The sequence below is a fragment of the Pseudophryne corroboree genome, chromosome 3 (assembly GCF_028390025.1).
Source record: "Pseudophryne corroboree isolate aPseCor3 chromosome 3, aPseCor3.hap2, whole genome shotgun sequence".
NCBI classification, from domain to species: domain Eukaryota; kingdom Metazoa; phylum Chordata; class Amphibia; order Anura; family Myobatrachidae; genus Pseudophryne; species Pseudophryne corroboree.
The window spans coordinates 737,941,501-738,085,679 of NC_086446.1; the positions used below are offsets into that span (position 1 = coordinate 737,941,501).

At 47.3% G+C, this 144,179-nt stretch overlaps 2 protein-coding genes across 2 annotated transcripts in view; one reads left to right on the forward strand and one right to left on the reverse strand.

The window, feature by feature from the left end:
* The first annotated feature begins 8,964 nt into the window (after positions 1-8,964).
* On the forward strand, positions 8,965-81,978 carry MMP21 (matrix metallopeptidase 21). Its single transcript, XM_063963308.1, has 7 exons — positions 8,965-9,420; positions 42,125-42,752; positions 52,164-52,303; positions 55,261-55,402; positions 72,533-72,790; positions 78,934-79,106; positions 80,694-81,978. The coding sequence occupies exons 1-7, from the start codon at positions 8,965-8,967 to the stop codon at positions 80,991-80,993; spliced, it is 2,097 nt and encodes a 698-aa protein (XP_063819378.1). The 3' UTR covers positions 80,994-81,978.
* Positions 81,979-113,648: 31,670 nt separating this feature from the next.
* The window catches only part of EDRF1 (erythroid differentiation regulatory factor 1), a 266,931-nt gene continuing 236,400 nt past the window's right edge, over positions 113,649-144,179 (reverse strand). Inside the window, exons 23-24 of the mRNA XM_063962243.1 lie at positions 137,379-137,527; positions 113,649-121,209 (exon numbers count right to left, since the gene is read on the reverse strand). Of these exons, the coding sequence (XP_063818313.1) occupies positions 121,038-121,209; positions 137,379-137,527 (321 nt within the window). The 3' untranslated portion in view covers positions 113,649-121,037. The remainder of the gene's footprint in view (positions 121,210-137,378; positions 137,528-144,179) is intronic.

Here is a 144,179-nt window from a genome sequence, read left to right on the forward strand (position 1 = left end):
CTAAGTGGGGCGGATGGGATACCATTGATAAGGACGGTGGCAGTGGGGGTGGAGTATAATGCTAGGATGCTTGTGAGAAAGCCGCCAGATAGGCCATAGGCCTCTAGGGCGGGTCTCAAGAAATCCCAGGAGATTCGGTCGAATGCTTTTTCGGCGTCTAAGGAGAGTATGATAGTGGGGGCTCTCCTGGAATTCGAGATATGTATGAGGTCAATAGCACGCCTGGTGTTATCCCTTGCCTGGCGGCCCGGGATAAATCCTACTTGATCGTAGTGAACTAGGGAAGGGAGGTATGGGTTAAGACGGGTGGCCAGGATCTTGGCAAAAATTTTAAGGTCTAGGTTCAGGAGGGATATGGGGCGGTAGCTGGCGCAGTTAAGGGGATCTTTGCCTTCTTTGGGAATCACCACGATTCTGGCCTCTAGCATCTCAGGGGGAAAGAGGTCGCCCTGGACAACCCCATTAAAGAGAGAGTGCAGGTGTGGGGAGAGAAGGGCAGAGAATTTTTTGTAGTATAGAGCCGTAAACCCGTCCGGGCCCGGGGATTTGCCAGTTTTTTGCATGAGGATAGTCTGGGCGATCTCCTCCACCGTGATCTCCCTGTTGAGGGAGTCCAATGCGTCCTGGGGTAGTCTGGGTAGTTTGGAAGCGGAGAGAAAGTGGGATATGAGGTCAGCGTGGGGTTGGGAGGGTGCACCCGGTGGGGGGGGCGGGAGGTTGTATAAATCAGTATAGTAGGATTGAAAAGCGGCTCTAATGGCTATGGGGTCTTGAACAAGTTGGTTGAGAGAGTTCCTGATAGTGACAATGTTGGTTGTGGCTCTCGTAGAGCGGAGTCGTGCCGCCAGAATCTTGTCCGCCTTGTCGCCCTTCTCATAAAAGGTCTGGCGAAGCCACTTAAGGCGCTTGGCCACCCGTGTAGTGAGAAGGAGATCAAGTTCCGCCTTAATGGTGCGAAGTTCGGACAAGACCGTCGGGTCGGAGGACGCCTTGTGTAGGGTCTCGAGTGCGTGGAGTTTAATGGAGAGTCTATTGTATTGGGAGAGGGTTTGCTTTTTGGCTTTTGAGGCAAGGCTAATGAGGTGCCCCCGAAGGACAGCCTTGTGTGCCAGCCAGAGGGTGGACCTAGAGGTGTCGGGATGGTCATTTAAGGCGAAGTAATCAGAGATCATGTTTTGGAGGTGAGAGTTTATCTCAGGGTTGTGTAGGAGGGAATCGTTGAGACGCCATGTCATAGAGCGAGGACGAGAAACCAAGCCTGTCAGGTCGCAGGATATGGGGGCGTGGTCGGACCAAATTAGTGGGTGAATATGGGCATCCCGGAGATTCAAGGCCAGATCATGGCTGAGCAGGATCATATCAATTCGGGAGTAGGAGTTATGTGGGGCGGAGTAGAAGGTGTAATCGCGGGCAGAGGGATCTTTTATCCTCCAAGAGTCATAGAGGAGTTGAGAGCGCATGAGACGGAGGAGGGATCTAGAGCGGAGGGAGTCCGACGGGGACGGGGCAGCGGAGGCGGTAGAACGATCTAGCTGTGGGTTGAGGACGGAGTTAAAGTCCCCTGCAAGTATGAGGTCGCCCCGTCGGACTCGCGTGAGGAGAGTATCCAGCCTTGTGAAGAATCGTTCCTGTCGTTGGTTGGGGGCGTAGACGTTGACCAGGGTGCATAATTTATTATTAAGTTTCCCCACCAGGACAAGGAATCGACCGTCTTTGTCGGTATGGGAGTCTAGGAGTTCAAAGGTGAGGTGACGGGCAAATAGGATCGCTACTCCACGTTTTTTGGCTGAGTGATCACAGGCGTGAAAGGAGACAGGGAATGGTTTGCAATGGAGGGTAGGATGGGAGTCGTGTAGAAAGTGAGTTTCCTGTAGGAAGATCAGGTCGCCTCTGTGGTGTTTAAGGGAGGCAAACAATTTACCTCTCTTTTGAGGGCTATTCAGACCCTTCACATTATGAGAAAGTACCCGGAGACCCATGGGAAAACAACAGCGAAGTAGGCAGATTAAAAAGAGCGGAAATGTTTAGAGATGTAGGAAGGGGAGGGGGAGATAGATTGGAGGTATATGAGGTGGGAAAGAGTGTGGTCCACGGAGGGAGGGGGGGGAGAGGAGACCGGAAGGGGTGGGAAGGTAGTTGGTCATCTGGCATTGGGGGCCAGGACCGGTAGAGCTGACAATGGGAGGGAGTACTAGGCGTCGGGTGAGCACCTAGGTCAGCGGTAGGGCGCGTGGCCCTGTGGGGGCGCGGCATGGGGCCCAGTTCGTGGATCACGAGCCGCTCGGGAAATAATCGTAGGCAAGCCTCCCCCGGGGGGAGCCTGAGGGAGAAAGCTAGAGAGAGGACAGGAAGAGAAGACAGCTGGAGCGCCAGCCCCAAGGGGCTAAGAAGAGGAGAGGGGGGGGGGGGGGGAGGATGGAAGGACTTAACTCAGAGGATAGGATGGAATCACTTCAGGACAGAGACATTTGTAATTTTAGGCAGTTAGGCCTTAAGATTCGCAACATTGAAACGTTTCAACAGGGGGCAACAATAAAGCATTTGTAAAACAACAACTGAGGAAACAAGAGATCCGGTACGGAGAACCTGAAATAACGTAACAATTCTATTGGGAGAGTGCGACCAGGGGTGGTCGCCCCATTTTTGTGTGAAAAGCGGTTGTGTAGAGGGATGAAAGTTCTCAGGTAACTGGAGGTGGAGCTTGGGAGGTCGCGGAAGATGGGACCGTGATCCATTCTGAGCGAGGAGATTGGGGTGTGTCCCGTTGTGACCGTGGCGGGAAGCGCGGCGGGTGAGCATCTTGGTCAGGGGTGGAGATGCCCAGCCTGGAGAGGAGTATTTGGGCCTCTGATTGATCTTTGGCTGTGAGAAGTTTCCCTTGGTGCCATACGAGGATCCGGAAAGGGAAACCCCACTGGTACTTCACGTTGTGGTGGGAGAGTAGGGAGGTAATGGGTTTAAAGTCCCTACGTTTAGCTAGAGTGAGCGGGGATAAGTCCTGAAAAATTTGAAGCGGGGTGTTTTGGAAAGTCACAGATCCTAATCGTCGGGCCTCCCTCATGACGGCTTCCTTTGCCGTGAAGTAATGTAGTCGGAGGATGACATCTCTGGGCTGGGAGGGGTCCTGGGAGCGGGGCCGCAGGGCCCTGTGGGCCCGGTCCAGGAGGAGATGTTCCTCAGGGGTGTCAGGTGATAGGTGTGCAAAGAGGCGTTTGAGGTAGAGCTCAAGGTGAGTAGGCTCGACCTCCTCGGGGATACCCCGGATCCGCAAATTATTTCTCCTTGCTCTGTTGTCTTGATCTTCATGCTCCTCCTTAAGGTGGGCGACATCTTGGCGGATTTGGTGAAGATCGGTTTCAACCGTTTGCTGGAACGTTACCACCTCCTCGACCCTTCTTTCGAGTTGGTCAGTTCTGGAGCCGATGTCAGCGATGTCTGATTTGAGGGAGTGTAGAGCTTGGACTGAGGATTTGATATCCCGCATCTCCCTAAGGAGGGAGAGGAAGTCTCTGTGGGTAAGGGGCGTAAGATCGTCTTCCTCGGCTTCCGATTCGGAAGGGGCCTGGGAGGGCCCGGGAGTATCAGACTTGTTCATGGCCGGGGTGTTTTTTTTGGTTAGGAATGGTGTAAGATCGGACCCCTGGGATTTTTTATTACCTCTGGTCATCGTGGGAGTAGGGAGGGGGGGATAGACAGCAGGGGAGATGCTGGGGGCGGCGCTCCAGCGGTGAGACTCAGGACCGGGGAAGGCAGGCCGAGAGCATTACGGGTGCATTATATTGTAGTTATCCGTGTCCGGACCATGGGGGTGACCCGTGGAGGGCCCGGAGGGCAGATATCCGGGGTTGAGAGGGGGACTCACGTAGGGTCTCCACCGACCAGGAATCGCGGAGGCGCGCTCCGGGCACGGACCAGCCAGTGACCGGGTCAGCACCACTCAGCGGGGAGGGAGGTCTGCAGCCAGTAGCGGAAGGGGAGTCCACCGGCCAGATCCGGAATAAGCTGTGATGAGCCCCAATGCAGAGGTAGGCCGGGCCTTTTGCAGGGCCGGAGGCCAGCAGCACGTCTGACCCCTATGGGGATGGTAGCTGAGAGGGGACGGAGGGTAGCTGCAGTGCTTCTCTGGAGAGTCCCCAGCAACCAGCAATGGCAGAGCTAGCTTGGGGGTGGTATGTTGTGTGGAGAGCAGAAGGGAAGGGCCTTTCCGATGCCTGTGGGGGATCCCAACGTGGGTAGGTCGGGTCTGAGGCTCGCGGGCGGGCCGGCGTCAAACTTGAGGCCCCGGCTCCGGCTCACAGAGTAGGCCGCAGCTCGCCGCAGCACCAGGGATCGGGTCGCAGGGCAAGGGGCGCAGGGGGAGTTATACTCTCGACTTACCCCGTCGCCCGACCTCGATCCCGGCTCCCTCCGGCCAGCGGGTCCGCAGTCCGAGCTCCGGGCGCCTCCGCCGGAGCTAGCGCCGTCTTCTGTGCAGGGACGCAGGAGGCCTCAGCTGGTCAGATCGCCCTCCGGATCCACTTCAGGGTTGATGGAGGGCACGGGGGAGAAGGGAGAGGCGACGAGCTTCTGCGAGACGTCCGTCCCGGCTCGTCGATCCGGCCCAGCTCCAAACTCGAGCCCCAGGCTTTAGGCCGGGGGGAAGGCCGCAATCCGCAGGAGTGCTTAAAAGCACTCCCCGACTCCGCGGGTCCCCCACAGCAGGTGCAGGTGGGTACAGAGGGTCCCTGTGAGGGAGCTGGGGCAGTCTGGCGGTGGTCGGTAGAGGATGGGGATCAATATGAGGGTCGGGAAAGCAGGAGCTGTGGAATTCACATCCACTCTCCAGGACATCCAGGCCACGCCCCCCAGAGATTTTTTTTACATTTTTTTATGGCTGGCAGTCAGACACCGGGGTCCCGGTTAGTGGGTCCCCGGTGTAAATTTGTCGGCATTAGGGCGTAGGTCACGGGCCGTGGCTGCGGTGCCCACTGGACCCCGTAACTGGCATTGTTAAGGACCTCTGTTAATACAGAGGTCCTCTGCACACAAAATAAGGGCTGTTTAAGGCAAAAATAGGCTAAAAAGCCACCATGCCAGTACAAATAATAGTGCAGGGACTGCGCGCCATTAAGAGGATGGGGCTTCCCGGAGAGCCGGACCAGGCAGAAAACTGCGCCATTTTTCACCCAGGACTGCTGCTGAACACTGCACAGAGGCTGCTTCTTATGCTATCCACTAGAACCACCAACAGTACGCTGTCTAGTGCAGTTTACTGTACTTTGCAAACATTACATATATATAACCCAGCGGAGTGCGCTCTAGCTGAGGTAGTGTGCTGGTCCCATTCTCTCCCTGTGTCTCCCCATTCCTGGGTCCGGCTCACTGCTGCATAGGGGTGATATATAGCTGTAAGGCTTTAATACATATGTAGATATATAGATATATATATATATATATATATATACATATATATCTGGTCGTTTCATATATATATTTGTGGGTGGTGACACAGCAACATGATTGACAGCAAGCCATTGTGTATTTCATGTAACATGCCTTTCACACCAGCCTCACAAGGTTCCCTGCGGTGTACCCAGTGCTCAATACCCTCTCAGGGTGGCAGTGGAGGGCCCGAGTGGGTGGAGAGTTTTAAATCAATGTTCTAAATATAAATGCTGAATTAGCCACTGCTAGGCAGGAACGGCAAGCCTTAAGACAGTCCAAAGACACGGGTATGTTTGCTGTAAAATCTGACCTCAGACAGGCCCCCCAGCCTCCTCTGAAAGTTGCGCTAAAGCACACTCAGGTATTGCAGTCGGATTCTGAGACGGAGTCTCAAGATGTAGAAGAGGGAGAGGTAGAGGTGGAGGAGGAAAGTTCCTTAACCCTAGGGGTAAAAGGCCCTTATTTATGCTATCAGAGAAGTGCTTCATATGCCTGATAAGGAAGCAGATCTGGGGGAGGAATTGCATTTCAATGTTAAGCCAAAATCCTCTGCCACATTCCCAGTGTCAAAAGAATTAAACACCCTAGCTAAGGAAGCATGGGTAAACCCTGACAAAAAAAATTGTTATCCCTAAGAGGGTGCTAAACTCCTTTCCTTTTCCTGCAGAGGATAGGAAAGTGTGAGAGAATCCACCTATGGTGGATACTTCGGTATCAAGACTATCCTGCAAATTGGTGCTTCCCGTACCATGGGCTATTTCACTGAAAGAACCAACTGACCGCAAAATTGAGACTACTCTCAAATCACTTTACAAGGCAGCAGATGTAACCCAACGTCCTACCGTGGTCTGTGGGTGGATTGCTAGAGCCATAGTAAAATGGTCTGATACTATCATTACAGGTTTTGATACGCTGCCTCAAGATGAGACCATCATGCTAATGCATCATATCCAGGATGCTGCAAATTTTATGTGTGAAGCGGTTAATGAGTTAAGCATCATTCACGGCAGTACTACGGCTATGGCGGTCTCTGCTCGCAGAGTCTTGTGGTTACGACAATGGTCAGCAGATGCGGATTCCAAAAAGGGAGTTAAAAATCTCCCATTCACAGGTGAGGCCTTGTTCGGGGAGGAACTGAACAAGTGGATATCCCAAGCAATGGCAGATAAGTCCACATATCTGCCGTCTGCGGTGCCCCCTGCCAGGCATCCCTATCAGGGACCTGCGCTGCATTCCTTTCATGTGGCCAGATTTAGAGGCAGAGCCAGAGGTGCCCCCAATGCATCTCAGGGTAAGTCCCGCAGACCAGCGAACACTGGAAGTACGACCCAGACTTCAGGTTCTGCTTCCGCGAAGCCCACCGCATGACGGTAGGCTCCAGCAGAGGGGCAAATTCCAGGTGGGAGCTCGATTGTTGAATTTCTCTCACATGTGGGGGGAGTCCTGCAGGGATACTTGGATGAGGGATCTCATTTCACAGGGTTATCGCCTGGAATTTCAAGAGGTACCACCTCACAGATTCTTCAGGTCAGGCTTACCAGTTTCACTTGTAGCAAGAGTTACATTGCAAGAGGCCATACAAAAATTTCTTTCAACAGAAGTCATTGTTCCAGGCCCCCCTCAGCTACAAGCAAGAGGTTTCTACTCAAGTCTTTTCATGGTTCCCAATCCAGACAGATCGGTACGTTCGATATTAAACCTCAATAATTTGAACTCTTATTTGTGGGTATTCAAATTCAAGATGGAATCACTAAAGGCAGTAATATCCTGCCTGGTAGAGGGGTAATTTCTGGTCTCCCTGAATAACAAGGATGCGTATCTGAATATACCAATATGGCCTCCTCATAAAGCGTTCCTACGCTTTGCTGTACTGGACCAACACTACCAGTTTCAGACTCTACCCTTTGGTCTGTCAATGGCGCCAAGGGTATTCACAGCAGTCATGGCAGAAATTATGTTTCAATTACGCATGAAGGGAGTCAACATAGTCCCATATCTTGACGATCTCCTAATAAAGGCGATGTCCAGGGAGCAGTTCTTACACAGCATCGATTTGACGACTCAGCTGCTAACGGATCACGGGTGGATCCTGAATTTACAGAAATACCATATTGGAGAGGTGAACAATTTGACTCACCAGGATAAAGAGATTCATAATAGACATATTTTCGCCCATTGAGCTAATGAGCCATAACTCATATCTTTATGTGAATTTAGATATATTGTCGTTCTCCACCCATTTTTAAAGTGATTACAATAAAAGTTATATTTTAAAAGATATACTGTTTTGTATGAATCAACCAAGTGTGCCCCAGAATAGACATACAGGGGTAAATTTACTAAAGTGGGAGATTTTTAGAACTGGTGATGTTGCCCATAGCAACCAATCAGATTATATCTATTATCTGCTAGAAGCAGCTAGATAAAAGGTAAGTAGAATCTGATTGGTTGCCATGGGCAACATCACCAGTTCTAAAAATCTCCCACCTTAGTAAATTTACCCCACAGTCTTTCTCTTCTGGTTTTTGTGTCTATACAAAAATCAGCTCTTTTTTTCAGGTAGTTTATTTAACTATTTTCTGGGAGCACCACCAACCTAGTCCTAGCCAAGATATTTGTTGATAATTATAGCCTTATGTTGGTTTTCTTATACATTCTATATACAGATTGATCTAGATTGATATTGATCCTGTTCAGACTTATCAAAACCCCCTCTGTTTACAGAAATCCCACCTGGAGCCGTCACAGAGGATCCAGTTTCTAGGTATGATCCTGGATACGATACTACAGAAGGTGTTCCTTCCATTGGACAAGGCCTTGACCATTCAGGTCATGGTCAGCTCGGTGCTGAGACCACGAAAAGTGTTGATTCATCTCTGCATTCGTTTGCTGGGCAAGATGGTGGCCTCATACGAGGCGATACAATACGGCAGGTCTCATGCTCGTCCGTTCCAATTGGATCTGTTGGACAAGTGGTCAGGGTCTCACCTATCCATGCACCGGTGTATAACACTATCTCCGAGAGCAAGGATTGCCTTGTTATGGTGGCTGCAGATTCCACATCTGGTGGAAGGTCAGAGTTTCAATGTCCAGCCTTGGACTTTACTAACAACGGATGCCAGCCTCCAGGGTTGGGGCGCGGTGACCCAGGGGGTCCAGTTCCAGGGGAAGTGGTCAAGCCAGGAAGCAAAATTTCCAATCAACATTCTGGAACTCAGAGCGATTTACAATGTGCTTCTTTAAGCCTTCCCTCTTCTGCAGAATCAGGCCATCCAAGTACAGTCGGACAACGCCACGGCGGTGGCTTACATAAACCAACAAGGAGAAACAAGAATCAGGGCTGCGATGCGAGAGTTATAAAAGATACTCCTTTGGGTGGAGTCAAACGCAAGAGCGATAACGGACATATTCATCCCAGGAGTGGACAATTGGGAAGCGGACTTCCTCAGCAGGCACGACCTCCATCCAGGGGAATGGGGCCTTCACCCCTAGGTGTTTCAACAGTTGATTCACAGGTGGGGTTGTACACAGATAGACCTGATGGCGTCCCGTCTCAACAAGAAACTCAGTCGTTACTGCTCCAAAACAAGAGATCCGCAGGCGACGGTGGTGGACGCTCTGACTGCTCCGTGGTCTTGCCAGTACGTGTATCTGTTTCCTCCAATCCCTCTCATCCCAAGAGTACTAAAAAGGCTAAAAAAGGAAAGAATTCAGGTGATACTGATCGCCCCAAGATTGAGCTCGAAGAGCCTGGTATGTGGATCTCATGGCATTGTCTCTGAAGGATCCATGGCCGCTACCGTTGATCAAGGATTTTCTTCAACAAGGACCGTTCATCTATCCAGACTTACAGCGGCTACGTTTGACAGCTTGGAAGTTGAGAGGGAGATTTTGAAGAGAAAGGGTCTCCATCCCACGGTGGTGTCCACCAGGGCCGGTTCAAGGGCGCAGAGCGCCCCGGGCAGGAAAGGGGCGTGGCCTAATACAGGGGGCGTGGTGAGTCATGCCCCCTGTACATTGAAAGCGCTGCTTGAATGCTGAGCGGTGCGCGATGACGTCATCGCGCACCGCACAGCAAAAGGTCCTCTCCACGAAGAGAAACTAGACGCTATGCGTCTAGTTCCCTTCGTGGAGAGGACCTTTGCTGTGCGGTGCGCGATGACGTCATCGCGCACCGCTCAGCAGTTACTCTCCACGAAGGGAAACTAGACGCATAGCGTCTAGTTCCCTTCACAGGAGGCGCCGAGGACGGGGACGGCAGCGGGCAGCAGAGGCGGACGGGGGACACAGCGGGCAGCAGTGGCGGATCTTGCCATGGTGCGGCGCCCTCCGGATGGCGCCAGCGCCCTCCGGAAGGCGGCGCCCCGGGCAAAAGTCCTGCTTGCCCGTGGCAAGAACCGCCACTGGTGTCCACCATGATGCAGGGTCGTAAGGGGGTCACGTCTAAACTAGAGATGAGCGGGTTCGGTTTCTCTGAATCCGAACCCGCACGAACTTCATGTTTTTTTCACGGGTCCGAGCAGACTCGGATCCTCCCGCCTTGCTCGGTTAACCCGAGCGCGCCCGAACGTCATCATGACGCTGTCGGATTCTCGCGAGACTCGGATTCTATATAAGGAGCCGCGCGTCGCCGCCATTTTCACACGTGCATTGAGATTGATAGGGAGAGGACGTGGCTGGCGTCCTCTCCATTTAGATTAGGGTTGAGAGAGAGAGAGAGAGATATTGACCTGAGGCTGTGATACTGTAGAAGAGAGTGCAGAGTTTAGTGACTGACGACCACAGTGACCACCAGACAGTGCAGTTGTTTGTTTTATTTAATATATCCGTTCTCTGCCTGAAAAAAACGATACACACAGTGACTCAGTCACATACCATATCTGTGTGCACTGCTCAGCCCAGTGTGCTGCATCAATGTATATATATATCTGACTGTGCTCAGCTCACACAGCTTATAATTGTGGGGGAGACTGGGGAGCACTGCAGTGCCAGTTATAGGTTATAGCAGGAGCCAGGAGTACATAATATTATATTAAAATTAAACAGTGCACACTTTTGCTGCAGGAGTGCCACTGCCAGTGTGACTAGTGACCAGTGACCTGACCACCAGTATATATAATATTAGTAGTATACTATCTCTTTATCAACCAGTCTATATTAGCAGCAGACACAGTACAGTGCGGTAGTTCACGGCTGTGGCTACCTCTGTGTCGGCACTCGGCAGCCCGTCCATAATTGTATATACCACCTAACCGTGGTTTTTTTTTCTTTCTTTATAGTCATACTAGTTACGAGTATACTATCTCTTTATCAACCAGTCTATATTAGCAGCAGACACAGTACAGTGCGGTAGTTCACGGCTGTGGCTACCTCTGTGTCGGCACTCGGCAGCCCGTCCATAATTGTATATATCACCTAACCGTGGTTTTTTTTTCTTTCTTTATACATACATACTAGTTACGAGTATACTATCTCTTTATCAACCAGTCTATATATTAGCAGCAGACACAGTACAGTGCGGTAGTTCACGGCTGTGGCTACCTCTGTGTCGGCACTCGGCAGCCCGTCCATAATTGTATATACCACCTAACCGTGGTTTTTTTTTCTTTCTTTATACATACATACTAGTTACGAGTATACTATCTCTTTATCAACCAGTCTATATATTAGCAGCAGACACAGTACAGTGCGGTAGTTCACGGCTGTGGCTACCTCTGTGTCGGCACTCGGCAGCCCGTCCATAATTGTATATACCACCTAACCGTGGGTTTTTTTTCTTTCTTTATACATACATACTAGTTACGAGTATACTATCTCTTTATCAACCAGTCTATATATTAGCAGCAGACACAGTACAGTGCGGTAGTTCACGGCTGTGGCTACCTCTGTGTCGGCACTCGGCAGCCCGTCCATAATTGTATATACCACCTAACCGTGGTTTTTTTTTCTTTCTTTATACATACATACTAGTTACGAGTATACTATCTCTTTATCAACCAGTCTATATTAGCAGCAGACACAGTACAGTGCGGTAGTTCACGGCTGTGGCTACCTCTGTGTCGGCACTCGGCAGCCCGTCCATAATTGTATATACCACCTAACCGTGGTTTTTTTTTCTTTCTTTATACATACATACTAGTTACGAGTATACTATCTCTTTATCAACCAGTCTATATTAGCAGCAGACACAGTACAGTGCGGTAGTTCACGGCTGTGGCTACCTCTGTGTCGGCACTCGGCAGCCCGTCCATAATTGTATATACCACCTAACCGTGGTTTTTTTTTCTTTCTTTATACATACATACTAGTTACGAGTATACTATCTCTTTATCAACCAGTCTATATTAGCAGCAGACACAGTACAGTGCGGTAGTTCACGGCTGTGGCTACCTCTGTGTCGGCACTCGGCAGCCCGTCCATAATTGTATATACCACCTAACCGTGGTTTTTTTTTCTTTCTTTATACATACATACTAGTTACGAGTATACTATCTCTTTATCAACCAGTCTATATTAGCAGCAGACACAGTACAGTGCGGTAGTTCACGGCTGTGGCTACCTCTGTGTCGGCACTCGGCAGCCCGTCCATAATTGTATATACCACCTAACCGTGGTTTTTTTTTCTTTCTTTATACATACATACTAGTTACGAGTATACTATCTCTTTATCAACCAGTCTATATATTAGCAGCAGACACAGTACAGTGCGGTAGTTCACGGCTGTGGCTACCTCTGTGTCGGCACTCGGCAGCCCGTCCATAATTGTATATACCACCTAACCGTGGTTTTTTTTTCTTTCTTTATACATACATACTAGTTACGAGTATACTATCTCTTTATCAACCAGTCTATATATTAGCAGCAGACACAGTACAGTGCGGTAGTTCACGGCTGTGGCTACCTCTGTGTCGGCACTCGGCAGCCCGTCCATAATTGTATATACCACCTAACCGTGGTTTTTTTTTCTTTCTTTATACATACATACTAGTTACGAGTATACTATCTCTTTATCAACCAGTCTATATTAGCAGCAGACACAGTACAGTGCGGTAGTTCACGGCTGTGGCTACCTCTGTGTCGGCACTCGGCAGCCCGTCCATAATTGTATATACCACCTAACCGTGTTTTTTTTTTCTTTCTTTATACATACATACTAGTTACGAGTATACTATCTCTTTATCAACCAGTCTATATATTAGCAGCAGACACAGTACAGTGCGGTAGTTCACGGCTGTGGCTACCTCTGTGTCGGCACTCGGCAGCCCGTCCATAATTGTATACTAGTATCCAATCCATCCATCTCCATTGTTTACCTGAGGTGCCTTTTAGTTGTGCCTATTAAAATATGGAGAACAAAAATGTTGAGGTTCCAAAATTAGGGAAAGATCAAGATCCACTTCCACCTCGTGCTGAAGCTGCTGCCACTAGTCATGGCCGAGACGATGAAATGCCAGCAACGTCGTCTGCCAAGGCCGATGCCCAATGTCATAGTACAGAGCATGTCAAATCCAAAACACCAAATATCAGTAAAAAAAGGACTCCAAAACCTAAAATAAAATTGTCGGAGGAGAAGCGTAAACTTGCCAATATGCCATTTACCACACGGAGTGGCAAGGAACGGCTGAGGCCCTGGCCTATGTTCATGGCTAGTGGTTCAGCTTCACATGAGGATGGAAGCACTCAGCCTCTCGCTAGAAAAATGAAAAGACTAAAGCTGGCAAAAGCAGTAGCACCGCAAAGAACTGTGCGTTCTTCGAAATCCCAAATCCACAAGGAGAGTCCGACTCCAATTGTGTCGGTTGCGATGCCTGACCTTCCCAACACTGGACGTGAAGAGCATGCGCCTTCCACCATTTGCACGCCCCCTGCAAGTGATGGAAGGAGCACCCGCAGTCCAGTTCCTGATAGTCAGATTGAAGATGTCAGTGTTGAAGTACACCAGGATGAGGAGGATATGGGTGTTGCTGGCGCTGGGGAGGAAATTGACCAGGAGGATTCTGATGGTGAGGTGGTTTGTTTAAGTCAGGCACCCGGGGAGACACCTGTTGTCCGTGGTAGGAATATGGCCGTTGACATGCCTGGTGAAAATACCAAAAAAATCAGCTCTTCGGTGTGGAAGTATTTCACCAGAAATGCGGACAACAGGTGTCAAGCCGTGTGTTCCCTTTGTCAAGCTGTAATAAGTAGGGGTAAGGACGTTAACCACCTCGGAACATCCTCCCTTATACGTCACCTGCAGCGCATTCATAATAAGTCAGTGACAAGTTCAAAAACTTGGGCCGACAGCGGAAGCAGTCCACTGACCAGTAAATCCCTTCCTCTTGTAACCAAGCTCACGCAAACCACCCCACCAACTCCCTCAGTGTCAATTTCCTCCTTCCCCAGGAATGCCAATAGTCCTGCAGGCCATGTCACTGGCAATTCTGATGAGTCCTCTCCTGCCTGGGATTCCTCCGATGCATCCTTGCGTGTAACGCCTACTGCTGCTGGCGCTGCTGTTGTTGCTGCTGGGAGTCGATGGTCATCCCAGAGGGGAAGTCGTAAGACCACTTTTACTACTTCCACCAAGCAATTGACTGTCCAACAGTCCTTTGCGAGGAAGATGAAATATCACAGCAGTCATCCTACTGCAAAGCGGATAACTGAGTGTCACGATCCGGGTATCTGGACGCCATTTCTTACCTATCAGATGCCTCCTGGGGCTGGCTCGGCGCTCCAGGACCGGATCCCATCTGTCGTCCTGATGTGCACATTCCCGCATCCTCGCCTGTCTCTCTGGACGCAGTCACAGTAACGCCTTATACATCTGGCATGGCGTCTCCCGCGGCCTCCGCCGCCGTCCCTGAGCTTCTGCATTCAGAGTGGCGATTACGTCAGCCGCGGCCTCCGCTGTGTCCGCGTGGTCGGATGCGCATCTGTCAGCCTGGCGTCTCCTGTCTCCGGTGGCCGGCGCCGCCATTACTGTTTTCCAGACCACATGGATTACAATCCAAACTTCCCTCCAAGTGTCTGCATGGGCGCAGCCATCTTGGATTCTGTCAGCTGATCATTCCTACCAATCCGTTGTCAGTATTATTAATTTGCATAATTGCCTAGCCAATGCCTTCCTTGCTGCAGGTATAAATAGGTTGTGCCTGAGCAAGGAAGGCGTCAGTGCTTTGGTTGTCAAACCTAGTTCCAGTTTGTCTCTCTTCTGTGAATGTCTTCCAGGTTCCAGCTCCTGTCTCCAGACTTCTGCTATAGAGACCCGCACCAGCATTCCATCTGCGGTGTAGCCTGACTCTCCGATCCATTCTGGACTCACCTGTTTCCAGCTACAACATCACCTGCTTCCAGCTCAGCTTCCAGCAGTGTACAGCTTCTCTTAAAGGGCCGGTGTCCTTTCTGCAGTTTACCACTCTCCACCGGTATTATTATTTCTCCGCTCTCAAATTCTACATTTCATCTATATTGCATCGCTCTTAAGCTTTATTTATTATTTAACTGGTTCCAGCCAGTATCCACTCCGTGCCAACACCTGTCTGGTTCTAACCAGTACCCACAGCAGCATTTTATCTACAGCAGTCCAGCTTTCCCTGGAACACCAGCTGGTACGACCCTGGGCTTTCCTCATTGCTACAGTTGAGCCTGGTAAGGACTTTCCAACTTGCAGATAATAAGAACTGTCTCATACCACCAGAGCTCTGTGGCCCCTGCCACCCTGTAGTACCCAGGAACTGTATTATTATTTCTCTGCTGATTTTTATGTTTCTTTTACTGCTACTGTGATGCATGGAGTTTGTCATAAATAAATATCATTGACTTTTACTCAAGTTGTCGTGGTCACGCCTTCGGGCGGTTTCTCTTCATGTTACTTACATGTCCAGGGGTCTGATACAACCTCCCAGGTTCCGGTACACCTCAGCCCCTACAACTGAGGCTGCCTTCCGTCAGCTCAGGCCCTCAGTTGTGACAGTAAGCACTGACCTAATGAATCCAGCCGGAGACCAGGATCAAGCGGCCAGGCCGATGCAAGAACTGGCAGCCCGACTTGAACATCAGGAGGCTGCACAGGGCCACATCATCCGCTGTCTCCAGGATCTCTCTACTCGGCTGGATGGGATTCAGACAACTCTCCGTGGATCAGGCGCATCTGGGGCGTCAACCACAGTGACTCCAACTATAACCCCACCCACCTTACCCGTTTCTACTCCACGTCTTCATCTTCCAACGCCAGCAAAATTTGACGGATCTCCAAGATTCTGCAGGGGATTTCTCAACCAGTGTGAGATTCAGTTTGAGCTACAACCTGGCAATTTTCCCAGTGACCGTACAAAAATTGCCTACATCATCTCTCTTCTCAGTGGCTCAGCCCTTGACTGGGCATCACCGTTATGGGAGAGGTCCGACACCCTGCTATCTTCTTACACTGCATTCGTGTCAACATTCAGGCGCATCTTCGACGAGCCAGGCCGGGTAACTTCAGCTTCGTCTGAGATTCTCCGTTTACGCCAGGGATCACGTACTGTAGGACAATATCTTATACAGTTCCAGATCCTGGCATCTGAACTGGCATGGAACGACGAGGCCCTGTATGCTGCATTCTGGCATGGTTTATCCGAGCGTATTAAAGATGAGTTAGCTACCAGAGACTTACCCTCCAAGTTAGATGAGCTAATCTCACTTTGTACGAAAGTTGACTTACGTTTCAGAGAGAAAGCAACTGAGCGTGGAAGATCATCTGCTCCAAAATCTTCTGCTCCTCCTCCTCACCAACTGTCACCAACTAAAGATGAACCCATGCAAATTGGCCGTTCCCGTTTAACTCCTGCTGAGCGCCGAAGACGTCTCTCTGAGTCTCTCTGTCTGTATTGTGCAGCTCCGTCTCACACTATTAATGCCTGTCCCAAACGTCCGGGAAACTCCAAATCCTAGCTCGCCAAGGAGAGGGCCGGCTAGGAGTAATGATCTCCTCTCCATCTCCTCAAGATTGTAATCTCCCAGTCTCGCTTCAAGTTGCTCAACGTTATCAGAACGTCATTGCCCTCCTGGATTCCGGAGCAGCTGGGAACTTTATTACCGAAGCCTATGTTAAACGGTGGTCCCTACCCACCGAGAGACTTCCTTCCTCCTTTTCCTTAACTGCCGTGGATGGCAGTAAAATTTTTGATACAGTTATTGCTCTAAGGACTCTACCAGTTCGTCTGAGAGTGGGAGTTCTTCATTCCGAACTTATTTCACTTTTAGTGATTCCAAGAGCCACACATCCTGTGGTCCTGGGCCTTCCATGGCTCCGTCTTCACAATCCTACAATTGATTGGACGACTACGCAAATCCTGGCATGGGGTCCCTCCTGTGCTGAGACATGTTTGTTTAAAGTGTTGCCTGTCTGTTCTTCCTCCCCCAGGTCGTCTGATGTTCCACCTCCTCCATATCAAGATTTCACGGATGTGTTCAGTAAAGCTTCTGCTGATATCCTTCCTCCTCATAGAGAATGGGACTGCCCGATTGATCTCGTTCCAGGGAAGGTTCCACCTCGAGGCCGAACTTATCCGTTGTCTCTGCCTGAGACGCATTCTATGGAGGAATACATTAAACAGAACCTAGCAAAGGGGTTCATTCGACCTTCTTCTTCTCCAGCCGGCGCAGGCTTCTTCTTTGTAAAAAAGAAAGATGGTGGTCTGCGGCCGTGCATCGACTACAGAGGTTTGAACGACATTACCATCAAGAACCGCTATCCTTTACCCCTGATTACTGAGCTCTTTGACAGAGTTAGCGGAGCTACCATCTTTACAAAGCTGGACTTGAGAGGTGCATACAATCTCATCCGGATCCGTGAGGGTGACGAGTGGAAGACCGCATTTAACACCAGTGACGGACATTATGAGTACCTCGTCATGCCCTTCGGATTGAGCAATGCTCCAGCTGTCTTCCAGCATTTCGTCAATGAGATTTTCAGAGACATTCTATACCGTCATGTCGTGGTCTATCTAGATGATATCCTCATTTTTGCCAACAATTTAGAGGAACATCGTTTTTGGGTAAAGGAGGTTCTGTCCCGTCTCCGTGTCAATCATCTCTACTGCAAATTAGAGAAATGCGTCTTTGAAGTCAAGTCCATTCCGTTTCTAGGGTACATTGTGTCCGGTTCCGGACTAGAGATGGATCCTGAGAAACTACAAGCAATCCAGAATTGGCCGGTACCCTTAACCCTCAAAGGGGTCCAGAGGTTCTTAGGGTTCGCCAATTATTACCGAAAGTTTATACGAGACTTTTCCACCATTGTGGCGCCTATTACTGCTTTCACCAAGAAGGGTGCTAACCCGTCCAAGTGATCTGAAGAAGCCATGCAAGCTTTTCATCTTTTGAAACAGAGGTTCATCTCTGCGCCTGTCCTGAAACAGCCTGACATCGACTCTCCTTTCATCTTAGAGGTGGATGCCTCCTCCGTTGGAGTAGGAGCGGTGTTATCCCAGAGGGCTAAAGATGGCCATTTACATCCTTGCAGTTTCTTCTCCCGGAAGTTCTCCCCAGCGGAGCGCAACTATGCCATTGGCGACCAGGAGTTGCTAGCCATCAAGCTCGCTCTAGAGGAGTGGAGATATCTGTTGGAGGGAGCTTCCCATTCAATTACTATACTTACAGACCACAAGAACCTTCTATATCTAAAAGGCGCACAATGTCTCAACCCTCGTCAGGCCAGATGGGCACTTTTCTTTTCCAGATTCGACTTTAAACTCCAGTTCTGTCCGGGCTCTCAGAATCGCAAGGCCGATGCCCTTTCCCGCTCATGGGAGCAAGAAAATGAGTCAGAGTCTTCAGACAAGCATCCTATTATAAATCCGTTGGCATTCTCCACGGTAGGGATGGACTCTACGCCCCCATCAGGGAAAAGTTTTGTGAAGCCGACACTAAGGAAGAAGCTCATGCATTGGGCCCATGCTTCCCGCTTTGCCGGACATACAGGTATCCAAAAAACCCTGGAGTTTATCTCTAGGTCCTATTGGTGGCCAACTCTGAAAAAGGACGTTTTGGAGTTTATTGCATCTTGCCCAAAGTGTGCCCAACATAAAGTATCCCGCCAGTCGCCTGCGGGGCAACTGGTTCCACTATCTGTTCCCCGTCGACCATGGACCCATTTGTCGATGGATTTTATTACAGATTTGCCCATGTGCAACAAGTTCAATACCATCTGGGTGGTAGTTGACCGGTTCACCAAGATGGCACACTTCATTCCTCTCACCGGTCTTCCGTCAGCTTCCAAGTTAGCTCAAGTATTTATACAAGAGATCTTCCGACTCCACGGTCTTCCAGAAGAAATTATCTCAGATCGAGGAGTTCAATTCACAGCCAAATTCTGGCGAAGTTTATGTCAAGTCCTCCAAGTCAAGCTAAAGTTTTCCACGGCTTACCATCCTCAGACCAATGGTCAAACTGAGAGGGTGAATCAGGACTTGGAGTCCTTCCTCCGCATCTATGTGTCCTCCTCTCAAGATGACTGGGTTCAATTACTTCCCTGGGCCGAGTTCTGTCATAACAACCAGTATCATTCTTCATCTTCTTCAACACCATTCTTCACCAACTTTGGATTCCACCCTAAAGTCCCTGAGTTCCAACCGCTTCCAGCAACTTCTGTTCCCGCAGTGGATATCACCTTGCATCAGTTTGCCAATATCTGGAAGAGCGTACGATCAGCTCTGCTCAAGGCATCGTTCAGGTACAAGAAGTTTGCGGATAAGAAGCGTCGAGCAGTTCCTGCTCTCAAGGTGGGTGATCGGGTATGGTTATCCACGAAGAATTTGAGGTTGAGAGTTCCCAGTATGAAGTTTGCACCTCGCTTCATCGGTCCTTTTAAAATTGATCAAGTCATCAATCCTGTTGCTTACAGACTCCAGTTACCTCCTTTCTTAAAAATACCCAGGACATTCCATGTTTCCCTGTTGAAACCGCTAATCTTGAATCGGTTTCATTCCTCACTTCCTCCAACTCCGAAAGTCCAAACTCAACGAGGCGTTGAGTATGAAGTGGCCAAGATCCTGGACTCACGTCACCGTTACGGTCAACTTCAGTATCTTATTGACTGGAAGGGTTATGGCCCTGAGGAACGTTCATGGACCAATGCTTCTGATGTCCATGCTCCAGCCTTGGTCCGGAGATTCCATTCCAAGTTTCCTCAAAAGCCAAAGAAGTGTCCTGGGGCCACTCCTAAAGGGGGGGGTGCTGTCACGATCCGGGTATCTGGACGCCATTTCTTACCTATCAGATGCCTCCTGGGGCTGGCTCGGCGCTCCAGGACCGGATCCCATCTGTCGTCCTGATGTGCACATTCCCGCATCCTCGCCTGTCTCTCTGGACGCAGTCACAGTAACGCCTTATACATCTGGCATGGCGTCTCCCGCGGCCTCCGCCGCCGTCCCTGAGCTTCTGCATTCAGAGTGGCGATTACGTCAGCCGCGGCCTCCGCTGTGTCCGCGTGGTCGGATGTGCATCTGTCAGCCTGGCGTCTCCTGTCTCCGGTGGCTGGCGCCGCCATTACTGTTTTCCAGACCACATGGATTACAATCCAAACTTCCCTCCAAGTGTCTGCATGGGCGCAGCCATCTTGGATTCTGTCAGCTGATCATTCCTACCAATCCGTTGTCAGTATTATTAATTTGCATAATTGCCTAGCCAATGCCTTCCTTGCTGCAGGTATAAATAGGTTGTGCCTGAGCAAGGAAGGCGTCAGTGCTTTGGTTGTCAAACCTAGTTCCAGTTTGTCTCTCTTCTGTGAATGTCTTCCAGGTTCCAGCTCCTGTCTCCAGACTTCTGCTATAGAGACCCGCACCAGCATTCCATCTGCGGTGTAGCCTGACTCTCCGATCCATTCTGGACTCACCTGTTTCCAGCTACAACATCACCTGCTTCCAGCTCAGCTTCCAGCAGTGTACAGCTTCTCTTAAAGGGCCGGTGTCCTTTCTGCAGTTTACCACTCTCCACCGGTATTATTATTTCTCCGCTCTCAAATTCTACATTTCATCTATATTGCATCGCTCTTAAGCTTTATTTATTATTTAACTGGTTCCAGCCAGTATCCACTCCGTGCCAACACCTGTCTGGTTCTAACCAGTACCCACAGCAGCATTTTATCTACAGCAGTCCAGCTTTCCCTGGAACACCAGCTGGTACGACCCTGGGCTTTCCTCATTGCTACAGTTGAGCCTGGTAAGGACTTTCCAACTTGCAGATAATAAGAACTGTCTCATACCACCAGAGCTCTGTGGCCCCTGCCACCCTGTAGTACCCAGGAACTGTATTATTATTTCTCTGCTGATTTTTAGGTTTCTTTTACTGCTACTGTGATGCATGGAGTTTGTCATAAATAAATATCATTGACTTTTACTCAAGTTGTCGTGGTCACGCCTTCGGGCGGTTTCTCTTCATGTTACTTACATGTCCAGGGGTCTGATACAACCTCCCAGGTTCCGGTACACCTCAGCCCCTACAACTGAGGCTGCCTTCCGTCAGCTCAGGCCCTCAGTTGTGACACTGAGGCCTTGACATCCTGGGTGGTGAGAAACGTGGTTCCGGTATCCATCATTACTGCAGAGCCAACTAGAGACTTGTTGGAGGTACTGTGTCCCCGGTACCAAATACCATCTAGGTTCCATTTCTCTAGGCAGGCGATACCGAAAATGTACACAGACCTCAGAAAAAGAGTCACCAGTGTCCTAAAAAATGCAGCTGTACCCAATGTCCACTTAACCACGGACATGTGGACAAGTGGAGCAGGGCAGGGTCAGGACTATATGACTGTGACAGCCCACTGGGTAGATGTATGGACTCCCGCCGCAAGAACAGCAGCGGCGGCACCAGTAGCAGCATCTCGCAAACGCCAACTCTTTCCTAGGCAGGCTACGCTTTGTAACACCGGTTTCCAGAATACGCACACAGCTGAAAACCTCTTACGGCAACTGAGGAAGATCATCGCGGAATGGCTTACCCCAATTGGACTCTCCTGTGGATTTGTGGCATCGGACAACGCCAGCAATATTGTGTGTGCATTAAATATGGGCCAATTCCAGCACGTCCCATGTTTTGCACATACCTTGAATTTGGTGGTGCAGAATTTTTTAAAAAACGACAGGGGCGTGCAAGAGATGCTGTCGGTGGCCAGAAGAATTGCGGGACACTTTCGGCGTACAGGCACCACGTACAGAAAACTGGAGCACCACCAAAAACTACTGAACCTGCCCTGCCATCATCTGAAGCAAGAAGTGGTAACGAGGTGGAATTCAACCCTGTATATGCTTCAGAGGTTGGAGGAGCAGCAAAAGGCCATTCAAGCCTATACAATTGAGCACGATATAGGAGGTGGGATGCACCTGTCTCAAGCGCAGTGGAGAATGATTTCAACGTTGTGCAAGGTTCTGATGCCCTTTGAACTTGCCACACGTGAAGTCAGTTCAGACACTGCCAGCCTGAGTCAGGTCATTCCCCTCATCAGGCTTTTGCAGAAGAAGCTGGAGACATTGAAGGAGGAGCTAACACGGAGCGATTCCGCTAGGCATGTGGGACTTGTGGATGGAGCCCTTAATTCGCTTAGCAAGGATTCACGGGTGGTCAATCTGTTGAAATCAGAGCACTACATTTTGGCCACCGTGCTCGATCCTAGATTTAAAGCCTACCTTGGATCTCTCTTTCCGGCAGACACAAGTCTGCTGGGGTTCAAACACCTGCTGGTGAGTAAATTGTCAAGTCAAGCGGAACGCGACCTGTCAACAACATCTCCTCCTTCACATTCTCCCGCAACTGGGGGTGCGAGGAAAAGGCTCAGAATTCCGAGCCCACCCGCTGGCGGTGATGCAGGGCAGTCTGGAGCGACTGCTGATGCTGACATCTGGTCCGGACTGAAGGACCTGACAACGATTACGGACATGTCGTCTACTGTCACTGCATATGATTCTCTCCCCATTGAAAGAATGGTGGAGGATTATATGAGTGACCGCATCCAAGTAGGCACGTCACACAGTCCGTACTTATACTGGCAGGAAAAAGAGGCAATTTGGAGGCCCTTGCACAAACTGGCTTTATTCTACCTAAGTTGCCCTCCCACAAGTGTGTACTCCGAAAGAGTGTTTAGTGCCGCCGCTCACCTTGTCAGCAATCGGCGTACGAGGTTACATCCAGAAAATGTGGAGAAGATGATGTTCATTAAAATGAATTATAATCAATTCCTCCGTGGAGACATTGACCAGCAGCAATTGCCTCCACAAAGTACACAGGGAGCTGAGATGGTGGATTCCAGTGGGGACGAATTGATAATCTGTGAGGAGGGGGATGTACACGGTGATATATCGGAGGATGATGATGAGGTGGACATCTTGCCTCTGTAGAGCCAGTTTGTGCAAGGAGAGATTAATTGCTTCTTTTTTGGTGGGGGTCCAAACCAACCCGTCATATCAGTCACAGTCGTGTGGCAGACCCTGTCACTGAAATGATGGGTTGGTTAAAGTGTGCATGTCCTGTTTATACAACATAAGGGTGGGTGGGAGGGCCCAAGGACAATTCCATCTTGCACCTCTTTTTTCTTTTCTTTTTCTTTGCGTCATGTGCTGTTTGGGGAGGGTTTTTTGGAAGGGACATCCTGCGTGACACTGCAGTGCCACTCCTAGATGGGCCCGGTGTTTGTGTCGGCCACTAGGGTCGCTTATCTTACTCACACAGCTACCTCATTGCGCCTCTTTTTTTATTTGCGTCATGTGCTGTTTGGGGAGGGTTTTTTGGAAGGGACATCCTGCGTGACACTGCAGTGACACTCCTAGATGGGCCCGGTGTTTGTGTCGGCCACTAGGGTCGCTTATCTTACTCACACAGCTACCTCATTGCGCCTCTTTTTTTCTTTGCGTCATGTGCTGTTTGGGGAGGGTTTTTTGGAAGGGACATCCTGCGTGACACTGCAGTGCCACTCCTAGATGGGCCCGGTGTTTGTGTCGGCCACTAGGGTCGCTAATCTTACTCACACAGCTACCTCATTGCGCCTCTTTTTTTCTTTGCGTCATGTGCTGTTTGGGGAGGGTTTTTTGGAAGGGCCATCCTGCGTGACACTGCAGTGCCACTCCTAGATGGGCCCGGTGTTTGTGTCGGCCACTAGGGTCGCTTATCTTACTCACACAGCGACCTCGGTGCAAATTTTAGGACTAAAAATAATATTGTGAGGTGTGAGGTATTCAGAATAGACTGAAAATGAGTGGAAATTATGGTTTTTGAGGTTAATAACACTGTGGGATCAAAATGACCGCCAAATTCTATGATTTAAGCTGTTTTTTAGGTTTTTTGGAAAAAAACACCCGAATCCAAAACACACCCGAATCCGACAAAAAAAATTCGGTGAGGTTTTGCCAAAACGCGGTCGAAACCAAAACACGGCCGCGGAACCGAACCCAAAACCAAAACACAAAACCCGAAAAATTTCCGGCGCTCATCTCTAGTCTAAACATTACCACCGTATCTGGAAGAAATATGTCTCGTGGTCTGAGGGAAAAAGTTGCCCTCCTGTTGAGTTCAGACTTAGCTGGTTTCTACTTTTCCTGCAAGCAGGAGTGGATTTTGGCCTATGTTTGGGCTCTATCAAGGTTCAGATTTCGTCTCTCTCCATTTTCTTCCAGAAACAATTGGCATTGTTGCCGGAGGTGCAGACGTTTTTTAAAGGAGTTCTTCACATACAGCCACCTTTTGTTCCTCCCACAGCTCCGTGGGATCTCAATGTGGTTTTGGCTTTTCTTCAGTCGGACTGGTTTGAGCCTTTGAATATGGTGGACTTGAAATATCTGACATGGAAGACTGTCATGTTGCTAGCATTAGCTTCCGCCAGATGTGTTTCAGAATTGGGGGCCTTATACTATAAGAGCGCGTATCTCATTTTTCATGAGGATAGGGCCGAGCTTAGAACTCGGCCGTAGTTTTTACCAAAGGTGGTGTCGGCTTTCCATGTAAATCAACCTATTGTGGTTACAGTTTTGTCCGACCTTTCAGTTGACCCACGGTCCTTGGACGTGGTGAGGGCATTGAGAATTTATGTTAACAGGACTGCTTGTCAGTGGCGGATCCAGGGGGGGGGGGCACTCGGGCCCGTGCCCCCTCTGTTGTTTGTGGCCTCCGTCCCTCCGTCCATCCCCCGTCCCTCCGTCGTCGTCCCCCCGGCGCCGCACAGGGAGATGACGGGCGCCCGCTGAGATTGTGTTACCAGCGGGCGCCCGTCTCCCTGCACAGCGGCAGCCGGAGGCCGGAGCTCAGTACTGAGCTCCGGCTTCCGGCGCTGTCACTGTGCGGCGTGCGCTATGGGAGAGACGTCAGTCATGACGTCTCTCTCATAGTGCTGAGGAGAGGACGCCAAGAGAGGAGGAGGACTGCAGAGATCTGGAAGCGGGAACGGGGCTTGGTAAGTATATTGTGTTTTGTCTTCCTCAGTGCAGCGGGGGCATCTACTGGGGGCAAACTATGGGGGGGGACATTACTACTGGGGGCATCAACAAGGGACATTACTACTGGGGCACTATTACTGGGGGAGCATCTACTGGGGGCATTACTACTGGGGGCATCAACAAGGGACATTACTACTGAGTGGGGGGGGGCATTACTACTGGGGGCATTATTACTGGGGGAGCATCTACTGGGGGCATTACTACTGGGGGGCATCAACAAGGGGCATTACTACTGGGGGCATCAACAAGGCACATTACTACTGCGTGGGGGGGCATTACTACTGGGGGCATTATTACTGGGGGAGCATCTACTGGGGCATTACTACTGGGGGGTCATCTATTGGGGGCAACCTCCTAGGGGGCATTACTACTGGGGGCAAACTACTGGAGGACATTATTACTGGGGCAAACTACTAGGGGACATTATTACTGGGGGGCATCTACTGGGGGACATTATTACTGGGGGCCAACTACAAAGGGGCTAACTACTGGGGGCATACTACAGGAGGGCATTACTACTGGCGGCGTAACTACAGGGGCATTACTACTTGGGGGCCAAACTACTGGGGTCATAATTACAGGGGCCAAACTACTGGGGGATAACTACAGGGGCCAAACTACTGGGGGGAGTACTACTGGGGGCTAAACTACAAGGGGGGCATAACTACAGGGGCTAAACTACAATGGGGCTAACTACAGGGGGGCATTACTACTGGTGGCTAAACTACAAGCAGGCAAACTACTGGGGGCATTACCACTGGGAGGCTAAACTAAAGGGGGGGGGGTAAACTACTGGGGTCATAACTGCAGGGGCATTACCACTGGGGGCATAGCTACTAGGGCGCCAAATGACTGGGGGCATTACTACAGGCAACATTGCTACTGGGGGCAATACGGGCATTGCATAAGGGGCACCACTACTATGGGGTCTATATAAGGGGCACTACCAGTACAGTGGACATTGTATAATGAGCGCTACAACTGTGGGCATTGTATAAGAAGTGCCACCTCACATGCACCGAAGCTGCACGCAAATGTACTTGCCCCTTCCATGGTGCCCCCCCTATCATTTTCTTCTGGATCCGCCCCTGCTGCTTGTCATAGGAAATCTGACTCGCTGTTTGATCTGTATGATGCGACCAAAATTGGTCGGCCTGCTTCTAAGCAGTCCATTGCTCGTTCGCTAAGGTTGACCATCCAGCAAGCTTACACTTCGGCTGCACTGCTGCTGCCGACTTCTATTCAGGCCCACTCCACAAGGTCGGTGGGCTCTACCTGGGAGGCTGCTCGGGTGTCTCGGCCTTACAGTTGTGCCGAGCGGCTACTTGGTCTGGTTTGAACACATATGTAAAATTTGATCAGTTCAATACCTTGGCCAGGGATGACCTAAAGTTTGGCCAGGCGGTTTTGCAGGGGTCTCAGCACTCTCCCACCCATTCTGGGAGCTTTGGGACTTCCCCACAGTACTAAGTACCTTCCCCAGAATCCACTAGGAGGTTAGAGAAAATAGGATTTTAATTACCACCGGTATATCCTTTTCTCGTAGTCCATAGTGGATACTGGGCGCGCGGATCAGTGCTTCGTTCCTGCCTACTGTTATCAGTAATTTGGTTGAGACCGCAATGAGTCCCTGTTTAGAGTTTGGTTAGCGTTGCTATCCTAATTATGTAATATCATTGATTTCCTTGTTGTGGTTAGCTATGCTGTTATGCATATTGTTACTATTATTATTATAATGTTGTTGTGTGTTGGTGCGTTACCACACCTATGATTAATATATCCTTCCCTTGAAGTATATCCGTCTTCTAGGGCACAGTTTTAGTAGACTGGGTCTGGGGAGGGGCACAGTGGGAGGAGCCAGCACACACTAAAGATCTCTCAAAGTGCCCGTGGCTCCTGCGGACCGCTCTATACCCCATAGTACTAAGTACCTTCCCCAGTATCCACATCAGACTATGAGAAATGGAATTACCGGTAGGCATCAAATTCCTATTTTCTGTCCATTGATGGAACTGTCAGTTGTCTGAACCAGGAAAAAAAATGTCAGTTAAGTGGTTAATAAAATATATATATATATGACCTAATAGTTAGCAGTAACTCCAGCTAGAAGCTGCAATTTTTCACCTTGATAAAAACATTTTGTGACTCAGGATGGGTACGAATTTAAAGTTGGGATACTGTAGATAGAATGGAAATAACAGCAGGCATATTACAGAGATTTCTTTTTTTATAGTTTAGCATATAAATGAGCGTTGTACCCCTTTCAATATAATGACTGTAAAAAAGAGGCAGTGATTTTTGTTTTTCTTATGTAGACAGATAACTTTAACCCTGAATTACCAATGTTATTTTGTGGAACACGACCAATATTTCTGTGCAAGAGCGATTCTGCGCTCTGGTTGCAGGGCATGACCCCTTGTGTCTTTCACTTCTGTTTTTATGCAACTTGCTCCGGTCCTGAACTTTGAGCCATCAAACTTATATTATCTTTGACAGTTGAGATAATGCACAGTCGATAGTAATACAGTATGGGTCGTAAGTGAATATATATTTTGGTGCCCCTCAATGGAATATATAGGGGCATGGTTTCATGGGGAAGGGGCGTGGTCATATTATAGTACCAATGCACATTATACCGCACAGTAGTGTCTGTCAGTCACATTACACAGCACAATTCAGCCCCTTATACATGTTACGCTACAGTAAAGCCCCTTATACACATTATTCCATGGTAGAGCCTTTATACACGTTACACCACAGTAGAGCTCTTTTTACACATAGTGCCATGGTAGAGTCCCTTATACACATTACATGTTACCCACCCCTAGAACCACCAGTGACTGGAATACAACAAGAATGCTTAACAGCTGGTTAATACATATTATTCAGACAGGGCTCTAGATAAACTAGACTAATTTATAAATAGCATATAGTAACTACAGTATTCACAATAACACTGACACACATACTGGGTGCACCATGATAGAGGAAGGGGTTGAGCAGCAGTGAGAGGCACATTTGTACGTGCCGAATGCGCTCGCTTCCAGAAAGGGGGCATGGCCTCACAGGATGTGTGTGGGCCACAAATATAACTTGTTAAAATTTTAATGGAAAGAGGAAGAATTAAATTTTTATTAGCAGTGTCTCTGGCACACAATTTTCACATTAGGCAGTGGATCATCGGGAGAGAGAGAGAGGATGACAAGCAGGGAGTGATGGAGAAGCAGTGGGTGACAGGGAGAGGGTAATAGGGAAAGGGTGACAGGGAGAAGTGGGTAATAAAGATAGGTAACGGAGAGGCAAAGGGTGATGGAGAATGGGTGAAAGGGAGAGGGTGACGGTGAGAGGGTGACAGAGAGAGGCAGTGGGTGATGGGGAGAGGGAATCTGAGGTCTCTGTACAAGGGGGATAAATTGGGTTGAAAGGGCTCACTGGGACATGAAGGGAAAGTATTAATGGAGGAGACAGGCAGAAAATAACAAAGGGTTTTTAACATGAGAGGAGAGAGATAGAAGGAGGGAGAGAGGGAAGAGAGAAAGGGAGAGAGGGAAGAGAGAAAGGGAAAGAAAGTGGAGAAGAAGGGAGGGAAGAAGAGAGGGGAGAGGGACAGAAAGGGGAGAGAGAGAGAGAAAAGCGGGGGGGGGGGGGGGGGGGAGAAAAGAGGCGTTGCATTGAAGTTTCAGATCAATAGAATACATGAATAATAATAATAATGATGATGACACCAGGGAACACATGACATAATGGTGTGACATCCTAGTAAGGTAACATAACAGTAATTCAGTGTACTGTGCTTACCCAGAGTCCCCGCTGCAACTGCTGCTGCAATCCACAGCTCCACTGGGACCAGACAATCCAACACCACAGTGTATTGGCCAGTCAAGGAGGATCCAGCTCCCTTGCCCTGCTGTCTGGCTGCTAGTCTGCTCTCACTCTCCCCTACACTACCAGCCCCAGCAGCCGGAAGCAAATTCCAGCTCACAGCTCTCTGAGTCACCATCCGCCGCCAGTCTACCCTGCTGCTACTCGTCTCAACGTCTCCCTTGACCCTTCCCTTGCTTCCTTTCACTCACGTGACACATCACGGCCGTCCACGTCCCCTGTGGTTCCGGTATGAATGGTCGACCATGTTATGGTCGACAGTCATTAGGTCGACCACTGTTGGTCGACATTGACATCGACATGGACACATGGTCAACACATGAAAATGGTTGACACGTGGAAGGTCGACACATGAAAAGGTAGACATGAGTTTTTCTTTACTTTTTTTGGTGTTGTTTTCTGCGTGAAGTGACGGGGAACCCCAATTAGTGCACCGCATTCACTCGCGGGCAAGGCGCCTCGCTGCGCTCGGCACAGATTACCGTTCCCAATCGTAGTCCACGTGGATCGTAAAGTATGGAAAAGTTCCCCAAAAGAGAAAAAAAATAGAAAAAAATCATGTCAACCTTTTCATGTGTCGACCTTTCACAGGTGTCGACCATGTGTCCATGTCGACCATGTAAATGTCGACCAATAGTGGTCGACCTAATGACTGTCGACCATAACATGGTCGACCATCCAAACGGATACCGTCCCCTATGTGCGTGCTGCACGTACCGCCGCCCCCCCCCCCCCCAGCAGTCCCACTGGTTTGTGGGCTGGAGGAGGCGGAGTCCCCTTATTTCGTGAGAATCCCGGAATACGGGAGAGAGGAAAAGCCTCCTGGAGGGTTGCCACCAAATCCTGGAGAATCCAGGAAATCCAGGGGAGGTGGCAACCCTACCCATAGTGTCTAAGGCAGTGGGATCCTTGCAGTGTTGCTCTGGTTGAAGAAATTTCCTATATTCAGAATTCATGTCACAAGGTGTGCTGCAGAGTGCTACAGATTCAATGGTGGAAGTGACAAACCTTCTAAAAAGGGTAATCAGAGGTGTTCTCATAACAACCAATCAGATTGATGCTATCATGTATCTAGTACATTCTGTAAACTGATTGCCAACATCTGATTGGTTACTATGAGAAATAGCTCTACACTCTCTCTCGCTATTTACTAAATGCAAACCATTTAAATTGAATTTCATTTTGGTCTGTTTGGCAGAACGAATGACTTTGTATTAAATATAAATATATGACTGAGGGGAAGAATGCGGAACCATTACACACACATGCTGTCAGTGGGAACATTTACAGAGCACCATGCAGAGAGTCCCTCAGAAACCAGCTCCTGTAAAACCAAGAAGATAAATAATTCTCCAAAGAACACAAGTTGCCACCAAACTGAGACCCATGTATGTTTGTACTAAGACGACACATTCCGGGCACACTTTGAGGGCTGTTGAGCAAACAGCAGTGATGCAGCCTTTCTGTTGGGTGTGAAAAACACAACACATTAGTGAGCAGTCAGCAATCTATAAGAGGAACCGGGTGGGGATGGAGCAGAACCATCCACACTTCCAGGCAGCCAGACATCTATGACACAGACATGCAGGCTGACACTCTCCTGGCTTTATGCTGCCATTGCCTGGTGCTGTACAAGGTATGCCTCTCTGAGAGACTTTTCCACCGCCGGGATCACTCCGATTTCCAGCCGTCTAATCTCCAGCAGGCCGAGCTGGTCACAGACTTCCTCTCAGCACAGGTGAGTGGCGCCGGTGCAACATATGCAACTCAGGAATTAATGGGGGTAATTCCAAGTTGATCGCAGCAGGAATTTTGTTAGCAGTTGGGCAAAACCATGTGCAGTGCAGGGGAGGCAGATATAACATGTGCAGAGAGAGTTAGATTTGGGTGGGGTGAGTTCAATCTGCAATCTAATTTGCAGTGTAAAAATTTAGCAGCCAGTATTTACCCTGCACATAAACAAAATAACCCACCAAATCTAACTCTCTCTGCACATGTTATACCTGCCCCCCCTGCACTGCACATGGGGGGTAATTCCAAGTTGATCGCAGCAGGAATTTTTTTTAGCAGTTGGGCAAAACCATGGAGGTCATTCCGAGTTGTTCGCTCGGTAAAAATCTTCGCATCGCAGCGATTTTCCGCTTAATGCGCATGCGCAATGTCCGCACTGCGACTGCGCCAAGTAAATTTGCTATGCAGTTAGGAATTTTACTCACGGCTTTTTCATCGTTCTGGCGATCGTAATGTGATTGACAGGAAATGGGTGTTACTGGGCGGAAACAGGCCGTTTTATGGGCGTGTGGGAAAAAACGCTACCGTTTCCGGAAAAAACGCAGCAGTGGCCGGAGAAACGGAGGAGTGTCTGGGCGAACGCTGGGTGTGTTTGTGACGTCAAACCAGGAACGACAAGCACTGAAATGATCGCAGATGCCGAGTAAGGTTGAAGTTACTCAGAAACTGCTACGAGGTGTGTGGTCGCAATTTTGAGAATCTTTCGTTCGCAATTTTAAGAAGCTAAGATTCACTCCCAGTAGGCGGCGGCTTAGCATGAGCAAATCTGCTAAAATCCGCTTGCGAGCGAACAACTCGAAATGACCTCCCATGTGCACTGCAGGGGGGGGCAGATATAACATTTGCAGAGAGAGTTAGATTTGGGTGGGTTATTTTGTTTCTGTGCAGGGTAAATACTGGCTGCTTTATTTTTACACTGCAATTTAGATTGCAGATTGAACTCACCACACCCAAATCTAAAGGGCCCTACACACATGCCGATATCACTGCACGATATGAACGATCTCGTTCATTAATGAACGAGATAACGTTCATATCGTGCAGTGTGGAGGCACCAACGATGAACGATGCGCGGCCCCGCGCTCGTTCATCGCTGGGGCCATGTCGGCTGTGCATGCAGGCCAATATTTGCCTGCAAGTCTACGGAGCCGGGTGACGGGGGGGAGTGAAGAAACTTCACTCCCCCCGTCACTGCCCCCCCGCCGCCGGGTCGCCCGTATCGGCGGTCGGGCAGCTCGGCGGCACATCGCCGAATGTGTAGGGCGAATAACTCTCTCTGCAAATGTTATATCTGCACCCCCGGCAGTGCACATGGTTTTGCCCAACTACGAAAAAATTTCCTGCTGCAATCAACTTGGAATTACCCCCAATGTTCTGTCAATTCCGTGACCTTATACCATGGACCTGTCACCTATGCACAATGGAGGCCAAAACCAAAAAAAAAGTACTCATATTCTTTTTAATGCACACTGGAGGAAGCCATTTTGTCAACTGAACCAATATTCCATTCCCTAGTAAACAGTGACTCGTGCCTCAGTTCACAGTGAATTGGTGAACTACATTCTTCTGAGTTACTGTATCTCACGTACAGTCGCCTCTCCACCTCTCCAGTCTTTACTCTGCTTGATACATTTCCCCCTAATTCTTAACTTGATTTACAGTGACAATGGGGGTCATTCCAAGTTGATCGTAGCTGTGCTAAATTTAGCACAGCTACGATCATTCACAGCTACGCCGCCGTTCAGCCCCCTCCCTCCCAGCGACCGCCTCTGCCTCAGAGGCGATCGCTAGGCAACAACGGCTGCCATGCTCCGGCGCACTGCGGCACCGGCGCATGCGCAGTTCCGACCCGATCGCTGCGCTGCGACAAACTGGAATGACCCCCAATGACATGTTCTGTTATAGCTGTGCGGTGGCAGCTTTGACTACACTGCAGGGAAATAAGAGTGTTACCAACGTCTTCATTTAAACCTTATTTCTTTTTTTGTATGTTTATTATAGCTGTATACATGCATTAGCTGGGAATACCCAGTGCTAGCATGGTGTTATTATTACCTTAATATCCCTTTAGTATCTACATGCTCTCTGTATTTTCTGAAAAAGCTTTTGTGCACGGTATGGATCAGCAAATCTACATGGAAAATTCTACATTCATGAGGTTGACCACTAATTGTCGACATGCATTAGGTCGACCCATGAAAAGGTCGACCTGACAAAAGGTTGACAGTGGGAAAGGTCAACCGGGTCAAAAGATCGACACCTGCATAGGTCGACATGATAAAAGCTCGACAGAAAAAAGGTCTACACAACATTTTTACATTTTGTTGGTGTCATTTTTGCCATCCAGGGACAGGAAGCCCAATTAGTGCATCGCATCCCCTTGCTTCGGGAGGGTTACTATTCCCAGTCCTAGTACACGTAGATGGTAAAGTATGAAAAAGTTGATTAAAATGCTAAACCCCCCCTAAAAAGATGTGTTGACCATATGTGTGTCGACCATTTGAACCTGTCGACCATAAGCACGGTTGATCCTTGAAATGTCAAACTATCAACCATGTAGACCTTTTTGTCTATGTCGACCATTAATGGTCAACCTAATGACTGTCAACCTTTCCATGGTCGACCTAGAGTCCGGATACCTTGGAGTACTTCATTGCTTTTTTACTGTATTATGGTGGTCATTCCGAGTTGTTCGCTCGCTCGCAGTTTTTAGCAGCCGTGCACACGCTATGCCGCCGCCCTCTGGGAGTGTATTTTAGCTTAGTAGAATAGTGAACTAAAGGATCACAGAACGGCGGCAAAGTTTTTTTGTGCAGTTTTAGAGTAGCTCAATACCTACTCAGCGCTTGCGATCACTTCAGACTATTCAGTTCCTGATTTGATGTCACAAACACGCCCTGCATTTGCCCAGCCACGCCTGCATTTTTCCTGGCACCCCTGCGTTTTTCCGAACACTCCCTGAAAACGGTCAGTTGACACCCAGAAACGCCCACTTCATGTCAATCACTCTGCGGCCAACAGTGCGACTGAAAAGCTTCGCTAGAGCCTGTGTGATACTACATCGTTCGTTGTAATAGTATGTCGCGCGTGCGCATTGCGCCGCATACACATGCGCAGAACTGCCGTTTTTTTGCCTCATCGCTGCACAGCGAACGAATGCAGCTAGCGATCAACTCGGAATGACCACCTATGTTAATTCTATCTGTTAAGCACCTTGAGTCCTAATAGAGAAAGAGCACTTAATAAAGAAAATTATTATTATTATTATTATTATTATTATTATTATTATTACCACCGGTATGGGTTAGACTTTTGCTAAAAATTCAGAGGTATTTTGGAACATCCAAGGAACGCATAACTTTACTATGTGGTAGGGACTAATCACGTGGAAATAAAAGTTGCTTTTTTCAGTGGCTCCTCTTACTTCAATCTATATCTCACAGTGGACGGGATGTACTATGTGACATCGCCACCCATCGTCATAGCTAAGCGCATATGTACTTACATGTGCGATTAGCATTGCGCAGGACGTCTCTTCCGATAAGAGCTGTCCTTCGCGATCCCCGTGGCTCTCTCACTTCCGGGTTTGGGCCTCCTGCGTCATTCTGCACATGTGCAGAGTGACGGGGGCGGACGCAGGGCATGCTGGGAGGGATCCGATCGGATCCCTCACACAACGCTGCTGAAAGAAGCCCATAGGCTTCTATGGGGTATCGCCAGCAAAATCTGCCGATCCCCTCCACGGCGCTGACCTGGTGTCCGGGGCTTTGTACATTTGGAAAATGCGGTAAACGGGGGTTTACCAAATTTCCATTTAGCACATCCCGCCTTATACATGGTGTCCTATGGGCTGATTGTATCAACAAGTTTTATTATTCACAACAATGCACAAACAAAATACACAATCAGCTGTAAAAAAATATATATGAAAAATGACCATTGGGAGCTAATTGTCTGGAGCACCATTTATCATACGCAACGAGTTTTACAACTTGTTATGTATGATAAAACTTGTTGATAAATCAGCCCCCTAGTCTATAGGAACCAGCCCCTGAAATCCCACCAGATATTTTCATTTCATTTTTGGAGTTTTAATTTTGCATAAAAAGTGCTACAATGCCTGAATTTCCAAATGCTAAATGCCCAATAAACGGATAACTTTCCCAGATAATAAGTAAAAGGATTGCAAGCAGAACTAGAGCTGCTGAAATAATAAGATTTTACTTACCGATAAATCTATTTCTCATAGTCCGTAGTGGATGCTGGGGACTCCGTCAGGACCATGGGGAATAGCGGCTCCGCAGGAGACAGGGCACAAAAGCAAGCTTTTAGGATCACATGGTGTGTACTGGCTCCTCCCCCTATGACCCTCCTCCAAGCCTCAGTTAGGTACTGTGCCCGGACGAGCGTACACAATAAGGAAGGATCTTGAATCCCGGGTAAGACTCATACCAGCCACACCAATCACACCGTACAACTTGTGATTTGAACCCAGTTAACAGTATGATAACAATGAAGTAGCCTCTAAAAAAGATGGCTCACAACAATAATAACCCGATTTTTTGTAACAATAACTATGTACAAGTAATGCAGACAATCCGCACTTGGGATGGGCGCCCAGCATCCACTACGGACTATGAGAAATAGATTTATCGGTAAGTAAAATCTTATTTTCTCTAACGTCCTAGTGGATGCTGGGGACTCCGTCAGGACCATGGGGATTATACCAAAGCTCCCAAACGGGCGGGAGAGTGCGGATGACTCTGCAGCACCGAATGAGAGAACTCCAGGTCCTCCTCAGCCAGGGTATCAAATTTGTAGAATTTTGCAAACGTGTTTTGCCCCTGACCAAGTAGCTGCTCGGCAAAGTTGTAAAGCCGAGACCCCTCGGGCAGCCGCCCAAGATGAGCCCACCTTCCTTGTGGAATGGGCATTTACAGATTTTGGCTTTTGCAGGCCTGCCACAGAATGTGCAAGCTGAATTGTACTACAAATCCAACGAGCAATAGTCTGCTTAGAAGCAGGAGCACCCAGCTTTTTGGGTGCCTACAATATAAACAGCAAGTCAGACTTTCTGACTCCAGCCGTCCTGGAATTATATATATATATATATATATATATATATATTTTCAGGGCCCTGACAACGTCTAGCAACTTGGAGTCCTCCAAGTCCCTAGTAGCCGCAGGCACCACAATAGGTTGTTTCAGGTGAAACGCTGACACCACCTTAGGAAGAAACTGGGGACGAGTCCGCAGTTCTGCCCTGTCCGAATGGAAAATCAAATATGGGCTTTTGTAAGACAAAGCCGCCAATTTTGACAATCGCCTGGCCGAGGCCAGGGCCAACAGCATGGTCACTTTCCATGTGAGATATTTCAAATCCACAGATTTGAGTGGTTCAAACCAATATGATTTGAGGAATCCCAACACTACGTTGAGATCCCACGGTGCCACTGGAGGCACACAAGGGCTGTATATGCAATACTCCCTTGACAAACGTCTGGACTTCAGGAACTGAAGCCAATTCTTTCTGGAAGAAAATCTATAGGGCCGAAACTTGAACCTTAATGGACCCCAATTTGAGGCTCATAGACACTCCTGTTTGCAGGAAGTGCAGAAATCGACCTAGTTGAAATTTTTTTCGTGGGGCCTTCCTGGCCTCACCCACGCAACATATTTTTACCACATGTGGTGATAACGTTGTGCGGTCACCTCCTTCCTGGCTTTGACCAGGGTAGGTATGACCTCTTCCGGAATGCCTTTTCCCTTAGGATCCGGCGTTCAAACCGCCATGCCGTCAAACGCAGTCGCGGTAAGTCTTGGAACAGACAAGGTCCCTGCTGGAGCAGGTCCTTTCTTAAAGGCCGATGCCACGGTTCCTCTTGGAACAGACATGGTACTTGCTGAAAGCAAATCCCTTCTTAGCTCCCGAGGCCATTAGTCCTCTGTGAGCATCTCTTGAAGTTCCGGTTACCAAGTCCCTCTTGGCCAATCCGGAGCCACGAGTATAGTTCTTACTCCTCTATGTCTTATAATTCTCAATACCTTGGTTATGAGAAGCAGAGGAGGGAACACATACACCGACTGTTACACCCACGGTGTTACCAGGACGTCCACAGCTATCGCCTGAAGGTCTCGTGACCTGGCGCAATACCTGTCCCATTTTTTGTTCGGGCGGGACGCCATCATGTCCACCTTTGGTCTTTCCCAACGGTTCACAATCATGCGGAAAACTTCCCGATGAAGTTCCCACTCTCCCGGGTGGAGGTCGTGCCTGCTGAGGAAGTCTGCTTCCCAGTCGTCCACTCCCGGAATGAACACTGCTGACAGTGCTATCACATGATTTTCCGCCTAGCGAAAAATCCTTGCAGTTTTGCCACTGCCCTCCTGCTTCTTGTGCCGCCCTTTCTGTTTTCGTGGGCGACTGCCGTGATGTTATCCCACTGGATCAATACCGGCTGACCTTGAAGCAGAGGTCTTGCTAAGCTTAGAGCATTATAAATTTGCTCTTAGCTCCAGTATATTTATGTGGAGAGAATTCTCCAGACTTGATCACACTCCTTGTGTGACTGCTCCCCAGCCTCTCAGGCTGGCCTCCGTGGTCACCAGCATCCAATCCTGAATGCCGAATCTGCGGCCCTCTAGAAGATGAGCACTCTGTAATCACCACAGGAGAGACACCCTTGTCCTTGGATATAGGGTTATCCGCTGATGCATCTGAAGATGCGATCCGGACCATTTGTTCAGCAGATCCCACTGAAGAGTTCTTGCGTGAAATCTGCCGAATGGAAGCGCTTCGTAATAAGCCACCATTTTTACCAGGACTCTTGTGCAATGATGCACTGACACTTTTCCTGGTTTTAGGAGGATCCCGATTAGCTCGGATAACTCCCTGGCTTTCTCCTCTGGGAGAAACACCTTTTCCTGGACTGTGTCCAGAATCATCCCTAGGACCAGCAGACGTGTCGTCGGAACAACTGCGGTTTTGGAATATTTAGAATCCACCCGTGCTGTCGTAGAACTACTTGAGATAGTGCTACTCCGACCTCCAACTGTTCTCTGGACCTTGTTCTTATCAGGAGGTCGTCCATTTTCTTTGAAGACGAATCCTCCTTTCGGTCATTACCTTGGTAAGGACCCGGGGTGCCTTGGACAATCCAACGGCATCGTCTTGAAACTGATAGTGACAGTTCTGTACCACGAACCTGAGGTACCCTTGGTGAGAAAAGGCAAATTTTGGGACATGGAGGTAAGCATCCCTGATGTCCCGGGACACCATATAGTCCCCTTGTTCTTTGCTATCACTGCTCTGAGTGACTCCATCTGGATTTGAACCCTTGCAAGTGTTCAAATTTTTCAGATTTAGAATAGGTCTCACCTAGCCTTCAGTACCACCATATAGTGTGGAGTAATACCCCTTTCCTTGTTGTCGGAGGGGTAATTTTATTATCACCTGCTGGGAATACAGCTTGTGAATTGTTTTCAATACTGCCTCCCTGTCGGAGGGAGACATTGGTACAGCAGACTACAGGAACCTGCGAGGGGGGAAACCTCTCGACATTCCAATCTGTACCCCTTGGATACTACTTGTAGGATCCAGGGTTCCTGTACGGTCCCAGCGTCATGCTGAGAACTTGGTAGAAGCGGTGGAGGGCTTCTGTTCCTGGGAATGGGCTGCCTGCTGCAGTCTTCTTCCCTTTCCTCTATCCCTGGGCAGATATGACTCTTATAGGGACGAAAGGACTGAGGCTGAAAAGACGGTGTCTTTTTCTGCAGAGATGTGACTTAGGGTAAAAAACGGTGGATTTTCCAGCAGTTGCCCTGGCCACCAGGTCCCATGGACCGACCCCAAATAACTCCTCCCCTTTATACGGCAATACATCTTTGTGCCGTTTGGAATCTGCATCACCTGACCACTGTCGTGTCCATAAACATCTTCTTGCAGATATGGACATCGCATTTACTCTTGATGCCAGAGTGCAAATATCCCTCTGCGCATCTCGCATATATAGAAATGCATCCTTTAAATGCTCTATAGTCAATAAAATACTGTCCCTGTCAAAGGTATCAATATTTTTAGTCAGGGAATCCGACCAAGCCACCTCAGCTCTGCACATCCAGGCTGAGGCGATCGCTGGTCGCAGTATAACACCAGCATGTGTGTGTATACTTTTTAGGATATTTTTCAGCCTCCTATCAGCTGGCTCCTTAAGTACGGCCCTATCCGTAGATGGTACCGCCACTTGTTCTGATAAGCGTGTGAGCGCCTTATCCACCCTGAGGGGTGTTTCCCACCGCGCCTTAACTTCTGGCGGGAAAGGGTATACCGCCAATAATTTTCTATCGGGGGAAACCCACGCATCATCACACACTTCATTTAATTTATCTGATTCAGGAAAAACTACAGGTAGTTTTTTCACCTCACACATAATACCCTTTTTTGTGGTACTTGGAGTATCAGAAATATGTAACACCTCCTTCATTGCCCTTAACGTGTGGCCCTAAAAGAAAATACGTTTGTTTCTTCACCGTCGACACTGAAATCAGTGTCCGTGTCTGGGTCTGTGTCGACCGACTGAGGTAAATGGGCATTTTACAGCCCCTGACGGTGTTTGAGACGCCTGGACAGATACTAATTTGTTCGCCGGCCCTCTCATGTCGTCAACCTGCTTGCAGCGTGTTGACATTGTCACGTAATTTCCATAAATAAGCCATCCATTCCGGTGTCGACTCCCTAGAGAGTGACATCACCATTACAGGCAATTTGCTCCGCCTCCTCACCAATATTTTCCTCATACATGTCGACACACACGTACCGACATACAGCACACACATAGGGAATGCTCTGATAGAGGACAGGACCCACTAGCCCTTTGGGGAGACAGAGGGAGAGTTTGCCAGCACACACTAAAACGCTATAATTATCCAGGGACAACCTTTATATAAGTGTTCCTTTTATAGCATTTTAATATATATACATATCGCCAAATCAGTGCCCCCCCTCTCTGTTTTAACCCTGTTTCTGTAGTGCAGTGCAGGGGAGATCATGGGAGCCTTCCCACCAGCCTTTCTGTGAGGGAAAATGGCGCTGTGTGCTGAGGAGAATAGGCCCCGCCCCCTTTTCGGCGGGCTTCTTCTCCGGAGTTTTAGATATCTGGCAGGGGTTAAATACATCCATATAGCCTCAAGGGCTATATGTGATGTATTTTTCGCCATACAGGTATTATACATTGCTGCCCAGGGCGCCCCCCACAGCGCCCTGCACCCTCCGTGACCGCTGTGTGAAGTGTGCTGACAACAATGGCGCACAGCTGCAGTGCTGTGCGCTACCTGATGAAGACTGAGAGTCTTCTGCCGCCTGGTTCCGGACCTCTTCATCTTCAGCATCTGCAAGGGGGGTCGGCGGCGCGGCTCCGGGACGAACCCCAGGGCGAGCCCTGTGTTCCGACTCCCTCTGGAGCTATGTCCAGTAGCCTAAGAATCCAATCCATCCTGCACGCAGGTGAGTTGAAAATCTCTCCCCTAAGTCCCTCGATGCAGTGAGCCTGTTGCCAGCAGGACTCACTGAAAATAAAGAACCTAAAAACTTTTTCTAAGCAACTCTTTAAGAGAGCCACCTAGATTGCACCCTTCTCGGCCGGGCACAAAAACCTAACTGAGGCTTGGAGGAGGGTCATAGGGGGAGGAGCCAGTACACACCATGTGATCCTAAAAGCTTGCTTTTGTGCCCTGTCTCCTGCGGAGCCGCTATTCCCCATCGTCCTGACGGAGTCCCCAGCATCCACTAGGACGTTAGAGAAAATAGCAGTTTTAATATGTAACTAATATTTTGGTTTGGTTTGTATAGCGCTGACACTTAGAAGGCCAGATACACATTGGGGGTCATTCTGAGTTGATCGCTAGCTGCCGTTGTTCACTGCGTAGCGATCAGTGGAAAACAACGGCTTAACTGCGCATGCGTATGGTCCACAATGCGCACGTGCGTCGTACGGGAACGAAGTCCATTGTGGTTTTGCACTGGTTCTAGCGACGATTCCAATCGCACAGACGGCCGCAAGGTGATTGACAGAAAGAGGGCGTTTCTGGGTGTCAACTGACCGTTTTCAGGGAGTGTTTAGAAAAATGCAGGCGTGTCGGGAAAAACGCAGGAGTGGCTGGGCGTTCGCTGGGCGGGTGTGTGACGTCAAAAGCCATCCCTCAGTCGGTAGAATCAACGCACAGGATAAGTAACTACAGGGCTGGTCTTGTTTTGCACAAAATGTTTTTGCAGGTGCTCTGCTGCACAGGCGTTCGCACTTCTGCAAAGCGAATATACACTCCCCGGTGGGCGGCGACAATGCGGTTGCACAGCTGCTAAAAACTGCTAGTGAGCGATAGACTCAGAATGACCCCTATAGGCGTTAAAGTCCTGTGTGTAGGGATGCCTTTCAAATAAAAGCTAAGTGCATGTAAATAGATAAAAATCATTGCACCAAAGAAGAATGTAATCCTCACTGCATAAGGGTTAACTGTCCAGATTTGGAGATAACGCAGCCCCTCCTATCACCATGCCTCACCAGCTTTTACAATGTCAGCTTAAAAATTGTAAATGGCTCCTCATTTCACTTTGTGTCCATTTGAAAATGTAAAAAAATTAAATAAAAAATAAAAATCATTCTCTCAGTGGCTGCCAGGGCCCGGGGCATTCCTGATTTTACTGGGCCAGCCAGCACTGTTATAATAAATACAAACTGTCTGTTTTTAACCACCCACATACCTCATGCCTCCATTCCTAATCTCCTCCCACCTCAGCTCTGGTTTTAAACCTCCCGCAGACCTCATGTCTCTGTTTTTAATATATCCAACCTTAGCTCCTAGTTTGTGACCCCCTCCTATTTAGGCATTGTCTTTAACCCTCATACACACCTCATGCCTCCCTTTTTAACCTCACCCAATTTAGGCCTTTCTTTTTGAACCCCAATCTCCCATTTTACCCCAAGACCTCAGCATCCTTATCCTAGGCACCCACACAATGTAGTAACAGATCTTTTAGTTGCCCTATTTGGTTGCCTGTCCGAGCACCAGGAAAAGTAGAAAAATCAAAAATAAACAAAAAATGATCTAGTAGCAGCACAATTATTGCGGGTATAGGAAGCCGGTGCCTAATTCCTAGAGGTCGCCAACCAGAACTAAGGTAATAATAACTAGCTATTCCCTGAATACTCAAATTAAATGATTGCTCCTATTTTCAAGTTTTTTTAATTTTTGTTTTGTTTATAATCTGTATATACATCTGTATTATTATTATTATTATTATTATTATTATTATGAATTATTATTATTATCATTATATTATTATTATTATTAATAATATTATTGTTGTTATTATTATTATTATTATTAGTAGTAGTAGTAGTAGTAGTAGTATTATTATTATTATTATTATTATTATTATTATCATTGTTACTATTATTATTATTATTATTATTATTATTATTATAATATTATAATTGTTATTATTATTATTATCATCATTATTATTATTATTATTATAATTAGTGTTATTAATATTATTATTATCATTGTTATTATTTTTTTTTTTTTAGCAATTTTTAGCAAAGTACGGCTGGACAGAACCAGTAGTTTGGGATGAATTTCACAAAAGCGATAAGGAGCCAAAAGACATGAGCCTGATGCAGGAGGCGATAACGGATACGGCGGAGCCGACAAAAAGTCCCTCATTTATTGAAGCACTCAAAAAATTTCAGAAGCTCAATAACTTGCCAGCCACTGGAAGATTAGACGATGCCAGCATTAATGCCATGAACAAGCCCAGGTGCGGCGTGCCCGATAACCAGTTACTGAAAACCAATCGCAACAAGCCCACCTTACCCGAGGTGGCAAATAATGCCAGCAATTCTAAGAACACCACAAACCAAAGTGCTGACCCCCCCAAGATCCGTAGGAAGAGGTTCTTGGACTTGCTGATGAACTCGGACAAATACAGAAAGGAGCAGGAGGCCTATCAGAACTCTGGCAGCAGAGTGTTCAGCAAAAAGCTGCTGAGATGGCGAATGATCGGAGAGGGTTACAGTAGCCAGCTGTCCATCAATGAGCAGAGATACGTGTTCAGGCTAGCCTTCCGTATGTGGAGCGAGGTTATGCCCTTGGACTTTGAGGAAGACAATACTTCACATTTATCCCAAATTGATATAAAGCTCGGCTTTGGACGAGGTATGTAAACGTTTTGTTACCTTCTAGTGGGCACATTTTACTTTCAGTGTGAACGCTTAATTGATTGCTGATGGGGTTTTCTTTTCAGATGCAAAATTGTTGGTTCTGTTGGACATATAACTGTGGCCTTCAAGGTACTGGTGGTTCTTTAGACGAGAGACGGCCATTGAAAACTGATGGTTGGCAAACATTAATGCACCTGGTTGTGATGGCTTCCACCATCACATTTCTGATGATTTAGGACGTCATTCCTGCAGTGTTCCTCAGGAAAGAGAACCTCTGTGTCTGTAGCACAGATCCATTGTGCATGCGCAAGCATCAGCTGTTCACTACACACTAGACTACTATCGATGGATAAACCATCAAATGGCTAGCAGGCAGTGAGGCAACAATTCAATGGCCGCCTTCTGATGGCCAACCTTACTTCAGACATTATGGGGCCATGCTGATGTTCATGGAAATTAGAATTTTGGGGGTTATTTTGACCTGATCGCTCGCTGCAGTTTTTCACAGTGCATCGATCAGGTCAGAACTGCGCATGTGCCGGCACCGCAGTGCGCCGGCGTATGGCTGACAGCCGATGGCTGTCGTTGCCTAGCGATCGCCTCTGCCTGATTGACATGCAGAGGCGGTTGCTGGGCGGGAGTGGGCGTCACGGCGGCATTTGGCCGCCGTTTTGTGGGCGCAGTCTGGCCAACGCAGGCTTGGCCGGACCGTGCGGGGGGCGGGCTGCAGCAGCTGCATGTCGTCACATGCAGCCGCTGCAACCCAGGCCGTGACAAGTAGCTCCCGGCCAGCATGCAAAAGCTGCGCTAGCCGGGAGCTACTCCTGAAGTGCGAAAGCATCGCCGCTGTGCGATGCTTTTGCACTTCTGCGACGGGGCAGGGACTGACATGCGGGGAGGGCTAGTGTCTGTGTTCCTGATCGTAGCTGTGCTAAATTTAGCACAGCTACAATCAAGTCGGAATGACCCCCTTTGTTTGTAACTGTTCATGCATCTAGAATGCTAAAAAGTCACATTGTGCATGTGTCTCATAGGGGTCTATGGGGGGAATTCAGCGTTGATCGCAGCAGCAAATTTGTTAGCAGTTGGGCAAAACCGTGGGGGTCATTCCGAGTTGATCGCAGCTGTGCTAAATTTAGCACAGCTACGATCATCTTCCCTGGCATGCAGGGGGACGCCCAGCACAGGGCTAGTCCACCCCGCATGTCAGTACGGCCCCCCCCTCAGACAAATACAAAAGCATTGCACAGGAGTAACTCCCGGCCAGCGCAGCTCCTGCGGCTGGCCGGGAGTTAATTGTCGCTGCCACTGGCCACAGCGGCTGCGCGAGACGTCACGCAGACGCCGCGGCCCGACCCCCAACGGTCCGGCCATGCCTGCGTCGGCCGGACTGCTCCCCCTGAACGACGGTGTTAAGCTGCCGTTTAGGGGGAGCAGTCCGGCCGACGCAGCGACCGCCTCTGTCTCAGAGGCGATCGCTAGGCAACGAAAGCTGCCATGCGCCGGCGCACTGCGGCGCCAGCGCATGTGCAGTTCCGACCCGATCGCTGCGCTGCGACAAACTGCAGCGAGCGATCGGTCGGAATGACCGCCCATGTGCACTGCAGGGGGACAGATATAACATGTGCAGAGAGAGTTAGATTTGGGTGGGGTGTTCAAACTGAAATCTAAATTGCAGTGTAAAAATAAAGCAGCCAGTATTTACCCTGCACAGAAACAAAATAACCCACCCAAATCTAACTCTCTCTGCACATGTTACATCTGCCCCACCTGCAGTGCACATGGGGGGGTCATTCCGAGTTGATCGTAGCTGTGCTAGATTTAGCACAGCTGTGATCAGGCACTCAGACATGCGGGGGGACGCCCAGCACAAGGCTAGTCCGCCCCGCATGTTAGTGCCGCCCCCCCCCCCCCCCCCCCCCCCCGCAGAAGTGCAAAAGCAACGCACAACGGTGATGCTTTTGCATTTCAGGAGTACCTTCCGGCCAGCGCAGATCCTGCGGCTGGCCGGGAGAACCTCTTCGCTGCCCAGGTCACAGTGGCTGCGTGTGATGTCACGCAGCCGCCACGGCCCGCCCCCTCCAACGGTCCGGCCACGCCTGTTTTGGACAGACTGCGCTCCCTAAACAGCAGCTTAATGCCGCCGTTCAGCCCCCTCCTGCCCATCCACCGCCTCTGCCTGTCAATCAGGCAGAGGCGATCGCTAGGCAACGACGGCCTTTGGCCGTCTGGCATGCGCCAGCGCATGCGCAGTACTGACTCGATCGCACCGCTGCGATAAACTGCAGCATGCGATCGGGTTAGAATGACCCCCATAGTTTTGCCCAACTGCTAACAAATTTGCTGCTGTGATCAGATCTGAATTACCCCCTATGTACTAAGCCTTGGAGAGAGATAAAGTGAACGGAGATAAAGTACCAGGCAATCAGCTCCTAACTGCCATGATATAGGGGGTAGAAGTCGATTTACCGACGGATATAATCCTGGCAGCCATTGAGCGACAGTCAAAATACAGACACGGTCAAAATACCGACATTCATTATGCCGTCATGTTCAAAATGCCGGCATAGTCAGAATACAGTCATTTGAAATGCCGACATGTTAAAATGTTGTTAACTCAGACACTTCGGGGGCGAGATGTATCAAATTATAAAGAGAGATAAAGTGGAGAGAGATAAAATACCAACCAATCATCTCCAAAACGGACATTTTTCAAACACAGCCTGTAACATGGTAGCTGATTGGCTGGTACTTTATCTCTCTCCAAGGTTTGATACATCTCCCCCATAATCACGTACAGTGGAGACCATACTCTGATGGAGATTCTGCACCTAGCATGGTGCTTCCAACAGTTGTGATTAAAGCCACTTAAAGTGGGCGTCACCACTCTTGCGCATTCAGGCGCAAGGGGAAGTGCTTTTACTAGCATTCGCATAATGTTGCAGACACGACTGCGGTAAAACATCTGAATGTGGCCACAGCACTGTGCGATCCAGAACATACCTCTTAACATTGATTCTGCATAAAGCGGGACATCTGTGCGGCGAAGCCGCGCCCAATTTTGAAAGGAGCGTGACCTGTGGAAAGGGGGCATGGCTTCGTGGGAGCGACGTTATCGCAAGCCACGCCCCCTGTTTCCGTCACTGAGGGGGCATGCCCAGCGCCCATAGCCAGATTAAGGGGGGGATGCAGGGCATACTGTACCCCGGGCCCCCCTTTGTCAGGGCTCCCCCGGCCAAAGCACACTGATATCACTAGCTTTCCCTCTTAATGTGAAAGCCAGAATGAGAGCAGGACATATGCAGTGCAGGCAGAGACACAGGAATATCATGTTTCATGAGCTAACGATAGAGCTTTCTGACCAGTGGAGAGATAGGAGGGTGGAGAGAGCTGTAAGTGACACAGGGAGCCCAAATTCTCCTCCTCCCCGCCTGGGTGTCTGAGTCCTGTGTAAACTGTAATGCAACTAAACAATTTGGGTCTAGATATAGAGACACACACAGAGAGTCCTCCTGAGTCCTGTCCCAGTGTGTAAGTAGTACAGAGGCTGCTGCTATTATTGCATGTGACCAGATAAATTATTTTATTTCTCTATGTGTATTTTAAAGTTGTTTAAGTTGTCTTTGTTCCACTACAAGACAATTTTATAAAATAGTTGTCTTTCATTTAGGTGGAGTTACTGTATAAACAGTACCCAGGCATTAAACTATTAGTTTACAACTAATATATACCATTGGTTTAAATTTAATATACACAATCTATACCTCCCACCATGACCCATTCCCGAAGGGACAAAATGCTCTCTACCTGGACTTCCTTCTTAATATATGATTGCAATCACCTGTGTTGAAATACCTTTCTTAGCAATTAAATAGTTCAACACAGGTGACATCAATCATATATTAAGAGGAAAGTCCAGGTAGAGGGTATTTTGCCCCTCCTGAAATGGGACATGTTGGGAGGATTGCACAATCTAATATACATCCCCCACCTTCCACTGGGGCCCCCCTGTCTTAAGTGCCACGGGCACCCCCAAGGCTTAATCCGGCCCTGCCAGCGCCCTGTGAGCCGCTGGCATGCCCCCTCTCCTAAGCAGGGCAGTGATGACAGGAGCCTCCCAACTGCCCCCCCACCCCACCCCCACCGCAGGACATTGCGGCCCGCGGGTGGTACAGCCCCCAAAAATCGGGACAGTTGGGAGGTATGCCAGAATCAGCCCCTATACTACTAACTGTGTCCATCTGTAGCTGAATTCAATAACAGGATCCCCTTCAGGCCCAGCTGTGTAGGAGGCTGTTCACATTAAAAAATATAGATGGCTGGAAAATAAAACATTATTTATTAAATTAGCTCAATAAAATGTAAATTGCAGTATACTATTGTCTGTGGTCAGAAAAGGGTAAATATTATACATGAATCTACTGCTGCACATATAAAATTACCCCTCTTTTTACCACCCAGTGGTACTTAATACAGAAGTGCCTCCACCCAAGCTATAATTCGTCTAATGGACTTGCTTGGGTAAGCTCAGTGTCGGACTGGGGTGTGAAGGGCCCATCGGGGAAATGCGGTGGTAGGGGCCCATGCTTAGAGGCCTGGGAGGAGAGGGTGGGCCCCCAGGCAGTGGGGCCCACGCCCTGGTGTCCCAGTGCTATACGATCACACAATGGTACATCAGTTGTTCCAACATGTAAAATTACTCTTAAGGTGTGTACACACGGTGAGATAAATCTGTAAGATTCTGACTATATAGTCAAAATCTTAAGGAAAGTTAGTGCACATATCAAGGTGTTGCGATACAGTTTAGATCCCGATGCGCGCTCCCGTGGGGTTGGTATCGTAAGGCTAGATAGACTGTGTAGGCAAGTCAACCCTAACTATCTAGTGTACAATCTAGTACAAAGTATAGTCACAATTGGCACTTAGTCAAAATCGTACATAGACAAAATCTCAAGCACAGATAGTCACAATCTGTATTATCTGGGATCTTGGGGAAATCGTATCGTCAAAATCGGGCATAGCAAGGATCTCACCGTGTGTACACACCTTAACAATTCAATCCTGTGCTCAGAATTAAAACAGTGCTAACTTTTCAATTTACTCCATGCATTGATCCAATGTCACTGGCATATCATATGAAAATAAATAAATAAATATATTGATGAAGCTAAATATTTATCCTTTAACACAAGCTATTTACTAATACCGTGAAGCCGTAATGGCCGCTAGACCTCGTGCACGTGCTACGCACTTTGTACACTATTTGCGTACAAAGACCTCGCACGTGGTACGCAAGTTACGTACACACGCTAAGCTGGGTGTACGGAATACACACAGCGAGCGTACACACAGACAATATCCTTTTTAAACCTTAAACAGAATATGCTTATACTGTAAACCTTAATATTTAAGCCAGCAGTTTGAGTGGTTGAGATGCTCAGAAACCCTTAGTAATAAATGGTGAAACACACAGACACTTGTTAAGGTTCCAACACCTTACTAGATGATTTTAGTGTGTAAAAGGGAAAAGAAAAACAGTTTACAGCTTATACACTACAGTCCTAACATTAATAACTAAACAGAATAACTAGACAGAAATATACACAATGGCGAACGAACGCAAACACAAATACATAGAATAAGAATGAATAGCTTACATTAAACGGGTAACAAAGTGGCCACAGAGAAACATACCATACGGGGGAACACTCGCTAGCGCAACCGGATCCAGTCCTCCAATTCATCCGACAGATAAATGTTGATGAGAGAGAGTACTGGCCGGTCAGGGGACAGTGGCCTTTATATACACAACATACAGTACACTACAATGGGCCCTACAATCTCATTGTTCATTGGACACAGGAATGTCTCTCTGCATTATAACAAAAGGTCATAGGTGGATTTGAACAGGTGGGCTGTGACTATTTCAAACTGCTCAGGTGGGAGGTATCCATAGGATTCCCGCCGCATGGATAATGAACTGCAAATACAGTAAATGTCCATAAACTTCTTATAGACATAACTATACGCAGGAGCGATTAATCTCTTCCTAACCATGGGGGTCATTCCGAGTTGTTCGCTCGCAAGTGGATTTTAGCAGATTTGCTCATGCTAAGCCGCCGCCTACTGGGAGTGAATCTTAGCATCTTAAAATTGCGAACGATGTATTCGCAATATTGCGATTACACACCTCGTAGCAGTTTCTGAGTAGCTCCAGACTTACTCGGCATCTGCGATCATTTCACTGCTTGTCGTTCCTGGTTTGACGTCACAAACACACCCAGCGTTCGCCCAGACACTCCCCCGTTTCTCCAGCCACTCCTGCGTTTTTTCCGGAAACGGCAGCGTTTTTTCCCACACACCCATAAGACGGCCTGTTTCCGCCCAGTAACACCCATTTCCTGTCAATCACATTACGATCGTCAGAACGATGAAAATGCCGTGAGTAAAATTCCTAAGTGCATAGCAAATTTACTTGGCGCAGTCGCAGTGCGGACATTGCGCATGCGCATTAAGCGGAAAATCGCTGCAATGCGAAGATTTTTACCGAGCGAACAACTCGGAATGACCCCCCAACACCGGAATGTTTCTAAAAAAATACTCTTCAGTTAGGTACTAGACACCACTGTTCAACCTTTGTCAGACCCTTCGTATCATGCAAAGAGGAATTCCCATGTCCACGAACCATTTACATTAAACATACTTGCAGACATTATTAAAGGGAATATTATCTACAAAACGCACTATTTTAGTTAACTATGCTATAAACGAGTCGCCCGCTACAAGCTCATAAACTCTACAGTAAATACGCATATACCGCGCGTAATCGCCGGAGCGAGTGTACGCAATTTGCGGACATGTGCACGTACGGCAGACTGAATGCACATGCAGCGGGCATGGGGTTAGTATATGGCAATGTGAAGCATGATATTTTTCGACTTTGACAATATATATATATATACAGTTATTCAGTGCACTTTTCGATGATGAGATTTACTGGCAATATATTGATTATCCGAAGGAAAGTATTATTCAGTGTTATCCAGGTATTAGCTATTTACTAGTCTCCTGGAGATGAGATCCTGTGCCTTTCCTTTTCCTGCAAATTATGCATTATGAACCCATCTCTCCCTCTTGGTAGTTCAAAGATGGGATACAAGTGCGCCAAAGTATATAAGCAAAGTGTATCTGTTACAGACAACACCACTTCTGGCAATGTATGTGGGGTTATATCCCTTCCATTAGTCTGATGTCCAGCAAATAAAGTATTAGTCTTGTGTCCCAGCAGATAGCTCCGTATACTAGCTCTACTGCCTGTATTGAGTCCACAGACATGCTGAGAATATTTGCAAAAGTTAAGGTATAGCAGCAATGTCTCTAGTAGATCACAAAGTTGCTCACTTTTGGCATTTTGAGGTACTTCCAGCTCAAACTCGGCCAGTGTGTATGGCCGGGCGATGAGCAGTAAGCGCTTCTGCGCATTCACGCATCATCACTGCCCGCCGCCGTCTCCTACTGTGGAAAGTGCGTCACACCCCCGTGAACATCGCTGGGCACAGGGAAAATAGGTCAGAGTGTATGCACTCAGCTATTTTCCTGCCTCCGATGTTTACGATCATCACTGTGCATACACACTGGGCAAAAATACCCAGTGTGTATGCACCTTAAGGGAGACTTTTACTGGAAAGAGTTATGATGCTATACAAAAGCCATTAACCCATAATGCGCCCCGAGCACCTGACTTTGTGCCAGTAAGTTACGTTTGCAGGGAAAATAACAGGTCACCTTGACACTGGAAAATATCACTATACAGTACGTGTACATTTGTCTTAATTAGCGTTTTCAGTCTCAGAAAGCATCTGTTTCCTTTACATCCTAGGCTGGCGATGATTGATAATCTGCAGTGTTCTATGTGCCTAGACTGTGGATAGTTATACATCTACCAATAATTGCACCTCTCTGTGATTTGCTTTGGATATAATGAAGATAAGATAGTGGAGACTGTGGAACTGTGACCGAGTTCTCAGTAAGGGGCTGTTTGTACCTCTGAAACATTATTATATGCAATCCTCAGAGAAATCCAGAGGTATATTTTGCCTCTTTGTAGCATTCATTATAGAGAACTCTCAAAATGACTCATGTACCACCAGGAGCCTTTCTGCCCTTGTACAAAACAGACCTATAAATGGGACATTTATTAAAAGCGGTGGACGAGAAAAAGTTGTTGAACCAAAAGGAACCAATCTTTCTCTTTTATTGTCTGAGCCAGTAATGGGCCACGTACGGCCCACCGGGCATTCATCTGCGGCCCCCAAATCATTCCTACTTTACGGATCATCAATTCTTTTATCTGCTTTATGTCTGGATGGCTCCAACACGTATTTATCTTTAAGTCCCACTCTCCACCCAGGTCTTATGTATAAGGGAGTGTGGTGGCAGGGGGGTGTTATAGGGCAAGTGGGTGGGATGAGAGGAAATTTGTGGTCAGTGGGGTCCTAAGTGGCATATGAATGTGTTTTGGGTGAGTGGGCATAGGGGGAGATGTATCAAGCCTTGGAGTGAGATAAAGCGGAGACGTTGCCCAAGGTAGCCAATCTGATTCTACCATTTATTTAGCACAGTCTATGAAATTACAGTTTGATGCTCTTTGGTTGGTATGGTCCACTCAAATGTTTGATGGGGCATCTTTGTAGGCAAGCAGCGGATTAGAGATTTCACTAGAAAAATGACACTATCGGTCCAGACAGATTGCCCAAAGGTCTGATGGGTATAGGATCATTGGTGTACTGGTCTACATTCTCAGAATGAGCTAGGGATGGCCATCGGTGGGTTATCCATCGATGGTTACCATCGATGGTACCATAGGTGGATAACCTCGATGGTGGGCAGCTATCTGTAAGGGAAACATCAATAGTTTTGCCATTGATGGTCCCCATTACTTTAGTATTGAGCTAGACGCCGACCAATCAGAGCCCGGAAGCGTGGCTCCACGGGTGTCCGGGGGCGGAGAAAACAGAAAAATATTTGATAGCTCTTTATCATCGATGGCGGGAAACCATCTGGTTCTCCCCCATCGATGGTAAAAGTAGCTACCATCGGTCATAGACCATCCATGATTTCAAATCATCGATGGTCGATGGCCATCCCTAGAATGAGCTCTCCAGCCTCAGTCAGTGGTCCAGCCCTGCTTATAGGAGCACACTGTAATCTCTGCAGTAATACACGCTGACCGGTGAGTGCTGGAACGGGCTGTAAACACAAGTGGGGGATGGTGCTTCTCAAGCCATGAATATATATGTATTTTATTATATTATCAGTCGTATTAAATGTAGACTTGTCTTTCTCCATGTCTGAACATAAAATGTTTTTCTTTTCCCAGTATATGTAATGTTTATACCATTTCCAGGTCGCCACTTAGGATGTACCCATGCGTTTGATGGTTTGGGGCAGGAATTTGCGCACGCTTGGTTTCTTGGGGACATACATTTTGATGACGATGAACATTTTACAGCCCCCAGCAGTGACAACGGGATTAGTCTTTTGAAAGTAAGTGATTTCCACTGTATAGCCCCCTCTCCGGGAGATCAAACATGTATTTTATTCAATTAATGTTTCCATTTGGTTGAAGCTCATGTACTAAGGACCTGTATATGGCAAACATTTTTGAGGACATGGGACGGCTGATGCAGGTATACTGCTGTGAATTATCATTGCAGTGGGCGCAAGGTGCCGGGCATGTGGCTGCGGGGTAGTCATGACCCCATGTATAAGACAGGTGCGACCCACAGTTTGACAAAAACACCGTTCTAAATTTTCTGCAGACAACAAAAAAAAAAAAATTGATAACAATCTTTGGATTGTGAAAAACATATGCCCAGGCGCCTGGGTATAACCACCGGGGTACTTTATAATTAATGTTCTCCCTCTAACGAGCGTTTCAACAGCCTGGATAAAGTGTCCTGTGATTCGTCTAATGGGCCCATAGCTGACGCTGCCTGTGTATAATAATAACATCCATAGTTATGCTGCTGCACAATTACAAGGGACTTGCCAAGTGGAACTGGCTGTTAGTATTCATATGCTGTAATACTGGGGCCACAAGACATTAGGGCCACATGAGGTTTCCAAGCTGCCCCTTGTTTCTGACGCACAAGGAACACATGCAGTCACAGGGCCTGATTTAGAGTCGCACGCTGCTGCAACCACTTGCTCGCTTTATAACATAGTCGCTTCTGCAACTATATGCTACTGCCAGTATCAGCCCTTCCCCCTGCGTACAGCCGTGCGTCTGACTGTGCGAGGGCTGAGGTGCCCACTTTGAGCGTCCTCAGATGCTGTATCCTGCTTGATGCGTCTTTAGACACCAACATCGGTACCACTGATACAGTGCATGATCCAGTGTATGCCGGCGCGATGTATCATTACAGCATGCATACAGTATGATTTACCGACGGACACAATACAGACGGTCCTAATCCCGGCAGCCATTGGCCTAGTTAAAATACAGACACGGTCAAAATACTGACATTTGTTACGCCGACAGTCAAAATGCCGACATAGTCAGAATACCATCATTTGAAATTCCGACATGTCAAGATACCGACATGAGTTTTTCTGTTTTTCCCCCCTGGTGTCAATGTCGACATAGGTCGGCATGGATACAGTCAAAGTGTACCGAGTCCGCTCGCCATGCTTCGGGCACTATTATATCCCCCCTTCAGGTCCACTGGTATGGTAAAGTATGAACAAGTCTGTTTTTGGACAAAAATTCCTTAAAAACACATGTCGGCATTTTTACATGTCGACGTTTCAAATATCGGCATGGTGAACATGTCGGCATAATGAATATCAGTATTTTGACTGTCGGTCAATGGCTGTTGGGATTATGACCCTCGGTATCGTGTCCGTCGGTAAATCAATTGCTACCCCATGCCGACTTTCATTGCATCGTTCCATCTGCAGCACATTAGATTGGGACGATGCTGTGAACAACCTCCGTGCAGGCGCAGTCGGGTGTACACTATATGATATATCGCAGATCCGCGTTGGAACTACATATCGCTTAGCGTGTACCCAGATTTAGCCGTGCATCTGAAAGCCAACTGCGACACTGTTCACACAGCGCAGTGTGTCCTTGACGCATGCGCAGTGGAAAGCATGACTGAACTGCGTCATCACTGACATCAAGTGCGGCTCATTCTGAGCCACTGTCTGATCTGCGTTTTCCATAACTTGCATCCCTCTGCCTGGCTGGCTTGTTTCTACCATACAGGGCCGGACTGGCCATCTGGCACTTCTGGCAAATGCCAGAAGGGCCGATGGCCACGTGGGACGGTTCAGCGCTCACTGAGACACGCTACCACTCAGTCCGGCGGCATCGTGTCTTAGCTGTCAGGAGAGGAAAGCACGCCAGCACGGCTATGTCTGGTGGCGTATAGTGGACTTCAAACCAGCCGCCGGTTCGTGAGCCAATCAGAGCTCGCGGACCGGCAGCCAATCAGGAGCCACCACTGCCGGTCCGCGTGCTCTGATTGGCTCACGAACCGGCGGCTGGTTTGAAGTCCGTTACACGCTGCCAGACATAGCCGCGCTGGCGCGCTCTGAGCTACTGACAGCCTCAGTCACATCACAGCCGGAGGAGCAGCAGCACTGCTGTGGGGGCAATTGGCTGGCACTGTGGGGGCATTTGTATACCTGGCACTATGGGGGCAATTGGCTGGCACTGTGGGGGCAATTGTTTACCTGGCACTGTGGGGGCATTTGTATACCTGGCACTGTGGGGTCAATTGTGGACCTGGCACTGCACTATTGGGGGCATATGTCTGTGTATCACGTCCCATTTTAATTGGCCACACCCATATTTTTGGCGCGCGCACACAGTACCTCTATGGGACACTCTCTCTCTGATTGGTCACCTCTTAGCCCCGCCGGGAGTGCACACAGACGCGCTCATTCTAGTGAATGGGGCGCGTGAGTGTCCATGCCCCTTTTCTGGAGCGCACGCGCTTAGTTACAACCTTTATTTTTCCATACCCCCACTTCAACATTTCCACTTCAACCAATGGTTGTGTGTATTTTAATACAGAATGATGTACACTTGTATGTTGTTATAATGTTAATTATATTTGTAAGAGCATAGACTAAGAAGTAGGAGGAGTCAGGAATAGTAAGGGGAGGAGTCAGATGCTGACACCGAGGTGGGCCTGTGTGCTTCAAAAATGCCAGGGCCTATTTTTGGTCCCAGTCCGGCCCTGCTACCATACGATATTGAAAACAAATATTACATTGAAATAGCCGATGTTTAATCATATGTACGTTTTATACAGTTTAGTTTTACTCATTACTTGAGCAGAAACACGAGGTAATGAAACAAGGATCTGAAGTTATTTGAATCCAGAGCTGTGACCCCCCCCCCCCACCCCAACGCTTTTATCAATACACTCATAACGCCAGCCAGACGTAGACGCGGTAACGCTGTGTGCTGCTTTCTTCCCAATTAATAGGTTGCAGTTCATGAAATTGGACACGTTCTCGGACTATCTCACATCCACCGGGCTGGATCAATAATGCAACCCAATTACATCCCCCGGGAATCAGGGTTCGAACTGGACTGGTCTGATCGGAAAGAAATACAGAACCTATATGGTAGGAAAAAATATAAAGTAAATAATATGTGCCCAGTTATATGAAATGTGACATCACTACACAACTATTATAAAGGTACATCAGAATATTTATAGATGTGCCTGTCACTTGTGTATGTGGTATATGCAACATGTTTTTATAGATGTGCCTGTCACTTGTGTATGTGGTATATGTAATATGTTTTTATAGATGTGCCTGTCACTTGTGTATGTGGTATATGTAATATGTTTTTATAGATGTGCCTGTCACTTGTGTATGTGGTATATGTAATATGTTTTTATAGATGTGCCTGTCACTTGTGTATGTGGTATATGTAATATGTTTTTATAGATGTGCCTGTCACTTGTGTATGTGGTATATGTAACATGTTTTTATAGATGTGCCTGTCACTTGTGTATGTGGTATATGTAACATGTTTTTATAGATGTGCCTGTCACTTGTGTATGTGGTATATGTAATATGTTTTTATAGATGTGCCTGTCACTTGTGTATGTGGTATATGTAACATGTTTTTATAGATGTGCCTGTCACTTGTGTATGTGGTATATGTAACATGTTTTTATAGATGTGCCTGTCACTTGTGTATGTGGTATATGTAATATGTGTGTAGGTCATATGCTGTAATTGTACAGAACAGACAGGACAAAATGCTAGAGGGGGAATCCCGTCTAATGGTGAAATACTGCCGCCGGCGCCACAGGCTTTTCTCCCGGTGGCTGGGATCCCGCTGTCGGTACGTGTACACACACACACACACACACACACACACACACACACACACACACACACACACACACACACACACACACACACACACACACACACACACTTTAATGAATTTTTTTTTAAAAAAGACAGAAAATTGGCAATTGTCAAAGAGCTTGCAATCTGTGTTGCTCATAAGTAACATAAATATATGTATAAAAGACAGAGACAAGGTACAGAATTGCATTCAAATGAAAACAACCCTAATCAAGTGTATTTAGCAGTGTATACCTGTGTTATGCCTGCAGCACTTTCATCGTGCTCTTTATTACAGTGAGTAGATGTCTGTGGACTGCCCATGGGTGGTCATTCCGAGTTGTTCGCTCGCTAGCAGTTTTTAGCAGCCGTGCAAACGCTATGCCACCTCCCACTGGGAGTGTATTTTATCTTAGCAGAAGTGCGAACAAAAGGATCGCAGAGCGGCGGCAAAGTTTTTTTGTGCAGTTTTAGAGTAGCTCAATACCTACTCAGTGCTTGCGATGACTTCAGACTGTCCAGTTCCTGTTTTGACGTCACAAACACGCCCTGCGTTCGCCCAGCCATGCCTGCATTTTTCCTGGAACGCCTGCGTTTTTTCGAACACTCCCTGAAAACGGTTAGTTGACACCCAGAAACGCAGCGGTCAGCAGTGAGACTGAAAAGCTTCGCTAGACCCTGTGTGAAACTACATCGTTCATTGTAATAGCACGTTGCGGGTGCACATTGCACCGCATACGCATGTGCAAAAATGCCATTTTTTTGCCTCATTGCTGCACAGCGAATGAATGCAGCTAGCGATCAACTCGGAATGACCACCATTGTGCATTATTATTAACTGTTTATTATACACTAGGTGCTTCATCGCGCCCTACGGGCGCTCTTCACACCGTCGCAAGGGGCTACGTCCCCTTAACACTTGCATGCCTTTCTGGGGTTCAATATTTGTATTATATAAAGTATTACCTGCATTCCTTTGTTAGTGGTTAAATATTGCACAATGAAAGGGCGTGCGATGGTGAAGGAGGCCCAGCCCCTTGCGACGGCGTGAACAGCACCTGCAGGGCACGATGTACAGAATGTAGCGGGTGCGGGGGGGACTGCGGATGGTGTCTGTAGATGCTGCAGGTGGTGGGGGGGGGCAGAAGTGGGGGTGGGGCCCGGATGGGGAAGAGTCGGGAGGTGCTGCGGGTGGGGGAGGGGCAGAGGAGTGGGGGATGCAGATTGGGGAGGGGTCCGGAGGCGCTGCGGGTGGGGGAGGGGCAGGGGTGCCATGGGTGGGAGAGGGGCAGGTGTGGGGATGTTGTGGATGGGTGAAGGGTTCCGGAGGTGCTGTGGGATGGGAAGGGGCGGGAGTGCCGGGGGTGGGGTAGGGGTCCGCAGGCGCCATGGGTAGGGGAGGGGCAGGTACGGGTGGTGCGGCGCATAGGGAAGGAGGTCCGGAGGTGCTGCTGGTGGTGGAGGGGCAGGTGCGGTGGTGCCATTGGTGGGGGAGGGGTGGGTGAGGGGGGGACCGCGGATGGAGGAGGGTGTCTGCAGATGCTGCGGGTGGAGGGGGGCAGGTGTGGGGGGAGACATATAAAGGGGGTGGATGGTGGAGGGGGCCTGGAGGTGCTGTGGGTGGTGAAGGGGTGGAGGAGTGGGAGCCGCGGGTGGTGTAGGGGGTCTGGAGGCACAGCGTGTGGGGGAGGGGTGGAGGGGAAGGTGCGTAGGTGTGGTGCATTGGGGAGAGGTCTGGAGGCGCTGCGGGTAGTGTACCTGCCAAAAAGGTAGTTGGAGGGTATGCAGTAACAGGGCCAGGACAGGGGTGACAGGGTCAGAAAAGGGGTGACGGGGCCAGGACAGGGGCGACGGGGCCAGGACAGAAATGACAGGGACAGGATAGGGGTGACAGGCCAGGGTAGGGGTGGCAGGAACAGGACAGGGGTGACAGGGCCAGTATAGGGTTGACAGGGCAAGCACAGGGGTAACAGGGCCAGGATAGGGGTAACAGGGCCAGCATAAGGGTGACAGGGCCAGGATAAGGGTGAAAGGGCCAGGATAAGGGTGAAAGGGCCAGGATAAGGGTGAAAGGGCCAGGATAAGGGTGACAGGGCCAGGATAAGGCTGACAGGGCCAGGATAAGGGTGAAAGGGCCAGGATAAGGGTGGCAGGGCAAGGCCAGGGGTGACAGGGACATGACAGAACACAGGGCACGGGAGAGATTGGCATTAGGGACAAAACAGTGGTGACAGACAGATGTGTGTTACCGGAGTCACTGCTGCTGGCTGCTGCTGTTCCACTCCAACCTGTTGGGATCTGCTGCTGGTGGAGACTTGGCATGGCTGACTCTCTTAGGCTGGAGTCCTGCTTCCTCTGCCCGTCTGCATCCCTCCCCCCCTCCTCAGTCACACACCGCAGACCTCGCGCAGCTGCCGGGCACTGTGGTAAGGGGAGACTGGGAGTGACTGGTTAGCCCCCAGGAGATGCTGCAGCTTGAGGGAGGAGGGGGTCGGAGCCTGCAAGCAGCTCGGACTTCTGCAGCGTTACCCGCCGGCTAAAGTGTGTGAAGGAGCTGGGCGCACCTCACTGTGGGTGGCAGCGCTGCAGCTAGCGGTGGGGTTGCCGGGGCTGGAGATAACAGAGGCAGTACGGAACCTGCACAGCGGCAGGTGCCCCACAAAACTGCAGCTAAGAAGCGTGGAGTGTGCCAGAAAGTGACGCTCCTCTGCGCCAGAGAGGGGGGGGGGGTCAAGCACACAGTGAGCCGGTGCCCGTCTGTCTGTACGGCATACCCCCTCACACACCCCCATACCTCCCAAATGTCCCGATTTTCGCGGGACAGTCCCATTTTTTGGGGTCTGTCCCGCTGTCCCACCCGCGGGTCGCAGTGTCCCGCGGTAACGGGGGGGGGGGGGGGGGTCAGTTGGAAAGCTCCTGTACTCGCTGTTCTGCTTAGCAGAGCAGCGGTGAATAGTGGAGACAGAGGGAGAGGGGGCATCAGGGGGTATGGATTAAGGGGGGGTTCCAGCAGCAGAGCCGGATTAAGGGGGGGGGGGCAGGGGGTACGTACCGTTGGCCCCACAGTTTTAGGGGCCCCCCCGGCTCGAGTAGCTCTGTCCCAGCTCAGAAGCCCCCCCCCCCCGTCCTGCCAGCAACAACGGCAGCATTGTGCTACTGTCAGCACACGCTGCTGCGTGTTGGCAGGTCTGTGGTGTTGCAGGGAGGCAGCAGTCTCCCTGCTTTCTTCTGCCTGTGCGGGTGTGTAGGTGGGAGCGACCACCTCCTCTGGATTTACCCCTAGCTGAGGGGCCAAAATTCCATAAAAAACAACAACGGAATTTGTGTAAGGGGGCGTGGCCTCGCATCCCGCGATTAGGCCACGCCCCCAACCCACAGCAGGCACAGCAATGAGATAGGGCTCCCCTGTCTCAAGTGCCCTGGCCCCCCCGGACTCATAATCAGCCCCTGGGGGCATGCCAGCAGCTCACAGAGCGCTGGGCATGCCCCCTCATTGACGAAAATGGGGCCCTCCCGTGAAGCCACGCCCCCTTTTCGCCGAGTGTGTGTCCCTCCTTCTGTCTGAAAAAAGCTCCTGCAGAAAGCTGGGAGGTATGCACCCCTGCCTGTGCCATGCCCATACTATCTGCTTCTGCTCCTAGTCTCCTGTAGATTTGGCCAGATCTGTGACTCATTTGACTAACTCCGCCCACTGTTGTGACTCCGCCCAGCGTTAGCAAATGAATCACAAAGTCACAGATCTGGGCTATTATATAGGAGATGTTATGTGTACTATACTTAGTATACAGACTGTGTTACTGTATCGGTACTAGTATACTGTATAACAGTATTTTCTATGCTATTAGTTCAGTAATCTGCCAATAAAGTGCAGGTCTTCGGGAAAATGGCACCAGCACCTTGTTCCCAGGAACTTCTCAACTGCGCATGTGCAAATCACAGGGTAAAATCGCAATTTTCCATGTGATTTCTGCTGCTCTGCAGCACTAGTCCGCCAGCCGACGCAGGACTCCGGAGACAGCAAAGAAGTAAGTATAGCTATATATGGGTGGAGGGTGTGTAGTGTGGGCCCCCTGGCCCCGTGTCACCACACACCCTGCACCCATTATAAATACACCACCTATCACATTTGCACCTGACCCCCATTATCTAGCTGGTGTATATATAGATGGGCAGAGGCCTAACAGGGCTTATTAGCCACCTATGCTGGCCATGACCCCTGAACGCATGACATCATGCAGAAGGAACAGATCCACCAACCTCAATAAGCACAGAACTGCCCAGAGCACCCTACGGTGCCCCAGGGGGCTGTCTCACGCTGGACTCTGCTTGTCTGGAAGCTGTTGTAGTGATTCTGGTACAAGGTGCTGTTCCAGGGGTCTGGGACTGAGGGTCGACAGCACAAAGGTCGACACACCTTAGGACGACGCTAATTGGTCGACACACCTTAAGTCGACATGGACAAAAGGTCGACAGGAACAAGGTCGACATGGAAAAAGGTCGACATGAGTTTTTTATGTTTTTTTGGTGTCGTTTTCTTCGTAGAGTGACCGGGAACCCCAATTAGTGCACCGCTTCGCTCGCCATGCTTCGGGCATGGTGCCTTCGCTCCGCTACCGCTTCGCTCGGCACACTTTACCATTCCAATCGTAGTCCACGTGGATCGTTAAGTATAAAAAGGTTCAAAAAAAGAAAAAAATCGTGAAAAACTCATGTCGACCTTTTTCCCTGTCGACCTTGTTCCTGTCGACCTTTTGTCCATGTCGACCTTTTTGTCCATGTCGACCTAAGGTGTGTCGACTTTTGTGCTGTCGACCTGGAGTCCGGATACCCTGTTCCAGGGACCGGGGGGCAGCAACCGACCTCTTAGTTATGTATATGGCTTATATGCACTGAACTATGTATCTGCGGTATTCGGACTCTAGGTCGACACCCAATGGTCGACAGTGGATAGATCGACACTAGAAATTGGTCGACCTGGCCATTAGGTTGACATGAACAAGGTCGACATGAAAAAAGGTCGACATGAGTTTTTCAATTTTTTTGTGGACTTTTTCATTCTTTGCGATCCACGTGGACTTCGATTGGGAACGGTAACCCACAGCATGGCGGGCGATGCGAGCCATGCAAGGGAACGCGGTGCACTAATTGGGGTTCCTAGTCACTTGACGGCCAAAAACAACGACATAAAACATTAAAAACTCATGTCAACCTTTTTTCATGTCGACCTTGAGCAGTACACGTGTGTGGGAGGCCACAGCCTTTGAGAAGGGGTATATTTGCATGGCAAGCAGTAGCCATAGACTGGGGCTAATAGTGAAAGGAATGGCTCGGATGGGTGCGGTATAGGCCTCACATACGCTGCTAGACCCACGCATACACTGTTGCACCACTGGAGTGCATGATACACATTGATGTATTTAAGGTCTTGTATGGTCGGAACAGATATAGGGGTATATGTGCGGGTTTTCAGAAGTGGAGATGTTTCCCATAGCAACCACTTCTAAAAACCCGCATTTAGGGGGTGATTCCGAGTTGTTCGCTCGCTAGCTGCTTTTAACACCATTGCACACGCTAAGCCGCCGCCCTCTGGGAGTGTATCTTAGCTTAGCAGAATTGCGAAGGAAAGATTATCAGAATTGCGAAAACAAATTTCTTAGCAGTTTCTGAGTAGCTCCAGACCTACTCACAGATAGCGATCAGTTCAGTCAGTTTCGTTCCTGGTTTGACGTCACACACACGCCCAGCGTTCGGCCAGCCACTCCCCCGTTTCTCCAGCCACTCCCGCGTTTTTCCCTGACACGCCTGCGTTTTTCCGCACACTCCCAGAAAACGGCCAGTTTCCGCCCAGAAACACCCACTTCCTGTCAATCACACTCCGATCACTGCAACGATTAAAATTCTTCGTTCGGACGTGAGTAAATCTACTAAGTTTTGTGCTAAAATACTAACCGCATGCGCACTGCGAACCATGCGCATGCGCATTTTTGCCTTAATCGCTCCGTTGCGAAAATCGGCAACGAGCGAACAACTCGGAATGACCCCCTTAGTAAATATCCCCTATAGATGCTGATGAAATGAATGTCTCAGCTCACTGTAGACTACCGTTCGCATCACATCAGCAGAAAGCCAGCGAACGAGCTCCATACAACTTACTTAGTGGCGAATTGGACTTTGACAGTCTCACAGCTGTAATTTTTCACAGGTGCCTAAACAAATTACCTCAGCAGACAGAGTGCAAGGGAAGAGCACAACTTAGAGGCGTTTAAGCGACGCCGGAGCTGAGAAGTCACCACTCTCCTTAACCACAATAAATTGCATTTCCATTAACATGACATGTACATACAGCAGAGCATCTTTATCTGAATACAAAGAGATACAGATTTCAATTTACTGGCGATGAAGGTTGTGCTTGGCTGTGTACCAATGACTGGGTGCAGTTACATCCAGTGTTCTGCTCTCTTCTAGACAACACTGTGTGGAGCAGTGATACAGTATTGAGTCAGCAATAGCACCTGACTGCAGTTCCCGCCATCTAAGGATAGTGACAGCTACCAATCAGCTGCTCCGTACAATTGTATAGTATGCAAATTATAAATGTTACTTCAATGCTGATTGTTTGCCATGGGCAACTTCTCCAATGGCTCACTTCTCCACACTTTTCACTGCTTCAGGAATAGACCCGAAGGCTTGTTTCACAACATTTTTTGGGCGAATTGGTTACACTTTGTTATATCCCTGCCCACTTCAAAACTGAGGCAGTCCCAAATGAGTAGGAGTGGAAGACTGAATACAGTAGAGGGCAGAGAGTGTGCCCGACAGAACCGTGGTAGGAAATGCCCTGGGTTGGCCCACGCTCCCCTGCGCATGTGACATCTTGATATGATTGAATGGGATCTAGGAGCAGGAATCTGAGTGTCAGGAACCTCTCCTGGCAGCAGCAGGGTCCTAGAGAGCTGTAAGAGAAACATTGATGGGTTCAACAAGCTATGTGTCGATCAGAGCCCGGGGGCGGGGTTTTGCAGATGTCAGGGGCATAGTTAAGGGGGGTACACACGGAGAGATCCGTGCTTAAAATCTAAGCAATCTGACTAGATTGCTTAGAAATAAAGCACAGATCTCTCGTATGTATACCCCCAGCGATAGCGATGCATGGCCCCGCGCATCGCTATCGCCGGTGCTAGATTGAGCGCTTTGTGAAGTAAGCGCCCCCCTCACTCAGCACACATCGCGCTGAGTGCTGGGCGCCGTCGGGGGGAGAGATGTGTGCTGAGTGGTCGGTGATAGATCGCTCAGCACACATCTCTAGGTGTGTATCCCCCTTTAGGCTCCGTGTCCCGACACTTGGTGAAAATAAAAAAATAATAAATAGATGATTACTGCGCTTGTGGATGCTTGTTACTTATATCACATCAAATTATATATCTATATATATCGTCCAGAATTATCCGGCACTCCCTCCGTCCCCACGGAATCCAAATATTGCTCCTGTGCCCTACTCCTTGAGTGGCAAGCAGCCTCTCACATATGTATTCGCGAAAGCGGCGGCACTCGGAGACTTAGAATAAAGTGCATAAAACATTTAATGTACGTTTCAACGTTTTGGGGTACGCAGCCCCTTCGTCAGGATGACGAAGGGGCTGCGTACCCCGAAACGTATATATATATATATATATATATATATATATATGAGCAATTGGTATAAGGGTTCTGGCGACCACCGGTGTGTTAAAAATATGTATCAGTCCATGTATATAATAAAATAAGATATACAAATGTATTTGGTACAGATAAAATACAAATAGAATGACAATAAAAAATGTATAATGCTAAAAATAAAAAATAAAATTTAAACTCTTAAAAAAGTGGGAAGAGGGGATGGATTGTGCTACAAAAACACATAGACAAGGTTCTAAAACCAGAAATTACATAAATAAATAAATAAAAATGTTCCAATAGCTAGAATGAATAAAGGAGAGTCTTAACTTTTAGGTAGAGGGTCACAGAGGGAGAGCCCAACGCGTTTCGTCCTGATGACTTCTTCAAGGGGGTATATATATATATATATATATATATATATACACAGTATATTAGTTTTTTGGTATAACCAGTGGTCCTCAGAAATGAACAAGTATTAAGAATTAATATTAGGAAGGCCTGTATTTATATAATATCACATTTATTGTGCAATCACAATCAGAAATATGCATCAAAAATATACATCAATAAACAACAATAAAATGGTAAATATCCAAGGAGAGAGATAAGATCAGTTATTTGTTCTCTCCTTCATATGCATACATTAAAACAAGTAATTTGATTCCTTTGATAGTATAAAATAGTTTTGGAAATAGTAACTATTGGCAAACTCCCAGACTTTATCCTCCTCCAAAGAATGAAAATAGTCTATTTTTAGTTAATTTGTAACAATGATGTTCACAGCGGCTGTTTGTGTCCAAATAGTATCATTAGTAGCTGATACGCACCTCGGAGCTGGATGTATATACAGTAGTAGTAGTGCTGCAATTGCCGGCGTCCTGGCTAATAAGTTCATTTATCCAAGCACTATACACTGGTATAATTACCTTTCCTGGTGCCTCTAATCAGTCAGCTGCTTGTATCTCCACTACACAGCCCTTTCTCCCAATGGTGATGCACTCACCGCTAGCGGGACTTCTGGCTAGTCACGGGTGCCTCCGTATGGTGTTTCCCAATAGCGCCAGGTGATCTGTCCGCTCACGAGCGCCTGCTTGCTATGGCTTTCCCGGTGATGGTAATGATAGCTGCTGCGGGAACTGGTCCAGCTGTGCAAACTTAGTCCAGCAGCAAGATCTGTGTACAGAGCTGTGGTGGGCTCAATAGATGGTAGGAGGAAGTCTGGAGGAATTTGCTGCTCTGGTCAACGCGTTTTGTCCCACAATGCACTGGGACTTTCTTAAGACTGTGTGAGAAAAAAAATTAAAAATAAATAAATTGGTAGCTCTGTATCATCGGTGGCAGGCAACCATATGGTTTTCCCCCATCATTGGTAAAAGTAGTCACCATTGGTCATAGATCATCAATGATTTCAAATCATCAATGGTAGATGGCCATCTCTACACAGCAGTCTGGTCCCGGACAATGAAGGCTCCACCCCCTGCCTTAAGGACTGGGACTCAGATAATTAACTGAGTCCCAGGGATTTAAAAACAAACAAAAACAAAACATAATAAGGTGACATCATGTCCTTAACAAAGAAAGACTTGTGTAACTTTTCTCTGGGAACAACCATTTATTGTGCTGCTTGTTGGCTGGCACTGGGCCTCTGTCTGCTGTTTCCTGAAAGTGATTGATAAGCGCTTCTCCTCCAGCAACGTGATCCTTAATTGTGTGTTGCAGAGAGATCTCTGCACTTTACACCAGTGAATTAGGACGCTGTGTATCGGCGATGTCCTCACATCTAGGTGTGACATTTTTATTTGTAGGCTCCAGGGGGAATGAAATCTTTCTTGAAAATCTTTTGTCACAGAGCAAGAAAGCCGCTGCCTCTGTGCCCATTTCCCCCGCGGGCGGCGCACTGAACGTGTATATGGTATATCTGTGTAAAATAGACAATGCTCTTTAGCAACTTTCCCAAGACAGCAGGAGATATCCCTGTAATAGGCAGGGCCAGCAACAGAAATTTTGGGGCCCGGCACATGTATTTCTCTGGGCCCCCCCATCAACACCTCCCAACACAGTTTCACGTACGTACGTACGTGTATATATATATATATATATATATATATATAGAAGAAATATGTCTGGCACTCTCCCGTGGGCTAATAGAGCAAGGCTCACGCTCCGGTGCCCTCCCAAGCAGACCTGATGACGGGGGCTTGCACCCCGAAACGTTGATAAAGTCTCACCTGACAAAGTTCACCGCTTCACCAAAGTCTCCAGAGTGCCGCCTCGTTCTTTCATCCTATATATATATATATATATATGTATGTGTGTGCGTGTGTGTTATATATGTGGGGGCTGCTGGCTACAGGTGTGGACAATACAGGGGGTAGCTGGAGGCTGACCGCAGGGGAACATACTATGGGGTGGAAAGTTTGGAGGCAGGCTACAGGGGTGAACACTATGGGGAGGGGGATATGGAGGCTGGCTACAGGGAACACTATGGGGAGGGGGTATGGAGGCAGACTACAGGGGAGAAAAATATGGGGAGGGGGGCATAGAGGCTGGCTACAATGGAGCACATTATGGGGAGGGGGTATGGAGGCTGGCTACAGGGGGATAAACACACTAAGGGGGGTGGAGGCTTGTGGGCTGGCTGGGAATTGGAGTGCATACGGCAGGCTGGGGTCGGGGAGCTGGAGGCTGGCTATAAGCTTACCTGCGGGCTGTCAGGAGTCAAGGTGAGAAAAGTTCAGAGCAGCACAGACCGTCACCCAGCCAGCCAGGAGCTGCCAAAGCCCCATGGGAAGTCAGCGCTGGAGCGGGGGCGGAGCTACGCGGGAGGACTCGTGGAGGCTGCCTGCACCACAGCTGCAATGTGCTGTACGGGGCAAGAGGGGGAGATTCCGCCAGGTCAGTGAATTGTTTTATTTACATCATTGGCCAGCAGGTAGCCAGAGCGGGATATTAATAGATGCACCTGCACCCGTTTTGTGCCACTATGCCTCGGGGCCCCTCTGAACCACGGGGCCCGGTATAGCTGTCCCCTTTGACCCCCCCTGTCGCCGGGCCTGGTAATAGGCATTACATTACTGTGCCAATACCTGATTGCTAACCAGCCTCACTGACTTTCAAGATATTGTTTCTCTCTGACTTCTATCTATGGGGCCTATTCATCATCAGGGTCCGCAAGTTGACTCTGCACGGCCACAACTGCGACTCTGCACGGCCACAACTGCACCTCTGCAGGGTCACAACTGCACCTCTGCAGGGTCACAACTGCAACTCTGCAGGGTCACAACTGCATCTCTGCAGGGTCACAACTGCGACTCTACAGGGTCACAACTGCATCTCTGCAGGGTCACAACTGCAACTCTACAGGGTCACAACTGCATCTCTGCAGGGTAACAAATGCTACTCTGCGCTGCCACAACTGGTGCGCATGTTTTGTGCAACTTAGGCACATGCGCAGTATCAAGAAATCGCTTCAAATCCTACAATACATTTACAGTGCGTCCACTTCTGAATCAGGCCTTGTATGTATATACATATATATATATATATATATATATATATATATATATATATATATATATATATGCGCCATTTCATTGCTGATTCTGGAAACTGCTTCCCCAGTTATTAATTTTACTTCCATATAAAATCCAATAAGATGCATCTTCCTTTAAATATGTTCAATATACATAATAACAAAGAAAAATAACCTCACAGAGAGTAACCTTAATCAAAATATCATGCATACAAATAAAAACATAAAAAGCTTATAAAGCCAGCATGAAAATGCCAATAAAAGCTGGAAAGCAATATCCCGGGCTGCAGGTAAGTAATGATGTAAATATAGAGATACTGAGATGCTGGAGGGGTGAAATGCACTGGTAAATAACACTGCATATGGGATATAGCAGGGGTTACGTGTCTGCAATATAATAAAGAGATATGCCATTTAAAGATAAAATGCACCTTATTTACACATACTGCTAATCATCTGTACATTCGTTATGCAAGAGCCTCATCTTAATTCTCCAGGGAGAACCTTATTGCCAGATACGAGTGGGAGCTGTTAGTACAACAGGGATGGAGAATTGAAGGTATAATCCAACACTCCAATAGAGCAGGGCCCCCTGGTGGCTAAATTCTCATGAACTATGTGGGTAAATTACAAATTATAATACTTAAGTACAGCAGAGAGATAACAACCAAATGTGTAACAAGCGGAAAAAGAAACACAGCTAATCATTTTCAAGATCTGTAATTGATTTCACAATATAAATTATTTTAACTATTAATGCCATATAATTGCTACCATATACTGTAGCCATAGGTGTGCGCAGGGGGGGTGCCTGGTGCGCACAGGCACCCCCTAATGTCTGGCACCCCGATCTCACATGCCTGATGCAGCGATCGCCGAGCAGGCTGATTACTGTCCCCTCTGCGCTGCACCCTGTCAGGACTGCATTACTGACCGGACGCATGGGTTAATCAAGGGTGCCACTGCCACCGGCTTTCAAACTGCCGGCTCCACCTCCATGTACAAAAACAGCATGATGTGACGTGATGACGTCATGCTGCTCGCACGCCCACCTGCCACATGCCCACCTCTCTCCTTCTATGCTATGCCACCGCCAGCCACTGATGAGGATCAGCATGCAGCCAGCATTCTTCTTAGGAAGACACATTCAATACTGGCAGGCAGTCAGCAGCAACAATGACATGTCACTCATTTTTCCAGCAGCAGTACTAGTCTGCGACTGTCAGTGTCAGTGAGTGGCTGACTTGTAAGTAAGCTGCTGCAGCTTGCAGGGGAAAGAGAGGGGGAGCCAGACCAAGCTGAGGAGGAGCAGTGTAATTGCAGTGAGTGCCATCAGGGGTGTTTGTTTGGTGCACACCACAACATCTGACAATGTATCTGCTTTATTAGGATTGATACAAGGGTGGATATTTTATATTGCGTTGACCGACAATAGATGGTGCTAGACACGCCCAAAAGGCGGTGCTAGACACACCCCTCCGATGGTGCACCCCCTAATAAAATGTGCTGCGCACGCCTATGACTGTAGCGCACACATGTCCGTAGTTAGCAGATTACATATTTGATGCTACTTATTGCTGAATGTCAACACTTGTCTTTCACTTCTATAGACCCGCACTTTAGTAAATATACCCCTATAATTCCAACTGGTGCATCTTAAGGTGCATTAACACTTGCCGAGAAAGAAAACAACGTTGCTCATTTTCACCCTTCCTGAGCGACGTCGTTTACTTTCTCGGCAAGTATGTATGCCGTTGACGACGTGCAATGCGCGGCCCCACGGGTCGTTAACGACCCTCGCTGTCGGCCGTGCATGCAGCTCAATTTGGACTGTCGTTTAAGGCCTGCCTGCACGGCCCGGCCGCGGCGTGACGTTACTGAGCAATATGGTCGTCGTATCGCTTAGTGTGTATGCACTGCCGCCGACTGCCCCGGTTGGGAGGGAGAAACACCAGACGACGTCGCTCATAGAGCACCTCGCCTAGTGTGTACCCACCATCGGTTGCACCATGAAAACGTACACCAGCCCCTGCATCTACATTTATTTTGCGACTTTGTGTTAACAAAATTGGGACACATGCACGGTGCGACTCAGACATATGCGCAGACAAAACAATTGCTGCCCTGCACCCTACAGTACATCGCCATTACATTCAACTTATGTCATGTAACAGCAGAGAAAGGAAGGATATACACTTGGCATTATTTAAATGCTTTGGTCTGTAAATTGTATTTATTTCTGTGTTTTTATGCTGATTTTATGCTCACTGCAGAATCACTGGGGGACACTGGGCTCCCTCCCTGTTCTTAATTTTGTTGTGGGAGGTGCACAATTGTGTTCTTCAGGCTCTGGAAGAGTAAAAACAGATAGAGGCGGGTTTAAGAATGATTAATTGATTTTTCGGTATAAAGTCTGGTTTTTGGTGTCAGCAAGGCAAGCATGAAAATGCCCCTTATTGTAGTTTGGCTGCGGCGCTCACACACCTCTCCAACCCCCATCCCAGGTCACTTGGAGCAAGGGTTTGTAAGCGTATGATCAGTGCTTAAAGTGGTCCTACAGAGGTGGTGGAAATCACCCCCTCCCCACGGCACCCATCGAATAAAGGTATTATGCACGCCGCAAAAAGGGGTGTGGTCTAAAAAAGAAAGGGGCGTGGTCAAACAATAGTAATAATGCCCACAGTAGTAGCACCCCATAATACACATAATGCCCACAGCAGTAGCGCCCCTTATACAATGCCCACAGTAGTAGTGCTCCTTATGCAATGTCCACTGTACTGGTAGTGCCCCTTATATAGACCCCATAGTAGTGGTGCATCTTAAGCAATGCCCACAATAGTAGTGCCCCTTATGTCCCCAGGAGTGATGCCCCTTATGAAGTGCCCCCTTTACAATGCCCTCATTAGTAGTCCCTCCAGTAGTAATGCCTTTAATGGTAATGCCCCTGTGTAGTATTGCCCCCAGTAGTAATGTTGCCTGTAGTAATGCCCCCAGTCATTTAGCCCCAGTAAATATGCCCCCAGTGGTAATGCCCCTGCAGTTATGACCCCAGTAGTTTACCCCGCCCCCCTTTAGTTTAGCCTCCCAGGGGTAATGCCCCCAGCAGTTCATCCCCAGTAGTTTGACCTTGTAGTTTAGCCACCAGTAGTAATGCCCCAGTAGTAATGCCCCCCTGTAGTTTGCCCCCTTGTAGTTTAGCCCCCAGTAGTTTAGCCCCCAAGTAGTAATTCCACCAGTAGTTTAGCCCCCCAGTAGTTTAGTCCCCAAGTAGTAATGCCCCTGTAGTTTGCCCCCAGTAATAATGCCCGCCAGTAGTTTGCCCCCAGTAGATGCCCCACAGTAGTTTGCCCCCAGTAGTAATGTCTCCCAGTAGTTTGCCCCCAGTAGATGCCCCCCAGTAGTTTGCCCCAATAGATGCCCTCCTGTAGTTTGCCCCAGTAGCTTTCCCCCCAGTAGTTTGCCCCCTTGTAGTTAGCCCCCAGTAATAATGCCCCCCAGTAGTAATGTCCCCCATTAGTTTGCCCCAGTAGATGCCCCCCAGTAGTAATGCCTCCCAGTAGTTTGCCCCCCAGTAGATGCTCCCTCAGTAATAATGCCCCCCAGTAGGAGCCCCTCTGTAGTAATGCCCCCCAGTAGTTTGCCCCCAGTAGGTGGCCCTCTGTAGTAATGTCCCTTAGTAGTTTGCCCCCAGTAGATGCCGCTATACAAAAGAGAAAAACAAAAACAAAACACACCATACTCACCGAGCCCCGCTCCATGTCCGGCCGCTGCAGTCCTCTGGGCGCCCGTTCTTCAGCACTATGGGGTAAATTTACTAAGATGGGAGTTCTATTTAAGATGGGATGTTGCCTATAGCAACCAATCAAAATTCAGGTATTATCTTATCTTCTAGAAGGTGCTAGATAAATGAGAAGTGGAATCTGATTGGTTGCTAGAGGCAACATCCCATCTTAAATAGAACTCCCATCTTAGTAAATTTACCCCTATGAGAGAGGCGTCATGTCGTCTCTACCATAGCGCCCAGTGACAGAGCCGGAAGCCGGAGCTCAGTACTGAGCTCCTTCCTCCAGCTGCCGCTGTGGAGAGAGAGCCGGGGGATGCCCGCTGGTAACACCATCTCAGCGGGCGCCCGGCATCTCCCTGCAGCGCCGGCCACACATCGGGTTAGGTGAGCCGGAGGAGGCGGAACTGCGTTCCGTCTCCAAGTGGAACTGACAGAACGCAGTTCCGCCCCGTTCTGGCTCACTTTAACCCCTGCGTATGATGCATCTGGTGCCACAAGTAAGGTTGCATAAGAATCTTTTGCGCGATGCGCAAATGAAAAAGTGCAATTTGCAGGAGAAAAAAAGGTGCAAACTGCATTTGCATCAAACTCTCAATGAGTTAGGACTTTAGATTACAGTGGCTCAGCATGCAACGCATTACACGGGGTGTGGATCATTGCATAGACAGTAACTAGGTCGACAGTGACTAGGTCGACCACTATTGGTCGACAGTGACTAGGTCGACACCTGAAATAGGTCGACATGGTCACAAGGTCGACGTGGAAAAAGGTCGACATGACTTGTTTTTTTTAAATGGTGTCGTTTTGTTCGTAGAGTGACGGGGAACCCCAATTAGTGCTCCATGTCCCCTCGCATGGCTCGCTTCGCTCGTCATGCTTCGGGCAAGGTGCCTCGCTCCGTTACCACTGCGCTCGGCATAGGTTATCGTTCCCAATTGTAGTCCACGTGGATTGGAAAGTATGAATAAGCTCAAAAAATGAGAAAAAAACCAACAAAAAGTGAAAACCTTTTTCCATGTCGACCAATAGTGGTCGACCTAATGAGTGTCAACCTAAGTACTGTTGACCTAAGGACCGGATACCATTACAAGATACCAGTTACTGTTCCAAGACAGCAGAGAAAATCGGTTTGATCCTGTATTAGTCCACATTACCCATTAATTCATCTCACAAAGGATCTCTAAACCGTGTTAGGTAGAACAGGTGACAATTCCATGAGTAGGTATACAGTATTTCTTTAACGTTTGAATGATGCAACCTAGAACGATAGTAATACTTCGCTCTACAACCTGTTTTTAAATGAACATTACACCTGGTGTAGAAGGGTTCATCACACTTTGTTAGGAGTATAAATGGTTGTTATCTTGCAGAAATTCTGTATGTGCTTCCCATGAATACGTGTTGTGTCCATCTCCAGGATCCTGTGAAGGACCCTTTGACACTGTCTTCGATTGGGTGAGGAAGGAGAGGAACCAGTACGGGGAGACGGTTGTCCGATACAACACTTACTTCTTCAGAACCAGCTGGTACTGGATGTATGAGAACCGGAACAACAGGACCCGCTATGGAGATCCAGTTGCAGTGTCGACTGGTTGGCAAGGGATCCCCACACAGAACATTGACGCCTTTGTACACGTGTGGACCTGGACCAAGGACGACTGCTACTTCTTCAAAGGTATGTAGAGCAATAATGGCAATAGAAGGTCACTGCATGTTGCAACAACTTCATGAAATAAAGCCATCCAGGCAGTCTGATTTTATGGTGCACAAAGGTCCCATCTAAAGAACAGACAGGGATACGGCACCTATATCCAGTACTCAGAGCTGTATCCTATGCAACGTCAAGGATAAAAGAAGAAAAAATAACTCCCCAAGGCTGAAATATTGTAGAAGCCTTACCAGAAGTCAGAAAGATAATTAATTGTGTTAGTAAATGTCGCAGGACCCAGGAGGGTGAATAAAGCTATGCCGCCGCCCACTGGGAGTGTATTTTAGCTTAGCAGAAGTGCGACCGAAAGGATCACAGAACGGCGGCAACGTTTTTTTGTGCAGTTTTAGAGTAGCTCAATACCAACTCAGCGCTTGCGATCACTTCAGACTGTTCAGTTCCTGTTTTGACGTCACAAACGCGCCCTGCATTTGCCCAGCCACGCCTGCGTTTTTCCTGGCACGCCTGCGTTTTTCCGAACACTCCCAGAAAACGGTCAGTTGACACCCAGAAACGCCCACTTCATGTCAATCACTCTGCGGCCACCAGTGCGACTAAAAAGCTTCGCTAGACCCTGTGTGAAACTACATCGTTTGTTGTAATAGTACGTTGCGCGTGCACATTGCGCCGCATACGCATAAGTGCTGTTTTTTTGCCTCATCGCTGCACAGCGAACGAATGCAGCTAGCGATCAACTCGGAATGACCACCAAAGAGCAGAACATTAGGGGGATGTTCCAAATTTCTGGCCCCCAGCAGCGGACAGCTTTTGACACCAATGAACTTTGCTCCAGTTTTAACAGAATGTTATGGGGGTAGATGTATCAAACCTAGGAGTGAGATAAAGTATACTGATAAAGTACAAACCAATCAGCATCTGTCATTACAGATTGTGTTTGAAAAATGACATGAGCTGATTGGTTCATACTTTATCTCTCTCCAAACTCGATACATCTCCCCCATGTGTTATACTATAAAGTATTATCAGAGTATAAAGTACATAGCTGGCAAAACAGCCTTCAAACCTGGACTAGGACCCTGGATGTTGTACATAGCGACCCATTGTAGTTGTCACCTCGGAACCCTGATTAAAGGGTATCCGGTCTTTAGGTCGACAACACTTAAGTTGACACTCATTAGGTCAACCACTATTGGTCGACATGCATTAGCTTGACATGGTAATTAGGTCAACATGGTCACTATGTCGACATGGCAAAGGTCGACACATGAAAAGGCTGACATGAGTTTTTCAAAAATTTTTTTTTACTTTTTCATACTTTATGATCCACGTTGATTACGATTGGGAATAGTAACCTTGCCCGAAGCATGGCGAGCGAACACGGTGCACTAATTGGGGTTCCCGCTCACTTTACAAAGAAAACGACATCCAAAAAAACTCATGTCGACATTTTACCATGTCGACATCATCCAGGTCGACCTAATGGTTGCGTCGAACTATTTCAGATGTCAACCTAGTCACTAGTCGACCTAATGACTGTTGACCCAACGATCCACACCCGATTAAAGGGTTAGGTATAGTTACCCTCTTCCTGTAAGAAAGAGGAAACAAAAACAGCTTGCGGGCCCCATGTTAGGGTTACATGGGGTTGGGGTTTAATAGGGGTTACCGATCCCTATGACAATGAACACCATCAATATCGGTCTATATATTCTTTTAAGTTGGACTGAAATGGACCAATAAAAAAAGACATATTTATGGTTTTATTTTTTATGATGCTCAGAAAAACACAAGCGCTTTCTTGAAGCAGTGATCGGTGAATCTACATCTTTTCCATAGACCAGAACCCCGAGCCTTTCTGATATTGGTGCTTTACATATCCACGCGGGTGGTCATTCCGAGTTGATTGCAGCCAGCAACTTTTTGCTGCTGCTGCGATCAACTAGTCCACGCCTATGGGGGAGTGTATTTGAGCTTTGCAGGGCTGCGATCGCTTGTGCAGCCCTGCTAAGCTAAAAAATTTTCAAGCACAACATGAGTAGCCCTGGACATACTTACCCTGTGCGACGATCTCTGCGATGCTGGAGCCGGCTTTGACGTCAGACATCCGCCCTCCGTTCTCCTGGACACGCCTGCGTTTTCTTCTCCACTCCCCGAAAACGGCTCCAAACGGTCTGGTTCCGTCCAGGAACACCTTCTTTCTGTTAATCTTCTTGCGGTCGGCTCTGCGACCGCTTTCTTCGTAAGACGCGACGTAACCCGGCGACCCCGCCCACCGCGCATGCGCATTCCAGACCCGTTCGCACCGCAGTGACAAACCGCTGCATGCGAACGGGTCAGAATGACCCCCATGGTGTGAAGATTTCATATGTGAATAGTGGGTGGTCTGACAGTGTGCGACTGTGAAGGGTCAGGAACAGAAATCTCACCAGCATGCACGCAGCCTTTTCAGTTGGGGTGGGATTGAAGATATAATTTAATTTTGGTGCCCCTAAATCGCTGAAGGTTACCCCCTCAGGGGCAGCTGGACTTACCTGCCACACCACCTACCTTATGATAGAGATAACTATCTATCTACAGATGCAGCCACCGCCGGCTTACCTGTGAATGGGTCACACGTGGGACTAGCCGTTCGCCGGAGCGTACATAACCATGCGATCCTATGAATCACGGGCATGCACACGATACTTATGGCAAACGACTCGCGATTGAAGCGGCTAGCGGCAAAGCTGATGGAGGATAGATCTGTATCTATATCTATATACAGCACAGACACATTTATGTACAAAGCAGCATAGAGGAGACTTCTGCGCATGCGTATGCTCCGAAATGCGCATGCGCGACGTACGGGTACAAAGCCCGTTGTGGTTGTGCACAGGTTCTAGCGAAGTTTCAGTCGCACTGGCGGCCGCAAGAAGATTGACAGGAAGGGGGCGTTTCTGGTTGTCAACTGACCGTTTTCAGGGAGTGTTTGCAAAAACGCAGGCGTGTCTGAAAAAACGCAGGTGTGGCTGGGCGTTCGCTGGGCAGGTGTATAACGTCAAATCCGGACACCTGATCGCAAGCGCTGAGTAGGTTCAGAGCTACTCAGAAACTGCACAAACTGTTTTTGCAGAGCTCGGCTGCACATGCGTTCGCACTTCTGCTAAGCTAAAATACACTCCCCAGTGGGCGGCGGCATAGCGTTTGCACGGCTGCTAAAACTAGCTAGCGAGCGATCAACTTGGAATAACCCCCAATGTACTAGAAAAAAATACAACACTAAGGGGCATATACTGTTTATTGAGGTTTAGACTCGATAAATAGAATGTATTGCCGCTATTCGGTCAATAAGAAATTCATTTCCACCCAGATGTATTAAAAATGACATCCAGGGACAGGTGCTCTGATAGGAGCCCATCCCAGCAACGTGTAAGATACAATGATCACAGCAGGTGCTGCAGCCGGAAACGGGATTATCTCAGTCCTGACACTGCCCTTATTAGCTGTAGATGGAGGCTGCACTGAGTCCTTCGATTAAATCACGCCCCCTTGCCCCCCTTCCCCCGCGTTCCAGCACGTACGCATGCACGTCTATATAAGATGTAGTATTAATTAACCATATCCCACCCCAGAAAATTAGGAGTTCAAAAACAGAGAAATAATGGTGTAATATGATGGCTTGGGAAGGTGCATGAAGCCTGAAATAAGTCTGGATGTGGCCGCTGACGCGTTTCATCTTGCTGACTTCTTCAAAGCACGCTGACACAGTGTAAGTTAAGTCTTATTATAGCACCACCACTCCCATACAATTACATCATTAGGTCTATTCCAGGCATTATTACATTAGTATTGTTATTATAGGTATTACATCTTATATGGACAGTCTTCATTGGTGCTCATATACAGTATATGAGTTAACTTTATTAACAGTTAATATATAGCGCATATATCGCAGTGACATCAGTCCCTGCCCCAGTGGAGCTTACAATCTGTATTCCCTATTACATGGACTCACAATTCACGTCCTTCCAGTATATCATGGTATATGGGCAGGGCTGTCTTAACAGCAGTGTAGGCCCCTGCGCACAGCAATGCACTGGTGCCCCTACCCATCCTCCAGCGGTAGGAGTGGGGGGTGCTATCAGCGGCAGCTTTGATGTTCCACGGGCGGTAGGGGGTGTTCTATCTCCCGCTCAGCATGTAGGACCTGGAGCAGTAATTGCTGCTACAGTAATTATTCCCTTACTACACAGATGGTAGGAGATGGGGCAGGAGGGATGTGAGGAAATGAGAGGTCTGTGACAATTAATGTAGTTATGCAACATTTCCCACGTCAAATATGTACTTTTTACCCCAATAGCATGACCCTGCTCCCCCCATACTGTGTTTAAATCAGCCTTAATATTGTAATGTATGCCTTGTGTTATGTTATCTGTTATACTGTATCATACCTCCCAACTTTCCAAATACTCAAGGAGCGACACGGCTTATTGAAAATGGGAGGGACACACGCGTGACAAAGCCGCGCACGGTCTGGAAAGGGGCGTGTCTTATTGAAAAGGGCGTGGCTTCATGAGAGGACCCGCGATCGCGAGCCACGCCCCCATTTTCATCACTGAGGGGGCATGCCCAGCGCTCTGTGAGCTGCTGGCATGCCCCCTCTCCCTCTGTCTCCAGTGAATAGACGCGCACAGCTTCTATTCACCGCTGCTCTGCCAAGCAGGGCAGCGATGACAGGAGCCTCCCAACTGCCACCCCACCGCGGGACACTGCGGCCTGCGGGTGGGACAGCGGGACAGTCCCAAAAAACCTGGACTGTCCCGCGAAAATCGGGACAGTTGGGAGGTATGCTGTATGTGGGTTATTCCTGTTAGTATTAGAGTTTCCTTTTGTTTACTTACACCACAGTGGACTCATTTCAGGTACCACTGTCCCTTTTGTTAAACAGTGAGTTGGCCAGACATGGTGGCTCTCTGGCTGATATAATCACCTTGATTAGAATATTTATTGTATTCCAATGCTTAAAGATCCTAAGACAAAGGAGCCAAACACACCCCTGCAATATGAAGCTTCTGGGGTTTAAGTAGAGCTTCCCAGAAAGCCGAGGGGAGATTCTCTCCTCCTTGACTAAGAAGTAATGTTCTGTCAGGAGTTTGTGGTGGGAATTGTCATGTGGAATTGGATTACAGAAGTGTGCTGAACTGTTTATTAGTTTATAACCCATTCTGTTCAATAAACCACTGTTTATTTTTCATCTACCACCGTACCTGAGTGATTTGGAAGCCGGCATCTTCACAAAGGAGAACACTAAACTGTAGAAGGGGGCATTGGGCTGAATGAAGGGGTCCCCGGTACATGACTTCCAGGGTGTTAGGGGGTGTTTCAAACTCAGGGGAGGGGTGGAAAGTGGAGTGGGCTTAATATTCATCATTTTCCGATGGGAAGGCAGCTTGCTTGACTACAGATATCTCCAGTGCCAGGAAAATACATTTCTTAGCTTCCAATTGGATAAAAAAAACTAGAGAGTCTCACCTTTCAGGAGGTACTGGGGACTTGGGGATCAGATATCAGGGGCCAGAGCAATCCACCAACAAAAATATAAAACTGTATATCAGGCGTGTGGAGCTGGAGCAGGGACCAGCTGGTGGAAGGCTGATATCTCTGGTTCTGGGCATAGTAGAGACAAGCTGCCAGTGTCCTCGAAAGGGGAGAGTCCCAGCTTTTGCAGTATATTCTCAGTCAGACAGATATCTGGCTGGAAGGCAATTAACAGGGCTCAGATGGGGACCACTGCTTTGAAGTCATATATCTCCAGTTCCCCAGGGCCAATTTTAGAAAATCTGGTACCCCTGGAAAAGGGGGACCCTCAGCTGTCAGCCTAGGGCCCTCATACTCCTGGGGCCCTTGGGCAACTACCAATTGAGAACATACGAAAAGACGACTCTCTATATGGGATTTGATCAATACATTCCACAAAACATTCTATACAGCAGATGAATGTAAAGGGAAGCCTGGGAAATGTAGTTAAGGTAACTAGTACTCTGAGACATTTAGCTTCCTCCTATTATCTGTCCAAGACTTAGTAAAGTGACGGCAGCAGAATCATACAGTGCACACCGTCAGCTGCTGTGGAGGACAATGTGCAATGAGTCTCTTTCCTGTAACAACAGGTTCTCAGTTCTGGCGCTACGATGGAGAAAGTGACAAGGCCTATGCGGAGGATGCTCAGGGACAGAGGTACCCTAGGCTCATCTCTGAGGGTTTCCCTGGAATTCCCAGCCCAATCAATGCGGCATTCTTCGACAGGAGGACCCAGCACATTAACTTCTTCAAAGACTCCCAGGTGAGTTGAACGTTTAATTCTCAACTAACATCAGTAAATCTAAAATGACAGATTAAATGCACATCTGTAGTCTGGTGTCTCTCTGTCATTATTCAAACATGTCCCAATTTCTCTTATTCTGAGAATGTTTCTGAGCGAGACTCCAACAGTCTCATCTCCCATGCCCTCCAAGCATCAGGAGAGGCTTGGCTCACATCACAAGAACCTGTGTGACTCTCTTCAATCAGGCTTATGTTACCAACATTCCAATGGGACTAAGGGGGAGCTGTACTAAGCAGTGAAAACAGTGGAGAAGTCAGCCAGTGGATAGGTTACCCATGGCAACCAATGCAACCAATCAGCATTGACATAACATTTATAATTTGCATACTATAAAAGTATACAGAGCAGCTGATTGGTTGCGACTTTTCCCCAGTTTTATCACTGCTTAGTACCTCTCACCCTAAACTGGTGAATGATGTCATCACCACTAAATCTAAAGGACATTACCCACTTCTGATTCTCCTGGATCTCTCTGATGGATCTGACACTTGGGGTAAATGTAATACGGTGCAAGAAGCCGGAGGTGCGGGAGTTTGTGCGAGAATGCCTGTATTTTTAAAGCAGCAATCTTTAACAAGGCAAAACCAACCTGGTTTTCCCTGTTAAATGACTGCCGCTTTAAAAATATGGGCATTCTCACACAAAACTTCCGCACCTCCGGCTTCTCGCACCGTATTACATTTACCCCTTGATCGCTTATTTCTCATACAAATACTACAGTCCCTAGTTTGTTGGGACACTGCCCTATCCTGGCTTAAATTCCTCCATATCATACTGCTCCTTTAGCGTTCATTTCCCTGGCTCTACCACCCCTCCTCTACCTTCATCAGTTGGAGTTGTCACAAGGCTCAGTCCTAGGTCCTCTGTATTTCTATATACTACTTGTCTAGTCTAGATATGAAATCCAGAAAACATAATGTATCCATATCCCAAATTCAGTACCCAAGGCAACCTGACAGTCCAGATTTTAAGGATATCCATGGTTGAGTACAGATGGTTAAATCAATTTTACGGAGGTCATAATTCACCTGTGCTCAAGTATGGATATCCTTAAAACCTGGACTGTTAGGGTGCCTTGAGGAGCGTGTTTGGGAACCTCTGCTGTAGGCCACTGTGAGTAAGGTTATAACTGCACAACAAAATAAATGATGCATAAATTACAAACAATGGCGGGAACTCCATTATTGTGTATGGCTTTACGATACCATAGGCTGCCCAACAGGCACTCATTCTTTTCTGTGGTACTACGTACAATAGAGGCCAGCGGAACATGATGCCATATTTGTGCCAGTGCTCCATAGTATATTCAAACACCTACATTTCTTTTGCAATAACCCTTGTACGTGAATATAAGGAGTTTTGCAGTGTATCTGGAACATGAAATCCCTTTACTCACTCAGGCTATGTCCAGGTGGAGTTTTATTTTTACAGGTAATGTACAGGTAATTTAGAACAGGCCGCTGGATGCTTATTTGGTAACCTTCTATACAACAATAATACTATACACAATGAACTATTAATAACACACAATGCCTTTGTCCACAGGTGTACGCCTTCGATATCAATAGAAATCGCATTGTCCCTAATTTCCCCAAGAAGATAACTGACTTTTTCCCGGCCGTTCAACGCAACAACCACCCGAGAAGTCACCTGGACGCGGCTTATTTCTCCTACAGCCACAGCGCCCTCTTTCTGTTCAAAGGAAAGGACTTTTGGAAAGTGGTCAATGACAAGGATATAAGGACAAATCCTTCTCTGCCACACAACGGGCTTTTGCCCAGACTGACTATTTCTGAGCACTGGTTTGATATATGTAACGTACATCCATCGCTGCTGAAACTGTGATTTTTTTTTAATGGTGGCGCTTACCGTGGAGGAGAAGGGAAATACTGTAACGGTGGATGATCTGGCGCTTCATTATCTACAGCCTTTCCATAGACCCCAGGAACATTCTGCCCTTCCACAGAAGGCTTCTAGATTAACATGGGAGATCTAAATTCCAAGACAGGGGTTACTAACTTGCACTACTCCAGTCAAATGCCAATAACAACTTGCTGTATATACAGACCGGAGGACCAGTTGTCGGCCATCTTGTTGCCTTGACCAATGATCGTGATAACGTAGCTTATTCACTAGTAGCTTGTCACATCACTGAGGCATTACTGAGGCATGAGGCGCAAAGCTGTGTTGTCATGAAAAATGGTTCAGACAACAAAATGCCTGAAACTAGACATTAAACCTAAATGCAAATTGCATAAAGATGTTTGATGATACTCATGGTAACATGTCTCTACAAAGCAGATGCAAAACACATTCTGCAATAGATGTAACCACAATAAAACCATATACAAATGCTACATTTAATTGCTCTCCGGCCACAAGTTTTCAGGACGTAAACTGCCCTCTCTCACCTGCAGACAGTAAGGCCAGTGGGTAACGGAGAACCATTCATTAATGCTCAGACTTCTCTTGGTTTCTTTTGTGCACACTAATAGCTCTTTTCTGCAACATAAATTGCACGTTAGGACACTGGGGTCTATTCATGAAGCAGTGAAAAGTGTGGAGAAGTGAGCCAGTGGAGGAGTTGCCCATGGCAACCAATCAGCTGCTCAGTACAATTGTATAGTACGCCAATTATAACTGTTACTTCAATTCTGATTGGTTGCCATGGGCTGGCTCACTCCTCCACACTTTTCACTGCTTCACGAATAGACCCCTATGTCCTTTAAGTACGACAATAGATAGATGTATTCCTATCTAGCTGGTTAATAACACAAGTTTCCTAATTTTATATTTAAAGACTTTGGGGCAGATGTATTAAGAGTAAGACTGGAGAAGTGATAAAGCAATGATAAGTACAAGGTGATAACGCACCAGCCAATCATTTTACAGGTTTGAAAAAAAAGACAGGAGCTGATTGGCTGGTGTGTTATCACCTTCCACTTATCACTGCTTTATCACTTCTCCAGGCTTAATACATCTGCCCCTATATTTTCTAAAAGACAGAAATCCTGTAGTACTGCTTATTTCTGTATCTACAAAAGGATTTAACATGCTAGAAATGACAATGCTTATTGCTGATTAGGTTATTTTTGGAAAAACTTGTACTTTTTTGTTTTGTTTTATATATATATATATATATATATATATATATATATATATATAGTGTATAAATATAATCTAATAATCTACCATGTCACAATAAAGTTTGTTTTATATTTATAAGTTCATAAGCCATGATGTATTTTCTGAAGAATGCACCTGACCTTAATAGAATGCTAACACAATCATTCCTGCATAAAGACAGATGATCATGTTTCCAATTTACAGTCATAAAATAGTGGCCATATAGGAGTTTTGCAAACTGCGAATTCCTAAGTCAGTATGGCAGGGTTGTCCTGCAGTCAGTGAGGCGGGGATGTGCCGCTGTCAGTGAGGCGGGGATGTGCCGCTGTCGGTGAGGGGGGGATGTGCCGCTGTCAGTGAGGCGGGGATGTGCCGCTGTCGGTGAGGCGGGAATGTGCCACTGTCAGTGAGGCGGGGATGTGCCGCTGTCGGTGAGGCGGGGATGTGCCGCTGTCAGTGAGGCGGGGATGAGCCGCTGTCAGTGAGGCGGGGATGTGCCGGTCGGTGAGGGGGGGGGGGATGCGCCGCTGTCGGTGAGGGGGGGATGTGTGGCTGCCGGTGAGGCGGGGATGTGCCGCTATCAGTGAGGCGGGGATGTACCGCTGTCAGTGAGGAGGGGGATGTGCCGCTGTCAGTGAGGCGGGGATGTGTCGCTGTCAGTGAGGCGGGGATGTGCCGCTGTCAGTGAGGTGGGGATGTGCCGCTGTCAGTGAGGCGGGGATGTGCCGCTGTCAGTGAGGTGGGGATGTGCCGCTGTCAGTGAGGGGGGGATGTGCTGCTGTCAGTGAGGCGGGGATGTGTCGCTGTCAGTGAGGCGGGGATGTGCCGCTGTCAGTGAGGTGGGGATGTGCCGCTGTCAGTGAGGTGGGGATGTGCCGCTGTCAGTGAGGCGGGGATGTGCCGCTGTCAGTGAGGCGGGGATGTGCCGCTGTCAGTGAGGTGGGGATGTGCCGCTGTCAGTGAGGTGGGGATGTGCCGCTGTCAGTGAGGTGGGGATGTGCCGCTGTCAGTGAGGCGGGGATGTGCCGCTGTCAGTGAGGCGGGGATGTGCCGCTGTCAGTGAGGCGGGGATGTGCCGCTGTCAGTGAGGTGGGGATGTGCCGCTGTCAGTGAGGGGGGGATGTGCTGATGTTAGTGAGGCCACTGTCAGTGAGGCAGTGTCTGTGACTGATGCTGTGTGACAAGGTTTTGGTGACAGTTGGGTTTGTAAGGAACAGATCATGTCAAACCAACTTAATTAGCTTCTACGAGGAAGTGAGCAAGAATCTTGACCATGGAAAAGCAGTGGACGTGGTTTACTTAGATTTTGCAAAAGCCTTCGATACAGTTCCACATAGAAGACTGGTCCACAAATTAAGGGGACTTGGCTTAGGAAATACTATTTGTACTTGGATAGGTCATTGGTTGGATAACAGGGAACAACGAGTAGTGGTAAATGGGATGTTCTCAAGCTGGGCACCAGTAGTCAGTGGAATACCACAAGGGTCTGTTCTTGGCCCACTGCTGTTCATTATATTTATCAATGATCTAGGAATAGGCCTGGAAAGCACAGTGTCAATCTTTGCAGACGACACGAAACTGTGTAAGGTAATTGACTCAGAAACCGATGTGGAGTCTCTACAGAATGACTTAGTTAAACTGGAATTCAGGGCGTCTAAATGGAAAATGAGGTTCAACATAGAAAAATGCAAAGTTATGCATTTTGGGACAAAAAACACACTTGCATCCTACACCCTAGATGGAGAAAATCTAGGGGTAACTATGGTGGAAAAAGATTTGGGGGTGCTCATAGATAATAGGCTTAGTAACAGTACACAATTCCAAACTGCAGCAAAAAAGGCAAGTAAAGTGCTTGCGTGCATTAAACGGGGCATTGAGACCAAGGATGAGGATGTAATCCTGCCGTTGCACAAATCATTGGTACGCCCACACCTGGAATATTGCGTTCAGTTCTGGGCCCCATATTACAAAAAGGATATCGTGGAACTAGAAAGAGTTCAAAGACGAGCTACTAAATTGATTAAAGGTTTAGAGACACTGGAATATGAGGAGAGGCTTACTAAATTAAATATGTATTCACTAGAAAAGAGGAGACTAAGAGGAGACATTATTAATATCTTCAAACATGTAAAGGGGCATTACACGGAGCTAGCAACAGATTTGTTTATTAAAAGAACTCTGTATAGGACGCGTGGGCACTCACTGAGGCTAGAAGAGAGGAAATTCCATACGCAACGTAGGAAAGGGTTCTTCTCTGTAAGGGGAATAAAGATTTGGAACTCACTGCCGGAGGAAGTAGTAATGGTAGACTCTGTAAATGCATTTAAAACGGATTGGACACATTTCTAACAGGAAAACGTATCAAGGGCTTTAGCATTTAGCATATTGACATTAAAATTATCTGGGAGTGGTAGGAATCATTGCTGTAAATCGGTACTAAACCATTACTTCAGCATGCACATTATAAAATAAACAGATTAATGCAGAATACAGGTTGAACCCGATGGGCATTTTGCCTCTTTTCAACCTCACTGACTATGTAACTATATTATATATATATATATATATATATATAGATATATATAGATATATATAGATATATATAGATAGAAATACATGTATCCTAGCGCCTGTCGGTACCCTCCAGTCTGCAAGCAGTTATATATAAATAACATAAGGCTCTGCACTCACCATAATAACTAACAATAATAAACAGTGGGGTTTTGGTTCATGAATTAATCAGTGCATTTAAGCCTGCAGCCCCCGGCAAGGGACCCCATTTTACTGCAAGACCCTACTCTGTTGCGCAAAATTCTAACCATGGAAAAACCTATCACATTAGTGTTACACCTTAGGTTTCTACCTGGTATAAAGCTCGACTCCCTGAAGAATCTAGCAATCTCCCTAACTGTACCTTACACCCGTTATGTACAGTAGCTGTTACATTCTTGGGGTCAAAAAATAAATAAATCAGAGCTATATACTGTATATTCAAATGGGATCATCAGTGCCATTCCCCTTTTTTATAGGGCACAATGATTACTATGGCTACATGCATTTTCACATAAGGTTCCCATGGCCACTTATATAGAACAACTTGTAAAACACAATACACGAGCAAGCCATAAAAAGTATCAGTGTCTGTTCATCAACAAGTAGATGTTACTGACTGCTTTGGGGCTCATTTACATTTGGATGTAAGTCATTTTTATGACACGCCTCTCAGATGTAGCAGTACACGCCCACTCTAAGCGTCTTGACTCTTGTTAGGGAAAGAGCGATATATAGATAAAATTATTTGGCCCAGATTTATCAAGCCTTGGAGAGTGATAAATAGCACAATGATAAAGTACCAACCAATCAGCTCATAACTGTCATTTTTAAAACACAGCCTGTAACATGGCAGTTGGGAGCTGATTGGCTTGTACTTTATCACCGTGCTATTTATCACTCTCCAAGGCTTGATAAATCCGGGCCCACGTATAATTATTTAACACCACACTTACAGGTGCAGCATTCACATTCTCCCAGAAATGCTTTCTCAAAAGTGGACAAGTATGATATATCTATATCACTGCAGTTGGAGGATAGACACATGCTTGGAGGGGATGCAGTTAATTTACCAGCTGTCGGGGTCCCGGCGGTCAGGAGTTTGACGCTAGAATCCCGACAGCCAGCAAAATGCCGCCGACCAAAGCCCCTAGTTCACATTGGGGTAGTGGTCCACGCCACCACCTGAGGGGGGATATAATAGTGTGGCGAGCAAAGCTCGCCACCGGGCCCGAAGTGTGAAGCGATTACGGCGTCTGTCTCCTGACCGCCGGTATTGCATATCAGACCCACTTGGAGGGCACATTCCCCCTGTCTAAAATTTTACTTTGAGTTCAGTCCATCTTTGGGATCCACTGAAATCCTATTTTTTGAAAGGGGGGCCTGCAACGAAGGCTGCACATGGGTCCCCTCCTCTCTTAAAACACCACTGACTGAAGCACACAGTGACAGGGCTCCAGCTACGCTGTGATTCATCGCTCTCCGGTGGGTTCCATCTCACAGTCCAGCAGCAGCAGCAGCAGCAAAGTGCACCGTCACTTGCTGCAGCGCAGGCTGAGCAGTACCAGGTAGGAGCGGTTCTCTCCCTTATTGCGGGTGTTAGCAGGGCTCCTGGGACAGAGCTGATGAACTCTGCAGCGGCAGTAGCAGTGGGTACACCGCAGAGCTCCGTTGGAAGAGCAGTGGTCACATTTGGATCCCTCTGTGAAACACACGGATGCTTCCGTACATGCTTTTGCCCCTTCAGGGCTTGGAGCCCGGCAGCAGGCGCCTCCATTGCCTCTGGGAGTTACGCCCCTGTAACTGTATAGAGATTGCGAATACTTTGTCACCTCATTTACGCAGTAAGCAATTTTTAGAAATTCTGTACTGTTTTAACCTACTATAAAAACATTGTCAATGATTTACTGATCGGCTACTGGGCCGTTTCTTGTTGGGTGATCTTTGGTGAGAGGACATTTTTAGGAATATCATAAACATAGCAGCCTCTACAATAGACTATCCTAGGGGATCCAAGTGGAAAGGACTCAGACACAGTACAGACGGCTCATTAATTCCAACACTGGATTTTATTGTTCTTATATATGAACATTTCATGTGTATAGCGCCCTCTGTTTTTTTTGTTTTATATATACAGTACTGTACAAAAGTTTTTGTCAGGTGTGGGGAAAAAAAAGCTGCAACGTAAGATTGCTGAGAAATACAGGCACGGGTAGCAATACCATCAGGGAGACTCCTGGCTCCAAATATATTCTGCAGCAGGACAACAATTCCAAATATACAGGCAATGATATAAATAAAATCAACAACTGTCTTCAGCGTAAAGAAGAACAAGGAGTCCTGAAAGTGATGATATGGACCCCACAGAGCCCTGATCTCAACATCGAGTCTGTCCGGGAGTACATGAAGAGACAGAAGGATTTGAGCAAGCCTACTTCCACAGAAGATCTGTGGTTAATTCTCCAAGATGTTTGGAACAACTTCCCCGCAAAGTTCCTTCAAACACTGAGGTCAAGTGTACCTAGAAGAACTGATGCTGTTTTGAAGGCAAAGGGTGGTCACACCAAATACTGATTTGAATTAGATTTCTCTTCTGTTCATTCACTTTGCATTTTGTTAAATTGATAAAAATAAACTATTAACACTTCTATTTTTTTCCACACCTGCTAAAAACTTTTGCACAGTATTGTGTGTGATATATGTTTTACTATAAAAGAATCTGGTAATAATACATCCGTGATGACTGGCTGCTATTAATGCGGAGATAAGGCCACACTAGAGTAAGGGAAAGTGTCAGGGTAACATCATATGGAGAAGTGAAAGTGCTGAATGCTGCAGCTATTTTGCAAGCTGTTACTGCACCAGTGTACACACAGCAGCCACCCCAAATGACGCCCGTGTGTGATCTGTACAAAGGGTTTCTAATAAAAGCGCAGTCTTGCTTTATATAGAGGCAGGTTGCATCTGCATTGTATAGTTTTAGCATTCAGAATTAACTGACGGGTTCTACGGTGAGTTTTAGAAGATCCTTGAGACAGAATTTAGTCCCACGTTACTTTCAGTTTTCAATGTCATCTTATTGGATAATACTGTTCCTAGTTATTTTAACTCGGTTATTAAGGTTCTGCACAAACATGGTTGTGACCCTGAGGATCCGGCTTCTCATAGGCCAATATCGCTTTTAGATGTTGACTATAAACTATTTATAAAAATTATGTCAGAACGGTTAAAAATTATTTTGCCTTTCCTTATAGATCCCGACCATACCGGCTTTATATGGGGGCGCCATTCTGTAATCAATATTCGTAAGGTCATCTCAGTGATCCAGTCCACCTCCCATCCTTATTCCTGCCCTAAAGCTATAATTTCAATGGAAGCGGAGAAGGCGTTCGACTTGGTTACTTAGGATCATCTTTACCACACCTTGGATAAGTTTGGCTTCTCCTCCCGATTTGTGTCCACCTTTGCAAGCTTTGTATTCCTCACCACTAACCCAAGTTTCTAGTAATGGGTTCCTCTCATCTCCCTTTACATTACGTGGTACGCGACAGGGATGCCCCATGTTGCCCCTTTTGTTTGCGCTGGCTTTGGAACCTCTAGCCATAGCCCTAAGAGCCCTGCGGAGCTTCAAGGGGATACATGTCAGTACATAGTATCTGAGGTTGAAAAAAAGACAATTGTCCATCGAGTTCAACCTATTTGTGGTCTCCTATGCATGATGATTTGACTAATATTTCTGACTGATGCTGCTGTCAGCCGTTGCATTTTATCCCTATTTATAGTAACTATAATGCATGACTATGCACCATACCCCTGGATATCCTTATCCATTAGGAATTTATCTAACCCATTCTTAAAGGTGTTGACAGATTCCGCCATTACAACTCCCTCAGGCAGGGAATTCCAAACACGTATTGTCCTTACTGTGAAAAAGCCTTTACGACGTATTGTGCGGAATCTCCTCTCCTCTAACCTGAGCGAGTGTCCACGAGTCCTCTGTGTTGATCTAACCAAAAACAGGTCCCGCGCAAGCTCTGTGTATTGTCCCCTTATATATTTGTAGATGTTGATCATATCCCCTCTTAGTCTCCGCTTTTCCAATGTAAACATGCTTAGTCTTTCAAGCCTTTCCTTGTATTCCATCGTCTTCATGCCCTTAATTAGTTTGGTCGCCCTCCTCTGTACCTTTTCTAGCTCCAGGATATCCTTTATGTAGTACGGTGCCCAGAATTGTACACAGTATTCAAGGTGAGGCCTCACTAGTGATTTATATAACGGGAGTATAATACTCTCGTCCCTAGCATCAATACCCCGTTTTATGCATGCCAATATCTTATTAGCCTTCTTTGCTGCAGTCCTACTTTGGGTACTACTGCTTAGCTTGCTATCTATGAGGACACCTAAGTCCTTTTCCAGTACAGAATCCCCTAATTTTACCCCATTTAGTAGGTAGGTGTAATTTTTGTTCTTGTTACCACAGTGCATTACCTTACACTTGTCTGTGTTGAAGCGCATTCTCCACTTGGCTGCCCATGCTTCTAATTTAAATAAATCGTTCTGAAGAGACTCGGCATCCTCCTCTGTATTTATAGCCTTACACAATTTGGTATCATCTGCAAAAATTGACACCATGCTCTCTAGACCTTCTGTTAGGTCGTTAATGAAAATATTGAACAATAGCGGTCCTAATACTGAGCCTTGCGGCACACCACTTAGCACTTCAGTTCAAGTTGAAAAAGATCCATTAACCACAACGCGCTGCTCCCTATTATCTAACCAGTTTTTGACCCAAGTGCATATTGTGCTTCCTAGCCCTGATTCTTGTAGCTTGTAGATAAGTCTCATGTGTGGTACAGTATCGAACGCTTTGGCAAAGTCTAAAAAGATTACATCCACGTCTTTACCCTGATCTAGGTTTGCGCTTACTGTTTCATAAAAGCCAAGTAAGTTGGTTTGACAGGATCTGTCCTTCATAAACCCATGTTGATTCCTTTTAATTACCTTATTGACTTCAAGGAACTTCTGAATACTATCTCTTAGAGTACCTTCCAATACTTTCCCCACTATAGATGTAAGACTAACTGGTCTATAATTACCTGGTTCAGCTTTACTTCCCTTTTTGAATATAGGCACTACTTCCGTCTTTGGGAACCATACCTGATATAACTGAATCCTTAAAGATGAAAGACAGCGGTTTTGCCAGTTCAGAGTGAAGCTCCATTAGAACCCTTGGGTGAATACCATCGGGCCCTGGTGATTTATTAATCTTTAAATGTTTTAATCGGTCACAGACTACTTCCTCACTTAAATAAGTACCTATCAGTGGGATATTCTCATTATTGAGATTGTGTGTCAGTCCCTGAATTGGGTCCTCTCTAATGAATACTGTTGAAAAAAACTCATTTAGTGTGTCCGCTATGTCATTATCATTTTTGCTTAAGACTCCCAACTTGTCTTTTAAAGGGCCTATACTCTCCTTCTTTAATCTCTTGCTATTAATGTATTTAAAGAATTTTTTGGTATTCGCTTTGCTTTCCTTTGCTACTAGTTTTTCAGTTTCTACTTTAGCCGCTCTTATTTCCTTCTTGCAAATTTTGTTACATTCCTTATAGTGCTGAAATGACTCTGCTTCCCCGTCAGATTTGTATTTTTTAAATGCTCGCCTTTTCTTGCCCATAAGTTCCTTAATCTTTTTGTTAAGCCACATCCGTTTATGATTTTTATTCCTTTTTTTGCTGCTCATAGGAATAAATTTGAGTGTATTTTTAGCTAGCAGGAATTTTAGTACCTCCCATTTCTCTGTAGTATTTTTTCCTAAAAACAAACCTTCCCATTCAATATCCCTGAAAAATACTCTCATCTTTTCAAAATTTGCTTTGCTAAAGTTTAGAGTCCTAGTTGAGCCAGTATAGGGCTGTTTATGGAAACTGATATTGAATGTGACCATATTGTGGTCGCTGTTTCCTATGGGTTCCCCTACTATAATACCTGATACCAAATCCCCATTGTTTGTTAATACCAGGTCTAAGATTGCATTGTACCTAGTGGGATCCTCAATTAGTTGGACTAAGGCCCTCATTCCGAGTTGATCGGTCGCAAGGCGATTTTAGCAGAGTTACACACGCTAAGCCGCCGCCTACTGGGAGTGAATCTTAGCTTCTTAAAATTGCGACCGATGTATTCGCAATATTGCGATTACTAACTACTTAGCAGTTTCAGAGTAGCTCCAGACTTACTCTGCCTGTGCGATCAGTTCAGTGCTTGTCGTTCCTGGTTGACGTCACAAACACACCCAGCGTTCGCCCAGGCACTCCCACCGTTTCTCCGGCCACTCCTGCGTTTTTTCCGGAAACGGTAGCGTTTTCAGCCACACGCCCCTGAAACGCCGTGTTTCCGCCCAGTAACACCCATTTCCTGTCAATCACATTACGATCGCCGGAGCGATGAAAAAGCCGTGAGTAAAATTACTTTCTACATAGTAAAGTTACTTGGCGCAGTCGCAGTGCGAACATTGCGCATGCGTACTAAGCGGATTTTCATTGCGATGCGATGAAAAATACCGAGCGAACAACTCGGAATGAGGGCCTAAGTATTTATCATTAAGTGTGTTTAAAAACATATTGCCCCTAGCAGTATCACATGAATCGTTTTTCCAGTTTATCTCTGGATAGTTAAAATCTCCCATCACTACTATGTCTCCTACTCCTGCTGCTCTTTCAATTTGCTTTAGTAACAATTCCTCATCAGATGCGTTGATACCAGGCGGCCTATAGCATACACCCAATACTAACTTTTTTATTCCTTTTTTCCTGCATGCAATTTCTACCCATAATGTCTCGACAGTGTCTACAGTCCCCTCCTGAATATCTTCCCGTATATCAGGTTTTAAAAACGGCTTTACGTAAAGACACACCCCTCCACCCTTTTTATTTAGTCTGTCTCTCCTAAACAGTGTATAGCCCTCTAGATTGACTGTCCAATCATGAGATTCATCCCACCAAGTTTCAGTAATGCCTATAATATCATACTGTACAGCTGAACTCAAACTTTCACTCAAACCTTCATTGTTTGCGGATGACATGTTGTTCGTATGATGATTTTGGCTCCTTTGCTGGGTATAAAATAAACATACACAAGTCTGAACTTTTGCCCCTAGGTCTTCCTAATTCTTCCCTTTTACAACATACCGCCTGCTCTCAGTTTCGTATTTCCTCTCAGCAGTTTAAATATCTAGGGATCCACATTCTTTCTTCTCTCTGCCTGCTCTATAAATTGAATTTTATTCAGGTCATCTGCCAGATTTCCCATTTATTGACTTGGAAACTTTTGCAGCTATCTCTGTTTGTCCGCATAGCTTTAATAAAAAGTGTGTTTTTTCCTAAACTCTCCTATCCCATGCAATGCTCTCTACATCCCTTTCTAAACCTGACATTGCACTTTGTACCCGTTTTGTGTGTGGCGTGGTGGCCGCTCCTGGATTGCGGTTTCTAAAATGCAACTGCCTAGAGGTGAGAGTGGGGCAGGACTGCCTGATATTGCTGTATTTACCAAAGCTGTTTTCTTCCGGTATATTAGTGATTGGCTCATGTCGCGTGAGACCTATACCAATACTCCCTCTGAACTGGCCATATTTACTGGCGGCCCTCCTTCACACCCCCTAGAAGGCTAATCCATTCCATATTTTTCATAACATACTTTTTCATGATGTATACTTAGCTTGGCGCTCGATATGTTCTCAAGACCATTTTCAGTGTCGCATTACGACCCTTTTTGTGGTAACCCTTCTTTCCCCCCGGGGCTTGACAACAGGCTTTTGAAGCTCTGGAGCGAAAGGGGTATTTCCAAGATTAAAGATGTGTTCGACCCTGGAGGTGTTATTCTGACTTTCAAGGCTTTGCAGGACAAAGCCAAATTGCCTCATTCCCAGTTCTTTATGTATCTGCATGTCGTACACTTTGCACGTACCAGCATGTCCCAGATATCTACTTGTGTTAACCAGGATCCTATACATAAGTTGATGTCTTGGTTAATTTTACATTCGTACAAAACCAAATATGTTTGTTCTGATTTATTGATGCCGGCTAGAGATAAGTTGTGGTCCCGTGTGGCACTCTGATATTTCTTCTGTTTCTACCCCGCAACACATACTTCGTTTTTATGACAACACTCTGAAGCATTTGTGCTGCTTCTGGCTACAGGAAGTTCACTTTAAATTTGTTTACCGTGCCTACAAATCCCAAGCCCGCAGGAGGCATATGCTTGCTGATGAATCTGGTTCCTGTCTCAAATGTAGACGCCCGAATGCAACATTTTTCCATAATTTTTGGTCTTGCCCCAAGAGTCGTAAATTTTGGGAGAAACTTATGCGCTTTATTAATTCCCTTTTGCAGCTCCGTCTACGTAGCAACCTGTTATGATTCCAGCACTCTGGTCAGAGGAGATCTTATGGCAAGGACCGGAGCACCGGAACGGAATGCTGGGGAAGGGAGCAGGACAGGAAAATAGCCCCTGGCGCCCTAACTCTGTTGTCTCACCCGTGTTGTCAGAAATCCCCTGCGAGACTATGGTTTCTTGAGCCCTTGGCAGCCGCGTTTGAAGGGCGGATTATGTCTGCCCAACTTCGATGCCCCCCGGTCTTAATGAGAGACAAAGGGAAACCCGAGACAGGGTGATAACAAGAGGCCCTCTAACTAAACAACTAGGCCAGGGGCTAAGCAAACTCAAAACTATAATATGTGCGGAGAAACCGCCAGGGAAAAGGACAACCAAAATATCCACTTGTCCAATTCTCCTACCCGGCACTGCCGAGTACCAGAGAGGACTTGTGGAAGCGGAACCCTCCGCAAATGCTCCAAACACAAAATGTAAAAGGTAAAGTGGCTGAGCCGCAACACACGGCAGAGCCGCAACTCACGAACACCACTGGATATAAAACGGTGATCAGTCAGGACTCCAGGGAACCAAACGACCTCTTGGGATGAGATGACAACTCCCGAATACCGGACTTCTGAGGACTGGAATGACCGGATACAGCAGGACTGGAAACAGACTCTCAGCAAACAAAGGCAGCATGCAGGAAGCTATTACCGGCGTCTGTGAGAAGCCCTGGGAGTGTATTTAACAAGGAGTCCTCCAATCAGCTGCTAAAGGCTGATTAGAATAAATGCCGTGCAGCTGCCTTGCTGCACGGCCAGAGAGCAGGTGAATATCTAATTTCCTAAAGCCTAGCAACGGGGAACGCGGTCCGCCAGTGGCGTCCCCGTTGCTAGGGTCCGTGCGGCTCAGCGCGCCCGGCGTCTAGCGTTGCTAGGGATCCGGCGGCTGTACGCGCACGGCGTCTCTAGTTGCTAGGCGCCGGGCCGCGCAGACAAGCGGACCCCGGCGCCTAACAGTACCCCCCCCTTGAGGAGGGGTCAAGGAACCCCTAAAGCCAGGTTTCTGAGGAAATTCCCGAAAAAATGCCCTCTTGAGCCTCGGGGCATGAAGATCCTTATCCAGGACCCAAGACCTTTCCTCCGGACCATAGCCTTTCCAGTGAACTAGAAAATACAGCCGACCCCGGGACAATTTGGAATTGAGAACCCTCTCTACCAAGAACTCCTGTTGTCCCTGTACATCCACTGGAGATCTACCCTGAGAGATCTTCCGAGGAAATCTACTGGAAGAAACGTATTGTTTCAACAGGGAACAATGAAACGTATTTCCAATCCTGAGAGATCTTGGTAAACGTAACCGAAAGGCAACTGGGTTGACTCTTTTAATAATAAGAAATGGCCCAATAAATTTGGGTCCCAGTCTAGCCGAGGATTGTCGAAGCCTGATGTTGCGAGTCGACAACCACACCCTATCTCCCACCTTAAAAGTGCAAGGACGTCGGAGCCTGTCAGAAAATTTCTTCTCTCGAAAGGCCGCTTTTCTGAGAGCAAGGTGCACCTTTTTCCAAATGGCTCTGAGATGGGAGGTTAAGGTTAGCGAGGAGACTGAGGAATGATGAAAAAAAGAATTAGCTCTGGGGTGAAAACCAAAAACTGAAAAGAATGGAGGAATGACAAGAATTATTGTAAGCAAATTCAGCCAACGGTAGAAACTCGGACCAATCAGTCTGGAGTTTGGCTGAATACAAGCGCAAATATTGTTTCAATGATTGGTTAACTCGTTCGGTTTGCCCGTTGGATTGTGGGTGGTAACCGGATGTTAACGACAATTTCATCTTCAATGAGGCACAAAAACATTTCCAGAATTGTGCGATGAATTGTGGACCCCGATCAGAAACAATATCAGTAGGCAACCCATGAAGCCTGAATACATGGCGGAGAAACAAAACTGCCAACCCTTGAGCAGAAGGCAATCGGGGAAGAGCAATAAAATGAGCCATTTTACTAAAACGGTCCACTACCACCCATAAGACTCGGAATCTGGCTGAAAGGGGAAGGTCAACCACAAAATCCATGGAAATATGAGACCACGGCCTGAGAGGAACATTTAAGGGCATAAGTTGCCCGATGGGCAAGGAACGGGGAACCTTATGCTGTGCACAAACCTGACATGAATAAACAAATTCCTTGACGTCTTTAGAAAGACCAGGCCACCATACTGAGCGAGAGACTAACTCCAATGTCTTAGAGACTCCTGGATGCCCTGAAACTTTGTTATCATGGAATTCCATTAAAACAGTAGCTCTCAAAAACTCAGGGACGTAAAGACGACCAGCAGGAGTAATTCTAGGAGCTTGGTGTTGAAGCTGTTTTAACTGGGTAAATAAATCTTGTGTGAGGCCCGCCCAGATGACCGAAGATGGAAGTATGGGGGTAACAGGATTGTTATTGTGAACCGGAAGAAAGCTACGTGACAGGGCATCAGCCTTAGTATTCTTGGAACCAGGCCTGAAAGTGATTATAAATTTGAAACGCGTAAAAAATAATGCCCAACGTGCCTGCCGGGCATTAAGCCGCTTAGCCGATTCAATGTATTGCAGGTTCTTATGGTCAGTCAATACCGAAATAGTATGTTTTGCTCCCTCCAGCCAATGCCTCCACTCCTCGAAAGCCCACTTTACCGCCAGTAACTCCCGATTACCAACGTCATAGTTGGATTCAGTGGAGGAGAATTTCTTGGACATAAAGGCACAAGGATGTAACTCCAGAGACTCCGGATCCTTTTGAGAAAGGATAGCCCCCACTCCAACCTCCGAGGCATCAACCTCCACCACAAAGGGCAATTCCGGATTAGGATGTCTGAGGACTGGAGCCGAGACAAAGGCTTGTTTCAAGGCCCGGAAGGACAACTCAGCTTCACGCGACCAGTTGGTAGGATCCGCTCCTTTCTTTGTCAGAGCTACAATGGGAGCAACTAGGTCAGAAAAAGAATGAATGAACCTCCTATAATAATTCGCAAACCCTAAATAGCGCTGAATTGCTTTTAAATTGGTGGGTTGCGCCCAACTAAGGATGGCCTGGAGTTTCTTTGGTTCCATGGAAAATCCCTGAGGGGAAATTATGTACCCTAGAAAAGATACTTTCGTGACATGAAACTCACACTTCTCCAACTTGGCATATAAATGATTCTCACGTAACTTTTGAAGAACCAGACGCACCTGGGTAACATGTTGTTCCATTGATTCAGAAAAAATCAGGATGTCGTCTAAGTAAACGACCACGAATTTCCCTAGGAAGTCACGGAGCACTTCGTTAATGAGGTCTTGAAAAACTGCCGGAGCATTGGACAGGCCGAACGGCATCACCAGGTATTCGTAGTGACCCGACTGAGTACTGAAGGCCGTTTTCCACTCATCTCCAGATTTAATTCAGATGAGGTTGTACGCTCCTCTAAAGTCAATTTTAGAAAAAATCACAGCAGAACGTAACTGATCAAAGAGTACAGAAATCAACGGCAAAGGATAGGTGTTTTTAACTGAGATCTTATTCAGGGCTCTAAAATCAATGCAAGGTCTAAGCGAGCCATCCTTTTTCTCCACAAAGAAGAAGCCTGCACTTAAAGGAGATTTTGATGGTCTAATAAATCCTTTCTCAAGGCTCTCCTTTACATAATCATTCATAGCCGCAGTTTCTGGCCCGGATAATGCATATAATCTTCCCTTTGGCAATGCGGCACCAGGAATTAACTCAATAGCACAATCATAAGGCCGATGGGGAGGCAGAATGTCCGCATTGCCTTTGGAGAAAACATCAGCAAACTCCTGGTATTCCACCGGAATGAGTTCTGGAATGATAGCTGCTACTCTGACTGGAAACGTGATACATTCCGTATCACAAAAAGTACCCCAATGTGAAATCTCCCCCGACCGCCAATCAATGGTGGGATTATGAAAGGCCAGCCAAGGGTGACCCAGAACAACTGGAACTGCTGGGCAATGTGTAAGAAAGAACTCGATTTTCTCGGAATGTAGAGCTCCTACTGTAAGTAGTACAGGGGGTGTACGGAGAGAAATAATCCCATTAGACAGCGGACTCCCATCTAAGCCATGCATGGTGACACACCTACCCAAAGGTAACTGAGGAATGCCTAAGGCCTTAGCCCAAGTTAAATCCATAAAGTTTCCTGCAGCTCCACTATCAACAAAAGCCGACACCGAAGAACTGAGGCTGCCAAAGGAAACTTTAACTGGGACTAAAAGGGAGTTATTCGAGGAGATAAGCTGCAGACCTAGGTGAACCCCCTCACAATTCACCTGGTCAAAGCGTTTCCCGACTTGTTCGGACAATTACGAGCAAAATGTCCCTTACCCCCACAGTACAGACAAAGACCAGAATTTTGCCTTCTGGCTCTTTCTTCAGGAGACAGCCGGGAGAGACCCATCTGCATGGGCTCCTCTACGTCTTCAGGAATGGAATATTCACACGGACTTGACCTTACAGGTGCTCCTTTTTCAGCCCTCCGCTCTCTGAGACGACGATCAATCTTAATAGAAAGCTCCATGAGTTTATCGAGAGTCTCAGGAGCGGGGTACTGAAGGAGACTGTCTTTTATAGACTCTGATAAGCCGAGGCGAAACTGACTGCGCAGGGCTGGGTCATTCCAGCCACAGTCGTTCGACCAACGGCGAAACTCCGTACAATAAATCTCCGCAGGATTTCTACCCTGTCTGAGAGCGCGCAACTGACTTTCAGCGGACGCCTCTCTATCAGGGTCATCATACAAGAGCCCTAAAGACTCAAAAAAAGCGTCAACTGACAACAATGCCGGATCCTCTGCTCTTAAACCAAATGCCCAGGTCTGAGGATCCCCCTGGAGCAAAGAAATAATAAACCCGACCCGCTGAGATTCAGTACCCGAGGAAGTCGGTCTTAAACGAAAATAAAGTTTACAGAATTCTTTCAAATTAAAAAACTCTTTTCTATCACCAGAAAAACGCAGGCAAATGCATCTTTGGTTCAGGGACTACCCTTGGGGAAGCTCGCAAAAGATCTTCCTGCGACTTCACCCGAAGAGAAAGATCCTGAACCATCTGAGTAAGTTCTTGAATCTGACTGACTAAGAGCTGACCAGGATTTGGCCCTAAACCTGTTGGATTCATGAGGCCGTTAAACTCTCACAAAACTGAATGAGAAAAAATTAAACCCCGTTTAATTTTAAGTTTTGGTATGGCCGGTAATAATGTTATGATTCCAGCACACTGGTCAGAGGAGATCTTATGGCAAGGACCGGAGCACTGGAACGGAATGCTGGGGAAGGAAGCAGGACAGGAAAATAGCCCCTGGCGCCCTAACTCTGTTGTCTCACCCGTGTTGTCAGAAATCCCCTGCGAGACTATGGTTTCTTGAGCCCTTGGCAGCCGCGTTTGAAGGGCGGATTATGTCTGCCCAACTTCGATGCCCCCCGGTCTTAATGAGAGACAAAGGGAAACCCGAGACAGGGTGATAACAAGAGGCCCTCTAACTAAACAACCAGGCCAGGGGCTAAGCAAACTCAAAACTATAATATGTGCGGAGAAACCGCCAGGGAAAAGGACAACCAAAATATCCACTTGTCCAATTCTCCTACCCGGCACCGCCGAGTATCAGAGAGGACTTGTGGAAGCGGAACCCTCCGCAAATGCTCCAAACACAAAATGTAAAAGGTAAAGCGGCTGAGCCGCAACACACGGCAGAGCCGCAACTCACGAACACCACTGGATATAAAACGGTGATCAGTCAGGACTCCAGGGAACCAAACGACCTCTTGGGATGAGATGACAACTCCCGAATACCGGACTTCTGAGGACTGGAATGACCGGATACAGCAGGACTGGAAACAGACTCTCAGCAAACAAAGGCAGCATGCAGGAAGCTATTACCGGCGTCTGTGAGAAGCCCTGGGAGTGTATTTAACAAGGAGTCCTCCAATCAGCTGCTAAAGGCTGATTAGAATAAAAGCCGTGCAGCTGCCTTGCTGCACGGCCAGAGAGCAGGTGAATATGTAATTTCCTAAAGCCTAGCAACGGGGAACGCGGTCCGCCAGTGGCGTCCCCGTTGCTAGGGTCCGTGCGGCTCAGCGCGCCCGGCGTCTAGCGTTGCTAGGGATCCGGCGGCTGTACGCGCACGGCGTCTCTAGTTGCTAGGCGCCGGGCCACGCAGACAAGCGGACCCCGGCGCCTAACACAACCCTTTGGCCATGTAATAATAATAATTAATAATAATTTTATTTATATAGCGCTCTTTCTCCAATAGGACTCAAGGCGCTTTAGTGCGCCAATTCAGAATGGAACATGGGCCCGGACCCTAAAACTTATTTCCCTGTACTTGCTGTTATAGTTACAGTGGCGAAAAAAGTGACTGTAACTGGACGTCCCCGGCTCCCCCTTTTTTGGAAGCGGTCAAAGCTATGCTAATACAAATCCTGTATTTTTACAGGCAAGCCGCTCTTCTGGCTAGGGAAGCTGGGGTTAAAAGATTTTATGATAAATGAGGAGTCTACAATGAGACTTTAGACTAGGCATGTCCAAACTGCGGCCCTCCAGCTGTTGGGAAACTACATATCCCAGCAGGCCCTGACACAGTTTTGCTGTCAGAGAATGCTAAAGCTGTGTCAAGGCATGCTGAGATGTGTAGTTTCTCAACAGCTGGAGGGCCGCAGTTTGGACATGCCTGATTTAGACCAAAATACTCAAACCAAGATTCTGCAGGTGTTCAAGACCACCTCTTGGTTTTTGTATCATCAGATTACTTGCACTGTACTGTATACTCTGTTGGCGGAGCGATCTTTTAGTTGATTCAATGCATGGGTTTGCATTTCGGATCGATGAGAGGTTTCCTTGCTCCTACACCAACCCCCCCTTCTTCTTTTTTCTTTCACTGTAATTTCTGTCTTAAGGTGGGTACACACTGGAAGATATATCTGCCGATCAATTGATCGGCAGATATATCTATGGACGGATCGGGCAGTGTGTTGAGCATACACACTGGCTGACCTGTCGGGGGCTGACGTCATGAACTGGGCGGGCGTGTAGACACGCCCACCCAGTTCAGCTGTCAATCACCGCCGGCCACCGCAGCACGTGTACGGGCGGTCGGCGTACACACACAGCGACGCGCCAATATATCGGCAGATATATTGGCCGTCGGCTGTGCTGCGGGGCCAACATGATACCTCTGTGAACGACGGAATTCACAGACGTATCGGCCGTACACACTGGCCGACCGACCCGCGATATCGGCCGTTCAAGAGAATGGCCGATATATTGGCCAGTGTGTACGGGCCTTTACATAACAGATTTTGGGCATATTGCTGAAACTGTATCGTTTCTATTCTTTGTACGGTATGAGTCTGTCACTGTGTTACCAATCTTCTATGTGACGAGCATTATTGTGTTCTGAATTACTGTGATGACTTGCTCATTGCTGATTACAAGCACCACAATAGTGTTTGAGTGTTACCCTTTGCAAGCATTTTTGATTCTCTATGCCCTGTACACTGTTCCTGTACTTGCTGTTTGTCTTCTCTTCTCTTTTGTATCGAAAAATTTGGAAAATCAAACAGATTTTGAAAAATACAAACAAAAAACATTCAGAATTAAAGTTACAGCATGTTTGCCCTTGTGCGAAACAAATGTATTTGTCTCAATATAAAGCCTTTGTATAATTGTAATTGCTTTATGTGCACCCTCAAAGTAGAGGCAGTGCTCTGTGTTTCTAACATTGCTGTGCTTTTTAGCCAAGTATATACATCAATTCCAGCATGGGGTGCAGCAATGACAGTCTCAGCATCCTAATAATAAGAAACTCTGCCTGATTGTTGCTTTGTAAGAACAGTTGTTAATATAATGCTCTCTGATTATGCAGTGCTCTAAAGCTGGAACGTTTAGTCATTCAGACCAGTACCGACCCCAATGGAGATTATAATCAATACTCCCTGCCACAAAGTCACACACCTATGCAAAGGGTTAATTCCATCAGAAGGCAAAGTATGGCTAGCTGTAGGAGAATGTAATATCCAAACATATTGGGGGGGTCTGAGCTTGGAATAGAACCCTTCACCCCAGGAGTAACTGCTAACTCTCTCCGGCAGGGTCCACAGGTTATCCACAGGATAACAATGGGATATGATGGAGCGACAGCAGATTGGCACCAAACGATCACAAGCTTCCAGGCCTCCCAGGATGCAATGGGCTTGTCCATATATATCCCCGCCCACTGGCTCAGGCAAATCAGTTTTTTGTTTTGTGCGGCAGGAGCCAGACGATGATCACAGGGCTGCTGTGTTTGGCAGCCCTAAGCTTTATTATTTTATTTTTATAGTCTTACTACATTGTTTTGAGTGATCTTTCCTAACAGCGTCTTACACGCATATTGGAAAGAGTCGCTCCAACAACTCTCCGCCGGGTCGCCACAACGCTTACCTGCGGTACAAGTGCTGTCTCGACGGGCATCTGTGTCAGATATACTAGCAGGTCCAGCAGACGTTACCAGGCTGTGGCCAGAGCACGGGGACAAGGTAAGGCATCGGTTCCGCTTAGAGGGGGAATACGGACACAGCCGCATTGTTTTGGGAGGAGACTACCAAACAGTAGCTGGCGCGCCATCACCACGGGTGCTCCAGCGCTAGGCCTTAGGGATCATAAGGCACCGGGATTAGTTTGAGGCTGCAATCCCTAGGGTTAATGTCAGCGGTGGGGAGTCAGATGCTCTCCTGGTTGCCCCTCCCCCCAGTTCATAACCAGTTTCCGCGCGTCTCCCGACATGAACTGATTGCCTCACTTCCGTCTCAGACGCTACCACGAGGGGTCTCGGTCGCAGCATAGGCCGCTGCTTCTGTGTACACTAATGTTACCGCTAGGAGACCAGGTCGAGACGGGTGCGTCTGAATGCACTAGCTTTCACTGAGCGTCTGTGTCCACTAAAACGTTCCCGGAGCGGCAGGGTACACTAGTAGCTTCTGGATCCACTCGGCATTCACTAACGTATTGATCGATCCTGGAAGTGGGGCGAGTCTCCCTGTATCCCACTCCACGGAGTACGGGTTATACAACACTAAATTTCTATCTACTTTTGTTAGTATGAATAGTTAACTTTAGTGCCTATTGCATATGAGCCTGTGTACATTACTGTGGTTTTCTTCGGTATGCATCTTAATACGTTAAATAACTGTGTAGAACAGAATTTAGTAAATGTACTCCTACATACTTGAAATGTGTTCGTAGTTGATAATATGCTCATATGACTATTATATAACGTGACTGACTGCTAGTGTGATTTCTGACTTTAAATATGTTTGACAGTGTTTCTTCTGACCTCAATACTGGTGCTTGGGTTGGGGTCAGATTAATATCACTTCAATACAGTAAAGTAATTACAGTCACAGATTGTGTAGTATACTGTGTAAAGCTGATTATTTATCATGTCTAAGAGCGGCAAAGGTGACGAGGTTTACATTAACAGTAACACCAACACTCATAACATGTTTATCCTGCAAGGTGGGGTTATCAACTCAGCATCTGCCACATGATGGGTTATATGCAAGTTGTTTTGCATTTCAGCAGATTGCAAGGCAGATCCCTGTTCAACAACAAATAGATCCACCTTGGCCTGTGTTTGCACAAACCTTATCCAGTATAGCTGACAGGTTGGTCCCTACAGCTTCAACCTCAGGAATAGGGTACACTATTAACCCATACATGCAGCTCTCGTCTTATGGTATAGCCCCAACAGCTTCTACAAATCAACAAGCTGATAAACCAAGGGTAAATATATAATCAAATTCACAGGCTACACAGGATGATACATCAGATGAAGATAGCTCCATATACTCTACTTCACCATATGAAGAACAGGTAGAAGGTTTCAGCTCAGAGGATACAGCTGAGTTAATTGGAGCAATGAAGGCTATTCTGGCTCTAGAGGATTCAGCAGAGCCAATAGTAAAAACTAAGGCACCTGTGTTTAAACATCCCAAAACAGTTAGGGTTGAATTTCCAGGGTCAGAGGAACTGACGGAAATTATGGAGGAATCTTGGGCTACACCCAATAGGAAACATAGAAATCCAAAAAAAAAATGGGATTCCTATTACCCTTTTCCAACTGGGGACTGTTTAAAAAGAGAAGTGCCTCCTAAGCTAGATACACACGTCATTCGGTTACTGCGAAAATCTATTTTGCCTTTGCCATCAACATCATCATTAAATTATGTCACAGACAGAAGAGTGGATGGGTGTTTATAAACCATTTTCTCTGTCAGGGGCAGTCATAATGCCAGCTATGGCTTCAGCATGGATGGCAAAGGCGGCAGCTGAATGGGCTGACGAACTGGAAAACAGGCTTTTGGCACCTACTAGGGAGCAGGAATCCCATATAGCTCATATGAAACAGGCTGCGCTATTCTTAGAAGCAGCAGCAATGGATATGGGTATGATTGCTTCCAAAGCGCCAGCCTTAACAGTAGCTGCTCGTAGAGCAATTGGCTACGTACATGGAAATCTGATTCAGAATCCAAGAAGGTTCTGGAATCTTTGCCTTTTGTTGGGAACATTCTGACAGATATTCTGGTGTCAGAAGCAGAGTCCAAGAAGGTCAGGTTTCCTGCCAGTTATAATCCTAGGCCTAGGAGTTCGGGGTTTCGGACATTTCGGTGGCAAGGTAAAACAAAAGGCAAAAATTATTCTAAGCAAACCCAGTACAATAAGTCTGGTAAAGCAAAGAAGCAATGGGCCACCAGAGGGCCAGCTTCCAAACCAGAACAGAAACCATCAGCCTGATGGTGCGGGCCTCCACCTGGGGGACCTCAAGGTAGGGGGCAGACTTCTTCAGTTTGCACATATATCATCAGTCGACAACAGATGCTTGGGTGCAAGAAGTGGTATCTCTTGGTTATGTTTTCCCTTAAAAAAAAACAGCCTCCTCGAAGGTTTTTTTGCACCAGCCCGTCTCATATAGAGGCGAAGGCCAGAGCCCTGCAAGAAGCAGTTCAGATATTGCTTCAGTCCGGGGTAATTATTCCAGTACCCCCGGCACAACGGTGGGCAGGGTTTTTACTCCAACCTATTTTTGGTTCAGAAGCCAAATGTGTCATTCCGGCCAATTCTCAATCTCAAAATGTTAAACAAATACATTTGGGTCCCAAGGTTCCACATAGAGACGTTACACTCCATAGTTTTGGCCATGTATCTCTGGATATACAGGATGCTTACCTGCATGTGCCTATAGCATTGTCCCATCAGTGCTACCTCAGGTTCACCATCCTCCTGCAACATTTTCAGTTCCAGGCCTTACCCTTTGGGTTAGCCACAGCCCCCAGAGTATTTACCAAGGTTATGGTGGTTATGGCAGCTTATCTTCGCAAGCAGGGGATAAGCATTTTTCCATACCTTTTAATCCTGGCACAATTCCAGGAATTGCTCGAGCCATCTCCAACAGACAATAACTTGTCTACAGAAACACGGATGGCTCATAAATTGGGCAAAGTCGTCTCTGATTCCGTCACAACGGATGATTCACTTGGGGGCTGTATTGGATTCAAGTCTGCAGAAAATATTTTTACCTTGGGAAAAGATAGCCAAGGTGCAGTTAATGACTCAGGAATTGTTACAGTCAGACAATATCAATTCACGCAGCAATGCGAGTGATGGGGTTGATGGTGTCAACATTCGGCATGGTGGAATATGCACCATTCCACTCAAGACCTCTGCAGCATCTGATTCTGACCAGATGAAATAGAATACATCAAACAATAAGGAAACAAATGATGGTACTTCCAGTAAAAGTAAAAAGGTCATTAGCCTGGTGGCTACAGACATCCCATCTAGACAAGGGAAGACCCTTTTGGATATCAGATTGGGAGATCCTAACAACGGATGCCAGTCTTCAGGGCTGGGGAGCAGTGTCCGGAAGATTATGGTTCCAGGGACAATGGACCACAGAAGAAAGTCACCTGCCAATAAACTTGTTGGAACTTCGGGCCATATACATGGCACTGATTCATGCGAAGGACATTCTGCAAGGAAAATCAGTCCAGATCTGCTCGGACAATGCAACGGCAGTAGCGTACCTCAACCATCAGGGAGAAACTCGCAGCCAAAAAGCAATGAAGGAGGTAAGTTACATACTAAAGTGGGCAGAACTCCATCTTCCAGCCTTGTCCGCAGTGTTCGTTCCAGGAGTCCTAAACTGGGAAGCGGACTCTCTCAGTCGACACACCATTCGAGCAAGCGAATGGGCTTTACACCCGGAAGTTTTTCAGACTCTAGTAAACAAGTGAGGTTTGCCAGAGATAGATCTCATGGCATCCCATCTGAACAACAAAGTTCCGGTATACGGGTCAAGAAAAAAAGGATCCCGGAGCGATCTTTGTGGATGCCCTGTCAGTGAAATGGGATTTTCATCTGGCATATCTGTTTCCTCCAATCTCCCTGCTACCCAGGGTGGTTAGGAAAATAAAGCAAGCAAAAGGTGCCGTGATTCTAATAGCTCCGGCTTGGCCCAGAAGGCATTGGTACATAGATCTGCAGAGGATGTCGTTGGACGCTCCAATTCTGCTCCCTCAACGTCCAGATCTACTGATGCAAGGTCCTTGTTATCACAAGCATCTGGATCGGCTGTCTTTGACGGTGTGGCTGTTGAAATCTCTATCCTGAAGTCAAGAGGTTATTCACAACAGGTAATTCAAACTATGCTCAGAGCAAGGAAACCCTCCTCAGCTCGCATTTATCACTGAATATGGCAAGCCTATATTCATTGGTGCAGTGAAAGAAATATGGATCCAAATTCTTTCAGAGTATCCAGAATCTTAGATTTTCTTCAGGCAGGAATGGATAAGGGTTTGAAGGTGGCTTCCTTGAGAGTTCAAGTATCAGCATTGACTGTATGGTTCCAAAAGAAAAATTGCCACTTTACAGGATGTGCGTACTTTTTTCCAGGGAATGCTGTGCATTCAACCACCCTTTGTTCCTCCTGCAGTACCTTGGGATTTAAGTTTGGTCCTCAAAGCCCTTCAGGGTCCTCCGTTTGAACCACTTAATAAAGTGGATCTTAAATGGTTGACAGCTAAAGTACTCTTTCTACTGACTATGACATCAGCTAGAAGAGTATCAGATTTAGGAGCGCTGTCACGTAAGTCTCCTTTTCTGATTTTTTTATCCAGATAAAGCAGTTCTCAGAACTAGGTCTTGTTATCTTCCTAAGGTGGTCTCTAAGTTTCACCTTAACAAAGAAATTGTAGTCCCGGCTTTTCAGGTGTCGGGACTTTCTGCGGGAGAAGCGTCGCTGGACGTAGTCCGTGCGTTAAGAATCTACGCGAATCATACCAGTGCCATCAGACAGATTCTCTCTTCATTCTCTATGGATGTCACAAGAGGTGATGGCCTGCTACTAAACAGATGCTAGCAAGGTGGCTTCGAATGACGATTTCAGAAGCATATTCTCGAGCTTATCTCCCTGTTCCGGCTAATGTCTCTGCTCACTCTACACGTAAGGTAGGTCCTTCATGGGCAGCACAACATGGTGCTTCGGCAGAACAGATATGTAAAGCAGCCACATGGTCTTCCATAACACATTCATTAGACATTATGCCTTGGATACTTTTGCCTCTCATGACGCTGAATTCGGGCGTAAGGTTCTCCTGTCTAATCAGGAGCGTCCCCACCACTAAAAATTGCTTTGGGAAGTCCCATTGTTATCCTGTGGACCCTGCCGGAGAAATATACGTTATGGTAAGAACTTACCGTTGATAACGGTATTTCTCCTATGTCCTCCGGGATCCCACCCTGACGCACCTAATTTGAGAATCTTTATACTCACGAACTTCTTCCCTCTTCCATGGAAGGGTGTGCATGTGTGTTCTTCTCGCCTGAATAGGGTTCTACATAATGCTCCTGCCTAAATGCTTTGGAAACAACTGATTTGACTGAGTTGGTGGGCGGGATTATATGGACGAGCCCGTTGCATCCTGGGAGGCCTGAAAGCTTGTGATCGTTTGGTGCCAATCACTGTCGCTCCATCATATCCCATTGTTATCCTGTGGAAACCTGTGGACATAGGAGAAATACCGTTATCAACGGTAAGTTCTTACCATAACGTATATATCTTGCTGGCTGAAAGTATACAGTAAATGCGTCACCACAAATCACAAAAAGGTTAAAGCAACATATAAATATATTATTTTATTACACGATAATTACAGATAAAGCACGCCTTTTTCTAAAGAAAAATAAATTTCAGTAAACATGGATTCCAGTGTATTCTGTCAATGGGCACAATTCAATTCTGAGAGAGTTGCATAGCGCCGGGAATTAGCTCCCGGGACTATTCAATACGGCACAGTGGTAAGGCGGAGAATGCCCATTCTCCTGGACTAAAAAGGGTGTTTTGTTGGGAGAACCGGCATCCTCCGACTTGAGTGCCTGGCACAACGCTGCTTCCGGCACACTAAGGGCAGATATCCGCATCACGCTGGCACGTTTGTTGGATTTCTGCTTGCACCCCTCCGGGTGTCACAGGGAGCTAATTCCCAGTACTATTCAACTCTCTCAGAATTGAATTGTGCCCAACTTTTCTTTCCCTGAATTGCTTTGATCTTTTACCATAACATCTTGATAATTTAACAAAAGTAAAACATACCGTATTTTTCGGACCATAAGACGCACTTTTTCTCCCCAAAAATGTGGGGGAAAAAGTACATGCGTCTTATGGTCCGAATAATACATATGCAGAGCAATAAAAACCTTAAGGAGCGCTCTCAATGCGCTGGGTGGGAGCGCACTGGGTTGGAGAGGCTGCAGTTATCGAGTGCGGGTAGCGGCGGGTCCTGTCTGCTGCTTTGCCGTCATCTGAGAGCGCGGCAGCAGAGCGCCAGCATCACGTGACTGCCCCGCTCCCTCCCCTCACCTCCTCCGAGTCCTGCTGCTGCTGCTTTGCAGTCATCTCAGATCCCGGCATCTGAGAGTGCGGCAGCAGAGCGCCGGCATCACGTGACTCCCCCGCTCCCTCCCCTCACCTCCTCCGAGTCCTCGGGCAGCGTAAACTGACAGGCTGGATGCGGGGAACCTTGTATACACAGTACAGTTGTGAGGTAAAAAGGTTCTCATCTGCCTGAAAAAGCTGCTCTGTACTGTGACTATGGCAGTGCTTGTGTGGCTGCCTCTGTCACACACTGTCCCAGAAAAATCTTATATTACACTATTTGGTTCAGATTTTTTTTTCTCCTGTTTTCCTCCCCTAAAAACTAGGTGCGTCTTATGGTCAGGTGCGTCTTATGGTCCGAAAAATACGGTAACTAAGGTTACATCGTACAATGAAGACATACTTTCCTGCATCAACATGTGTCTTGTGAGTAAACCAAGGTATCAAAATTAGATCCTCTTCTACATAGATCAGGGATGCTCATCGTGTGGCCCTCCAGCTGCTGTGGGACTACACACCCCAGCATGCCCTGCCACAGTTATAGCATTCGCTACTAGCAAGGCTGTGGCAGAGCATGCTGGTATATGCAGTTCCACAGAAGATGGAGGGCCGAATGTTGCATATGGGAGATATTTCACTGACGGTTAGAGTGATTTGTTTTTGGCGTAATTACCATGAGCAAAGCTTACTTATAAATACAGATAAAGTACTAAATGCATTCAATATACTGGACTAATTTTATAAATTCTGAACATACCAAGTACAATCATCACTGAATGATAAGTCTGATGGTGAAACAGTAAAATATCCTATTTATACTGTGAACAGAAAGAAATGTTTTTGAAACTCTAAATTAATGTTTTGTATTACAAGCACCACAATAGTGTTTGAGTGTCCAGATAAATATAAACGCTGAATAATATATATATATATATATATATATATATATATATATATATATATATATATATACACATATACAATGTCGGATAGGCACTCACCCTTCCTTGGGAATAGAACCCCGGTGCCTTCTGGAAACAATGACACATCCAGCGATTCCTAGCATGCAGCGGCACTCAGGGACAAACTCATGGATAATTCAAAATAAGCAGTGTTTAATCCATGTCAAAACAAAACAGTTCCATCCAACGTTTCGGGGCGCGAACACCCCTTTGTCAAGGTGAACAAGTGAGAAGGGGTGTTCGCGCCCCGAAACGTTGGATGGAACTGTTTTGTTTTGACATGGATTAAACACTGCTTATTTTGAATTATCCATGAGTTTGTCCCTGAGTGCCGCTGCATGCTAGGAATCGCTGGATATATATATATATATATATATATATATATATATAGATATATATATAATAAAAAACATTTTGTACATTTTACTGCAATAGAAACAGCCACTTGTTATACGGTCGCTTTGTCTCTGATTGGTAACAATTATCCTCTTAATTTTCTATCTCCCAGAACCACTGATATCGGTTTGCACTGTATGTCATAAGCTGGGTGCACACTAGGCGATCTATCAGCCGCTTCAGCCCGTCAGCAGGTGTGTCGCGTACTCCTGATATGTCTGAACGACGTCATTCACAGACATATTGCGTCGGCTGTGCAGCACAGTCGATATATCTGCAGATGTTTCGGCGCATCTGGCTCTGTGTACGGGCCGTCTGCAGACCGTCTGTACACATTCAAATGCCCGCCCAGCTGGGTGTTGTGACGGGTGTGGTATTGAAAGTCGACAGTAACTAGGTCGACCACTATTGGTTGACAGTAACTAGGTCGACAGGGTCTTTAGGTCGACATGTTCTAGGTCGACAGGTCAAAAAGTCGACATGAGTTTTTAATGTTATTTTGGTGTCGTTTTCTTCGTAGAGTGACCGGGAACCCCAATTAGTGCACCGCGTCCCCTCGCATGGCTCGGTCGGGCATGGTGCCTTCGCTCCACTACCGCTTCGCTCGGCACAGATTACCGTTCCAATCGTAGTCCACGTGGATCGTTAAGTATGAAAAGGTTCAAAAAAAGAAAATTGTGAAAAACTCATGTCGACCTTTTGACCTAGAACATGTCGACCTAAAGACCCTGTCGACCTAGTTACTGTCGACCAATAGTGGTCGACCTAGACATTGTCGACTTTCAATCTGGATCCCGTTGTGACAAATACATCGAGCGACCGATCAGTAAGTGTGTACACTTACCTGTAGCAGCAGATCGGTCGGCACGACTGCACAGGTGAAGGTGTGTACCCAGCTATATATTCATTTTTCAAAACTTTAGGTGTATTTTACCATTTTAACAAATCAACACAGACCTAACCAGTCATGATAGCTTTAGAATGTGTGCAGATAAATCACAGCAATGCCATTTCCCAACAAACCCCTAAGACAAACGCATCCAGATAGATCATATAGAGCATTTCACAATATCAAATTATATGGTAGTACTCACTAGAATGTAATTACTGGGAAGAGTGTATGCCAAACTTTCCCTACCTCCCAGCTAAACCAAATTCAAACGGGTAGCAGGTGATTTACCGACGGACACAATACCGACGATCATAATCCCAACAGCAATTGACAGTCAAAATACCGACATTCATTATGCCGACAGTCAGAATACCGACATTTGAAATGCCAACATGCATTTTTAAGGATTTTTTTGCCCAAAAACAGACGGAAGTGAGGCATTCAGTTCATGGCGGGAGACCGACGGAAACTGGTAATGAACAGGGGAGAGGGACGACCAGGAGAGCATCTGACTCCCCACCGCTGACATCAACCCTAGGGATCGCAGCCTCATGCTATTCCTGGTGCCTTATGATCCCTAAGACCTAGCACTGGAGCACCCGTGGTCGTGGCGCGCCAGCTACTGTTTGGTAGTCTCCTCCCAAATCAGTGCGGCTGTGTCCGTATTCCCCCTCTAAGCGGAACTGATGCCTTACCTCCTCCCTGTGCTCCGGCCACAGCCTGGTAACGTCTGCTGGACCTGCTAGTTACATCCGACACAGACGCCCGTCGAGACAGCACTTGTACTGTGGGTAAGCGTTGTTGCGACCTGGCGGAGAGTTGTTGGAGCGACTCTTTCCAATATGCGTATAAGATGCTGTTAGGAAAGCTCACTCAGAAAACATAGCAAGACTATAAAAATAAAATGAGAAAGCTTAGGTCTGCCAAAAACAGCAGCCCTGTGACCATGGTCCAGCTCCTGCCGCACCAAAAAAAAACTGATTTGCCTGAGTCAGTGGGCGGGGATATATGGACAGGACCGTTGCATCATGGAAGGACTGAAAGCTTGTGATCGTTTGGTGCCAATCCGCTATCGCTCCATCATATCCCATTGTTATCCTGTGGACCCTGCCGGAGAAACAGACTTGTTCATACTTTACCATCACAGTGGACCTGGAGGGAGAATATAATAGTGCGCGAGGCATCGTGCTGGAAGCATGGCAAGAGCAGCGAGGGGACGAAGTACACTTAGACGGTGTCCATGTTGACATTGACACACAACACCCCCAAGAAAAACTCATGTCGGTATTCTGTCAGCATTTTGAACATGTTGGCATAATTAATGTCGGTATGTTGACCATGTCGGTATTTTGACTGTCGGTCAATGTCTGTCAGGATTATGACCATCGGTAAATCATACTGAACCTATATAAACAGTTTAGAGAGCAGCTGAATGAGTGATGATCTAACCACAAGGTCTCCAGGTGCAAAGTCTCATCTGCTATCATAGCTTGCGTCGTTCAAGCAAGCATCTGTGTTGTTTGCTATTCATGTGAGGAGGAACATCACATCGCTGTCTGTAGGAAATAGACACTGTAATAGACGCCCCAACTACTACTCTATAAATCCGCTCTCTGTGTCTCTTCCAATGGGCTCATAGCATTGATCTGCGTTACTCCTGATTGGCTCAGCATCTGATGTAATATACATGCCTTACCTCTCTCAGCCCATCCTTGGATCACCCGCAGTCTCTCCTCCACCACTTTAACCCCTTACAGTTACTCATCCAATTGACTTCACACATGCAGAAAGCTCATGTCTATTCATTTTCAACACTCTCCAGGCCTTACATGACAGTCTCACAGTAGGGATGGACATTGACGGTTTATCACCATCAATGTTTATATTACACAAATGCTACTGTTTTCAAGATTCAATGGCAGCTTTCCGATATCAGCCGGCAATAAATGCTGTGTAAGAGATAGTCGTCCCATGTTAAAACACAGCTGGAACGGTTGTAGGTTGCAAAAGTTTTTTTGAACCGTCGTAACCTTTGTTTTTTTCCCCAAAATCTTTTGATGCAATGTATAGTTACCATGGCATAATTTGATGGCGGATTCTGGTGTCCCTCCCCATCTCACATCTGATGATCAAATAGCCTTAGCCAAGTATTCACGACAATCATGGTCTCGTGGATACTAGGCGGTATTCAATTGTAGCCGGAAACTGCCGTCTTGTTGGAAAGACGGTAGTTTCCGACTTTTTTAGGTCGGAAACTGTTCCGACCTATTCAATCCCCCTGCCCTTTTTCCTTCAAGTCGGCAATTCCGAAAAACACATGGATCTGCGGATTAGCCGTGGATCCACGTGTTTTGTCGAATTCCGCGGCCAAATCAGACAGGTTTTAGCCCCATTTCCGACAATGTCAATCCGACATTGAATACTGCACTGTCGGATCCTTTTCGTCAGAAAGGATCCGACAAGCATTGAATACACCCCTAGGTATACCTTTAAATTAGCAAAGTCATTGGTGAAAGTTCTGTACTTCTTGTGCATTCCTAAAATATATTACCACACCTACTGGAAGGACATGGACACTCATATCAGGCCTTTTTGCCTACACACCTCTTACATTTAAATCTGTTCTCAACCCTACTTCTGACTTTAAATGAAGATTGAAATGATAATATGTATAGTTTGGAGCAGAGAAGGGAAAGGGGGGACATGATAGAAACTTTCAAATATATCAAGGGTTTTAACAAAGTCCAGGAGGGAAACATTCTCCAAATGAAGAGAAGCAATAGGACACGAGGACATGCACTGAGACTGGAGGGGGGGAGGTTCAGGGGAAATTTGCGGAAAAATTATTTCACAGAAAGGGTAGTGGACAAGTGGAATAGCCTCCCATCAGAGGTGGTAGAGGCTAAGACAGTAGAGCAATTTAAACATGCATGGGATAGACATAAGGATATCCTTACAAAGAAATAAGGATCAAATAAGGTTAGAGATAAAAATAATATAAAAAAAAAAAAAAAGGGGCAGACTAGATGGGCCAAGTGGTTCTTATCTGCCGACAAATTCTATGTTTCTAATTTATGAAATGGTTTCTTCTTCTCCGAGCAATACTGTCTTATGGATCTGCACCGCATCCCAACGCACCAATGTTCTTACCTGTAATCAACTTCAGTGAACAAACAACTTTCTCAGTAGTCATTTTTTTTCTCAGCTTATCAATTTGAAGATAAAAAAACAAAACACAACACAACACACAGATCTTTGCAGTTTTTAATAAATAAAATATGTAAACTTTTTATTTATTTAACAAGATATTCACATTTCCAGGTAGAGAAAAAGCATAATACCAGCTTAAAAAAGTGTAACAAAACAGTCACAGGGTGTGGCTGTCGGAAGCGCAGCAGAGAGATTTTACGAATGTACTCCATTCTGTGACTGATGTAGCGTCAGCAATGGGATGTGGCTCATAGGGTCGACAGTAATTAAATCGATCACTATTGGTCAACAGGGACTAGGTCGACATGGAAAAAGGTCGACATAAGTTTAATATTTTTTTTTGGTGTTTTCTTCATAAAGTGACCGGGAACCCCAATTAGTGCACCGTTTCCCCTTGCATGGTGAGCAAATTCGGGCAAGGTGCCTTGCTCCGCTACCACAGGTTACTATTCCCAATCGTAGTCCACGTGCATTGTAAAGTATGAAAGTTCGAAAGATGAAGAAAAAAAAAAAATGTGATAAGCTCATGTCAACCTTTTCGAGTGTGAATCTTTTCCATGTCGACCTAGTAACCATGTTAAAATATTGACCATGTCAACTTAATGCATGTCGACCAATAGTGGTCAACTTGATGAGTGTCGACCTAAAGACCGGATACCCAGCATTGTACAATCATATAATTGGTAACAGTCAATGACTTCCATGAATATGGGACAATGTCAGAAAAAATAGGATTTTGGTTACCTACCGGTAAATCCTTTTCTCATAATTCGTAGAGGATGCTGGGGTCCACATTAGTACCATGGGGTATAGACGGGTCCACCAAGAGACATTGGCACTTTAAGAGTTTGAGAGTGTGGCTGGCTCCTCCCTCTATGCCTCTCCTACCAGACTCAGTCTAGAAACTGTGCCCGAGGAGAGGACATATTTCGAGAGAAGGTCTTAACACAGATAGTGGTGAGATACATACCAGCTCACACATACAAGGCACGTCAAGACAACTAGCTTGAACTAATCCAGCAACCGCTGAAACATTACTTACCAAGTAACACTGCAGTACTCAACTAAAACAAAGTTGTACTGAACCAAATAACATATGCAGGAAAACAAAGCGCTGGGCGGGCACCCAGCATCCTCTACGGACTACGAGAAAAGGATTTACCGGTAGGTAACCAAAATCCTATTTTCTCTTACGTCCTAGAGGATGCTGAGGTCCACATTAGTACCATGGGGATGTACCAAAGCACGGAGGCTCCTGCAGAATTGATTGACTGAACTTCAGATCATCAGAGGCCAAAGTATCAAACTTGTAGAACTTAGCAAACGTGTTTGACCCAGACCAATTTGCAGCTCGGCAAAGTTGTAATGCCGAGACACCCCGAGCAGCCGCCCAGGAAGACCCCACCTTACGAGTAGAGTGGGCCTTGACAGATTTTGGACACGGCAATCCTGCCGTAGAATAAGCATACTGGATAGTAAACCTGATCCAGCGTGATATCGTCTGCTTAGAAGCAGGACACCCAATTTTCTTGGTATCATATAGGACAAACAGAGAGTCCGACTTCCTGTGACGAGAAGTTCTCTTCACATAAATCTTCAGAGCCCTTACGACATCCAAGGATTTTGAAGTAATAGAGGAGTCAGTAGCCACTGGCACCACAATAGTTTGGTTGATATGAAATGCCGACACAACCTTCGGAAGAAACTGCTGGCGTGTCCAGAGCTCAGCTCTATCTTCGTGGAAGATCAAGTAAGGGCTTTTACAGAATAAAGCCCACAGCTAAGACTACTGCCTAGCAGAAGCTAAGGCCAACAAAGTGACCACCTTCCAAGTAAGAAATTTGAGCTCCACCTCCTGTAGATGCTCAAACCAATACGACTGGAGGAACTGCAACACCATGTTAAGGTCCCAAGGCACCGTAGGCGGTACAAAGGGAAGTTGAATGTGCAGAACACCCTTCAAAAAGGTCTGAACCTCAGGGAGGGCAGCCAATTGTTTCTGAAAGAAAATGGATAGGGCAGAAATCTGGACCTTCACAGATCCCAATCACAGGCCCATATCCACTCCTGCCTGCAGGAAGAGGAGGAAACGTCCCAGTTGAAACTCCACCGTAGAAAACTACTTGGACTTAAACCAAGAGACATATTTATTCCAAATACGATGGTAATGTTTAGACGTTACCCCTTTCCTAGCCTCTATGAGGGTAGGAATAACCTTCTTTGGAATGCCTTTCCGAGCCAGAATCAGGCGCTCAACTTCCATGCCGTCAAACGTAGCCGCGGTAAGTCTTGATAGGCGAACGGCCCCTGCTGTAGCAGGTCCTCCAGAAGAGGAAGAGGCCTCGGATCTTCTTGCAGTAGATTCAGAAGGTCCGCGTACCAAGCCCTTCTTGGCCACTCTGGGGCAATGAGGATCGTTTGAACCCTTGTTCTCCTTATGAGTTTTAGGATTCTTGGAATGAGAGAGAGTGGAGGAAACACGTACACTGACTGGAACACCCACGGAGACACCAGGGTGTCCACAGCCACTGCCTGCGTGTCCCTCAACCTGGAACAATACCACTGAAGCTTCTTGTTGAGACGAGAGGCCATCATGTCTATTTGGGGTAAGCCCCAAAGATCCGTTATGTGCGTGAACACGTCCGGATGGAGTCCCCACTCTCCTGGATGTAGATTGTGTCTTCTGAGGAAGTCTGCTTCCCAGTTGTATACTCCCGGAATGAAGATGGCTGACAGCGCCAGTGCGTGCTGTTCTGTCCAGAGGAGTATTCTTGTCACCTCTAACATCGCCGCTCTGCTCTTCTTTCTGCCCTGTCTGTTTATGTAAGCCACTGTTGTTACGTTGTCCGACTTTACTTGAATGGCCCGATTCCTTAGAAGAGGGGCCGCCTGAAGAAGACCGTTGAAGACGGCTCTTAGTTCCAGAATGTTGATGGGCAGGCCTGCTTCCAGGCTTGTCCACCTTCCCTGGAAGGTTACACCTCGAGTGACTGCTCCCCAGCCCCTGAGGCTCGCATCCGTTGTTAGCGGGACCCAGTCCTGAATTCCGAACCGGCGGCCTTCCAGGAGGTGAGGCAGTTGAAGCCACCAGAGGAGAGAAATCCTTCACTTTGGTGACAGACGAATTCTCTGGTGCATGTGGAGGTGAGATCCCGACCACTTGTCCAGGAGATCCAGTTGGAAGGTCAGAGCATGGAATCTCCCATACTGGAGAGCCTCGTAAGAGGCCACCATCTTTTCCAATAGGCGGATGCATTGATGAACCAACACCCGGGGTGGTTTCAGGACATCCCGGACCATGGCTTGTATCACCAATGCCTTGTCCTGTGGAAGAAACACCCGCTGCACTTCCGTATCTAGGATCATTCCCAGAAATGACAATCTCTGGGTAGGTTCCAAATGTGACTTTGGAAAGTTCAGAATCCAAACGTGACTCTGGAGCAGTCGCGTTGAGAGAACAATGGACTGTAGTAGTGTCTCCTTGGACGACGCCTTTATCAGGAGACCATCCAGATATGGAATGATGTTCACACCCTGTTTGCGGAGCAGTATCATCATTTCCGCCATCACCTTGGTAAATACCCTCGGTGCTGTGGAGAGTCCGAATGGCAGGGCCTGGAACTGATAATGACAGTCCAGCAAAGCGAAACTGAGATAATCCTTATGCGGCAGCCAGATCGGAATGTGAAGGTACGAATCCTTGATGTCCAGTGACACTAGGAATTCCCCCTCTTCCAGACCTGATATCACCGCCCTGAGAGACTCCATCTTGAACTTGAATTCCTTTAGGAAGGTGTTAATGATTTTAGGTTCAGAATGGGCCTGACCGAACCATCCGGTTTCGGTACCACGAAAAGATTTGAATAGTAACCTTTGGTCAGCATGTGAGGTGGCACTGGCACAATGACCTGTGCCTCCACCAGCTTTTGGACAGCGTCTTGAAGAATAGTGCTGTCCTCCAACAGAGTTGGTAAGCCTGACTTGAAAAAGCGGCGCGGAGGGAGACTTTGAAATTCCAGCCTGTATCCCTGGGACACTATCTATTACCCAGGGATCCAGGCCGGACGATACCCAGACCTGACTGAAATCCAAGCCGGATGATACCCAGACCTGACTGAGATGTCTGAGTCTCGCTCCCACTAGCCCCACCACCGGGCCGTGCAGTCCACCATCATGCGGAGGACTGTGGGGTACCTGACGCCGGCTTTTGTTCCTGGGAACCTGCAGCGGCAGGTTTCTTGGACTTAACCTGACCTCCCCTAAAGAAGGTATTGGAAGTCCTGGCCTTTCTAGGCTTGTTAGGCCGAAAGGACTGCAGTGCAGCTGAGGAGAATGATTTCTTTGGAGCAGGAGCTGCAGAGGGAAGAAACGGAGATTTACCCGCCGTAGCGGTGGAGATCCACGCATCTAGAGCTTCCCCAAAGAGAGCCTGACCTGTATAGGGTAGCGACTCCACACTTCTTCTGGATTCCGCGTTGGCCGACCACTGGCGCAGCCAAAGTCCCCGACGAGCTGAAACAGACATGGAAGAAATTCCTGCAGCCATGGAACCCAGATTTTACCATGAAACCCGCAGAATCATGTATGTTGCGTAAATATAATGCAACGTCATCCCTATCCATCGTATCCAAATCCTCAAGCAAGGTAGCCGACCACTTCACGATTGCGTTTGCAATCCATGCACTAGCAATAGTGGGACGTAATATGGCCCCAGAAGCAGTATACATTGATTTAAGCGTGTTATCAATCTTTCTATCTGCTGGCTCCTTTAAGGCGGTAGATCCCAGAACAGGCAAAACCACCTTTTTTGAGAGTCTGGACACAGATGCGTCAACAATCGGAGGGTTTTCCCATTTTTTCCTGTCCTCTTCAGGGAAAGGAAAAGCTACCAGAATCCTTTTTGGGATCAGAAATTTCTTTTCAGGGTTTACCCAGGCTTTTTCAAAATTAGTGTTCAACTCCCGTGACGCAGGGAAGGTTGGCGAGGCTTTTTATTTTCTGTGAAAAAAGCCTCATCAACCTGTTCAGGTGTGGTATCAGTAACATTTAACACATCCCTGATAGCCTCTATCAACAATTGCACCCCCTTGCAAGAGATGCAGACCCCCTTAACACATCCCCATCACCATCTGTAGTGTCAGTATCAGGAACCGTGTCGTCTTGTAGTGTCAGTATCGGTATCAGTGTCGACTTGTGTTACCTGCACAAGCGCACATTTGTGGGGGTATATAGCGGGGGTGTCCCGAGGTACCAGACAAGGGCCATACAGCCATAGAGGTCTGCAAAACCTGGGTTGCAGATTAGTTACTAGCAACCCTGTCAGAAATCTGAGAAATCCAAGACTTGATAGAGCAAAATCACTCTTGTTCCCTTGTTGGAATCTGTGCTAAACCAGTGCTATCCTGATTACATGGAATGGGATCATCCTGGGAGGATAAATCCTCTGCAGCATATGACACTGTGTCCCTGGACATTGCTACAGGTGACCACCAAACACTCCACACACACCCACACAGAGGTGGGGGCAGACAGAGTTTCCCCCCAAGAATGGCAAGAGAGAGAGACAGAGATTGGAGCCAACCCACACCAGCGCTTTTTAGCAAGGAGAAAACCCCTTATCAGCGCTGACTTGTGCTCCTTAATAGGACACACAGTCAAATAACAGCCTCCCCTCCCTTCTACAACCCCTTGGTACCGTATACAGTAAGCTGGAGTTGCTGTGGAGGGACCAGTATCTTCCTTTCAGCTTTGCATGCAGGAAAATGGCGCTGGAACGCTGCAGGGTCCGCTCTGAGAAGCTCCGCCCCCTTAATGGAGCTGTCTTCCCGCTCTTCAGAAGTTTACACTGGCCTGAGGAGTTTTGCTGGCTGAGATCCCTGGACCCCGACAGGCTTGCTGACCAGTGTGGGGGGTAAGCGCTGGCCCATGGCGCCCCTCACAGCGCCGCACTATGTGCCTCTGGTACCATCCAGGAGTGCGGTTATTTCCCCATTGCCGCCATCTTCACACCGCCCCCCCGCTTGCTAGGGGGGTCGGTGACTAACCCACCACTCACTTCAGCTCTGTAAGGGGTCGGCAGCATGCTGCTGGGACGAGCGGTTCCCCTGTGGCGGAGACCGATCAGACCCCTCTGGAGCTCAGTGTCCAGTCAGCGGAGTCAGTGGCTCAGACCCCGCAGGGCGGACACTGCTCCCTCATTAGTCCCTCGCTGCAGGCAGGCTGTTGCCAACAGCCTTCTGTAAAAAAATAAACTCTAAATTAAAACTTTTCCAGGAAAGCTCAGGAGAGCTCCCCTAGCTGTGACCGGCTCCTCCAGGCACATTTTCTAAACTGAATCTGGTAGGAGGGGCATAGAGGGAGGAGCCAGCCCACACTCTCAAACTCTTAAAGTGCCAATGGCTCCTGGTGGACCCGTCTATACCCCATGGTACTAATGTGGACCCCAGCATCCTCTGGGACATAAGAGAAATGTATTTGTCTTCTGTGAGTATTTCGCCATTCAGGAAAAATAAAATACAAAACATTCCTTGATTTTAAAGGCACGGACCCTAAAATACTCTAATATAGTATGCAAAAACTGTAGTTTTATGTGATTCCTAGGCAAATGCTATCAGCAATTTAGAGGATTACAACGATCTCCCCTTTGATTTTTCTATGCCCTACTTTCTGAACTCTAACTAGGCCACAGCCCTCTTCCAGAACTTACACACATCAAACATAAGAAGCAGGGATCTTATGAAAAGAAATAAAAAATAATTCTCTAAACTTAACTCAGGTTTTTTTTTTTTGCAACCTCCAGAGAGACTTTGAAAAGGAGCAAATAAGGAACACTAAAATCACGTTTAAAAATTGCTAGTTAAAGGGGAAAAAAAAGTGGTATGGCTTCTTTTAATAAGAATAAACGGAATATGGAGGGAAAAAAAAAACAATGGTTCTGAGCATGCTTACAGTAACACTATTGCAGAAGCAAAAATAGTGTAGCAAAAATAGTGCAACTCTTCTATGCAATTAACCGCATAAATATGTGAAATGATGGGAAAGAAAATAGAGTAAGGACGACTTTATATCAAAAATAACTGAAGTAAAATGGCAGAAAAAGTAGCGCACAGGTGTATCCTTAGCCCATAGATCCCTGCAGAATACTCTGGGAGTGATGGGGTAAGAACAGGGGAAGGTGCACAATGCCATTACAAGACAATAATAAATAAAACCTACAGGTGCCAGCAGTGGCCAAAACATTGGCAGCAAAACAGTGTATGTGCAGATGGTCTTACACCTTCATACAGAAACAATTTCCATGGAAACCCGGGTCTGCAGATTGGAATAACGCGTGTTATGATGACGGAACATCGCAGCTCGTGGAACGAACCAGCAATCCCAGGTCTAACAAGGCACAGCATTTGCTTAGTATCCCCAACACAATCATGTGTCACTGAATGCCAGTCTCATGTGCTTTACTCCGAGGAGGGAGCTGATCCAGTATATTTATCAGCAGGTTCAGTCTCTCGGACAGTGTGGCGAAACTGTTGGTGGAAGCCCGTAAGAGATTGGAATAAACTTGCTTGTAGGTTTTCAGAATGGTCTCCTCCTCTGGGGAATTACTGGGGACACAAAGCACAGCTGATTGGACAGTAACTACAGCATGATCACAGTCGTCTTATGCATAATACACACATCATCTACAGCGTAACAAGTGTAAAATACAGCTGTGTATCCTTACACCGGCGGAATCTTATTTTTTTTCTTTGAAACGAGCGGAGAAGCTCCGAGATGACCGAAAAACCCTAATCTCTGTAATGTTCTGCACTTTCTAGTTGCACTGTGACTGCAACACTAATTTCTACGCACAACAATTAAAAGATTAAAACACATTTTCTTTAATGTAATAAAGACAAAATACTGTACACCTAACATCAATTCAAGATACACAGTAAAGGAAGGTAAAGCAAACAGTAGTTTATTAAGGGGGAGGTCAGAGCAAACCCAAGCTGCAAGGTCACTGACCTAAAGCACCAACCTGGTGCGCACATTACAGTGTGTACGTCGTTTCTAAAGCCACTGCAGACAATCTATTGGTGCAAGGGGCTTATAACTCCAGACACTTGAAATGCAGTAAAACAAGATCAGTTACAGCACAAGATTCTGTTCTAAAATCGAGTCCTCTTGTTTAGTATATATTATGAAGTTATACAGTGGCGTACGCTGGAGTGATAGAAAACAGCACACAAGCCTCTGATGCACAACAGAACTTTGTATACAGATTCAGAGGCTCCGTTGCAAACAGATATACAAGTGTCACATATTACATTAATACACACAGTCTCCTGGCGCGTACTATTCACCCCACGCTGCGACTAAGATGCATTGTCAGCAAAAAAGATGCACGATGCTAGCAGAGTCTCATAGGATCCGGTAAGCAGAGAGGCTGCTCGCTGTGACTGCAGGAATATGTATGAGGACACATCTGTAGTCAGTTATACAGTAATACAGACCCCGCTCCTAGCCACAGTAGGTATAAAGGGTCCTGCAACACAGGTAAGTGTGTGTCTGTGTGTGTGTGGGGGGGGGACGGGGGGGACTGAAGGATCACAGGAAAGGGAATATTTTTATTTTATGTTTAAGTCTTAGGAATTGTACACAAAATAGGGTTCTCTGTTTGGTTGGATTAAGCCTTTAATGAGCAGAAGTTAAAAAAGTAAAACCCAACAGAAAACCTGATTAATCAGAAACACAATTAGAATTTCTCTGTAATAGTAACTTTTTCCCGTTTTTACCAGGAATAAATTGCTTGAAAGTATAAAATATGGAACCTTTTCAGGGCTTCTCAGAATCACAGGTCCTAACCTTGTGAACTGCAGGGGGGGCAGATATAACATGTGCAGAGAGAGTTAGATTTGGGTGGGGTGTGTTAAAACTGAAATCTAAATTGTGGTGTAAAAATAAAGCAGCCAGTATTTACCCTGCACAGAAACAATATAACCCACCCAAACCTAACTCTCTCTGTACATGTTATATCTGCCCACACCTGCAGTGCACATGGTTTTGCCCAAGTGCTAACAAATTTGCTGCTGCGATCAACTCTGAATTACCCCCTGAATTTCCTAAAGGGTAAGAAATGGTGCAATAACCACAAATCACTGACTGCGCCCTACCCATGGTCTGATGTCAGCTCCCGTGTCACTAGCTGGGAGAGATCCCCAGGGAGATTATCAGTAACACATGGGCTGTTATGTTACAGGACTGGCAGCAATTCCCCAGCTGATCTCCTGGTGTATTCCTCCATAACAAACTACCAGCTACTTGCAATTTATGATGGAGTCCTGAACATAAAAACTAATTTATCTCTGCAGATTAGTGATCTTGGCAGCAAATACAGTGTATATAAAAGAGATAAAGATGTGCAGGTTTCTTTATATTACACAGGATAAACCTTTAAGCTGATGAAATATCAAGACACTGGAGAGCAAAAACAATTACCAGTTTTGGACAATTACACTAAACAACCATCTATTTAGAATGTAGTGTTTGGGTATGACATGTTTCTACTGCCATCTTGTGGTGCGTACATGTCAAGCACCCTGCCTGGTGTTTCATAGGCACTGCTTACTGTGTGCTTACAAGGTTTTATATCTTGCTCTCTGCGTGTGCACACATTATATGCTGGAAGTATTATGTTGCGGTCACATTTCTTCCCATATTCATCTGTAAATGTATTCTCTAGAGAACATTCAGACAAATAACTGAAGGAAAATGTATAGACTTTGGTTTTAAAGTAAATATCTTCACTGTTCTCTGTGTGTGTGTGTGTATTATATATCTATCTCTCTATAGAATTTAACAGCAGGTAAGAATCATATGGCTAATCATGTCTACCCTTTAACGTCAGGGGTTAGAGTATTAGGGTTATAGTTTAGGGGTTTGGATGAGGGTTAGTTTAGGGGAATGAGGATAGGGTATTAGGGTTGGTATTTATATAGCCCTGTGTTAATACGAGTGATGTTTCCCTTAGCAAACATAAGGGGAGATGTATCAAAATGTGGAGGGAAACAAAGCACCAACCAACCATATCCCAACTGTCACATCTCAAACCCAGGGGGAGATGTACTAAGTAGTGAAAAGTGTGGAGAAGGGAGACAGTGGAGAAGTTGCCCATGGCAACCAATCAGTTGCTCTGTATAATTTTATAGTATGCAAATTATAAATATTACTTCAATGCTGATTGGTTACCATGGGCAACTTCTTCACTGGGTCACTTCTCCGCTCTTTTCACTGCTTAGTACATCTCCCCCTATGTCTAATATGGTAGCCAGCAGCTGACTGGCCGGGAACCCCACCCCTCACCCTCTCAAAACATTGATAAATATAGCCCACATTCCCTCATTATAAGTAATGTCTGGAATGATGCCCTGTGGACCTGCATTATTATAACACGGTGCGTGCCAAGTTTAGGTGATACACACAAAATGTCAGAAAAGTGACATTAAACACTATTTAATGTCACTTTTGTCACCATGCCTTGTCTGAGAAGGGGAGAAGTCCCTGAAACATCACCTTAATAAAGCACACCCTGTGGGGTCTATTTGCATTGTAACTGATGTTTACAAGTTTCTAAGTGCCGCCCAGCATATGGATCTATGTGTATTTGGGGGCTGCCCCCCACAGGAGGGCACCGCAGCCAGTAGTTCAACAGACCGGAGTGCCGCGGCAAATTGGCTAAATAGCATGGTGATAAAGTACCAACCAATCAGCTCCTAACTGTTATTTTTCAAACACAGCGTGTGACATGATAGTTAGAAGCTGATTGGTTGGTACTTTATCACCATACTATTTATCACTGTCCAAGGCTTGATAAATCTGGGCCATAGTGTGACATTAGCTACAGGTGTCCCTGCTGGTCTTAATGTAGATAATAATATTAGGTTATGAAGCCATTGTAGCCAGGAGGAAGGAGACCATCAGTTAGACCACCAGACCGGGGGAATGGCTCGTGTGAGGGTGGAGGGAAGAGACCAAAATCCAGCCTATGTAAATCTCATAGCCGGTCCCAAGCCCGGATAAATTCGGAGGGGTGGTTTCCATGGCAAAGAAACCGTAATGCCCAGCTACGTAACCAATGTCAGGAAAACGGTCAAAAACTACAGCAAAACTAGCGCATACGGCAGAACCGATGTATCAGAGGCAGCTGGACCCTTGGTGAAAAATGGACTACAGTACCAGCCTCAAAAGAAAAACAAATATATAAATGTGTATAACATTCCACCCACAGGAAGGGATATAATGCAAAGATGGCAAATACTATAGATGTGATAGGATATGAAAAACTCTGAATGTGCTTAGGACTATGGACAAAGCACTTAATGCAATAGGTCTAATATGTAGGGAGAGCAGTGGACAAGATGTTTTCGAGAAAACATAGATAGAGATTTTGTAGATCATCAGTACCATAAAACAGGGCGCTTGGACCACATCAAACAATCAGAAAATAACTTTTGACCTGTTCAGTGCAAGAGACAAGGATAGCTAGGGTGTGTTGGCTGCTGTGGCCCTGTCTAAAATATGCATTTAAATGCACATGTATCAGCAATCCAAGCTTCTAAAACGGTAACAGTCATATGAAGCAGAACACAAAGCAGTGATGAAAGGATCTTGGATGGGGGGAGGCTGAGCAGGCAATCACGGATCCATATTGACAAGTAGATCATATATCAAATGTGTGTGCATCAGATATCACCAGAAAGTAACTCTAGTCACACAGCCAAATGGGGCAGATGTATTAACCTGGAGAAGGCATAAGGAAGTGATAAACCAGTGATAAGTGCAAGGTGATAAACGCACTGGCCAATCAGGTCCACTAATAAGATTTCAAACCTACCAGTAAATCTTTTTCTCGTATTCCGTAGAGGATGCTGGGGACTCCGTAAGGACCATGGGGATAGACGGGCTCCGCAGGAGACATGGGCACTTTAAGAAAGTCTTTAGAACTGGGTGTGCACTGGCTCCTCCCTCTATGCCCCTCCTCCAGACCTCAGTTAGAGAAACTGTGCCCAGAGGAGATGGACAGTACGAGGAAAGGATTTTTGTTAATCCAAGGGCAAGATTCATACCAGCCACACCAATCACACCATATAACTTGCTTATCTAATAAACCGTTAACAGTATGAAAAAACAACGAAGCATCAGTCCAAAACTGATGAAACTCTAACATAACCCTTATGAAAACAAAACTATATACAAGTCTTGCAGAATGTTGTCCGCACTTGGGACGGGCGTCCAGCATCCTCTACGGACTAAGAGAAAAAGATTTACAGGTAGGTTTAAAATCTTATTTTCTCTAACGTCCTAGAGGATGCTGGGGACTCCGTAAGGACCATGGGGATTATACCAAAGCTCCCAAACGGGCGGGAGAGTGCGGATGACTCTGCAGCACCGAATGAGCAAACATCAGGTCCTCCTCAGCCAGGGTATCAAACTTATAGAACTTTGCAAAGGTGTTTGAACACGACCAAGTAGCAGCTCGGCATAGTTGTAGTGCCGAGACCCCTCGGGCAGCCGCCCAAGATGAGCCCACCTTCCTGGTGGAATGGGCCCTAACCGATTTAGGTAACAGCAATCCAGCCGCAGAATGAGCCTGCTGAATCGTGTTACAGATCCAGCGAGCAATAGTCTGCTTAGACGCAGGAGCACCAAGCTTGTTGGCAGCATAAAGGATAAACAGAGCCTCTGTTTTCCTAACTCGAGGCGTTCTGGCCACGTAATTCTTCAAAGCCCTGACTACATCCAGTGACTCGGAATCCTCCAAGTCTCGTGTAGCCACAGGTACCACAATGGGTTGGTTCATATGAAAAGATGACACCACCTTAGGCAAGAACTGCGAACGGGTCCGCAATTCTGCTCTATCCATATGGAACACCAGATAGGGGCTTTTATGAGACAAAGCCACTAATTCCGACACTCACCTAGCCGAAGCCAAGGCCAATAACATGACCACTTTCCAAGTGAGATATTTTAATTCCACCGTTAAGGTCCCAAGGCGCCACCGGAGATATAAAGGGAGGCTTAATATGTAGGACTCCCTTCACAAACGTCTGCACTTCTGGAAGAGAAGCCAGTTCTTTTTGGAAGAAAATAGATAAGGCCGAAATCTGAACCTTAATGGAGCCTAATTTTAGGCCCAAATTCACCCCAGTCTGTAGGAAGTGAAGGAGACGGCCCAGATGGAATTCCTCCGTAGGAGCATTCCTGGCCTCACACCAAGAAACATATTTTCGCCATATCCGGTGATAATGTTTAGCTGTCACGTCCTTCCTGGCCTTTATCAGCGTAGGAATGACCTCTTCTGGAATGCCCTTTTCCGCTAGGATAGTGCGTTCAACCACCATGCCGTCAAACGCAGACGCGGTAAGTCTTGGAACAGACAGGGCCCCTGTAGCAACAGGTCCTCCCTGAGAGAAAGAGGCCACGGATCTTCCGTGAGCAATTCCAGTAGATCCGGATACCAGGTCCTTTGTGGCCAATCCGGAGCAATGAGAATTGTTCTCACTCCTCTTTTTCTTATTATTCTCAACACCTTGGGTATGAGAGGAAGAGGAGAAAACACATAGACCGACTGGAACACCCACGGAGTTATTAGGGCATCTACAGCCACCGCCTGAGGGTCTTTTGACTTGGCGCAATACCTTTGTAGCTTTTTGTTGAGGCGGGACGCCATCATGTCTATATGGGGCAGTCCCCACCGAGTTGCAATTTGTGCGAAGACTACCTGATGAAGTCCCCACTCTCCCAGATGTAGGTCGTGTCTGCTGAGGAAGTCTGCTTCCCAGTTGTCTACTCCCGGAATGAACACCGCTGACAGTGCGCTTACATGATTTTCTGCCCAGCGAAGAATCCTGGTGGCTTCCGCCATCGCCCCTCTGCTCCTTGTGCCGCCTTGGCAGTTTATATGAGCCACTACGGTGATGTTGTCTGACTGGATCAGCAGTGGTTGGTTGTGCAGTAAGGTCTCCGCTTGACGTAGGGCGTTGTATATGGCCCTTAGTTCCAGGATGTTGATGTGAAGACAAGTTTCCTGACTGATCACAGACATTGAAAATCTCTTCTCTGCGTGATCGCTCCCCAACCTCGGAGGCTCGCGTCCGTGGTCACCAGGATCCAGTCCTGAATGCCGAACCTGCGACCCTCTAGAAGGTGAGCACTCTGTAGCCACCATAGGAGCGACACCCGGGCTCTGGGAGACAGGGTGATTAACTGATAGATTTGTAGATGTGACCCGGACCACTTGTCTAGTAGGTCCCATTGGAAAATTCTCACATGGAACCTGCCGAAGGGAATGGCTTCGTATGATGCCACCATCTTTCCCAGGACTCGAGTGCAGTGATGCACTGATACTTGTTTTGGCTTTAATAGGTTCTTGACGAGAGTCATGAGTTCCTGAGCTTTTTCTATTGGAAGAAAAACCCTTTTCTGGTCTGTATCCAGAATCATGCCCAAGAAGGGCAGACGAGTCGTAGGAGTCAACTGTGACTTTGGAATATTGAGAATCCAGCCGTGTTGCCGTAACACCTTTAGTGAGAGTGACACGCTGTTCAGCAACTGCTCCCTCGATCTCGCTTTTATGAGGAGATCGTCCAAGTACGGGATAATTGTGACCCCCTGCTTTCGCAGGAGTACCATCATCTCCGCCATTACCTTGGTGAAAATCCTCGGGGCCGTGGAAAGCCCAAACGGCAACATCTGAAAATAAGAATTTACTTACCGATAATTCTATTTCTCATAGTCCGTAGTGGATGCTGGGACTCCGTCAGGACCATGGGGAATAGCGGGCTCCGCAGGAGACCGGGCACATCTAAATAAAGCTTTTAGGATCACATGGTGCGTACTGGCTCCTCCCCCTATGACCCTCCTCCAAGCCTCAGTTAGGTACTGTGCCCGGACGAGCGTACACAATAAGGAAGGATCTTGAATCCCGGGTAAGACTCATACCAGCCACACCAATCACACCGTACAACCTGTGATCTGAACCCAGTTAACAGTATGATAACAAAAAACGAAGTAGCCTCTGAAAAGATGGCTCACAACAATAGTAATAACCCGATCTTTGTAACAATAACTATGTACAAGTATTGCAGACAATCCGCACTTGGGATGGGCGCCCAGCATCCACTACGGACTATGAGAAATAGAATTATCGGTAAGTAAATTCTTATTTTCTCTAACGTCCTAGTGGATGCTGGGACTCCGTCAGGACCATGGGGATTATACCAAAGCTCCCAAACGGGCGGGAGAGTGCGGATGACTCTGCAGCACCGAATGAGAGAACTCCAGGTCCTCCTTAGCCAGAGTATCAAATTTGTAAAATTTTACAAACGTGTTCTCCCCTGACCACGTAGCTGCTCGGCAAAGTTGTAATGCCGAGACCCCTCGGGCAGCCGCCCAAGATGAGCCCACTTTCCTTGTGGAGTGGGCCTTTACAGATTTAGGCTGTGGCAGGCCTGCCACAGAATGTGCAAGTTGGATTGTGCTACAGATCCAACGTGCAATCGTCTGTTTAGACGCAGGAGCACCCATCTTGTTGGGTGCATACAATATAAACAACGAGTCAGATTTTCTGACTCCAGCTGTCCTTGAAATATATATTTTTAATGCTCTGACAACGTCCAGTAACTTGGAGTCCTCCAAGTCGCTAGTAGCCGCAGGCACCACAATAGGCTGGTTCAAGTGAAAAGCCGAAACCACCTTAGGGAGAAAATGAGGACGTGTCCGCAGTTCTGCCCTGTCCGAATGGAAAATCAGATATGGGCTTTTGTATGATAAAGCCGCCAACTCTGAAACTCTCCTGGCTGAAGCCAGGGCCAATAGCATGGTTACCTTCCATGTAAGGTATTTTAAATCTACCGATTTTAGAGGCTCAAACCAATGAGATTTGAGAAAATTCAAAACTACGTTCAAATCCCACGGTGCCACTGGAGGCACTATTGGGGGTTGTATATGTAGTACACCTTTGACAAAAGTTTGTACTTCAGGCACTGATGCCAATTCCTTCTGGAAGAAGATTGATAAGGCCGAAATTTGAACTTTAATGGACCCCAATTTTAGGCCCATAGACAATCCTGCTTGCAGGAAATGTAAGAATCGACCCAATTGAAATTCTTCCGTTGGAGCCTTCTTGGCCTCACACCACGCAACATATTTTCGCCAAATGCGGTGATAATGTTGTACAGTCACTTCCTTTCTAGCCTTAATCAAGGTAGGAATAACTTCCTCTGGAATGCCCTTTTCTTTTAGAATCCGGCGTTCAACCGCCATGCCGTCAAACGCAGACGCGGTAAGTCTTGGAACATACAAGGTCCCTGCTGAAGCAGATCCCTTCTTAGAGGTAGAGGCCATGGATCCTCCGTGAGCATCTCTTGAAGTTCCGGATACCAAGTTCTTCTTGGCCAGTCCGGAGCCACCAGTATTGTTCTTACTCCTCTTTTCCGTATAATTCTCAGTACCTTTGGTATGAGAGGCAGAGGAGGGAACACATACACTGACTGGTACACCCACGGTGTTACCAGAGCGTCCACAGCTATTGCCTGAGGGTCTCTTGACCTGGCGCAATATCTGTCCAATTTTTTGTTGAGGCGAGACGCCATCATGTCCACCTTTGGTCTTTCCCAACGGTTCACAATCATGTGGAAGACTTCTGGATGAAGTCCCCACTCTCCCGGGTGAAGGTCGTGTCTGCTGAGGAAGTCTGCTTCCCAGTTGTCCACTCCCGGGATGAACACTGCTGACAGTGCTATGACATGATTCTCCGCCCAGCGCAGAATCCTTGCAGCTTCTGTCATTGCTCTTCTGCTTCTCGTGCCGCCTTGTCGGTTTACGTGGGCGACTGCCGTGATGTTGTCCGACTGGATCAACACCGGCTGACCCTGAAGCAGCGATTTTGCCAGGCTTAGAGCATTGTAGATCGCTCTTAGCTCCAGTATATTTATGTGAAGGGACGTCTCCAGGTTTGACCACACGCCCTGGAAGTTTCTTCCCTGTGTGACTGCTCCCCAGCCTCGTAGGCTGGCATCCGTAGTCACCAGGACCCAGTCCTGTATGCCGAATCTGCGGCCCTCTAACAGATGGGCACTCTGCAACCACCACAGGAGAGACAACCTTGTTCTTGGTGACAGTGTTATCCGCTGATGCATGTGCAGATGCGATCCGGACCATTTGTCCAGCAGATCCCACTGAAATGTCCGTGCATGGAATCTGCCGAATGGAATCGCTTCGTAAGAAGCCACCATCTTTCCCAGGACTCTTGTGCATTGATGTACTGACACAGTTCCTGGTTTTAGGAGGTTCCTGACAAGTTCGGATAACTCCCTTGCTTTCTCCTCCGGGAGAAACACCTTTTTCTGAACCGTGTCCAGAATCATTCCCAGGAACAGCAGACGAGTTGTCGAAGTCAATTGAGATTTTGGAAGATTCAGAATCCACCCGTGTTGCTGAAGCACTACCTGGGTTAGTGCTACACCGACTTCCAGCTGTTCTCTGGACTTTGCCCTTATCAGGAGATCGTCCAAGTAAGGGATAATTAATACGCCTTTTCTTCGTAGAAGAACCATCATTTCGGTCATTACCTTGGTAAAGACCCGAGGGGCCGTGGACAAACCAAACGGCAGCGTTTGAAACTGATAATGACAGTCTTGTATCACGAACCTGAGATACCCTTGGTGTGAGGGGTAAATTGGGACATGCAGATAAGCATCTTTTATGTCCAGGGACACCATGAAGTCCCCTTCTTCCAGATTCGCTATCACTGCTCTGAGTGACTCCATCTTGAACTTGAATTTCTGTATGTACAGGTTCAAGGATTTCAGGTTTAGAATAGGTCTTACCGAACCGTCCGGCTTCGGTACCACAAATAGTGTGGAATAATACCCCTTTCCCTGTTGTAGGAGGGGTACCTTGACTATCACCTGCTGAGAATACAGCTTGTGAATGGCTTCCAAAACCGACGTCCTTTCTGAGGGAGACGTTGGTAAAGCAGACTTTAGGAACCGGCGAGGGGGAGACCTTTCGAACTCCAACATGTAACCCTGAGATATTATCTGCAGGATCCACGGGTCCACTTGTGAGCGAGCCCACTGATTGCTGAAAATCTTGAGTCGACCCCCCACCGCTCCTGAGTCCGCTTGTAAAGCCCCAGCGTCATGCTGATGGCTTTGTAGAACCCGGGGCGGGCTTCTGGTCCTGGGCAGGGGCTGCTTGCTGCCCTCTCTTACCCTTTCCTCTGCCTCGCGGCAGATAAGACTGTCCTTTTGGTCGCTTGTTTTTATAGGAGCGAAAGGACTGCGGCGGAAAAGACGGTGTCTTTTTCTGTTGGGAGGGGGTCTGAGGTAAAAAAGTGGATTTGCCGGCAGTTGCCGTGGCCACCAGGTCCGAAAGACCGACCCCAAATAATTCCTCTCCTTTATATGGCAATACTTCCATATGCCTTTTGGAATCCGCATCACCTGACCACTGTCGCGTCCATAAACTTCTTCTGGCAGATATGGACATCGCGCTTACTCTTGATGCTAGAGTACAAATATCCCTCTGAGCATCTCGCATATAAAGAAAAGCATCCTTTAATTGCTCTAGAGTCAATAAAATACTGTCCCTATCCAGGGTATCAATATTTTCAGTCAGAGAATCCAACCACACTACCCCAGCACTGCACATCCAGGCTGAGGCTACTGCCGGTCGCAGTATAACACCAGTATGTGTGTATATACTCTTCAGTGTAGTTTCCAGCCTCCTATCTGCTGGATCCTTGAGGGCGGCCGTATCAGGAGACGGCAACGCCACTTGCTTTGATAAACGTGTGAGCGCCTTATCCACCCTAGGGGGTGTTTCCCAGCGCGCCCTAACCTATGGTGGGAAAGGGTATAATGCCAATAACTTCTTGGAAATTAGCAGTTTTCTATCTGGGTTAACCCACGCTTCGTCACACACGTCATTCAATTCCTCTGATTCTGGAAAAGCTACAGGTAGTTTTTTCACCCCCCACATAATACCCCTTTTTGAGGTACCAGCAGTATCAGAGATCTGCAAAGCCTCCTTCATTGCCGTGATCATATAACGTGTGGCCCTATTGGAAAATACGTTTGTTTCTTCACCGTCGACACTAGATTCATCTGTGTCGGTACCCGTGTCGACTGACTGAGGTAAGGGACGTTTTACAGCCCCTGACGGTGTCTGAGACGCCTGAGCCGGTACTAACTGGTTTTCCGGCCGTCTCATTTCGTCAACTGACTTTTGTAATGTGCTAACATTATCACGTAATTCCATAACTAAAGCCATCCATTCCGGTGTCGACTCCCTAGGGGGTGACATCACCATTACCGGCAATTGCTCTGCCTGCACACCAACATCGTCCTCATACATGTCGACACACACGTACCGACACACAGCAGCCACACAGGGAATGCTCTAATCGAAGACAGGACCCTCTTAGCCCTTTGGGGAGACAGAGGGAGAGTTTGCCAGCACACACCAAAAGCGCTATAAATGTATATAAACAACCATAGAAGGTGTTGTTTTTGATATAAGCGCTTTTAATATATCAATATCGCCAAATTATGCCCCCCTTCTCTTTGTTACCCTGTTTCTGTAGTGCAGTGCAGGGGAGAGTCCTGGGAGCCTTCCTCACCAGCGGAGCTGAGCAGGAAAATGGCGCTGAGTGCTGAGGAGAATAAGCTCCGCCCCTTTTCCGGCGGGCTTTTCTCCCGGGTTTTAAGAAAACTGGCCTGGGTTAAATACATACATATAGCCTTAATGGCTATATGTGATGTATTTATTTTGCCACTAAAGGTATTTAATATTGCTGCCCAGGGCGCCCCCAGCAGCGCCCTGCACCCTCCGTGACTGAATCAGTGAGACGTGTAGCAACAATGGCGCACAGCTGCAGTGCTGTGCGCTACCTTCATGAAGACTGAGGAGTCTTCTGCCGCCTGCTTTCCGGACCTCCGTCTTCAGCGTCTGTAAGGGGGATCGGCGGCGCGGCTCCGGGACGAACCCCAGGAGGACCTGTGTTCCGACTCCCTCTGGAGCTAAGTGTCCAGTAGCCTAAGACTCCAATCCATCCTGCACGCAGGTGAGTTGGAAATCTCTCCCCTAAGTCCCTCGATGCAGTGATCCTGTTGCCAGCAGGATTCACTGAGATTTAAACCTAAAAAAACTTTTTCTAAGCAGCTCTTTAGGAGAGCCACCTAGATTGCACCCTTCTCGGACGGGCACAAAAACCTAACTGAGGCTTGGAGGAGGGTCATAGGGGGAGGAGCCAGTACGCACCATGTGATCCTAAAAGCTTTATTTAGATGTGCCCTGTCTCCTGCGGAGCCCGCTATTCCCCATGGTCCTGACGGAGTCCCAGCATCCACTAGGACGTTAGAGAAATTGGTAATGACAATCCTGTACCGCAAATCTCAGGTACGCCTGGTGAGGTGGATAGATGGGAACATGAAGGTATGCATATACCATAAAATCCCCCCCTTCCAGGCTGGCGATGACCGCTCTGAGCGACTCCATCTTGAATTTAAACCGTTTTAAGTATAGGTTCAGGGTTTTAAATTTAAAATGGGTCTGACCAAACCGTCCGGTTTCGGGACCACAAACAGGGTTGAGTAATATCCCTTCCCTCGTTGGAGTAGGGGAACCTTGACCACCACCTGTTGAAGGCACAACTTGTGAATTGCATTTAAGACTATCTCCCTTTCTGGGGGAGAAGTTGGTAGAGCAGATTTGAAAAACTGGCGAGGAGGCACCTCTTCAAATTCCAGCTTGTATCCCTGAGCAACAACTTCCACTGCCCAGGGATCCACCTGTGAGTGAACCCAGATGTGGCTGAAAATTCGAAGACGTGCCCCCACTGGGGTGGACTCCCTCAGGGGAGCCCCAGCGTCATGCGGTGGATTTTGCAGAGGCCGGGGAGGACTTCTGTTCCTGGGAACTAGCTGTGTTGTGCAGATTTTTTCCTCTGCCCTTACCTCTGGCAAGAAAGGACAATCCTCGTACTCTTTTGCTTTTATTGGAACGAAAGGACTGCATTTGTAAATGTGGCGCTTTCTTGGGCTGTGAGGGAACATAAGGCAAAAAATTCGATTTACCTGCCGTGGCCGTGGAGACCAGGTCCGAGAGACCTTCCCTAAACAATTCCTCACCTTTGTAAGGTAACACCTCCATATGCCTCTTTGAGTCGGCATCACCTGTCCACTGGTTGGTCCATAGGACTCGTCTAGCAGAAATAGACATAGCGTTTATTCTGGTACCCAGTAGACTAATGTCTCTTTGAGCATCCCTCATATATAAGACAGCATCTTTTATATGCCCTAGGGTCAATAAAATGGAATCCTTATCTAGGGTCTCAATTTCCGCTGATAAGGAATCTGTCCATGCTGCTACAGCGCTACAAACCCAGGCCGACGCAATTGCCGGTCTGAGTAATGTACCAGAATGTGTGTAAATGGACTTCAAGTTAATCCACATGCTTGCGGTCAGCAGGATCCTTGAGGGTAGCCGTATCCTGGGATGGCAACGCTATCTTTTTTGATAAGCGTGTCAAAGCTTTGTCTACCCTAGGGGAGGATTACCACCGTTATCCTGTCCGTTGGCGGGAAAGGATACGCCATAAGAATCCTTTTGGGAATCTGCGTTTTTTTGTCTGGAGATTCCCAAGCTTTTTCACATATTTCGTTCAACTCATGTGAGGGGGGAAATGTTACCTCAGGTTTCTTTCCCTTATACATGTGTACCCTCGTGTCAGGGACCGGGGGTTCCTCTGTGATATGCAAAACATCTTTTATTGCAATAATCATATATCGAATACATTTAGCCACTTTTGGCTGTAACTTTGCATCATCGTAGTCGACACTGGAGTCAGAATCCGTGTCGGTATCTGTGTCTCCTAATTGGGATAGTGGGCGCTTCTGAGACCCCGAAGGTCCCGGCGACATAGGGACAGACATGGGTTAACTCCCTGGCTGTTCTTTAGCTTCAGCTTTGTCTAATCTTTTGTGCAATAAGTTCACACTAGCACTTAAAACATTCCACATATCCAAACAGTCAGGTGTCGGCACTGCCGACAGAGACCTCACATTCATACGCTCCCCCTCCTCCCTAGGTGAGCCTTCTATCTCAGACATGTCGACACACGCGTACCGACACACCACACACACAGGGAACCTCTTATCTGAAGATAGTTTCCCCACCAGGCCCTTTGGAGAGACAGAGAGAGAGTATGCCAGCACACACCCCAGCGGTATATGACCCTGGAAAAAACAAGAAATGTTAATCCAGTAGCGCTGTTATATATATATATATATATATATATATATATATATATATATATATATATATATGCCAATTTGTGCCCCCCCCCCCCTCTTAAAACACCTTTATCACCGTGTGTAAGCAGGGGAGAGTCCGGGGAGCTTCCCCTCAGCGCTGTGCTGTAGAGAAAAATGGCGCTGGTGAGTGCTGAGGGAGAAGCCCCGCCCCCTCGGCGGCGGGCTTCTGTCCCACTCAAAATTACTGAAAACTGGCGGGGCCTCTGTTATACACATGTACAGTGCCCACCTGTACATGTATATACTTATTTTTGCCAAATGAAAGGTCCTATTGCTGCCCAGGGCGCCCCCCCTGCGCCCTGCACCTTTACAGTGACTGTGGTATGTGAGGTGAATGGGAGCAATGGCGCACAGCTTTACTGCTGTGCGTTACCTCAGTGAAGATCATAAAGTCTTCTGCCGCCTTTGAAGTCTTCTTTTCTTCTTATACTCACCCGGCTTCTATCTTCCGGCTCTGCGAGGAGGACAGCGGCGCGGCTCGGGACCAACTCCAGGGTGAGACCTGTGTTCTGACTCCCTCTGGAGCTAATGATGTCCAGTAGCCTAAGAAGTAGAGCCTTGAAACTCACAGAAGTAGGTCTGTTTCTCTCTCCTCAGTCCCTCGATGCAGGGAGTCTGTTGCCAGCAGGCTCCCTGAAAATAAAAAACCTAACAAATATACTTTCTGACAGGAAGCTCAGGAGAGCTCCCTGTAATGCACCCAGTCTCCTCTGGGCACAGTATCAAACTGAGGTCTGGAGGAGGGGCATAGAGGGAGGAGCCAGTGCACACCCAGTTCTAAAGACTTTCTTAAAGTGCCCATGTCTCCTGCGGAGCCCGTCTATCCCCATGGTCCTTACGGAGTCCCCAGCATCCTCTAGGACGTTAGAGAAATGTAAATTAACAGTTAGGATCTGATTGGCCAGTGCGTTTATTACCTTGTGCTCATCACTGGTTTATCACTTCCTTATGCCTTCTCCAGGCAGTTTGTGCACATCCTAAAGGAAAAACAGAAATGTATTATTTTTTGATAATAATTGGCCATTAGGCCCCTTTTTCGGTAATTAGGTGAAAGGGTACATGTACAGAGGGTACCGGACATACCAGTCTACACTATTGGATTCCTTGGTGGCTCATGCTGAAGAACTCATGAACCCATTTGAGAAGGACATTGTCCATACTTTATGTGAAGAAAGTGAAATAAAGCGTTGAACCAGTTACATCACTCTTTATTGATAATTAACAGTAAATCATTTCTCTATGTAGCACCCTCTAGTGTATGTGTGTGTATACTGTATATATCTATCAAATGTATATGATTCCCACACACCATTATAGTAAACAGAATTGGGAAATCTCTGTATAATACATACCATTTTCACATTGACATCTATAACAGAAGATGAGAAAGGGAGTGGTGCTACTGTACTTACCCCATCTTCTTCTTTGAGGTTAAAAGCTTCACAAGTTGCAAGAGAACAAACGACAGACGGGACTCGAATATATTTACAAGTTTTACAACTTCTTCTTTCCGGAGGCTGGCTGCAGAATCCTCTCCCGGCTCACTCCTATTCTCTGTTCCCTGATAAAGAAACATCCCGTCAGCTGTATCACACATAACCTGTACATGCATGGTTATCTATACCAGGCTGACTGCAGTCTCTCCATTCAGCAGCAGTGTTACCAAGTCAATGACTGCTCTGATAAGGCAGCTGCTATTTGTTCTTATTGTTGCTACAAACCAAATACAAAAGCAGACAGGCTCACAAAAATGCCCTATTGATGCAATGCATTGCAGGGCACTCTGCTGCAGACTGTTCTAGAGCACTGTGGATGTAAGACACTGCTTCAGGCCATACAGTCCCTACAAAGGCACACACCAAACCAGGGAATCTTCCACTGAACACCAAGAACTTCATTTTGTTTCTTACATGTTATCTTCATGTTTTCACATTCAAACCGCAGGCTACATTCTAATAGATACAACAGTACAGTAATTGTTTGGTTTCACTATTTCATCTAAAAAAAATGTTTGTGATAGATAATAAAAATATCAGGGTTGGCTGGTTTAAATAAACCACAGACTTTTTTTTAAAAATTGTGCTGTGACTACAGGCATGGCGCCGTGACTTCTTAAAAAAAGCCTATTATACTAAAAAAAAAATAAGATTTTACTCACCGGTAAATCTATTTCTCGTAGTCCGTAGTGGATGCTGGGAACTCCGAAAGGACCATGGGGAATAGCGGCTCCGCAGGAGTCTGGGCACAACTAAAAGAAAGCTTTTAGACTACCTGGTGTGCACTGGCTCCTCCCACTATGACACTCCTCCAAGCCTCAGTTAGGATACTGTGCCCGGAAGAGCTGACACAATAAGGAAGGATTTTGAATCCCGGGTAAGACTCATACCAGCCACACCAATCACACCGTACAACACGTGATACCATATCCAGTTAACAGTATGAAACAAAACTGAGCCTCTCAGATGGCTCATAACAATAACCCGTTATTAAACAATAACTATGTACAATTATTGCAGACAATCCGCACTAGGGACGGGCGCCCAGCATCCACTACGGACTACGAGAAATAGATTTACCGGTGAGTAAAATCTTATTTTCTCTAACGTCCTAGTGGATGCTGGGAACTTCGAAAGGACCATGGGGATTATACCAAAGCTCCCAAACGGGCGGGAGAGTGCGGATGACTCTGCAGCACCGAATGAGAGAACTCAAGGTCCTCCTCAGCCAGGATATCAAATTTGTAGAATTTTGCAAACGTGTTTGCCCCTGACCAAGTAGCAGCTCGGCAAAGTTGTAAAGCCGAGACCCCTCGGGCAGCCGCCCAAGATGAGCCCACCTTCCTTGTAGAATGGGCTTTAACTGATTTAGGACGTGGCAGGCCAACCGCAGAATGCGCCAGCTGAATTGTGCTACAAATCCAGCGAGCAATAGTCTGCTTAGAAGCAGGAGCACCCAGTTTGTTGGATGCATACAGGATAAATAGCGAGTCAGTTTTCCTGACTCCAGCCGTCCTGGAAACATAAATTTTCAAGGCCCTGACTACGTCCAGCAACTTGGAATCCTCCACGTTACTAGTAGCCGCAGGCACTACAATAGGTTGGTTCAAGTGAAAAGCTGATACCACCTTAGGGAGAAACTGGGGACGAGTCCTCAATTTTGCCCTATCCATATGGAAAATCAGATAAGGGCTTTTGCATAAAAAAGCCGCCATTTCTGAAACACGCCTGGCCGAAGCCAAGGCCAATAACATGACCACTTTCCACGTGAGATATTTAAGATCCACGGTCTTCAGTGGTTCAAACCAATGTGATTTTAGGAAATTCAACACCACATTGAGATCCCAGGGTGCCACTGGAGGCACAAAAGGGGGCTGAATATGCAGCACTCCTTTTACAAATGTCTGAACTTCAGGTAGTGAAGCTAGTTCTTTTTGGAAGAAAATCGACAGAGCCGATATCTGCACCTTAATGGAGCCTAATTTTAGGCCCATAGACACTCCTGTCTGTAGGAAGTGCAGAAATCGACCCAGCTGAAATTCCTCTGTTGGGGCCTTATTGGCCTCACACCAAGCAACATATTTCCGCCATATGCGGTGATAATGTTTTACAGTTACAGCTTTCCTGGCTTTAATCAGCGTAGGAATGACATCCTCCGGAATGCCTTTCTCCTTTAGGATCCGGTGTTCAACCGCCATGCCGTCAAACGCAGCCGCGGTAAGTCTTGGAACAGACAGGGCCCCTGCTGCAGCAGGTCCTGTCTGAGCGGCAGAGGCCATGGGTCCTCTGAGATCATCTCTTGAAGTTCCGGGTACCACGCTCTTCTTGGCCAATCCGGAACCACGAGAATTGTCCTTACTCCTCGTTTTCTTATTATTCTCAGTACCTTTGGTATGAGAGGCAGAGGAGGGAACACATAAACCGACTGGTACACCCACGGTGTCACTAGAGCGTCCACCGCTATCGCCTGAGGGTCCCTTGACCTGGCGCAATATCTCTCTAGTTTTTTGTTTAGGCGGGTCGCCATCATGTCCACCTGTGGACGTTCCCAACAATTTACAATCAGTGTGAAGACTTCTGGATGAAGTCCCCACTCTCCCGGGTGGAGATCGTGTCTGCTGAGGAAGTCTGCTTCCCAGTTGTCCACTCCCGGAATGAACACTGCTGACAGTGCTAACACGTGATTTTCCGCCCATCGGAGAATCCTTGTGGCTTCTGCCATCGCCGTCCTGCTTCTTGTGCCGCCCTGTCGGTTTACATGGGCGACTGCCGTGATGTTGTCTGATTGGATCAGTACCGGCTGGTTTTGAAGCAGGGATTTTGCCCGACTTAGGGCATTGTAAATGGCCCTCAGTTCTAGAATATTTATGTGTAGGGAAGTCTCCTGACTCGACCATAGTCCTTGGAAGTTTCTTCCCTGTGTGACTGCCCCCCAGCCTCGAAGGCTGGCATCCGTGGTCACCAGGACCCAGTCCTGTATGCCGAATCTGCGGCCCTCTAGAAGATGAGCACTCTGCAGCCACCACAGTAGAGACACCCTGGTTCTTGGAGACAGGGTTAGTAGCCGATGCATCTGAAGATGCGATCCGGACCATTGGTCCAACAGGTCCCACTGAAAGATTCTGGCATGGAACCTGCCGAAAGGAATTGCTTCGTAAGAAGCCACCATCTTTCCCAGGACTCGCGTGCAGTGATGCACCGACACCTGTTTTGGTTTCAGGAGGTTTCTGACTAGAGACGACAGCTCCATGGCTTTTTCCTCTGGGAGAAACACTTTTTTCTGGACTGTGTCCAGAATCATTCCCAGGAACAGTAGACGTGTCGTCGGAACCAGCTGTGACTTTGGAATATTTAGAATCCAACCGTGCTGGTGTAGCACCTCCTGAGATAGTGCTACTCCTACCAACAACTGCTCCTTGGATCTCGCCTTTATTAGGAGATCGTCCAAGTATGGGATAATTAAAACTCCCTTTTTTCGAAGGAGTATCATCATTTCCGCCATTACCTTGGTAAACACCCTCGGTGCCGTGGACAGACCAAACGGCAGCGTCTGGAATTGGTAATGGCAAGTCTGTACCGCAAATCTGAGGTACTCCTGGTGAGGATGGTAAATGGGGACATGCAGGTAAGCATCCTTGATGTCCAGGGATACCATGTAATCCCCCTCCTCCAGGCTTGCAATAACCGCCCTGAGCGATTCCATCTTGAACTTGAATTTTTTTATGTATGTGTTCAAGGATTTCAAATTTAAAATGGGTCTCACCGAACCGTCCGGTTTCGGTACCACAAACAGTGTGGAATAGTAACCCCGTCCTTGTTGAAGTAGGGGCACCTTGACTATCACGCGCTGGGAATACAGCTTGTGAATTGCCTCTAGCACAGCCTCCCTGTCCGAGGGAGTTGCTGGCAAGGCTGATTTGAGGAAACGGCGGGGGGGAGACGCCTCGAATTCCAGCTTGTACCCCTGAGATACTACTTGAAAGATCCAGGGATCCACCTGTGAGCGAGCCCACTGATCGCTGAAATTTTTGAGGCGGCCCCCCACCGTACCTGGCTCCGCCTGTGGAGCCCCACCGTCATGCGGCGGACTTGGAAGAAGCGGGGGAGGACTTTTGCTTCTGGGAACTAGCTGTTTGTTGCAGCCTTTTTCCCCTACCTCTGCCTCTGGACAGAAAAGACCCGCCTTTTCCTCGCCTGTTTTTCTGGGTCCGAAAGGACTGTACCTGATAAAACGGCGCTTTTTTAGGCTGTGAGGGAACATGGGGTAAAAATGCTGACTTCCCAGCTGTCGCTGTGGAAACGAGGTCCGAGAGACCATCCCCGAATAATTCCTCACCCTTATAAGGCAAAACTTCCATGTGCCTTTTGGAATCTGCATCCCCTGTCCACTGCCGGGTCCATAAGCCTCTCCTAGCAGAAATGGACAATGCACTTATTTTAGATGCCAGCCGGCAGATCTCCCTCTGTGCATCTCTCATGTATAAGACTGAGTCTTTTATATGCTCTATGGTTAGCAGAATAGTGTCCCTGTCTAGGGTGTCAATATTTTCTGACAGGGAATCTGACCACGCAGCGGCAGCACTGCACATCCATGCTGACGCAATAGCTGGTCTAAGTATAATGCCTGTGTGTGTATATATAGACTTCAGGATTGCCTCCTGTTTTCTATCCACAGGCTCCTTCAGGGCGGCCGTATCCGGAGACGGAAGTGCCACCTTTTTAGACAAACGTATGAGCGCTTTATCCACCCTAGGAGGTGTTTCCCAACGTGCCCTATCCTCTGGCGGGAAAGGGAACGCCATTAGTAATTTTTTTGAGATTATCAATCTTTTATCAGGAAAAGCCCACGCTTCTTCACACACTTCATTTAATTCTTCAGATGGGGGAAAAACTACGGGTAGTTTATTCTCCCCAAACATAATACCCTTTTTTGTGGTACCTGGGTTTAAATCTGAAATGTGTAACACCTCTTTCATTGCCTCAATCATGCAGCGAATGGCCTTAGTGGACATTAGATTAGACTCATCGTCGTCGACACTGGTGTCAGTATCCGTGTCGACATCTGGGTCTGCCATCTGAGGTAGCGGGCGTTTTAGAGCCCCTGATGGCCTTTGAGACACCTGGGCAGGCACAAGCTGAGAAGCCGGCTGTCCCGCATTTGGCATGTCGTCAAATTTTTTGTGTAAGGAGTCGACACTTGCACGTAATTCCTTCCATAAAACCATCCACTCAGGTGTCTGCCCCGCAGGGGGTGACATCACTTCTACAGGCATCTGCTCCGCCTCCACATAATTTTCCTCCTCAAACATGTCGACACAGCCGTACCGACACACCGCACACACACCGGGAATGCTCTAAACAGAGGACAGGACCCCACAGAAGCCCTTTGGGGAGACAGAGAATGCCAGCACACACCAGAGCGCTATATACTGCAGGGACTAACTGAATTATGTCCCCTATAGCTGCTATAATATTTACTGCGCCTAAATTTAGTGCCCCCCCCTCTCTTTTTTACCCTTTTTCTGTAGTGTAGACTGCAGGGGAGAGCCAGGGAGCTTCCTTCCAGCGGAACTGTGAGGGAAAAATGGCGCCAGTGTGCTGAGGGGGATAGCCCCGCCCCTTTTTCGCGGACTATTCTCCCGCTTTTTTAAGGATTCTGGCAGGGGTAATTATCACATATATAGCCTCTGGGGCTATATATTGTGATTGTTTTGCCAGCCAAGGTGTTTTTATTGCTGCTCAGGGCGCCCCCCCCCAGCGCCCTGCACCCACAGTGACCGGAGTGTGAAGTGTGTATGAGAAGCAATGGCGCACAGCTGCAGTGCTGTGCGCTACCTTGGAGAAGACAGAAGTCTTCATGCCGCCGATTTTCCGGACTTCTTCTTGCTTCTGGCTCTGTAAGGGGGGCGGCGGCGCGGCTCCGGGACCGAACACCAAGGCCAGTTCCATGCGGTCGGTTCCTCTGGAGCTAATGGTGTCCAGTAGCCTAAGAAGCCCAAGCTAGCTGCAAGCAGGTAGGTTCGCTTCTTCTCCCCTTAGTCCCTCGTTGCAGTGAGCCTGTTGCCAGCAGGTCTCACTGTAAAATAAAAAACCTAAAATATACTTTCTTCTAAGAGCTCAGGAGAGCCCCTAGTGTGCATCCAGCTCGGCCGGGCACAAAAATCTAACTGAGGCTTGGAGGAGGGTCATAGTGGGAGGAGCCAGTGCACACCAGGTAGTCTAAAAGCTTTCTTTTAGTTGTGCCCAGACTCCTGCGGAGCCGCTATTCCCCATGGTCCTTTCGGAGTTCCCAGCATCCACTAGGACGTTAGAGAAAAATCCTTGTGTTTTTATTCAAAATGTTAAATGCCAGTGGCATGCCCAGTGCTAATGCTTAACACCTCCTTTTTGTCTGTTGGTGTTTCTCCGAAAAGTGCTTTTGCATTTTCCATTATATATTCAGATTTATTTAATTATAATAAGTAATAAGTAGGACTAATGCTTAACATTAACTTATTTCCGTCTAAATGTACTTGTATTACTGTTTACTCTAGCTACAAATATTCAGCTGTAATAGGAATAATAAGTGTAAAAAATTGGTTGAAAGATGTAAAATAAACCAAAGCCAAAAAACATTATTAAGCATTAAAACATGAAAGATCAAGGTTTCTAATTCAAGATAAAAAATTATTTTTTAAATTAAAACATGTAAAAAAGAAAAAAAGAAAAGGTTTAAAC

Excerpts from the sequence above, each read along its gene's own strand:
- MMP21 (XM_063963308.1), top strand. The coding sequence starts at position 8,965 with ATGGCGTCCCGTCTCAACAAGAAACTCAGTCGTTACTGCTCCAAAACA. Across the intron at positions 42,753-52,163 it reads AAAGCTCGGCTTTGGACGAG|GTCGCCACTTAGGATGTACC; the intron begins GTATGTAAACGT and ends TACCATTTCCAG. Across the intron at positions 79,107-80,693 it reads ACTTCTTCAAAGACTCCCAG|GTGTACGCCTTCGATATCAA; the intron begins GTGAGTTGAACG and ends CTTTGTCCACAG.